General features: G+C 40.4%; 4 protein-coding genes across 10 annotated transcripts in view; 1 reads left to right on the top strand and 3 right to left on the bottom strand.

Annotated features, from left to right (window-relative positions):
- ACBD7 (acyl-CoA binding domain containing 7) overlaps positions 1-3,764 on the bottom strand; it is a 7,248-nt gene extending 3,484 nt beyond the window's left edge. Inside the window, exon 1 of the mRNA XM_027720620.2 lies at positions 3,394-3,764. Within this exon, the coding sequence (XP_027576421.1) occupies positions 3,394-3,405 (12 nt within the window). The 5' untranslated portion in view covers positions 3,406-3,764. The remainder of the gene's footprint in view (positions 1-3,393) is intronic.
- Positions 3,408-8,031, top strand: RPP38 (ribonuclease P/MRP subunit p38). Of its 6 annotated transcripts, none has more exons than XM_027720617.2 (2): positions 3,408-3,929; positions 6,615-8,031. In XM_027720617.2, the coding sequence occupies exon 2, from the start codon at positions 6,642-6,644 to the stop codon at positions 7,491-7,493; it is 852 nt and encodes a 283-aa protein (XP_027576418.1). In that variant the 5' UTR covers positions 3,408-3,929; positions 6,615-6,641; the 3' UTR covers positions 7,494-8,031. The 6 variants fall into 6 exon arrangements, with proteins under 6 accessions (XP_027576418.1, XP_027576415.1, XP_039244450.1 ...); XM_027720614.2 differs by lacking the exon at positions 3,408-3,929 and adding an exon at positions 4,562-4,654; XM_039388516.1 differs by lacking the exon at positions 3,408-3,929 and adding an exon at positions 4,817-5,068.
- On the bottom strand, positions 7,870-43,955 carry NMT2 (N-myristoyltransferase 2). Its single transcript, XM_027720598.2, has 12 exons — positions 43,508-43,955; positions 35,133-35,268; positions 30,200-30,344; positions 25,245-25,363; positions 25,057-25,148; positions 24,834-24,950; positions 23,971-24,141; positions 22,740-22,848; positions 19,092-19,262; positions 16,556-16,723; positions 12,343-12,480; positions 7,870-12,141 (listed from the first exon to the last, which is right to left on the bottom strand). The coding sequence occupies exons 1-12, from the start codon at positions 43,615-43,617 to the stop codon at positions 12,121-12,123; spliced, it is 1,497 nt and encodes a 498-aa protein (XP_027576399.1). The 5' UTR covers positions 43,618-43,955; the 3' UTR covers positions 7,870-12,120.
- A 10,023-nt stretch (positions 43,956-53,978) lies between these two features.
- On the bottom strand, positions 53,979-142,725 carry FAM171A1 (family with sequence similarity 171 member A1). Of its 2 annotated transcripts, XM_027720591.2 has the most exons (8): positions 142,360-142,725; positions 91,190-91,417; positions 85,288-85,380; positions 80,125-80,283; positions 74,964-75,140; positions 61,328-61,444; positions 58,721-58,835; positions 53,979-58,084 (listed from the first exon to the last, which is right to left on the bottom strand). In XM_027720591.2, exons 1-8 carry the CDS (start codon positions 142,451-142,453, stop codon positions 56,383-56,385), a joined length of 2,685 nt encoding a protein of 894 aa, XP_027576392.1. In that variant the 5' UTR covers positions 142,454-142,725; the 3' UTR covers positions 53,979-56,382. The 2 variants fall into 2 exon arrangements, with proteins under 2 accessions (XP_027576392.1, XP_027576393.1); XM_027720592.2 differs by lacking the exon at positions 91,190-91,417.
- Positions 142,726-144,179: the final 1,454 nt, after the last annotated feature.

The following is a 144,179-nucleotide window of genomic DNA, read 5'->3' as shown; positions in this document are numbered from 1 at the left end:
GATCATTTTTAATTTTCCACCAAAAATTGACAAGGGCCATAGAAAGTAAGTAAGTTACACTTTCCTTCCTTTCAAAAGCAAAATCAGAAATGTGAACCCACATGTTTGAGGCCAGCAAGTCACAACAACACAGGGAGAGAATCTGGGGTTTGGGGCAAAAGTGCCCTGCCCTGTGCCTTAGGCACAGTGTGAGTGCCTTCAGCCTGGGAGCAGGGATGGGACATCTCTATAAGCAGAATAGGAGTCTGAACTCCATACCTGTGAGATTGCTCGTATGACTCTTTATTTCACTATGTTCCGTGACAAACAGGTGGCTTATCCCTCCATGGAAATAAGCCTGTTCCACTTTGTGTTTATCTCAGGGCAGAAGCAAGGACATAGGCACATACTGCAGAGGAACTCACATGCTCTGGATTTACATCCCAGCCTACCCCTGAGTCACTCCAGTCATGCCACGCTGCTGCACAGTGTTTCAGACATTCAGCGTTAGGATATGAAGGAGTTCTGTACTCAGGTAGCAAGACTGTAGTCTAATTACAGAAAAATATGTCCTTCTGTGCACTAACAACAGTATGACAATAAATGTGATGACTCACCACACTTCAGATTTTTTTAATTGGTAAAATTTTATTAAAATGAATATTTCATCTTAAGCCAAATACCAGTAATGTGACATTCTTGACTGTACCTATCACTGACTCCTCATCGCAGACATCTCTTAATATTATCCATACACATGCAAACAAAAGCAGCATTCATGGTCTTTAACTGTAAGATTAAGAAGTGGTATCAGTAATAAAACATAACTGGGTTGCCACAAGTTATTCAAAGTTTAAATAAGTTACTACTGCATGGGAGCCTCTGGCAGCATTGACATACAAGGACCATTCAAGTCAGTGGAAATCTTCCACATGTCTTGAATGGTTTTCTGATCCAAACTTCCATCCTGGCTTTGGCTGGGATAGAGTTCATTTTTCTTCCTAGTAGCTGGTACAGTGCTGTGTTTTGGATTTGGTACGAGAATAGTGCTGATAACACACTGATGTTTCGGGTGTTGCTGGGCACTGCTTACACTGAGCCAAGGACTTTCAGTGTCTCATGCTCTGACAGTGAGGAGGGGCACAAGAAGCTGGGGAGGAGCAGAGTCAGGACAGCTGACCCAAAGTGGCCAAAGGGATATTCCACACCACAGAACATCATGGCCAGTAAATAAACTGGGGGGATTGGCCAGGAGGGGCTGACTGCAGCTCAGAGATGGGCTTGGCACTGATCAGCGGGTGGTGAGCAATTGTGTTGTGCATCCCTTGTTTCTCTTGGGTTTTATTGTGCATGCTCTCTCTCTTATTACTATTAACAAATTTTATATATTATATATAAATTAGCTTTAATTACTAAACTAGTCTTATCTCAACCCACGAGTTCCTACTTTTTTTTTCCCCCTGATTCTCCTCCCCATCCCATGGTGGGGGAAAGGGTAGCAAGTGGTTGCATGGTCCTTATTTACTAGCTGGAGTTAAACCACAACTTCAGAGTAAGAATGAACCAGAAGCACTGTTAGATTATACAAGACAAAAGATAAAAAAAATAAATTAAGGAACCCATCAAGTTAATAACCTTATCATCACATAGTTTTATTCTATATGCATCAATAGGCAAGTATCACAAGATACTGTTTAAAAATATGCAAACGCATATCTTGCAGAGCAAGAAACATGCAGAAATGAAATATAAATACTAAACATTTCTTTTTTCATCCCCCTCTAACCAATCGTTGTGCACAGACTGTTGCTTAGAATTTGCCTGCTTACACAACATGCTTAGGAGCAGCCTATAAAAATATAATTTCCTTTTAATCATGTGCCAATGAAATTCCCTTTCACTCCTCAAATTAAAAGTGTAAAAATATCTACAGAAAAACATACACATATGTACTAGGGATAAATGCACAAATTATCAGACTATTATCACATACTCCCTTTTTGCAAAGGAAAAAACATTCTTCGTTCTTCATGCAGAATATTTTAACAGTCTGCAAAACTTATAAATATTTTAAGCCTCCCTAATGAAAACATTATTAAGTTGTCCTCATTCCCATATAGCTTGATTCAATAAATTTTTATCAATATGGATGCTGGCTGTCAACCAAACCAATGTGGATAGAAAACCTCTATGTCTAATACAGAATACGTAAAGACATTGCAGTATTTCAACCACTGATTTTTATGTGAAAGTGTAACTGCATACCACAATGGAACAGCATATCATACTGCACTCAGCTCTTTCTAACTGTGATTTATGGCTCATTGCTTAATCGTAAGGATAATAAATTCATTTTGTAGAGTAAACTCAAGGCAGAATAAAACAAATATAATTTTGGTGATCGTTAATTAAACAAAGGTGATGTTATGTTTGGGATTTGGCAGTTCTGACCCACTGAAGAAATAGTTTTCTTCTTCTTAGCTGTAACACACCACAATGAAACCTCTGTTCTATTCAACATAATTGCAGCTCAGAAGAAAATTGCTGAGCTACTGGCAATGCACTCCCTGCATCTAGGTCAGAGCATTGTGTTGTCCACTCTTTGCAAACTAACCAATCTGAGAGAGACATTATTATGAGACCGGGATAAAAGGGCTTGCAAATCTTAAAGTGAAAGGGATAATAGGAAAGCCTAACAAAGAAAAACAGCCTAATCCATCACGGCATGGGTAAGACAAGGGAAGTATTCATAGTTTCTCGAAAATGTAGGAGGCTAAACGCCAGCAATGAAGATAATTTCCCCAAGAACTATTTAAAGCCCTACTCAGAGAGAAGGAAGAAGGAAGCTCTCTCTAGCCAGAAGGTAGGAAGTAGAAGCTTTCCTACAACAACACAAGCCCATCAAAATGTAACAAAGATGCACACAATCTAAAAAAATACACATAACTCACTTAAAAATTATTCATGCTTCCCAAATGCACATATACCACTCCCTCAGTGTTATAAGTTTCCCTCCTCATTTTAGAGCTCTAAGTAACTAGCTAGATCCTAAAAACATAAGTATTTACCTGCCTTTCAATGCCTAACTCAGTCCTGGCAAACTCAAATGCAGACGCCAAGAAAAATAATTCACGCATGCTCTAAACAGGTAAGGCTCCTAAAAATTATATGACCTATGAATTGTACAAAATACCAGCATGTTTCTCACCCTCCACTTGTAGGAAAGTAATGCATTATTTAACCTCCAAGGGTTTAGGCAAATTTCCCTCGCTGCAAGGTAACCTCGATTTTGCAGTACTAATCCTTATGCTGCAGAAATACCGCAGTCTCCAACACGGCATTGCACAGATAGACAGTGCATCCTTGCCTCTCCTCTCCTGGCGTCTCTGTGTCACCAGATGCAGAACTGCTTACCTGGAGAGTCATGATGCTGCGAGGATGGATGCCCAGGGAGCGGCCTCGTTCCTTCCGCGGCGGGGACGCGGCGCCTCTGCCTGAGGGCTCCCGCGGCGCGGGCGCGGTGGCGCTGGGATGGTCCCAGTGACCTCAGCTCCCGGCTGAGGCACGACACGGGCTCGCTCCCAATGCGCCTGCCGGCCCTGCCGGCACAGCTGAGCGGCTGCGAACCCCAGGGAAGGGGCGGTGGGGGCAGTGAGCATTAAGCCCACAGTCGTTTCCTCAGAAAGCCTGAGCTCGTTTCCATACCACTAAGGATTAGGTCACCAGGCTTGGAGAGCAGCGATACAGCAGGATTCTCAAGCCATCTGTTTGAAAAAGAAATTTCTTGGGTGACTTGAACGGCAGCCAGCCCGGTTATTGCTGCTCGACTCCTCTGGTGCAGCCCCTGCCCGTGCCCACGCCCAGCCCGGCCTGGAACCTCGCATTGTCCAGCTGCAACTCTGGAAAACCTGCAGGTCATCCCGGGGATAGATACCTCACACACACAGAAGGTACCTTGTGAACGCTGGGTTTTAATTTGTTCTACTAAATACAGAATAAAAAGAATATTAATTGATAAATTGAAGGAAAAAAAATTCCATCCCTGCTTATCCTATCCATTAATAAATTATTTATATTCACACCTCTTTACATTTATGTTCATCATTCCCTGAGCATAGTTTGATCACAATACTGTGTGTTTCTGCATGTTTTTAACCAACTAACTTCCATAAAACCGTGAAAAAGAGTGTTTTCTCTCAGAGCAAGTCCACGTTAAATTAAGACAGGATTTAACAAGAAAAAAAAACCACGTAAGTTTCAGTAAATACAAGATTTTAAATAAATTTGAAAACAACTCTGAAGCGCCGAAGCCCTTATTCCTGCTGGGGAAGCTCTGCTCTTTCAGGCCCAGAGGCTGCGTGTAACCACACCGTGCAGTAAGGTGAATGTAGAAACTGAATGTGTGTGTCAAGATTTGTTAATGGCTGGGGGCACACTCTGAGAAACATTGAACGTAACCAGTCCTTACCTGTCATCTTAGTTACAGAATGTAACCTACGTGCGCAGTATGTTGCATTATTGCACTGCAGCGAGGTTGCTGTGAAGTCCCTATTGAAGTACCCGGTGACTTGGCCATGATGCCGCCAGCTCACACATGACAAAGCAAATCTGCTATCGCCTATGCGCCCATTATCGGGAGCGTTCAAAACGCGGGAGCACCAGTGCTAAACCTGGGGTGAGACCCGCCAGGCGCAGGTTCCCGGCACCAGCGCTTCAGTGCTGCCTTCCACCAACGCAAGGCGCTGTTTCTCCATGTGGCACCGACCGCAGCCCGGGCACCGGCACCGTTAGATGCGGTTCTATCTTGCGGTCTCCGCTGCCCGCCCACGGCGCCTGCCCGCTCAGCCGCCCCAGCCGGGACCGGGACCCGGCGCCTCCGCGCTGCCCCCGCCTCCCGCGGGGCACTTTTCGGCCGCCCGAGCGCCCCCCCATCTCTGCGGCTGCCGCGCTGCTCCTCCTCAGCTCGCTCCGGCTGAGGCCCCGGGGCGGGAGGAGGCGGCGCGGGGGCGGGGACACGGGCGGAGCGGGGCCGAGCTGCGGCGGTGGCGGCGTGTGCGCGGAGCGGGCCCGGGCGGAGCGGCCGAGCGAGGTAGGGCGGGCTCCGCGCGGGCGGGCGCGGGGCACTGCGGGCCGGGCCCCGCGGGCGGGCAGCGGACACACCTTCCCGCGGCCGCAGCGTTTGCGCGGGGCCCGGCCCGGCCCGCAGGCGCTCGGCGGGCGGGCGGGCGGCGGCCCGGGGAGCGGGTGCTCGGTCCCGGCGGCGGGGCCGAGGGAGCGGCGGGAGCCCCCGCCCCAGGGACTCGCCGCCGCCTGCAGCGCGTCCTACCGGGCCGTGCTCTGACCCGCGCTTCTGTGTAGGGAGCAGGCGGCGCCCGCGGAGCGGAGCGGAAGGGGCTGGAGGGGGTTCCTGGCGGGGGTTCCTGGCGGAGGTGAACGTGGGCGGCGCTTCTCCTGTTCTCCCTTCCGCTGGAAGCGAGGAGGTCGTGACAGCGGCGCGAGGAGGAGGAGCCCGGTGTTTGTAGTTTTTATCTTATCCCTGCACGCTTGTTTTCCTCAGCAGTACCCATTTTGGAAAGAAAACTGTAATCTTTCAGCTGGGAAATCCCTCATGTTTTGCTTTGTTTACACGAGTCTGTTGCTAACTTTGCTTGATATCCTCTGTAAAAAGTCATCAGAGCATCCCCAATTAAAAGCTTTTAGAAGATATAACCTAGAGCTAATTTTTTTAAGTTGTCATAAGCTTCCATTTCTAACTCGGTCGCATTTTAGGTTTCTAGTGGTCGTTTCCATTCTTTAGTTGTTTCCACTTTTTGGTTGTTGCCAGTATGATGATTAGCAAAAGGGATTAGATAACTGCATGAATGATGGCTCCATAAAGGACTAATAGGGTAAGCTGTCAGATCTTCTTACATCCCAGATGCAACCATTCTGTGTGTTTGGGAGCTGAGGAGAATGGCAGCCTATCCTTCCCTAACAGTTTCTCTAGTTCCTGCTGCTGGAGACACAGCAGGGCTGGATGGGCCTTTGCTGGGGTGGCCCAGGGCATTTCATAGGGTTCACAGCATAAATTAATAAGACCCTGAGGCAGATCTCTATCATGCCTTCCAAATGCAGAAAAAACACAAAGGCATGGAGTAAAGACTGAAAAGACAAATTTCTAAAAATCTTAAATAAATTTAGGGATTTGGAGCTTGTGTCATGTTGTGATTCAGCTTTTTTTTTTTTTTTCCTCACATGCATGGGGGACAATGCACCTGTGCAACAGCAAAAATGTCGTGGTCTTTCAACCCATGACTCTGGGGGTGGGGTTGTTTGATTGTGGTTTTTTGTTTGTTTTTTACATCTGTAATACCTCCAGCTGCTTTTGTTCAGCTTCTGAAGGGTTTCATCACTGCTGTTGCCTTGCTGTCCAGTCTAGTTTATTATTTGTAAACAAAAAAAAGCAACACAGCATCTGCCTTCCGGAAGTTTTGTGAAGGATTAGCACTGAGCACTGTGAAGAAGGTGATAGTTGCCAATATCACTTTGACATAAGATATTTGACATTTCTTTTCTGCATTCCCAAAAGAGGCTTGTGGTAGTGATGTTCCCAGCAAACAGTACAGTACTTCGACTAATGTTTCTTTCTTCCCTAGGGTGACAAAACACAGAAGAACCTCAGGATGTCTGTAATTCAGCAAGGGACGGCAACACTTCGTAAAGCAAAGAAAATCACTGTAAAAACATGTCTAGATAACCCCTTTGTTTTTCAGTGGAAAACCATAGATGGAAAAGATATGCATTTTATACTACAGACCTTAGAAGAAAGGATTAAACGTGTTGGACTTAAAAAGATTGAGAGTCCAAGAAAGAAAAAACGTTCCCTTACAAAAAAACAAATGGAAAGAAAGTGCGATGCTAGCACCAACGAACTCCCTAAAGAGGAGGAAACAGAAAGCCATCAACAAAAACCAGGGTGGACTGACATAAGTATCAGAAGACAGCTTGCTATTGGAGTTAATGAAGTTACAAAAGCATTGGAAAGAAATGAACTGCTTCTCTTGCTGGTGTGCAAGTCTGCAAAGCCTGCCATGATCACATCACATCTCATTGAGCTGAGCGCAAGTCGAGCCACACCCGCAGGCCAAGTGCCCCGGCTCAGTGAAACAGTCGCGCCACTTCTTGGCTTAACATCCATTTTAGCACTAGGCTTCAAAAAGCAGTCTGATAAATTTACTGAAACAATAGAAGCAATAATTCCAAAGATACCAGCACTGGAAGTGCCGTGGTTTCAGTACAGAACTGAAGAATCTGTGGCTTATGCAGATACAGATTCTTCAGAAAACGAGGAACCTGACGAGCTTGCAGAGGCACTGGGGGATGAGCTCACAAGCCAGAAGCGGAAGCGTACAGAAAGCAATCAGCCTGATCTTTCAAATGTAATTTTGCAGCCTTTGAAAATCAAGAAACTTGTCCCAAACCCCAATAAGATAAAGAAACCACCTCGCAAAAAGAAAAAAGCTTTTTCAGCATAACTGATTATAGTTTGGTTCTATTAAACTGATTTTTTACATGCAGAATGGAGCACAGTCCTAACTGAACAATCTTTTTAGGCTTTACAGTGTAAAGCTTTTGAATACAAGGTGAATTTTATGTTGCATTCGGTTGAGGTACTTTCTGCTTTAATAAAGAATATTGCTCAGACTTAAGTGTCAGTCTGTACCTGGGGGTAACTATTTCATTTGTAGCTGGAGATCAGATATTAAAGTTGGCAATGAACATAGCTAAGTAATTTTAAGAGATAATTAATACATCTCTGGAATTAATGCAAAGCATTAAATGAACTTTGTATCTTTACACAGATGAGCATGCTTTAAGCAAAACAGATTTAAGTATAATTACTCAAACAAATCAATACCAAAAGTGAAAGTTTATTTAAACAAAGGTCCATGCCAGTATAAGTCTTTTAAAGCTGGTTTCAAGTAAACAGCTGTAACAGCACAGGCAGACTTCCCTTTTGAACTCTATTATAGTTTTTTCTGCTGAACAATAAACTTGTTTTGGTCACAAATGTATGCAGACTTGGGTTTCACCTGATACCTGGTGTAGGGTATGCTGGAGGAAAAGCTTTATTTTCAAATACAAAACACAACCAAATTACTACTGCTGCAGTATGAAAAAAAATACTTCCATTATTAACACAATTCCTGTAAGAAAATGTAAATCTAAACTCAATTAGATTTCTAAAGGAAGTCTAAAATTATTTCCCAGGAAATTGAGATAAGCCATATACTGTTGTATATAAAGTAGATGAGAGCTATAAGTCCTACAAGACTGAAAACATACCACGTAACTTTTGATTTTCCTTTAGTTTTACTGGGGACTATGAACAGTTTCCTAATGAGACAGTTGTATTATAGTAAGGAAGGGGAATATTGCTGCAATTCAGACAATCAACAGCCTAGGAATTTACTTGTAAAAGAAAGCTTAAAATAACTGAGTTACTTTGTAGTTCCTTAAAGGTGGAATTTACACATAGTTTTCAGAGATTTGTTGATCCAAACTTCCAGTGCCATCCGATAGCTCATCTGTCTCTTGGATTTATTTAGAAATTGCTTAAGTCCATGATACCAACTACAAAGGCAGACAATAGCAATGATTCTGTAGTCATGATGCTCCTTGAAGTTTAAACAAAACATTCAATGCTAAAATTTTTGTCCTTGTCTGAGGGTGGCAAGAAGAGGCAAGGGTTTTTTTCCCTTGCTTTGTAGTCCTTCATACATGTCCTTCGTTCTGGCTTTCTGGATGAATAAAACTTGGAAGGCATGCTAGCACTAGTGTATTTCATTCCCAGGCTGGCTAACCGTAACACAGAAGTCTTAGCATTTACACAGAGCACAAGGATTAGCTTTGGTAAAGAACATAAGCACAGCAATCATCTTTCAAGCACTTTGCTGCCTGCCTGCAGGGATCTGTCTTCAGGGATTTGTGTCCCCTCTGAAGATAGGAAGTTACTTTGGGAAAGAAATGATGTTCTTTCTTCAACATCAAAAGATATTTAAAAAGGCGGGTGGGAAAGGTGGTGGAGCAAGCCTTACACTTGCCAATTTTTGTACAAACACCTATTGGGTTTTGAGGAGTCTTATCTTTATAGCAAGCCTAATGCACAGGTTCAAGTTTGGAAACAACAGAACAGCCTCTCTTATTGAGCTGCTGACAGTGACACTCACACAGATATTCATCTATTGTTAAATACCTGCTTAGAAAGCGAAAGTGAGTTGCCACAATTTTCACCTCCCGAGTAACTGTCTTACTGTGTGCGTGTAGGCTGGGACACCTTCAAGATTCATGTCCTCTTGATGCTGTGATACTTCAGCAAAGCAGTACTTCTTCGAGGTGAAGAGCACTCAACAGGGACAGAAGAGACCATGCTGGATTGCATAGCTGTTAGGTAACACACAGGTTCATGAACAGAACTCTCCAGGAACTGCCCCAGCACTCAGGCTCAGCTGCCCACTTCCCTCATGCTCTGACCGATAAATTTGCTCCCAGTTAGAGTGCTGCACAGCTTCTACAGGAGCATACCTCTGCCCTCCCTACCCTCAGTTAACATGGAAAGTGAGCTGGAAAATGAGATAGAAGTTTACCCCTTGCATTCAGAAGCAAATGGCACTGTTTTACCAGAACAGAGCAAAAGAGTGGCCACACTCCTTTCTTCATGTGCCCTAACCTGTAGATTTGGGCAGAAAGCCAGGCTGCAGGAAACCCAGGTTCAAGTCTGTCTTCTACCAGGGCAGAATTGGTCACATCATGGCCTCAATTTTACAAACAACAGTACTTGGGAGGATTTGCCTTCCGATTTCAGAGAAGAGATGAGAAAAGAAAACACCAGCCTTACATTTCTTCCACGTGCATTTTTTTGAGGGGAAGGAAGGCAGAGAACATGAGTGTATCTTCCACCTGGCATTCAACACCACCCATCCAGATTAGGAAGAGCTGGGTTGTGACTGTTTCTTAGCAAGGAAGTACCTTATACATGAGGACAGAGCTGTGCTCTGCTGTCCCACCTCACATTAGGCAGCCCTGAGCAAGGATTGACAAGGCTCTGCCCTTAGAACCTAAGCAGCCCACACTGAGCCCCTTGGTGAACTTCCTCCTCATCCCAGAGGGCTCCAGTGAGAATGCCCTGCCAGGGGGGCACCTTCATGCCTTTTGGGAGTTAAAAACTTAAGTCTTTTAACGGAGTTGAGATTAAATCCTTCTTGTTATCTCAGATACCACTACCATCAATGATATTTTCAGGCACTTAATTCTCCTCAGGCCTCACATATAGAGTCCAAACTTCCTCTGCACCATCTGTTGTAACTGCTACTAGCAGACAGGTATCAGAGTGGCCAGAGACATAAAGCCCAACTGCACCATTAGATCTCCTTTGAAGTCCTTTTAAATTCATGAGGTCCCAAGCTGGTGCACACCCAGGAGTCAGACAAACCACATTCAGTCCCTTCCTTTGTTTGAAGGAGGTCGGATGCTTTAATCACAGAGCTATAATGCAGTAAGGGAAAGTATCACTGTTTCTAGGGCAGAATCCTCTCACCACAATTCAACAAGAAAAATAAACCAAAACACAAACCATTCACACATTGGAAAAGGAGCAGGAAGAAAGAAAAACCCCACTGCTACAAGGAGGTGGGTAGGGCTATCAGTTATGAAGAACAGACAAATTTATCTTCATGTACAGAATTAAACTTTCAGCAAAATCTGCTGTCAGAATTACAGGCATGTTTAAAAGGAAAGTTAGACATTTGCATTTCATGAGATATTCAAGTCACATTCAAAAGATGCTCACAGCACAGAGGCTTCACTACCACAATTTGGCACTTTCAGCTAGAACAGTTTCTTAATGCAGATTTTCTCAGTGCTCCCATTACTGCAGCATCCATGAGCTGAAAGAACTGCTATCATATCTAGCTATGACACTACGCTGGAATGCATATAAAGTGCTTCAGAAGCCACTCCCGTTGCTGAGCATTCATGAGGGAATTAAAACAGCTCCACCCAACAATAAAGATCAGCCCTCCTACATTTCAGGAAGTGCAGTTACAGAGACTTCCAAGGACTGAGGGCAGAGCATTTCTCTTCTGCTTACCAGCCACATATATATAGCAAAACTTCTTGTTCCAAATTCAGGATAAAAACACTACCAGGAACAATTTATGAATACATATTTACACAAGATACTTTTCATTAGAATTACAGACTTCATAGGAAATCAAAGTAGACAAAGGAATATGTGCAATTTCGCAGAAGCGTTGAAAACATTCAAACTATAAACATCCTGATAGCACTACTAAAATTCTTAGTTTTACACACAGGCTGATGTTATTCTACTGAGGAAAAACTAAGGTTTTGTGCCACAACTGTAAATTAAGTACAGTAATGTATTATCATTCCGGCAACATAGATAACACCTGCACTGAACAGTGCGATACTGTTAAATCAATCCACTGATCTATTGAAGATCAAAGTACAAATCTGTATTTTTTATTGATTTGGCAGCGTTGCTTATGGAGAAACAAATGCACTAGTTAAACCAGTACATTGTCATACTGCTCCAGTTACAAAAGCATCCAGGACTTTCACAGAGCTACAAACGTATCGTACTTCTTGATTTTCCCCCAAATGATGACATCCACGTGAAGTAAATAAGCAAAGATACTCAAATTGGTATCCTTCATTCGGTTACACTGACAAACATACACCACCACTTAATAAATAGAAATGCAGCAGTTCATCCACATAATAGCAAATATTTTTGTACCCTAATCCACCACTGAAGTTCAGTTTGTACAAAACAGTCTTTTCTACAGAGTGGAAAAAAATACCTTCTTCTCATCAAGGTGCAAGCTAAGCTTTGAAACTTAAATGAATGTGCTTTTTATTCTTTTCATGGACAATAGAAGAGTTTCATGGGCCTTCTGATCTATCTGAAAATGCATAAATTTGGTCACATGTGGATGTTTTCATTGTTCAGATTTAATGGACTATTTCAGTATCACCGACGTTGTGCTTTTACTCCTCTTGAACAATACCATTCCAAGAGTTATGGAGATCAAATTAACTCAAAACGATGACCTCAGAGTTCTAGAAATGTGAGTGTCCTCATTGTAATACAAGACCAACCTAAAGAAAGAAGAAAAAAATAGTATTTTAGTTCAAGTATAGCAATAAATCTTAAAATCAGTAGTTTCCTGCACCTCAATTATGGATCATAAAAAGGGCCAATTAAAAAAGTTATTTTAAAACTTCTGCCCATTTTTGGCCAGTGTAGATTAATGTACAATTACATCTAATAGAATTCAGAAACTCTTTTTTCTCCTTTACCTTTTCAGATTCCATGCCCGGACACCTCCAGTTGTACAAATAATACTGCAAATTTCCATCTCCAATCCCGAACTTGAGTTTTTCCAGGAATGTTTTGTTTTCCATTAAGTCTAGTGCATTGAATACATCAAATCCTTTCTGGCAACAGCAAAACATTTTTAAAAAAAAATTTACTTTTTAAAGTTTCAAATGACACTTTACACAGTGGCATACAGTATCCAAGAGACTAGGCTAATTAAAAGGAAAAGAAGACAATGAAATAAATCTTGTCTTTTAATTAGGTACACACACAAGTCTATTCCCAATAAAAACTGAAGTATAAAGCACAGCTTTTCTTGAAGGTTATCTCCAAGAGGGTACAAATTTTATAGCCACTTTCAGGGTCTAAGGTCTGAAGAGTCCCTAAAGCATTTCCTGTAATTTTATCCTTACAGATACAGATTTTTTAAAATCACATACAGTGTTTTGACACACATGGCCTATTCCAGCTGAAGCTGCATAATACAGCCTATGGTGTTTTTCAATTTATCATTCTGTTAACAATAAAAATATTTCTGTGATTCAGTCCTTTTCTGAAATGCCATTGTCTTCAGAACTCAAATCTTTCAGGTGATAATCCCTCCCCTACTCATGCACCCTCTACCAACTCCTCTTTTCATAAATCTCCCAAATCACCACTCAGAGAGTAATTTTTTCTCTCAGAAGAATCACATGGCCAATCAGTCTCAAGAGTTTTGTGCAGCAATACAAACACACCCAAATCCTAACTTACTGTGAACTCTTAACAAGCAGCATAAACCCAAGGTCAGTTAAGCCATCAAAGTGACAACCAGCATGTATGGAGAGCTGAATTTGCTTGGGGTGTGGATGCAGAAGTCCATTTAAGTGCAACTAACTGCAAGGGATTCTGAACTAAGATCTTGCAGTCTTAACAGCACCAAGGTAGTGCACCAGCAGGACATGATGTACTCTTAAGACAAAAGTAAGTTACAAAACAATACTGCTCAATTACTTAAGTACAAGAAGATGGGGTAAGGAACATTCTTTACTCAGTATAAAAATCAGGTTTTTTTTTTCTTTTAAATGAGCATCCCATATTAGGAAAAAAGGGGGTTGAGGAAAATGAGCATTTTAAGCTCCACATCAGGACTATTCAAAATAAAGTCACAAGCACAGACAGTGAGTTTAGTAAGGTTTCCCACTACCTTGCAAAAAGATCACTCTGTGTGCAGATGAAGCTTTGCTAAGTTAAATGTGCTGTGAAAAACCACATAGAAACAAGACAAATAAGGTGGTGAGGATTTGACACTTAGCACTGAAAGCAGATTTTGGAATATTCCAAGTTAGTAATAGATAGTAACAGAAATCTCAGAAGGTAGGAAGGGAAGCAGGGGAGAATAGAGAAGCACTCTAGGTACAGACACATTAAGCTCTGCAATTAAGCACTCAAAATTCAAATAAATTATGAACTCTACGGATGTAGTTTTAGTCCAGTATCTAAACATTAGCAGATTAGACTGAGGTTAGTATCTTATGAGAGGTATAAAAAGGTTCCTGTTCAAAGGTAGTTTCTTCACAGCTCTTCACAGACTATTGAAGCAGACTCAGAAGTGAATTTCTTCCTTGTTTCTAGGCTCTCTCCTGTTCTAGATCTAGAAACTGAGTATCATCTTCCACAATAAAATACATAGGGTTTTGGAGGGATTATCCTGATGCAAAATCCCACTTTCTGCACGCAGAATGCATGGAACCTAAGCGAATAACTCTAAATTCTGGGTTTTACTTTGAGGGTCATGTGTTTTATCCTGTAACTGCCAAGATTTTACTAGACTTAGTTCTAAGCTAATTTTATATAGTATGTTATGAAGATAAAAATAAACATTAAGTGGGCACGCAAACCCTGAAAGCAATTTGCTGAGTTAAATTTGTACCTCCAAACCCTATTATCTGGAGTGAAAGTGCAGAAGGGACCATGGTGTGTTGTCCCCAGCCAAGAGCCAAACTCCCTCACAGCCTGTGGCTTGCTTCTCTCCCATAGGATGGGGAGAAAATAGAAGGAAGGCAAGATGTCCTGTGAATCGAAATAATGACAGTTTGATAGAGAAAGCAAAAGTGCAGGCACAAGCAAAGCAAAAAGAAAAATTCATTCACTACTTCCCATCAGCAGGCAGATGTCAAGCTCCTTCCTGGAAAGCAAGATCTCAGCATGCATGATTGTTAGGGAAGATAAATGCTATCCCTGGGAGTATCCCCCCTTCCTCCTCCCTTGCTTCAGCCTTTATTATGGAGCAGAACATCATACGGTATGCAATAATATCCCTTTGGTCAGTTGGCATCAGCTCTCCTGGCTGTGTCCCAGCTTCTTGCCCACCCTCAGCCTACTCGTGCTGGGGGAAAGAGAGAAAGCCTTGAGGCTGAGCAAGACCGTTCAGTAACAGCCAAAACACTGGTGTTATCAGCCCTGCTTTAGTCACAAAGAACAGCACCATATGGGCTGCTAGGAAGAAAGTTAACTCCATCCCAGCCAGACTCAGTATGTTTGTAAACAGAAAGCTGTGAATAGGACTGCATTTATCAGTTCTCTTTCCTTGCCTCAGCTCTCACCATGTAAAACTCAAGTGCCAGATCTACAAATGTAATTAGGCATCTAATGATGCAGACAGGCCCAGTAGGTACTTCTGAAATCCACAGGTGTGTAAATCCCATTATTTAATGGGATTTATATATATTGTAGCTATATTATGATCCACTCAAAAGAAAAGAATCACGTCACATTCAGAGAGAAATGTACACAGGGGAAGGTATACATCCTTGCAGTTACACCTCGTAACTGCCTCCAAACCTGTTCCATCTATGGCCTTTAAATGGCCAGACACTTGGCTCTCTGTGTCACACTTCAAATGGAGACCAACCATTATCCGTTTTTCCACCTTGATTTTTAAGAATCGGTACCAATATTTTTAGCCACTTCTGAAAATTACACTTGCCTTTTAAAGTCTGTTTCTGAACTTCCCTTTGTATCATTCTGGAGTCTGAGCAACAGGGTTCTGTATTCCCCATGACTATTCAGGAGTTTTCCCTGACAAAAAATTACTGAACTACTTATAGGTCAACAGCCTCAGCAAGCAGTTCCTGTCATAGATGGCAGCTCAGCTGCAGGGCTGAACGATCATGGCTGAGACAGACAAGTTGAAGACCATGGCTGCTATCATGCAGCCTGAAGTTTGAACAGATGCAGCCTTTGCAGACCATCACTGGCTTCCTATAGGACCAACAAAAAAATCCCTGTGCCACATGCTGTGGCTCTGAGCGTGGTCATTCTGAGCACTCACCTGGCAGGTGCGACACCACAAGCAGTGTGGTGGCAACACTTCAGTTGGAGAGGCAAGTGTCAAGCATGAAAAGCAGAAAACATGCCTGTGCTCTGCAGCATGTTGGGAATGGTTGCTAGAACAGATGCCATGGACTGGATGGAGCCTGTGCAGTGCTGTGAATTGCCCAGGCTAAACAGGTCTGGGCCACAGAATACGTGACCATTGGTATTGGCACTGCACTCCCATGAAACCCTGATGACTAAGAGCTGAGCATTAGTTTGTCATCAGACAGTACTAAACTCTTAAAATTCTTCTGCTTAAGAACTTCATTTATAGTCTTTTCCCCTCCATTCAATCAAACCATCTGTCAGTGTAATTCCATGCATGAAGGTATGCGTAAAAGCTACAACATGACACCACCTACAAAGCTGTAGAGGTAGCAATTAGTAACACAATAAAATGATAAAGCTTACATAAATAAACTTTTATATTTTTTAGGAATAAAAAATAATTTAAAAACTAAAAATGTATTTGATAGAAGTTATTAATTAATCTCCAAGGGAAATTATTTTAGTGATACTTTCCATTCTTCTGATACTTAGTGACTATGGTCATCGATGTACTCCTGGGTGTTTATACAGTTCAAGCTACTGCAAGTGCTTGATCTTTATGCACTTGTCACTCCCTAGCATCACTCAAAATAAAAAGGAAAAACAAGCACTGTGCTTTGTACTTTGATATACATATTGTATATGTCTCATCAACTGCACTCTGTGCTGTGGACAGTAAAACTGAATGCAATGGCATGGATAAATTGCTGCCAGTTCTTACCTTGCCACCACTCCTAAGAATACTTTTGTGAATGAAGCATAAAAAAACCCAAACAACCCATAACTTACCAATTTGGCTATAATGAGTGCATCATTCATTAAGTCCAACAGGGGAGTCTCTGTATGAATATTGTAAAAGGAATAGGCAGCTTTGAGGCTTTTATGAACAGGATGATGCATCACTGTTGAAGGTAATGTGTAGAAGCTCAGGAAATCTGTTAAAATACCATTTGAGCCCTACAAGAAAAACCCAAACCCAAACAAGTTAATTAATAAGAAGTAACAGCTCAGTTATTGGTTAGGCTAACATGGCAGTTCTACACAAGGTAAGTAATAAATCCAGCAAGGTTTGTGCACTGTAAGTATTATGGTATAACAACTAATCTTGGCTAAGATTTGAGGAAACAAACATTTAGATTTTTCTAGTCTATTATACCACTAACACTTTGACAAGCAGTTGTCAAAGCAGTTCAGTTTGTTTCTCAAGCTTAGTCTGCTATAGAGAGAGCTAACAAAGCACACTTCCAAAAAAAGTATGTAGGTGTTTTTCCAACTGATATTTAACAAAATATTAAGGATATTTTTAAAAATCTGATGATGTTAATGTTAATGTTAATTTTCTCATCTTTCTAAAAACAGAGAAAAAATATACTGTGCTGGTGTACAAAGCATATTTAAATCAGCTTATGATTATTAATCACCAAGCACAAGCAACTATCTGGATAACAGTGCTAAATCACATTGAAATTTTAATAAAACCAACAGTCATCAAAAAAGGTGCTTGTACAGAAATTTAAAATATACTACATAAAACTTCTTAATATTTCACGCACCTAAGGAAATTTAACCATCTCCAAGAGCGTAGATTAGCAGGAAATGGGAAATAATTATAACATGGGTAAAAAAACTACCCAGATTTTCTCTCCTGGTATTTCCAAGAAGATAAGGCAAAGGAGACACGCAAATGCTCGTTATTGCTTGTTTCCTTTATTTTTGAATGACTAGTGCTCACTATTTAGTGCTCAATGAAGGACATCACATGGATCCTTAAATTAACTGTACTGCTACAGTAAAAAGTAAAACAGTTGAACCTATCACATGCAGAAAAGCTATTTGTCTTAGAGCAGGTACAGATCCTGTAGTAGAGAGTAACAGAAAAGTTATTAAGTCACTCACTGAATTCAGTAAGGATGATGAAAATGTTAACTCAGAAATTATACAGAGTATTTTAAGGTTTTAGCTCTGCACATTACAAAGATGATTTAAAAGTCTGACACTAACATCTCCAGGTTACAATCTCCAGCATTAACAAACTTCCATTTTCTATAGTGAAAAACTAGTTCAAGAGATAGTGTAAAACAAGCAATTAAAGACTCTGCTGTTCAGTTAGAATGGCACTGCCAGTGTGACATTCATGCTGATCCTGGTGCTTCTGGGCTCTCCTGCAGGTTTCAAGTCACAAACAAAGCCAAAAGCCAACCCAGGGAGCAAAGCGGAGGGCAGGGAGAAGGTGTGGAAAAAGAAGGAGGGACTATAAATGAGAAAATGGAAAAACCCAATGAGCACTGGACCCACTAAAAAGTAAGTAGAAAGCTAAGCTTGGACAATGACAACTGATGAGCAGGACCACTCATCTCCAGCAGCACTAAGTTTCTTAACTCAGCTGAGGCTCCTGCACAAATTCAGGCTGCAGTGTGGGAACACTGAGCTTCACAACCCGCAGCTTCTATGAGGAGCTGGTAGGTTTAAGGATGTTACTGCTGATCATTTTTAAATAACATTATTACTTTAAACAAAGTAATACACTATCTAAATATGATGTCTATAACTGATTTTGTATGGACTCAAAGGGAAGAGCATATCTTTCTCCACTAGCTTTATTGCACCCATTCCAAATGCTCATCTTTTCCTGCATTTGCTTATTTTGAGAGGAGCATTAGCACCAACCGTTTGGAAGGTGGAGGTGGTAGGTGTATATATATATTATATGTAGATATATACTCTATATATATATACAGAAATTCAAACATATATATACATACATTTATTGAAAAAAACCCATATTTTACTGAAGTAGATCATCAAAACCCATAATTTTCCCAGCAGGTGCATCTAAAATTTGGTTTAAAAATAAAGAATTTTTTACTGGTGTATGGCAGAAACATTTACACCTGAGAGAATGACAGTCAATTCAAACCAAATCCTTATCTCAGTCACTGCATCATTCTTCCTTTTTTTTCTAGAAAAGGAGGTTTGAAAATCACTGCTTATTATCATGTCATATCTCCGCGAAAAAAGAATCAAGAAATGCAGGTGGAAGAGTTGACCTTAAAGTATGTAAAGTTCTTTGCTGTAATCTTGCCAAGATAGTGATATTTCAGAATTCTTTAAGATATCCTATTATAAGAGCACTGCAGTGTATCACAACCAAACTTTTTTTTGTTAACAGAATGCAATAAAAAGAACAAAACCTGTAATCATGATATCAAATTCTACCTATAACACACATTTTTCATACTGCCCACATTTCAAAAACTTGATGCTGATATGAACTATTGTAAGTGGCATTCCCATATACATTCATATCCGTTAGGGCGCATTTTACCTCCACCACGTAAGTGTCAATAATATGATCCCGAGGCAGGAACCAGTGGGCTACTTCTTCTTCATCCATCACAGGAGCAAGATTAAACTGTTTCAAGTAAGTGTTGATTAATTCTTGTACTGCTTTAGTATCTTTTTGTTCCATTGGTCTCAAACCTGAAGTCTTTGTGGCCTTATTGTAACAAAAGAAAAATACACGTTAAGATGTTGAAAGGAAAACTTGCAAACACAGCAAAGGCTGAAAGTAGGTTGCAGAGTCACTACACTTGCTATAATGCATTCATTATTAGTCTACTTCATTCCAGCCACCTAATTCATTATGCTATTCTACAAATGGCTTTCAATCAGAATTCCCTCTCTTCTAATTATTGAAACAGTCTGGGGCACTTCAATCTTTATATTTCATTATTGAAAGAGCTTCATTTCTCCAGAGAAAGACATACCATTGCCAACAGCTTAGACTTTGTGCAGTTTGTGTTTGTTTTTTTTTTAGGTCAGTTTATTTCTTACTTTCTTCTAAACTACGTAGGGCCCAGACACAGAAACAAAACAATGCAACTTGTGTATCAGAAGTTAATCTGAAGACAAGAACACAAGCAATTCAAACTTACAGTCAAACTATACATCAAAATCAGCTGATAAAGTTTAATTAGATATTATTTAACAAAAAAGATTCCAAGGACTGCTTAGTGTACTACTACCTATTCTTAGCATTTGCAAACTCCCTTGCTAACTCAAGGTTCTATACAGGCACAACTGCTATTCTGTTAACAAGAAAGCTTCTCATAACTTACAGCTGCCTGAAATTAAAAACCTACAGTACTTAAACAGGTTTTTTTTTTTTTACTTTAAACATCAGAAGAGAAAAAAATTGCCTTCTAGTACTATATAATTAATTTAAACAAGCGAAGGTGATTAAAAATTTCTTGCAAGCTTTTGTTAGCTTTCCTGACTATTTCCTTTTGGGGAGGCTAACACTTGTTCTCTTCAGAGCTCATTTATCCTGCTTCGTCTGCCTGAGCTACATACTTGGGCACGTATCACATTAATCATAGCAAAGTCAATTGCAAGAGCAGCCAGGTAGAGACTTGATTACTGGAAGCCTGAAATTAGTGTAGCTGATTAGGCTTTGGCCAAAAGGCATTATTCTGGGGGAGGTATTATCGATGCACTCCGGGAGTCAGCAGCCAGATGAGAAATCAAGGCACATTTTGCTGCAGCTCTGGACTGTGTTTAGTCTTCCTGCTTTTCTGAGCAGCCTGGGACTATGGTTTGACTCCACAACAGCACATCACCTATATTTTAAAATGCCTTTATTCCATAAGGGTGTACACCTGACTAACAGAAAGGATGGAGGAAAAAGAGCTGGGCTGGAACATCTTTTTCTCCCAGCAATGCTCAGAATGTCCACCAGTAAATGATCATTTGCAACCCCAGAAATGAGGGAAAGTGTACAGAACTGGGCTAAAATTTTTTTCTCTGCTTCACATATCAAGCTGCACTGGCCACACATTCATGCGACTATCCAGTGTCAGGATCTCAGTCAGTCAGGAAAAGACATACAAACATGCTCCTCTCCTTACTCTAAATACAGACAAAATCTACCTTTCAGAAAACTCCTTTCTCAAGAGATTAAACACTTAGAAAAAAAAAAATTTTACTTTTCATATCTAAAGGTATGTGCACAGCCTTTAGTGAGGGTAGTATTTATTAATTACAGTACTTATTATATCTGAAAACCTTTTTAATTCAGGCTGTTCAAGTGATTAGGAATGATTAATTCTCTTAAAGGGAGATGAGCTCCCAGTGGCAATGATATTCCAAGGACGCTAAGAAAAGAGGTTAAAATGCAAGAAACAGTTTGGTGCTAAGGGACAGGATAGCATGGCCTGAATTGTCAAATTTGTGTGACAGTCCTGTTTATGATAACAGCCTGAGACTCAGAAAAAAGATTCTCAACAGCACTTAAACCCTTTCTCGGGGAAAAAAACAACATCCAAATAAACCCAAAGCACAAGACTTAGAGAGAAAATATTAGCACAACGATTAAATCTTCATTTTCTATGGGAGAAGTTCCCAAATCCAGTCTAAAAATAAATAACTGAGGTATATGGATTCCTACATCATTTAGTTTTAAAAGCTGATTTTGAAAGCACCCATTTTCTATTTGCACTTCTGTGTACAGTATATGTTTGCCTTACCTATAGTAATGAGATACGATGTATTATTGGTTTTCCATAATTCACTTTTCTGTTGAAACTGGGTTTTATGCTAAAGGAAGATGATCAGGGTATAAATGCTGTTTCTAATGACTCTCTGTAGTTTTGGTACTGTAAGTAAGATCCTTATTCTTTAAACTATTCGCTTCCTGAATTGTTTCCATGAGAAATGTTACTAGAGTTGCCACCAAAACCTGTATTTGAAATTGTATACTGCACTTTTTCAGACTTTTAAAAATGTCTTCAAGATTTGATGGAAGCTATATTTAGCTTTCCAAGATTAAAACCTAATTAATTTGGTTATTAATTCTTAAGCTCTGAAAACTGCTGCCCTGCACGCAAGGGAGAAGCTGCGTGTGCAGCACAGTTGGCACGCAGGCAGTGCAGGAAACGAGCCTCTCCGACAGCAGCAGGAGCACAGATCAAGCCATGGCACGTGCTTTATTCCAAGGAGTGCTCAGTGTACCACTCAAATATTTCAGCAGTAGGAGAATCTGCAGCATCAAGCTAACAAGACACAATTCTCCAAAATCAGATAAATTATTACAAAGTACTATGAGTGAGGAGAAACGCGTATTTTTAACCAAAAGAATAGGTTTGTTTTAATAAAAAAAGGTCTACTGATAAGGTACGGGTAAAGTATACTCTGCAATCCCTTTGAATTGAAAGGTGGCTTTTACAAGCAAAGAAATTATCTTCACCATAAAGCTCAGACTGACTTCTGTAGGCTATTAATGACAGCAATGAGATTTTTTAATAGTACATAGTACTTATACTGACTTGCCCTGTCATGGAAATTGCACCCTAAGGCTTTTTGCAAGCTTAACTATTAGCTGCAAACATGAGAAAAAATATTTTTAACTAACCTAGCTATGCTAGAACACTTGTTTTTTACTAGACCGTGCAAACAAACAGTACACAACATACTGAGGTGGCTTTTGCTGAGCCTGCTCATTGCAAAGAACAACATTCTCTGACTGAACAGAAAAGGATGTGAATTAGAGTGGAATCAAAAATATGACTGTACTCAGCCAAGTTGCTGATGGACTTCTCTGAGAATTTTAAGACATGAACTGTTGATTTTCTGTACCAGTAATCTCTTAACAGATTAAACATACTGAGAATAGTCTTATGCATCTTCAACTCAATCCCACATGTTTATGAAGTCAAGATTTCTGGGGTTTTTTCCTTTGTTTAAGGATTTTAGGTCAAAATTTATGTTTTCTCCATATAGAGATCAAGATTTCCGGCAATAGCCTCCTCTGTTTAGTATAGCCCTTAATGTCTTTTTCATCAACCAGAGATTATTTTTTTTAATGTCCTGTACACACTGCCTTTACACAGAAAAGCCTGTGCTGTCAGAGACAGATGGAAGGTTATTTTAGGCTTCACAATAACTGTGGGGATTCTCTAGAAGTCATACTGCTTACATCAGGAAGTCTGTAGAGCTTCATTGTTCTTTGTAGAGTCATGTTTCTACTCAAATGTGAAAATTTCACCTCCACCAATTTTCTGGGATTTAGTGATCGATGCCAATACCTGGAAATAAAATTAATAATGAGTTTAAATACTATTTTAAGTGTCAGCTTTACTTGCATCCATTTCCCTGCTTTACTGCATTGCTCCTTTCCTCTCCAAATTTGTTTCTAAGCAAGCCTGTACTATGTCTGTAAGAAGCTTAAGCAACAAAAAAATTAAGGAAAAGTTATATCCAAGCAATAGCTTTTAAACAGGCCTGCTATCACAGTATTTTGAGTTTAAGCAAATGCTTTTTGATACAGAATGAGTGAGCACAGAGGTAAACATTTTAGTACTTATCATAGCTCTGAAAAACTCACCATACTTACATGGATAACATTTATTTTCTTGTGCAGACAGGACGCTCTGCTCATGTCTAAGCCTTTTGTTGAAGATCTCCCCTTCCTGGGAGATCATTGAGCAACAGATCACTGTTACTCTGTTACTAACACAGCACGGCTTTTTCTCCCCCCATCCTTCCTTACAGAAACTTACAGGATCTTTGCTGTTGGTAGGTACAAAACAATTTCAAATCAAAAACTACTCTGTCCTCCAGAATGCTAGACAGCTGGACTAAAACTGCAGGAACTGAACCTTTCCTAGTAGAAATATAATCCACTCCAAGCAAATGAAATTATACTTGGTTGTAACTCTTCCCACATGGCAGTTGTCCCATCTTTATCAAATGCCGATCAAGACCTCCTTTCTCCAGGAAAGATGGAAGTATCTCAAAAAAGCAAATCATACAATTCCCAGAAATGCTCTGCCATCTCTGGCAAGCAACCAGGTCAACAGGGAAGTGTCCCAGCAGGGAAACAGGCCACTTGAAAAAACACAGGTATACAACGTTGTCAATGCTAGCATGGCTTTCACCACAAGGTCAATAGAAATATTGATTAGCCTATTTAAGGTATGCTAACAAACCCAAAATTAAATTTTAGTCTGAGAAGCTGTTTTATCCAAGGCAAGGGGGGGGTTGGAAATCAAAAAACCCAACCCTGACAAACATTCAGGCCTTCAGGTTAGTCAAGGCCACAACATTTAACAACTTTGAATTTTATGCTTTTATAGGCAATTACATTAAATTTTCTTTAAAATAACTGCTGTAGGAACCAATGTTATTATGAGCATCACCTAGGTTACCTGCAAGTGGCCACAGGTTTGGGAAGTACCACTCCAGCAGTGTAAACAGCTTGAAAAATTCCTTCCAGGTTCACTCTTCTGGTTATTTCCCGAATTAGCACAGGTGCTACCCGTTTAGATCTCAGTTTCTTATGGACACACAGAAAATTGATTTCTACCATTTTCTTCACACTAAAAGGACAATAAATAGAGGAAAAATTAAAGAAAGTTACACAGTGCATGTTTTCATTTGCATAATTACAGTTTCCCACATTTTGACAGAAGAATTTGAAGTAAGAATAAATTGGCCTGTGACAAAGTAGATCTGCAACAAATACTACTCTATGATACTGTGACTGTAATGGCAAATTGTGCAATATGCAAGCTATGTCTAATGTGTTTGCTATAGTCCCTTTTCAAAGCTCTATTCTATCAAGACTCAACCAATTGCCTTACTTTAGGATGCAGAAGGGCATCCAAGCACATGTTATGTGGTACCATTATGCTTTATGTTTGTCAGCGTACAAACACCTGTCCAAGAAGACTAGCTGATTGACTATCCTTTAAATACTTTCCAGTGTGGTCAGAAAATTGTATGCCATTATCTGTATCATTCATCAGTAAGAAAATTCCTTATATATTTATTAATAGTCTTCATGCAATGAGCTCACAAGTTTGTTTTTTTTTCTTAAGGGAGGAAGAAGGGGAAGTGGTGAGAAGAGTAAAAAAAAAAAAGTCTGCTACATACACAGGATTCTTCTGACTCTTTATGATCAGTGAGCCTCCTTCTCTCTATTTAAGTTTTCTATAGCAATGGACACCAGTTGAAGATTTGTTTTGTGGCATTATTCCTTTACAAACACAAAACTAATGGTGCATTTTACCTGTCATATATACGAATACTTGCAGGGATGGCACTTATGAATCCTACCAGTTTTTTGTTTGAAGACACTCTAACCCCACAGTGCCACTGGGGTAACCAGCCTGGAGGACGTAACGCCCTAGAATTGATGACAGAAATAATTACAAATTACTGCCTAAGAAGATGTAATAAAAACACCTTTCTTTGCACTTCATGCAGAACAGAATGTGGAACTTGCTACTCACCACAGAAGAAATTCAGGCGAATAATCAAACCTAAACATATTATCATCATCTTCTACGTAATTCTCATTTAACAGTGTGTATAACTCCTTCAGCTGAAAACACACAAAAAAAAATACAAAGATTTATCCATGCATCAATGAGAATAAACTTGAATTATTTTAGATACATATAAAAATTGTTTTACTTACAACTTCGGCATTGCTAAGATCCAATGTGTCCCACATAAAACCTTGTGGCAAAGAATATGGCTCTAGGCGGACATTGTCCTTATCTGGTTCAATTGCACCATGTGAAGTTATAACTTCATCTTTTGATGGAGGAGGGGGGAAAAAAAACCCAAAAAACTGTTATATTGCTAGCTTTCCTGATAGTTCTCTAAATTGCATTTAATTCACATCATGTATTTTCTCATAATTATGTGATAGGAACATGAAGCTTTTAAAAAATGGTGAAAAAATTAGTATTATTAGCTTACACTACTTTTCATTCTCACAGATCACATTCAGACCAATGACTGTCTTGTCAGAATATTTATAGATATGCACAGAACCACTCTACCTCAACTGATACCCACTATTTCATAACACAGGACAACTTATCAGCACATGCACAGCATTTAGCAAGCCACGAGATCCACAGTCTCATTATGAGAGACATGTTGTACTCACATCTAACAAGCTCAGATCTTGTTTACCACCGACTTGAACAGACCTGATCTCAACAGGATTACTCAGGAGCAGTGGCACAGCAAAGCCAGGGCATTTAAAAGATACTGCTGATACGTGAGAAGTGTTCCTAAAATCCTACATGAAGGCATGCTTTCTTCTCCTCCCTTGCTTTACAACTCCGGTCCCTCAGTGTACAGCTATTGACAGCTGCTGTTCCTCTTCTATGGAGCAGCACATGCTAAACCATAGAATCATTTAGGCTGGAAAAGACTTTTAAGATCATAATCTAACCACTAACCTTACACTACCAAGCCTGCCACTAAACCATCATATCTACATATCTTTTCAAAACCTCCAGGCTGGTGACTCTACCACTTCCCTGGGGAGCATTTTCCAATGCTCTGCAACCCCTTCAGTAAAGACATTTTTCCTAACATCCAATCTAAATCTCCCCTGGCACAACCCACGGCCGTTTCCTGTTGTTCTATCGCTTGTTATCTGGGAGAAGAGGCTGACTCCCACCTTGCTACAATCTCTTTCAGGTACTTGTAGAGAGCAACAAGGTCCCCCCAGGCCTCTTTTTCTCCAGGCTAAACAACCTCAATTGCTCCTCATAAGACTTGTGCTCCAGACCCTTCAAAAGCTTCGTTGCCTTTCTCTGGCCACACTCCAGCAACTCAATATCTTGTAGCACTGTCTTTTATGGCAGTAGCCAGATTATGTTCTAAGGGCTTTGGACCTTCTGATTTTCTCCCTGCATTACCTCACAGCATCCCTACAGGCCTCCTGAGTTGTCAGCCCCTCCTCCAAAGGCCATAAACCATCATTCTCTTTCCTGAATTCCTCTGGTGGTGCGTGCGCCCCATCCCTCCTTGGGCCTGCTCTACAATCTCAGGAGTTCCTGATAAGCCTTGACCAAACTACCAAAGTTGGGCCGTGAAACATCCCTTGACCATAACAGAAGCTCCGGCATAGTAAAGGTGGGAGCGACACTGACTGTATCAGGATCATCCACTGCCTGAACAAGGTGGGGAACAAAGGATAATCATTTATCCCCAGATAATCAGTTACCCCCTGACAGCCTTGGAACACTACTTACCTGAACTGTAGCCAAAGTGAAATGGTACCACTGCTACTGGACATTTTTTTTTTCCCCCAAAAAGCAGTTACCAATGTGGGTTATGGCCAGGATGGAAACTTACTGATGACTAAAGCCAGTCACCTTGCAACCCCATGAAGAGGGGCCCTAAGTGAGGCCCTTTAAGCTGTCCTGGACCACAGTGGGCTGCACCAGCACCTCCCTCTGAGTGGGAAGCCTCTCAGAGCTTGTAAACCCCAAGTCTGCGATATTCCAAAGACTGCTGCTGAGGTCAAGGCCTCAACACCACCTCAAGCTGACACCCCCGCTCCTCGAGGCTCAACCCTTCCTGCTGAGAAATGGAAACAGACTTGATGTGAGTATGTCACTGAACTGCAGGGGAATTTTTAACAGATACCTTTGCATACCTAAACACGTCTACATCTCTGTGCCTGCATGCAATGTGCGTGAATTGAGTATAGCATCAATGTTGTTATGTAGAATCTATAATTAAGTCACTGTTATAATAGTAGTATCCCACTGAATCACTTCATAAATGTTAAATTAGTCAATGATTAGAGTACTGCTAAACTCCTTTGCACCCTTATCTTTTTGCACCCATATCCTTGGCACCCTGACCCTTCTGCATCCCCAGTCTCCACGTAAATCATTCTAAATTGTTTCTAATTCCATTTTCCTATGTATGCTTCATCTATGTAGTAAGTAATAGAGTGAATGTTGCCATCGAACTTTCTGTTAAATTGCACTTCCACAAATTTATATTAAAACCTGCTTTTTGCTGACATCTTTGACGGTGATTCTTTAAGTGACCCAAATTACCGATTCGCAACTTCAGTTCCAGCTAAAGTTCTCTATTCAGCCAGGCCCGTCTTCCTCCCCTTCAGCTCATCTTTTGACACATGGGGACAGCCTATTCCTGCATCTTTAAGTTTTCTTTCTAAAGCACATCCAGCTTTCGTGGACATCTTCACCCTTCAGGACTGCCTACCAAGGGATTCCGCCAACCAGGCTCCTAAACAGGACAAAGTCTGCCCTCCAGAAGTCCAAGGTGGCAGTTCTCCTGACCCCCTCCTTACTTCTGCAAGAATTGGAAACTCTCTGATTTCACAGTCACTGTGCCCAAGACAGTCTCCAACCATCACATCACCCAAAAGTCCTGTCTTTTCATGAACAACACGTCCAGCAGAGCACCTTCCCTAGTTGGCTCACTCACCAACTGTGTCAAAAGTTATCTTCCACACACTCCAGGAACCTCATAGACTGTCTCCTCTCCACTGTATTGTATTTCTAGAAGACACCTGGTAAGTTGAAGTCACCCATGAGAACAAGGGCCAGCAATTGTGAGACTTCTCCCAGCTGCTTACAGAATATTTCATCTGCCTCTTCATCCTGGTTAGGAGCTCTATAACAGACTCCCATCACGGTATCTGCCCTGTTGGCCTTCCCCCTGATTCTCACCCATAAACACTCAATCCTGTCATAACAATTATCAGGCTCTTGAGAGTCAAATATTCCTTAGTAGTACAAATTTTTCCCAAATGATGCACATTCCTGACAAATAGTTATGGCTTGCCATCCAGCTCGGAAGGTCACCATTATTAGCACCTTTAAGCAAACTCTGAAAAGTACCAACAGCCCCAATGTTACTGCTGCTACATGGCAGGCTTGGCCTAACTAAAGGACCCATTGCTAACAATCTCAGCTTGAAAACAGAAGGATTCCGAAGTCAATTTAATGCAAAGATCCCTACAACTATTTTTTGAATTGACAGATTATTTTTTCCACCTAAACACACAGAGCACATCAAATAGCGATGAATTCCCCATCTGTTCATTCAGCAGATAAAGCTTAAAAAAAAAATCTATGGGATTAAGAAGAAATTCATAGGCACTGTTGGACAAAACCTTGCTAACCAAATTTTACAAAGCATATTTCTCCTGAACAACACTAACAAATCATTTTCTAAGCCAATGTATTGACATTTTTAGGCTGGCAATTGGCAGACTCTCATCTCTATGTAAGTGCTGTAAGATATATTGATTAACCTGAACTGAACTCTTGGAAGTACTGTGCAGACACCTGAACTAGCCTGAAAAAGCTTCATTATGGCTAGAGTACTTTTTGATTTACACATCAACTTATTTCAGCTAAGGTCTTCTCTACTTTGGCAGGATTGCTGGTGACAATTACTACCATCAGTTTACAAAGGTATCTGGATAGTTTGTACGGAAAAAAGCCATGGCAGGTCAGTTCAATCCAGGGGAAAATACAGTATGCAGGGACTCTGCTCTGGACTTCTCTACACATCAAAGTTGTGAAGAAATGAGATCACTGTGGATTAAGCTGTAGACATGGATTAATGTGAAATTCTGTCCTGTGGAGAGAGAGAGCAGCATGCTACCATGCTTTACATTCTACCTTACTTCTGCTTATTCTATACCAGTCTCCATTGCGATGGAGAGAAACCTGAAGGACAAACAATGACAGCTACTGTGCTGAGAATGTTTTACTTCTGAGGCCCCCACGTTTTGTGGGCACTGAAAAGCTACAACTGCTTAACTTGAAGATAACAAAAGCAGAAAAAGAAGAGTCAGAAAGCAATGCAGAAAAACAAGACAGTCAGCAACTAGAGCAACTATCTTTTTTCAACAAAGACTAAGATATACCAACTGTGTTATCAGGGATCAGATCAGTATAAAAAGTAACTTTCCAAATTCATTAGAAATGTAAAGGCAAGGAGAGGTCACCTCACCATTTCACCTGGTATCAAGAACAGAGAACAGACTGTGAGAAAGCACGTCCTTGAGGCAGTGTACATTGTGGAGAACATGAACACACAGCAGTGAAAGAGTTTGCACACGAGAAAAGTGTCATTATCCACTTAAAGCTGTATGAAAACAGTGTAACCTACAGCAGGAGAGTCATTATTTCTCTGACAGCAAATCTATCTGTTGAAAAGAATTTAAGGGAATATAAACAAACAAACAAATTTAAAAAAAATCTAAATTTACACTTAGTCACCACTTAAAGAGTTCTTACTTCCCTTTAAGTGGAAAAGACCTCTACATTCTATTGTTCAAGAGTTCAGACCTAAAATACACAAAGAAATGCTATATCAATAGCATTTCCCATTTTTATAGAGAACATCAGAATGAGATTTATTAACACTGTATCTTGTTGTAAATTATCTGGAGGGGAGGCAAGCACTTTCCTAGAAAACATCAAGAATTCCACATAAACTATACAAAAGATCAAGGATCTCTACCACACACAGTCCAACTTAATACCCATTTTAGAGAACATGCCACAGAGCTGGCACACACATTCCCTCAGTGGTCATAAGACAGACCTTTTGCCCAGATCCCGTTAAACTTACTAAGTTTAGGTACAGGTTGTGTATCCCAAAACTGGTATTTACGTTTGGTAGCCTCATCAATATTCTTTGCTGGGCCTTGGCATGCAGAGAGCAGCTCCATTGCCCTCTGGATGTCTTGAAGCTTCTGCATTGGAATGGCTGGATTCTGCACACGTAGACAAACAGAAGAGGAAGATTACTGAGTATGTTTACTTTGAATAACTGTAAAAACTTGTTCATTTTTTTTACTTTTATGTATTCTTTCATGTATTCTCATCATGCTTAGTTTGGGTATAACCTTTGGAGACAGGAGGGTGGAAAAAAGGTGGGCAATAGCAAGCAACTTCACAAAATTGGTAACAGTCTTGAGTAGCACTTGCATTTAACCATGAAACTTCAACATTTTTAACACAAATACTGCAGCATCAAGACAGGATACAGTATCACAATAGTAAGAGCTTCTTATAGTCCCTGTTCCCTCTAGTAAAATACAATAAAACAAAAAAAAGCAGGTCAGCTTAGATACATAAAAATCTAAAGATAGCATTGGAACACATGGAGTTGTTTGAAGTTGTAGCTTACACATACAATATAAAATAATATTTAAATTCACTATGGCTCAGTAGTACCCGAGTACACTGGAGTGCCACGTTTTAACCTTAGTTATATTGCATCTGCCTTTATTACCTTGCAATTATTAGATACCTTTCCGCATCATATGTGTAGGAGTTAACCACCTTGCCACTAATGTCAAGTGTGCCAACACTCCCAATCACTCCCATTTTAACTGACAAACATAAAATAAACCAACTTTCCACTTAGAAGTTGAAAAATCTTTATAGAAAAGTTATCTGAAAAGCATAAACCTAAGACTAAGTGTTTGTAAACTAAGCTGTTAAACCCTCACTTTTGATCACTCTGACTAACTGCAACTGGAATGAGAATTTTACCTGCATAAGAAAGTGCAGAAGAATAATGGTAACAGACATTTAAATCTACAGGGATTTTCTCCCCTCTTTTAAAAGCTATTTACTTGTTTTTTTTTTTATCTGCCAAGTGGTAAGTCCTATTCTGAGGTATACTAACAGAATGCTTGTGCTCAGTTTCCCAACACTGCAGTGCAATAATGCATTTGAAGGAACAGTCTCAAGTCCATTGGGAAATTCTAAGCAATTCTGCATAGAGATTTCAAGCCAGATTTTTTTTTACTGAATAGCAATGGATCGCTATTTCCATATTTCTTTCTAGTATTCATGTGTTGAAAAACCACCATAAATTAAATGTAAAGCTTCGTTTGGGTGGACATCTGCCTCTAGTATCCTTTGTCACAAAAGCAGTCTGTGCCTGGAGCTCAAGCAGTCCATCATTTACTATTTATAATAAAATCTTAATTTACTTAAAGTAATGAAAGAAAATGCATAATGTTTAAGTATTGCAAAATTTTACCTGTAAGCATGTTTTAAACACCTGTCACCTGAGTATTTGTGAATTAACATACTAACATAGTTTAGAGCAACACTGCTGCAGCATGAAAAGCCTACTGTATTTCTATATCCAGACTACAGAGACATAAGTTACTTTTCCCAGTTAAAAATCAATTTGTCTGTTATACACTGACCTGACACAAATACTTCTAATGCCACTAGATAAATTCTGAAATCTTATTAATACCTTATGAAATCACACATAAATGTTGACACACTGTAATTGATTTGTTTTTTCTACATTAAGAAAACAGGAAATCTAAAAAAAAATTAAAATATTAGGTTCTAAGAAAGATTGCACTAGCATAATAGTAAAGTAAGAAGTTCATGTTCTGGTACTAAATACAACACTGTTAGGGACATCAGGAGGAATCCCCTTTTTGTTTAAAACGTTCAGGGATCAGCCTGGCTAGGAAGTTTACTTTCAACCCTTTTTGTTTTCCTTTAATGGAAAGCAAGAAAAACCTACACAGAACTTGACATGAATTAGCAAAAAAAAGAGCTATTTTGTGTAATTTCAGTTTAGGACAAATATCTCCTCATAGCATAAAACGGCACTGTTGTGCAACATGGCTGAGGTATACAATGACGTTTTTGCCTCAGTTTTGGTGGCAAGATGTGACCTCAGGCCTTTGATGTCCCCCAGCCCTGTAGCACAGTCTGTGAGACTTCCATTAACCACAGCAGGAGAGAAAGTTAGGGACCATTTAGCAAACAAATCACGCGCAGGTCCCCCAAAACAGGCCAGATGCACGTGAGGGTGCTGAGGGAGCTGTCTGATGTTAGTGCAGCTAACATGTGTCAAGAGTTAAAGGTTATAGCAAGTGGTGGAGGTTTCCTACAAATGGAAAAAAGGAAACACCCGTTTTCAAGAAGGCAAGGGGAAGGATTTTGAGGATGTAGAGGTCAATACTATTTAATGACATGACAAAGAGTGCTTTCTCTGCAAATACATAGATGATACCTGCTTGGCAAGAATGTTGATACGCTGGACCACAGAGCTGCTATTCAAAGTTACTCTGACAGGCTGGAAACAGAAACTTAATTAATTCTGATGAAGGCAAATGCAAAGTCCTCCATCTGGGATAGAAAAAGCTCATGCAATGGCAGAGGATTGGCTAGGTAGCAGCTTTGCAGAAAAGAACCTGGAGGTCCTGGTGGGCAAAGGGCTGAACATGAGCCAGCAATCTGCTGGCCAGGAAAGGACAGCTGAATAGTGAGTCGTACCTGTAAGACTGGGCAGCAAGTTTTCCCCTTTATTGGCACCCCTTAGGTCTCATCTTACAGTTTCCATTAAAAGGAAATGTTCTCCATTACAAGGAAAACATTGACAGAGTGTAGTGTTCATTTGAGGGCCACCAAGATTAATGGGGGGCTGAAGCACATGACACACAAGAAGACAAGAGACCTTGGTTTGTTTAACCTTAAGAAGAGAAGATTGAGGAAGTAAGAGAAATCTTATTACTGCCTAATGGAAGGATATAAAGAAAGCTGAGCCAAATCTTTTCAGAGGAGCATAATGATAGGACAAGAAACAATGGAGACAAGTTGCAAAAATGCAAAATCCATTTAGATACAAGGAATTACTAGTTTCTTCAACCAAAAGTGTAGTCAAACACTGGAACAGGTTTCCAAAAAAGGTTGTTGAGTCTCCTTGGAGACTAAACTGACTGATCTAGGCCTGAACAACCTCATCTAGTTGGATCTGCTCTAAGCAGGAGGTCAGTTGAAAGACCTCCATATGTCCCTTCCAACCTGTTATTTCAGGACTATGTTGTTTAGGCCACTGGTGACTAAAAGAATGACTGATAATACTGCAGATATGGCAAGCTTCCTTCGTGTCAGTGTGGAGAATCCACATCACTGGCACTTGTAATAAATAGAGAGTGATCAAAATCTTTTGAGATGGGCAGTGAAGTGTCCTCAAAGTCACTGTAAACATACAGTGCTAACAACAAGCATTTATTGCTGTGGTTACACTCACATCAGTGCTCAAAATGTCTAATATCACACATAAGAAAGGGAGAAGCCAAGGAGACTCACTGTTCTGTTTTCCTAATATCCAAACTGATACACCCGTTTACAAACTCACATGACCTCAAAATCTTTTTTCAAAATCATTTTCAATGAGTTCAGGAGCCCCACTGAGTATTACATGATGATCCTGTATATATTCTCTTAGAGGTAGGTGTACAATGTCACTTTTCTCTGAAATATTTTCTAAAGCTCTTTTCAACCAAGAGCAAGCAAATGCTACAAGCCTTTTTTCCCTATATTTCACATAGCAGAAGGAATACAAAATCTAAATAATACTTGAGTAGCAGAGAAAAAAAATATACTTTTCCACACTGAGCCAGATCAGCAGTCTACGATTCTTTCAAAAAAATCTAAAGCAGGATAGTTGTCCAAAACATGCAGCGAAATCAGAAAGTACTTAAGATCTATACATATTTAAAGTGTCCCCTGTGCCAAATGTGTCTATTCAAAGTAATCAGGGGGACACAGAGAAGATCTAGAGACAACACAAGAATCTCCCAGTATGTTAATGAGCCACACAACTTTTTCCCCCTAAAATTAGCTGGTAGCCCCAATGTAACCGACAAATCTTACAGGATGAAGATTGCTACTGGTACGATGGTGTAACGCTCTACACATTAACTTGATAAAGCAAATAGAACTATTTCAACATGCTCAGTGGTCCATAAACTTTTTTAGTCTTACAAACTTCAGTTCTCAAACTCAGATTTCTCTTGAGATAAAAGCTGTATGCTAAAAAGACACCAAATCATGTCATTCAGAACACGGTAGACAAAAGCACATAGACAATGCTATTTTACCACAAAGTCCACAAGGACTGTGCATCCTCTCAGATAATTTTGCATTCTTATTTATAGCAGAGGCCTTTCAGATGGCAAAACGTTTCTTCAGCCTGTATCTGCATGTTTGAGATTACCACATTTTATATATACTGACATGCTGCTTACTTGCCCAAATAAGACTCTGGCTGGCACAGCAGGTCCACCTTCCTCCTGCTGCTGCTGAGACAGCACTGTGCCGTACAAGTTACCAAAATTTCACTAAGCCAGGTCTAAAATATAGCCATGGTGGCTAAAGTAAAGGCTGTTCATCAAACACGAAATTTAAAAGCACTACTACTGCAGATTAAGACTGCGTGCAACGAGGCTGTCACTAGCCTGAGTTCTAACTGCTGGAAAAGAAAGGCAAAACATCTCCTCCTCTGCCTTTCTCACAGCTCACCACCATGGTGGTGACGACAGCTCTCCAGCTCACTTCATACAGTCTGCAAACACCAGGTCTTGTCCAGCTTCTGTTTCTGCTCAGGACAGGAACCACTTGCTCAATTCTGACGTGTTAAGGCAGAACTATCACCTTGCTTTTAGAACAAGCAATGCGCGAATTAAAATTAAATTAGGAAGCAAGCACAAATTAAAACAGAACCAGGCTCTCACTTTTGAAGGCTGTTGAATTTTAATCTCCTGGGAGTCAGATGCAGAATCTGATTTGGTGCCTCCAGAATTTGGCTTCTCCTTTTTTCTCTTCTGCTTCTTTTTCTTCTTCTTCGCTCCCAAATCCCCTCCAGGACTTCTGCCAGAGATTCAGAGAATGCACAGTGAGAAAAATCAGTACCACTGAGCCTAAATTTTAAAATAGCTAAATATGGAAAACCCAGCATTTTAATATGAAAAATCTAACAGCAGTTCCAATGTGAAGAAAAGGCAGGAGAAAGGAAGGAAGGGGGGAACTGAAAGCAGTGATGAAAAACTTCCTGCAAGTGCTGTCTAGTTTGTTTTATACTCAGACACCAGCACAACCAGGCATTTTGACATACTAATGTCAAACTGTGACACTATATGTCTGCCGGTGCTCTTCTCCAGGCTATTACCCAACACAAACATGAAATGACTGAAGTCAACAGAGTTTGGAGGAACACAGGAAAGTGTGGGAACTGAGGAAAGTAACTTCCTTGGAAATTCAGTAACTATTAGTGGCCCAAAACTTTTCCCCTTTCATACTCAACCATCAGGTACATTAGTGGCCCAATAATACTTATCCCCTTTCATACTCAACCATCAGGCACACCTAAATTTGACATGAATCCGGATGAGATGAAAACATTCTGTTTTCAGGAAATTTTGTTCCTAACATAAGTAGCGATGAAAGTCTTGCTAAAATCTCAGTAAGAAACAACACAAAACTAACCAAACATTTGTGATTTCAAACAATAAACACAGTGCAGTAAACTTTAATTAAAAAAACCCAACAACAAAGTAAACATTGCACTTGTAGATTCTGACATACTTTGCCTATTAATAATACAAGTGCTTTTTTCTTTAAGATTCTAATTTGACAAATAATCAAGATATAGAATCAAGATTAGATTTGCAAAGTGTGGGATGTGTTGGCAACTATCAGACAGAACAAAAATAAGGAGGCAATGAGTCAGTTAACACCAAATCCCCTTCAAGAGGTTAATCTCTCAGCAAAACCACATGTACATAATGGAACTCAAGAGAGATATTGGAGTTTGAGGGGGTTGGGTGTTTTTCATTGAAAAAGAAAAAAATAACTGTTCATTTTAATCCTGGAGAAGGAAACCCCCCAGACATCATGCTGACAAACAAACAGAAATAAAAGAATAACTAAAGACATTAAGATCCATATATTTGCAAGGGCCATGGAACACGCTCACTTTCAAGATTATGATGCCCAGTTGTAGCATCTCTACTTTGTCAGAGCTGAAACTGGAAAGAAAACAACCTCCCTCCAGTAGAGAGGCCAAAAGCCTACAATTAATCAAACAATACAACTACACAAAGACTCGTTTTTGCATGATCATTACTGTACTTTAGAACAGACTGTAGCTAAAGATCAATCCCAAGAAGTCCTTAACATTCAAAGTTACACTGGGTTAAGTTATGCTCCTGGAAAGAGAGAGTTGTAAATACAGCAGCCTCTGGGACAGGACCAAGGAGTTACTCAATGGAAAACAGTACAGCAGACCAAACACATAGGATAAAAGAGTTTGTAGTATTTACTGGAAGGCTTCAGAAAAAAAAAAAAAGATGGACTTGCATAAGTGACACAGGGAGAAAATCTTTTGTTGCAGAATGAAGATACTGCCGTATCACCTACATGATTTGTTAACAATTTCAGAGGAACACAGAATTGCTTAGGTTGGAAAAGTCCTTTAAGATCATTAAGTCCAACATTAACCCACCATTACCCACCGCTAAACCATGTTCCTCAGTGCCACATCTACGTATCTTTTAAATACTCCCAGGGATGGTGACTCCCTGACGAGCCTGTTCCAGTGCTCAACAATCGCTTCAGTGAAAAAGTTTTTCCTACTATCCAATCTAAACCCCCCCCCGGTGCAACTTTGGCCATCTTCTCTTGTCATTTGTTACCTGAGAGAAGAGACTGACCCCCACCTGTCTACAACTTCCTTTCAGGTAGCTGTAGGGAGTGATAAGATGCCCCAAACCTCCTCTTCTCCAGGTTGAACTCCTGCTCCCTCGGCTGATCCTCACAGGACTTGTGCTCCAGACCCTTCACCAGCTTCACTGTCCTTCTCTACACATGTTCCAGAACCAGTTTTGAGCCCAGTGAAGGGCTCAAAACTGAACCCAGTACAGAGGGACGACCACTGTCCTAGTCCTACTGGCCACACTATGTCTGATACAAGCCAGGATGCCACTGATTTTCTTGGCCACCTGGGCACGCTGTTGGCTTTGGGTTTAAAACAATAAAATTTAAATCTATCTAAATGCCTGTATACCAAGCTGACATTTTCTTCAGAATTTAAACAAGAACAGACCCAGAAGCCTAGCAAGAGCTTATAAATACAAAACAGTTAAAAACCCACACAGGTATAAGACCTAGGACTTCACCACCTCTATGTGGTAAAACTGAGATAAAAATATGAGGGAAAGTGATTTTACCCTCGCTAAGATTCATTTAATGATGTTTTTCTACTTTCTGGAACTATCCACAAACTTTCATCCTTCCCTCTAAAATCTCACATATAGGAAACAAATGATGGTAGTGTCCTTGAGCTGACTCCCGAGGGCTTTTGTGTTGAACACCAGGAGTTTCAGCAAACACTGTTGAACCGACGCTCTCAGCAGGCACTGCTCCCTGAGTTGCACCAGTGCAACTCACTTCTCTTGTCTTTCAGAAGGAGCTGGGCCACTTGCATCACAGGGGAATTTTGCTCACTAGGATTACCTGAGGGTCAATGTTTTATTTAGTTTGGTGAAATAATGAACAATTGTACTAGAAAAAAAAGGTTGGCAGCTATGAAGAAAAATCAGTTTTGCCAAGCTTTACTAATATTTTCCCCAGTCAAACTGTACTTTTACCAGGATAATTTTAGTTTGTTCTTTGACCAATTCAAGGTCTTTTTCATATAGAAATGCACATTCTTTAGCTGGGGAAAAGGGAAGACAGTACTAAATTGATGTAAAATATATATGGCATTCAAAACTACTCTTTTTTTTTGTTTCTTCAAATCTTTTAAAATCCCAGTCTTTGGTTTATGACCTTCAGGTTTCATGCTTTCACACTGTTTCTTGCAAAATAAATACTGGTATCTTTGTCTGACAGGTTATCCAGGGACCCTTCAGAGCAGTTACTTATGCAGTCTCTTGCTTGGGTCAGTCCTGTTTTACTGTTACAGTATACAAAATGTAAAAAGAGGACTTAGAGTTCTACTCATCCTACTACTTAGGCACACCTGCAACCCAGAGATTTGGTGGCAGGCAGCATGCAGAAACTTCTAAGCAGTAAAGAGGTTTGTCCAGCACAAGTTGCATAGATACCAAGCAAACTAGGGCAGAAGCAAAACAAAACACCTCAGAATTTTTTGTCCTTCTCATGATCTGCTTTGAATAGATCTGAGAGGCTCTAAAACTGGGAGTGAGAATGACTGGGAAGGAAGGAACTTACATTGCTCAGCCTGTACGAATTACGCTGGACACGACAGCACAAAGGATATGCAAAGGTAACAAGATTCAAATCAAAACTTCCTACTAAAAGCTCTTCTCTGACTTAAACATTCTTGTGTGCTAAGATCTGAGTTCTCCTTTGTCTGGTCAGATAAACCTGTATGATGACACTATGAAGTGTATCTCACTCTTAGAAGTTTGGGGAGAAAAAAGTTTCCCATCTCTAGAAAACTGACTTTTAAGCATGAAATCTCTTTTTCCAAACTAACCTGCAACTGTTAAAGTGACACAACTTGGAGCTCAGGACCAGCCCATCACATACACCACAGGTTGTTATACAGAGAAAATCAATCAACATTAGAGTTGGGGAAGATTTTTGACTGTGTCAGAGACAAGCAAATACCAGGAAAACTTTACTGACAGGAGGGTGAGGCTACACACTGAGGTCCTGGTGTACCTAAGCACAAAGATGATCTGAGATATTTTTAACTGCACCCACAATGACAATTTTGTCAGTCTGATGGATAAGAAAAAAGTGACGCCAGCACAAAAGTGATATGCAAATCAAAACTGAGCTGAGGCAAAAGAAGGGTCAGAAGACCTCATTCTGCACCCAAAAGACTTTAACTTGCTCCAGAAACAGGCTGTGGATAAGACTCTGAGACCGTCACTGAGGCCTACAGTTTTATGATTTTGTCTGCAAGTTACAAATGCAAACCCATGATCACACCCACACACCTTTCCACTTATGTACACACATCTGGTGTTTTGCATAGACGTGAAAAAGAAAAGACTTTTGCTTCTCCCTGCATGCGGTGGTGTTTCGGTTTTGGTTTTTTAAAACAGAAAAATGGGGATACTTGCTGCATTTGAGGAGAAGTGTGGCAAAGGCAGAGATACTCCATGAAGCTCAGAGCAAACCAATGAAAAGGTGAGATGGAAGAATCAGGAGGGGTGTGACAATTACTCTGCTTAGGCAGTAAGGCTTATTTGGCTCCCTTGGTTTTGATTTGAGATTATCTATTCCACTGAATAACTGTCAATGTTATTTTAATTGCCTTTTTGAACACTAAATTTTGCTTTAGCAGAAACAGCTTTTTGTAATATCAACATCTGTTTTAAGTTACTTGGAATGGTAATTTTAAGTTAGCAATTTCTCAGATTTAAAACCAAACATGTACTTCGATGTTTATTTTTAAACTGCAAAGGTTCTTGCCTTCACAGTACTTCTCTGTGAGTAAGTGAGGTTGCAAAGTTACATTTCTGAAGATGTTACATAGATCTTTTTGATCATAAAAATCAGATCTCATGTATACGGGCAAGACTCCAAAAAATTTCAAAGCAGTATTATTTATACTAGAGCTGTCCTTGGTTCATAAAGAAAATGGAGGTTTAGGTGCAAAGGACTTTCCCCTTGCTATGTAAGACTACTACCACTTCAAGAGAATAGAAAGGTCCTGACCAGAAGGGCTTATGTCCTTCAAATTCCACTTACTAACAAACTGCTATTACTACTAATCTCTGTGGATGAAGATTTCATTTGCATATATTTCAATACTTAAAAAGGCAAGGGTTTTGAGCATAAGAATCCAGTACCAATACCTTAAAACCTAACCCAAGAGATATTCCTTAAAGATCTGCATGTTTCCTCTGCCTCCCGCTCCAAGTCTGTAAGGCTCTACTCCAAGAGGTAAATCTTGCCTGCTAAAACTAAGCATTGCTTCCAGTACCTTAAAAATATTTGTTCCTTTTTTAAATCTAAAAGTAACACTGGTTATAAAGTTGGCATCTTTTTAACAATAATCATAGGGGTATACTGCTAAAACATTCAAACTAAATAATTTGTGAGGGTTGGGGGAGTTTTTTAAAGGTCATACCTTTTCCTCATCTGTTTACTAAATGTTCTGTGCCCAAGGCCTTTCTGGCATTGAGCATAAGGAGCTATTTAGAATGAACTGAAAGACCTTACAAGACTGAGCTCAGCAGGGTGGATTCAGGTGCAACAAATACATTTTTTCTACATACACACTAACAAAGATATTTTGTAAACAACACTTTATTATAAAACAGAACAAATACAGCATAATGCATCTAGCAGGAGCAAGCTGCAGACACAGAATAGGAAAACAGCAATGAGTCACTCAACATACATAATCCTGCATCTAAAAAACAGGAGCAGAATCAGAGGACAAAGACATTTGCACAGTTGAGAGCTATAAAGTGGTATTTTCTGCTGCACTCATTCAGTGTTCAAGCACATAAGAAACCTGCAAATTTTTTTAAAAAAGTCATATATATATATATACACAAACTATGTTTTCCTGTGGTGAGTATCCTAAGGATCCACTTTCAGATGTCAAGAAACATCCTGAAAGTGACTTAATTTATAATGCAATCCTACTAGAGACTGACACACAACACATATTCTACCTTTTTCTAAAAAATGAGGGTTAAAATAGCATGAGATTAAATACTGATCAGCAGCAATGGAGACCACTCAGAATTTAGCAAGTCAGTTGACACAGTCATAGGTAGTCTCAAGTAGTAGGACTGCTCATAAAATGCTGAGGTATAGAAAACTTAATCTGAAAGCTCAAAGCAAACTTTAAAGTGACCTCAAAAATTACCATATGATAATAGGGAGAAAACAGGGAATAATTAGGCTCCTATTACCATTGGTTATTCTCCCATATCAAGAGGAGATCTTTGGGTTTGCTGTACTGTAAGATTTTTACTTTCATTTGCTGAAATTTGTTTGAATATTTCAGCCTCTAGACAAAGAGTAGCAAACAAGGTTTTCAGTGATTACAGGAAAATAAAGTAATTCAAAAGTCGATATTAACTTCATGCAGCAGATACTAATACTTAAGAGGCTTTTCCTACTGGAATGATCAACCATTAATTTAACTAAACTTCATATTACTTGTAAGTATTCACCTTCTTATATAAAGATGAATAACACAGTTTTTCTGAAATATTCACTAAAATACATTTAGGATATACAACACAAACAAGTTTCAGGGAGAAGGGCACACAGCCCACAGCTGCCGTCCCTCAGAGCTCAGGGAAACCCAAGTTGGAGTAGAGCATAAGCTGCAATCGGGAACACACTGAAGTGCAATTCTTTGTTCCCTGGCTGCTTCTCACACACTGCGCTCACTGTCACAGCAGCCCGAGCACACAGTAGCACTGCAGAGGGCAGCTACAGCCCGGGCATGCACACAAACAAACAGGACAAGAAACTGAAGTAGGAATATGGTCTGAATGAATTCCAGACAGGCATCATCTGGCTATCAAACAATATCACCAAGGACATCAGGTTGGCTCCTATGAAGAGCAATAAATAATAACTCTCTGCTCTTAACTTCTACATATTCATGAATCATCGATGGTGATATATTTACTCAAAAAAGTGTAACAAAAGCTCTAACATAATTAAATACTATTTTTTCCCTTTTTAATATCCCAGATTCATACCACTGTAATTATTTCTGACACAACTATTTCAGTGTGCATGCCATTAATTCAGTGACAGAACTGCAAGGATCAAAGTTTTCCACTTTTCTGCCTTTTTGACAAGTCCGTTCCCCTAAGCCTCTTAGGCAAGGGTGCCACATTTAAGATGCAGTGCTGCATGTTTGCCAAGCAAATCCTAGGGACAGAAGACAACAGAGTACCTCCTCAAACATCAAGCACCTACAGGAAGGCTCTCAACCAGATCAATCAGAAATTCACGAGGAAGATATTTGTGTAGCAGTGTATAGATTAACCTAGTTCTATTTTGGGTTACTCCAGCCACTCCTAGTTGCGACAACAAAGCACTTTCTCTGCAATCACGTTTTCTTAACCTCTCAAAAAAGCAAAAGAAGTAAATTTAAATGAAGTCGACTCTTAAAACACGTTCCTTCCACTTCCCAGCCCCGAAAGCCCGCAAAGCAAGCCAGACCTTTGGCACCTTGCGCCCGGACAGACTATACTGCGGGCAGCCCAACAGCTGTCGGGTGCCAGGGGCCGCATCTATGCCCAATGCCTCTCCTGTCAGCTCCCCAGGCAACTGGAGACACCGCCTGATCCACAGCGTGGGAAGATTTAAGACGCAAGATTAGCGGAGATGGAACTACAACCAGACAACAGCGTTTGCCCCGGCTAATGCCGCGGTAAAACACGCACTCTGCTCTCCACAGCGTGGGGATCTGAAGGTACCGTCTCCTTGTGGACAATGGGTGACGGCGAGGAGGAGTGTCTGCAGGGCGGGCTGACACAGGCGATGCCCGGACAGGTCTCCGGCCGGGAGGGGAGCGGGGGGTGGATGTGACTGTGGATGTGCGCGGAGCCGCTCGGCTGGAACCACCCGGAACGAGCGAGGGGCACGGGGGCATCTCCCCCGCTACGGGGAGGCGGGGGAGGGGGGTTTCCTTGACGGCCAAAAATACCCAGAAACGCCCCCAAGCCCTGAAGCGCCGACAACGAGGCAGGATTCACCCTCCCTTTCACGACACAATTTCAAGGCCGGGTCCGGCGGGAAAGCGCCAGTCCCGCCGCCCCCTCACCACGGGCCGGGGCTCGGCCCCCCGCCTCTCCCCTCACCCCCAGAGGGGCGCGAGGCCGTCCCACACCCGCTCGCTGCGGCGGGAGGCGGCCCGGGCAGGGGCCGCTCGGCCGCAGTTGGCCCAGCGCAGGCGCCGCGGAGCAGCCGGGCCGGGCCGGGCCGCGCAGGCCGCCCCAGGCGGGCAGGACCGCCCGGCCCCCGCCCCGCCGAGGGGCCGCTCCGGGCACCGGGGGAGCCCGGCCCGGCCACCGCCAGCCCGGCCGCTGCCGCGGCGGCGGACACGGCGCTGTCTCCCCGAGCCGTGCCCGCCCGCCCAGCGCGCCCCTACCCCTTGGCGTGCTCGGTCTCCTCCTCATTGTCGCCGTCTATGCCGCAGGTGTCTTGGTCATCCAGCTCCAGGCTCTGCTGGCTGGCCGCGGACTCGCTGTCCTCCGCCATCACGGGGGAAGGAGGGAGGGGAGGGGCGGGGGAGCCTGTGAAAGAACCGGGGCGCACGGGCAGACGCGGTCCGGAGCAGCTCCCTCTAGCTGCGGTCCTTCCCCGCGCTGCCGCTGCCAGAGGAGGAGGCGGCCGCCGGGGCTGCCCGGCCGCTCTCACCGCCCCGCGGGGGCCGGGGCGGGGCCGTGCAGGGGGAGCTCCGCGCCCTGCCCGCACACCCGGGTGGTGCTGTCCATCGCTTCGGTCCCGCTCTGGCCTTCTCGTGTCGACATCCAGCCCGCCTCCCCGGCCTTCCACGGGCCCCGGCTCCCCGTCCCGTGGGCGCTGCCCCCGCAGCGCGGGAGCCTCGAGGAGCGGCCCCGGCGTGTCCGCCCCGCGGGCCCCCTGGGCCGGGCCTGCAGCCGCCGGGCCTCGGCAGCATCGGCGCGAGTTCTGCCGGTCCCCGTGTTTCCTTCCCACATCATAAACACTCGGACAGCCAAGTTATTTTCATACGTCTCCTTAGAGCCTTCCCAGTGACTCTACTCTTGCTGCTAGATGTAGACAAAATATCCAGTTGCTTATGGCAACAAACTGGAAGAAAGGAAGAGAAAAAGGCACATAAATTACTTCAGATGTAGCTCTGCCTACCTGCTCCCACTACTGTCAGCCACCAAGGAACAGACCAGTGTCTACACCATAAATCCCAGCTTTCTGGATCTTTCCCCATTCTACTTCTCCTTCCAAGTTCTGTCTCTCCTCTGCTTTCCATAACAGAATGCGATTGTGGGTCAGTCATGGCTAAACAAAATTAACCTATGCCTGTAATTCTGAGAGGCTTTGAGCCACCTCAAATGCATGAGGTGACTGTAAGTATATGAGTATAGGCCCAGATCCACAAATGGACTTTGCTGGTGCTATGTTTCACTTTTCCTAGTTGACTCCCAGAGCAAACTCCAGGACTCAAAACAAAGCCCTACAAACACAAGTTGCTGCTGGTGGAGGCTGCTGAGACTGTCAGGGTGATCCCAGCACGGTGGCCACTGGCCACCAGCTCTCACAGCACTTGCTGTTTTCCATAAGCCTTTTGTATTTCTACAAGCTCCATGCTAGAAAAACTGGAGTTGAATGGTAATGATTTGAACCCAGGAAAAGAAATAAAGAGCCACTTGTGTTAATTATTTGAACTATCCTGATTTTCAGGGTCATATCAAACTTTCTGGATGAGATTCAGAATTTCTGAATGCTTGCTTTGGCAGTGCTGCCGAACATCACATTAAAACATAAAAATAGTGTGCATCAGTTGTGATTTCTCCTAATCTCCACTGCCCCCTGGAAAGTAATTTAATGTGAGGAGGCTATTGCTTCCTCCCATTTTTATTTAAGGTGGTGTTATATTTTGCTCTATCATGTATTGCAGGTGACATGTCAAGTAAGAGATCTTACTGGCCAAGCAGAAGACAGCTAGATGTCCCTCCTACTGTCAAACTCTGAGCCTCTGTGTACTGTGCACCAGACTGGGGCTGCTCTGTGTCCCACTGCACTTGGTCCTTTACAACTTGTGAGTTGCCACAGGAACTTGTAATTCAAATGCATAAGGTGGAGCCTGTAATTTACACTCGGCCAAGTATGACCTCCCAGTGTCAAGCTGTCACTGTAGTTCAGGGGGGAAATGTGCCTACCATGTTATTACAGTTTGAAATGATCTTTAGGAGTAAACCTTCATTCAGTTGTAATGCATAGGAGAGGAAGGAAATCTCAAAACAAAGGCACAATACCCAATAGTTTTCAGTAACAAAAAGCAATTGTCCCTTGGCCCAGAGAGAAGTTAATCCAGTGATTACTAATGACTTTTTTCCCTCATAATAATGTGTAGGAGAAAGCGAAGAACAGTATGTCAATGACTAAACAGCTATATTGAATCACTGTGTTGGAGAAGCTGTAGGTTTAACCATCTTCTGTTCTTTACCACATTTTTCTTCACTTCATTGAGACAAATAGAGTATAGGAAGCCTGAATCCTGACTCTCATTGCAGTTCATAGTGACAATAAAAGAGGCAATGTGAATCTCTCCCAGCAAGCTACCTGTTGCTGTCTCCTGCTAAGGGGTCTGCCTGGAAGGGGGAGTATAGCTGCAGAATGGCTGCTATTCTATACTTCACAGCATGCATGAAGAATATCCTTATGGATAGTAGCTTATATCCTGAGAGGCACAACCGAGATTACTATCCAGATTTGACTGTTACAAGGTCAAATGACAACACTGAATTGTGCTTTGTGTTTCATGAATATGCGACTTTTGCTTATACCACAAGTAGAAAGGTTGACTAGAAGCGAGAGTTATGCATCTGTCCTGCATTAAGGATTTCTAATGTAGCTTTGCATTTCTGAAATTACCAGACAGATCCACAGAGCATTTAAATTCACTTTACAGAAGCTGCTCAGAAGTTACACTACTTGATAGATGTTGGCTATCACATTAATGATGTCTTCCAAAAATTGAGCAGCAAGATAAGAAAATGTACCTCTGAATTTCAGGACCCCACATGCTCAACCACAGAGAGTTAAAGGAGTATGTACCATTAGGACGGTGAGCAGCAAGAATGGCTTCTGCTGTGCCCAAACAGTCTCTCTGTGGGCATCTGTACTTCCAAGATCTCTGTTGCTGCATGTGGATATGTCCAGGAACTCCCCAAAATGCTGCATATGAATACTACAGACACAGCCCACAGACTCACACCAGTCTAAGCACACCATCAAAAGTGATCAGAAATGCTTCATTTTAAATTTACCAGGTAAAGAGCCAGCGTTTGTGAAGGTGTGAACTTACTGTTCTTAACTGATTAAAAGACCTCTTCCTAGATGTACAGGGAAGATAAAAGCCTTTTTTTATTATTTTATAAAGATTGAAAAGAGGAAAGCACAGTCATTTTACACAAAAGCTAAAAAATTAATAACAAAGGAAAACAGACTTCCTTTGGAGGAGATACGCTTCACTTAATACTAAACAGCATATCATAAAATCAATTAAAATAATTCCAGCATGTCATGAATTATTCATTGCTTGGTTATTTTCATAGGTCTCCTTAGAGCTTTCCCAGTGACTCTGCTCTTGCTGCTAGATGTAGACAAAATATCCAGTTGCTTATGGCAACAAACTGGAAGAAAGGAAGAGAAAAAGGCACATAAATTACTTCAGATGTAGCTCTGCCTACCTGCTCCCACTACTGTCAGCCACCATGGAACAGACCAGTGTCTTGCAGACCCATCACACTACCATAAATCCCAGCTTTCTGGATCTTTCCCCATTCTACTTCTCCTTCCAAGTTCTGTCTCTCCTCTGCTTTCCATAACAGAATGCGATTGTGGGTCAGTCATGGCTAAACAAAATTAACCTGTGCCTGTAATTCTGAGAGGCTTTGAGCCACCTCAAATGCATGAGGTGACTGTAAGTATATGAGTATAGGCCCAGATCCACAAATGGACTTTGCTGGTGCTATGTTTCACTTTTCCTAGTTGACTCCCAGAGCAAACTCCGGGACTCAAAACAAAGCCCTACAAACACTCAAATACTTTGGGCATCTCAGTGACGTGAGCTCAAAAGAACCCTGAGCTACTGAGGGAGGAGCCATCTACGCTTGGCAGTAAGAAATTCTGGGGATTGGGAATCCTAAACTCCTAGGGCTGAACATATTTTTCAGATCTCACCTGCTGTATGAACCATCAAGTGAGATTGTGCAGCATATGGTCAGGGTTGTACCTTCCTTCCCTCTGCTCTTCTGCGACTGAATGAAGCCAGCCAGGCACAGACACTGTTTCTCTCAAGCAGCCAGGCATAATCCAGACTTGTTTACCTGCCTAGTGACAAGTATTAATTACATCCCTGTGAGCTAGTGATATATAATCCAGCATTCAGCCTATTGGCATCGTCTGATTTGTCTATGTGTTTTGTGTATTAAACACTGCAGAAAAAAAGTACCTGAAATTTTCATGCAGTCTTAGGATTGCTCCTACCTTTGCACATCACTTTGAAATATTCGTGACATTTATAAATTAAAATGGATTTTGATTGCAAGTAATAATAATAAACAACTTGGTGTGACCATTTTTTAATCTTGGAAAAATTGGAAACAAAGTTGGAAACAAAATTGGAAACAAAACCGATCTCATTTGAAAATTAGCTAATAGTGTAGTGTTTTCCCTATTTTCTAATTCACATGAAAAAAAAGTTATGGAGCAAACAAATATATTTAGACTTTGTTTCATACAAGTGCCTACTAGTACTACCTCACAATGTTTTTTTTAATTGGCTGCTCTTTATGGTGAAAGCTTAAATAGTGTGTTCATCAATTCTAAATGAGGCAAGGGAAAGAAAATACAGATTGAAAATAAACAGAACAAATGCACCAAAACAATTCTCTGTTGTTAACTGTTACAGTTAACAACAGGATAGGTAGAAATGGTTAGGGAATGAAATGAGCTTGTGATCCCCCATATGTTGCACACTTGTATTCATGTGAGATGACATCTCTGATCTTTATGGTTTCTCTCACCCACTTTACCTCTTTTTAGCCTCCTGCTGCATACCACGCTTGGCGAGCTGCAGCCTCGCCCGTCTCCCACAGCCCACTTGCTGATGGCCTGTACTGGCTGCAGCATTCAAACTGGGGGACAAGCACTCTCAAAACATCCCACTCTTTCTGCTACACTCTCATTCAACTTTTTTTTGTGTGTAATTCCATTTTAAAATGCAGCTCATACCACAGCTCTTCTATTTTACATCTTACCGTTGCACAGAATCATTCACTTCTCCATGCTGGTGCTTGCATTGGCAAGGGCTGTGGGTTATACAGCATTGAAAAGGGTTAGACATTGACACGCACAGAGAAAACATATCGTAGCATTAAAAAATATGTATGATAAATACAAACCCTCATGCTTAAGGGTATAAGTGATAAGGATAGAAAGACTTCCATCCTGTTATTATTGCTAGTGGAGATTTCTTCCCCAGTTTTCTGAAGCATCTGTTTTTGATAACTGTTAGAAGCAGGATACAAGTCTTAGATAACACACAGGTCCAATGTGGCTCCAGCGCTGCAATTCCTCAGTTCCTAGGGTCTCCAGCCCCAAAAGGTAAAAAAAAAAAAATAAAATAAATCATGCTTTACCTTAAAAGATATTTAATAATCAGAACTGACGCAAGTAATTACAACTATATACATCTTTTGCATTTTTAATGTCTATTTTTATTCTAACTAAGACCTTTTTCAAACTATATATGTGAGTGAGAATTAGTGGTGAGAGATTCTTTGACGAAGATGGTGTTGACACTGGTGCTGCGAAAACTCAGACCAACACTCAGCAATTACTTCTGCCCATCCAATCTCCAAATCAATCCAATTTACTCCTGTCAGTTCTGCAATCAGTTTTCTCACCAGCCTTTTACAGTTCCCCCTATCAATGTACCTGCTGTTTCCTTCTCTTTGCAGGGAAGCTGCAGATACAGCAAAGATGCTTTCTTTCCCTCACTCTGGATGGAGTGATAGATACACAAATTACTCTTCATCTCTTGACCATTTCAGTATTTTTCCACAATCAAAGTTTTTTGAGTTTTTTTTGTCTGTTTCACATAGTTCTTTACCTCCAAACAAAAAGGAACTCTTTCCTGTGACAGATATAATTTTTTTCCTGCTGGAGTGAAGAGGCTACAGCCTGACTACCACTCTGAATTGTAACAGACTACACCTATTAGGGTGCTCCTACATGCCCAGTTTGCCATAGGGTATTTAACACTGTTAGACATCCTGGAATGGAGATGAGAGTCTGGAAACCTTCAACCTTCTTAATATTGAGTAGGATAGTTCTCAAACTTCGGGTCCAGAGAAGGAAACCAAAAGGTCTGGCTATCCCCAAAGAAATAGTATGTCCATCAAATCCTGTAGTATTCATTACGTATTTTCATTAGCATAAACAACAAGCAGACCTTGGATGAGAATAGTATTTTTTGACAATCAGAATGCTCCCTGTGGTGACAACCTGCTCAGTCACAGTATGTTGTTACTTCTGGGTAGATGCTGTATTTCTCACATTTCCATGATAGCCAACAGAAAATAATTTCCAATGTTCTATAGGTTGCTCCAACTAGAAATATTCATTAACTTACGAATCAGATAAAGGGGTAATGCTAATAAAGGTTCTGCATGCCTTCTGGGTGGTTAAAAACAGACTAACAGGATGGCTCAGTCAGAATGCACACCTACTGCATGGAGAATTACACTGAATTAAGAAGTGTCTCATAGACACAGTGTCTTCCCTATGATGACAGTGGAAAGTCAGACTCTATTATAACTCTTCCATTTCCATGCAATTTTTTTTTAGATTTAACAGTACGATTTTACCCTTCAGAATTTTATAACTTTGTGCAAAAGAAAAGCCTTTCTCAAGTGTGCAACAATTCCAGAGTAATTTACTTAAAATACAGATATTAGACAACCTTTAATCACAAAACTTAGACATCAGGTCTAGGCTAGAAGGCAAGTGTGAATATATCTTGTGGAAGCAGAAGGCACAGGCATGGCAGAAACTCAGCATCAAGCATGGTTTTGACCCTGCAATGTCAGACCACAAGGACAATTAAGTTAATTAATACAAGCCTTTATGGCCTCTTATGCCGGTTCTTCCAGTCAGTCCAGGTGAGCAACCTTTATTTTGGCACTGTTTGATGCTGAAATGCTGAAACTAGTATTTAATTTTATAAGCTTTATAAACCTTTCTATTAAATGCATTTATATACATACTTGTGAATGTGTATGCATGTACATGTATGCACGCACGCACACATTTATGTAGGTATACTTTCAAGGATTTCAAAGAATAAAAGACCAATCCACCTGTCAAGACAAAAACATTCCTCATATGGGGGAACTTGGCTATCACGTTCTGCTTCTCTCATTTTTATTGTGTTATTTAATGCAGAACTATGAGGTATTAAATACAAGTTAGAGCAAATAGCATAGTTATAAAGATGCAGATACCTTGAGAAAGCTCACCCTCGCCAAGGCCTAAAAGTAGCTTTACTGAAAAGTCTAATATTGCAGTGTCACATTGTATGTCCCATTGATATTGGCCTCACAGCATAGCACAAAACTGAAGGCGGGATCAGGGAGTTGCGCTTATAGAAGGAGCATTTCCTGAAGATAGGGGAGAGGGAAGCCAAGGTCCATAGCCTCTCTCATCTCCAGGGACAGGGAACACTGGGAGAAATGCCCAGCTCTAAGCATGTAAGTAAGGGAAGGGTGGGCACGTCTCCTGCTGTGTTACTTTCTTTTTTATGCAGATTTTCCTGAGTTTGCCATGTGGTTCTGGCCTCTTCCTTTATTGATGGAAAACTCCCAGAAAAGATGTGTAGGGAACAGAACCTACCTGGAGCAGCTTGTGGTGCATATGCTACAGCCAGAGCTGTCCCGCTGCAGTGTAAGAGCAGGACAGTGGTGTGTTTCTGCTTAGGGAGAGAAGCTAAGGAGCCAACATTACTGGGAGTGGGCTTGTGAAAACATGGCAAGAGTTGGGGAGAAGACAGTCCTGAGGCTTTTTAATCTCCCTACAACCATTAAAACCCTTTAAAAAACAATGTTTGTAATCCCTTGAGCCCCTTGAAATAATTTCTTCCAGCTCTGATTCCCAACATCTCTTGCAGCAGGATCAGCTGTTTCTTTGGAAGTGGGATTTCTCATCTCACAGCAGTATTTCAAGTACCATTTCCTACCTTTATAAAACTGGGAGGAGCATTCCTCCATTTGTTTTACTGAGGAGTCTGTATTTCCAGTCATGTGAACACAAAGTCCTTCTCTACAGAATTACAAAAATAACCTGTAAACAAGTATTTAATTTGTACCTCCCTGTTGCCATTGCATTTTCCTTCCCTGTGTGCTATAAGTTTTCAAGGCAGAATAGCTATTTAATGATAAAACACACTAACTGGCACTGTTAATTCCTAGAAGAAAAGCACGTCAATAAAACAAGAAGTACTTCAGTTGTGATAATAGACCAGGCACCCCATTTTGCAAAGTAATAACCTGTAGAAATCAGATTACAGCAATAAAAAACTAGATACCCTTTCTGTTATTACTGACAAATAGAAAACGGTACCTGGTCTCAATTTACCAGTTGGAATTACATGAGTAATATAAAAAAGTGCTCCTCTGTTCTGAAAATGATACTTGACTTGTCTACCTGAAGCTCCAATTCCAACTGAGCTGAAATTGGAATAGAAATGAAAATATCAGATATGATGAAAATATAGTGTGTATATAGATATATATGTATCACAGTATATGATACATCATAATATTATGTATTACAGTTCATAGGTATCTATATATGTGTGTAAGGTTAGCACTGAACCTGACAGCTTACATCTGTCCGTAAGCAGAGGAACAGGAAAAGAATAATTGAGTTGCTCTTATTTTTCTCAGCTTTGGAAACAATTAGTAGTTTAAACTGTTTTTACTTTATTTTAACCTAAAACCAAGGTGCTATTCAGGAGACAGAAGTGATACACAGCCATCAGTGATCAGTGATGATGCATTTTGATTTGAATGGAGATGTCATAAGCTGAATCCTGCCCCAGCTAGAAGGCTGGGCAAGGTCTCGCAGCTGAGAAGGATCTCTGCACTTGGACTGACAGCAGGCCCGGGAAACAACTGATGATCTTGTTCCAGCTGCCTTGTGGTGTTATTGATGTTTTAAACTGGGCTTATATTGAAATTGTAAACTGTGTTTTACACACAGTACATATGGAGAAGCAGTTCACCACCAGGTGGCAGATACAACATCTCGAATTTCAAATGCTGAAGACCCAAATGGCAGCACTGGTTCAGAAAAACCTTACCCATCACCCATATATTTTAAAAGAGCAAATGGACACTTTTCTCATTTGACCAAGTCCAAGGATGTACTGGATGGATGCTGCTATGCCCCACGTTACAGACTATTGATAGTTTAAGAGGTACCATGTTTAATAAATTTTAATTCCCAGATGAATTGTTGCTGGTTAAGAAAAAAATGCCTTTTTGGTTCACTAGGGACCTTTCTAGAGAAAGAGTAAATATCTAACCCAACACTTGCTCATTTATACTTGTACTGTTCTATAGGCTAAACCTTACATGGGACATTTAATTACCAATTTCAACCACGTTGGTTTGGGACAGTGAAATAAAATTAGTTCTCTAGAGCATTCATGAATAGAATGAAAGGTAGAAAATGAAAACATTGCCAAGGTATTTCAATGTACTTGCTTAAATCACTCTGCTAAAGCTACTCAGTCCTTCCTGTAACAGAGAAAAGCATCATGAGCAATTTCCAAATGCTGGGCTTCTGTTGTAATCTGTTTATCTCAGATTAGTACCACAATTTTGTATAATTTGTGTAACATTTTAGATTACAAATGGGGCAAATTAGATCCTGCTCTGGGGAAAGATCCATTTTTTGTCCCTGTATTTGCAGAGGGTTTAGTATGCTGGTACCCTGACAAAGCACTTAATCAAGTAATAAAAGGTCATTACTGTGATAAGTCAAGGTGCTTTACAGACAGTTTAATAAGCTTTGAGAATCAAGTATTTGAGCAGGAACAAAGTGGGAACTGGGGGACAACCACCAAGTAAATGGACACTTAATGAGTGCACTGACTCCCAACAGTCCTAACATTTCACAGACCGTGATACAAATGGACTTTGAAGACCTGTTCCTAGTGTTTTTTTTAAGACCAACAGATTTTCATTATTTTTGTAAGCTTTGTCATTACAAACTCTTGCATTTTTTACCCACTAACACTTGCCATCATAAAATAAGAAAACAGTTGCTTTTCTAGATGATCTTCTACATGGACTAAGATCACTTGGAGCTGCTGATGCCAAGACCTAGTCAAGTTATGCTTTGTTCTCTCTGTTTTATAAGCTTTATTGTTACTTGCTTCACTGTGCAATTGCAAAATACAAGCAATGAAACCCATTTGTATTTTACCAAGGTATCTTTCAAGGTAAGTTTTTGAAAATTAAAGCGTGGAACTTATCACTGGACTTTAAGATTAAGCAAAGCATACAGTGAACACACTCTAATCTCAGCCTGTTATCTGATCTGTGTTACTTTGTTCCAATTACTATGGCTCAGGTGTGTTGGATATATTGAGAAATAAATTTCATAAACTATATATTCTGCAAAATCAAACTATGAGGTGGCTGGTGATATTACAACAATTAAAAAGTGCTATTTTAAAGAAAATCTGCAACATACCCACATTGTGTTTGTTCAAATATATGTGCTGTATTAGGACCACAAATCATCAAACCATCAAACTATGTGTTTTGAACATAAACCCAACACAATTAAAGAAACAAATCACTGCAATTTAATAGCAACAATCTCACTTTACAAGATAGTAACGATGGAAACTTTGCAAAGGAATGTGAAAAAAGTATGTAATTAAAAATGACAGATTTAAGACAACAGAAAGTTGAAAATTAAATAGCACAATAGTTCTAGTATGCAGAAATTTTAACCAGAATGTTTACGCAGCATTCTGATTAATAAGTGACACTGTATTACCAGCACTTACTGACACCTGATATATACTATTCCTTTAAAGTAGTATTTTTCTGTTCAGTGACCTGGTACAGACTGACAGTAAGTAACCCAGAGCCCAAAACCAGTTCACAGCTGGTCAGTAGCAAAAAAACAGAGCAGAAAAGGACCTGGAACACACATGATAAGTAAAACATAACTTACTGCTAATATGGTGATGTCAATATTCAATGCACTCCACAAATATTCTAGATTTCTTTTACAATACATACCACTTCCCATCATGAATGAAAGCAAAACAGAGGTGATAGGGCTATGTGGATGGAGAGGAGCACTGGCCTGGGAACTGGGAATTGTGGTTCAGTTCCTGGCTTGAGATCAGACTCCCGGGTAAGACATACAGTAAGATGAAAATTACAACACACGCCTCTAAGAAAACCTTGGAATCCACTGAAAATAAAGCAATGAATCTGAGTTGGGGCTTATTATTAAAAATTAAATAGGAACTATATAGCACTTTCTCTAGTCACTTTAGAGATTACTTAATAATTAACTTTATTAAGCATGACTGCTGCTAATGCTGCATAAAAAGAATTGAATGAAACATGACAAACTGAATGTACATGAAGGATTCCACAAAAGTGGAAGTCACATTCTTTTCCTTCTTTGAACCCAATTCATGACAAAGTCAGAAGAGTGCAATAAACGTGAGTACCTACGGGAATCACAGAAAAAAAACTGGTCCCATGGAAAGTGCGACTCCACAGGGAATTTTGGTGATAGCAAGATTTCATTTCCAAAGTCTTCAGTGATACTTAAGCAAATCATTAGTATTTATCAAGATATGGAGGATGCTTTTCTGAAAAGGGGTCTAAATTTCAGTATGGACTGAAGTTCATGAGAGCTGCAAAAGAAAGTGTGTAAGTCACACAAGCATAAATATGCACGTGAAAAGTAAAATCAAAGTATTTTTCTTATTAAATAACATAAAATAATGTGATAACCACCAACAGAGGAAAAAATCCACAAAGATATTTTTTGCAGTTTATTTTCAATTATAATTTTTGGATAACCAAGCAGCTCTGTATGAAGAAAGCACAGAAGAGTAATTCTGGCACTTTTGGATAGTACATTTTTTTTTCCCAAAATTTTTCTAGACACATTCAGTCCACTTGCTCGGTCTATAGTCCATTTTATATGAGCATGATTAGCTCATATGATTCCAGAGGAAACTAACAATATATACAGTCAATGAAACTATCTTCTTGGCTACTCTGGGCCCTTTAAAATGTCTTCTAAGTCTATCCTGGCTAAACAGAATCCACAATATACATGATAACTACAGAATACACTGTTTTGAAATGAGAAATGCTCAGCACAAAATGGGGCTCTTGGCATGCAGCTTAAAATAAAAGGTAGAAGTTCAGAAGTTTATAAAATCTCAAATGGGGTCAATTAAAAGGACTTAGCAAAAGAAGGGACTGTTCATTGTTACTGTAAAAAAGGCACTTTGAGAAAATGGGACCAGAATTGGAGGAATCTTAGTCGACACAAAGTTCAGTTTGGTTTCATAAAAAGGCTTCAATGCTAAGGGATGCTACTCAAGTTTCCTGCAGTTGTACATTAAAATAAGTTGCTGAGTAGTTTATAATAAAGGACATAAAATGTTTACAACCAACTTGTAAAATTAAGAAAAGCATAGTATAAGCAAAATATTACTAAAAGCAGCAATGCATAGCCTTTCATTGAGATAATGCACAATTTTGGACACCATGTGTCAAACTCCTGTTTTTAAGATACTTTCAGTAGCATTATCAACATAAAATTGGCCTACAAAAAAAAAAGCTTTACCAGCTCCCATTCACAAGGAGATTGAGGTCATAAACCAACCAAAACAATTTGTCAGTATTTTCGACATCCTGGATGACCAATATCAAGTATATGGAATAACAATCACACTCTTTGTTCAGCTATCTCACCGGAGACAGCCGTTAAATCAGAGGAATGATTTTAATTCTTTTCTAACATTTACACAGTAATGCATTGAAGTTCTTTCAAATGTTGCTCACCACAGTTTGTTTTTATCTTTTCTCTCCACAACAAAAAAAATAAAAAGGAAAAACAAAAGAAAAAAAAAAATCAAGCACTTCCACAGAAAGGATATTTGGCAATTTTATACTCCACTGAAGGGTGGATTTTCACAATATCTCACTTTAGATTGAAAGTCATTAGTGGTCTTTCCTCTCGTTTCTGCCAAGGACTCTTCTTATCTTCACCTTGGTCATCTTCCTCATCCTCCTCGTCCTCATCATCATCTTGAACGGATGTTCTGTGTTCAGGACTAGTTAATGGCTCTGGTTTGGTATCCACAGTTCTTGTTTCCTCCTGCAGGCTGGGCAGCTGCACACCACTTCTCTTACTGGTGCCTTCCAGGAGGCATCGGAGAGCATTGTCCTCAGGGCTACAAACTGCTGTTCCACACTCGCTGCCACTTTGGTCCATATCATCCAAGTACACAAGTTGTGTGTAAGCTGTGCTATCTGAAGCCTTCCGCTCTCTCTGCTGGTGCTCCTGCACTGGTGGGTGACTCTGTGGTGCAGACAGATGATCTCCTCTTCCCTTTCGGACAGATTTTGGTTCATTCATGTCAACACCAGAGTCCAAACTGGCATCATTACTCCCATTTCTACCAGCTCTTTGGAGATCGATGTATGAATGTCTAACATGAGCATTTGAACGTCCATCTAGAGAAACAAACCATGCTCGAGGATGAGGCAGTGGCTTTCCACCTCCTAATTCCATCAGAGCCTTTTCTGTAAGAAGCTGCACTTCGCTATTCATTTGAGCCAGGGATGCATCATTAAGTGAGGCGGGAATGGAAATAGATTCAGACATGGAAGCATTTTGCTGACTCCACTCAGCTGCACCTGCATCTTGCAAATGTTGCTGAGATATTGCTTGGGATGCCAACTGCTGGGGTTGCAGCTGTTGGGGGGGATGTGGGAAAAGCCTTGCATGAGGGTTAGGAAGCTCAGCCTGAAGTCTTTCTATATCAATCTGCTGGTCAGCTGGGACAACCAGAGGCTGGCTAACAAAAGGGTGTTCTCCAGGCAATTTCATGTAATGACCTGGGATGACCAGTGCAGGCAAAACCTTTCTGTAAACACTGTCATTGACTTGGTCAACAGAATTGCAGCAGATTAACTGACCTGGTCGAGGGAAGGATGTGGGTCTTTCAAGGTGATCAACTGAACGAGACATCATACAATCAGTAGGTCTGCAGTCCAGCAGCTCTTTTTCAGGGGCTGAAGGTGTGGGGTATATTTGTTCCTGAATATTGTATTTACTTCCAGTAGCAATATGGTTCATAGATACTTGAATTTCTCTCTCCTGCTTTTCAAACAAAGGCTGAGACAGCATAGCATTGTAACTTCTCCTATACTCATCTTTAATAGGGGACTCATAGCCTTCAGCTGTTTCTGTAGATTTTCTTGTTTTTAAAGGAAAACTATCTGCTGATTTGTGGTAGTCTTTTCTTAGAGACCCACTGGGAGTCAGGTCATCCAAGGAAATTCTGCTCTTGTCTTTCTCCTTGTCAGAGAGCAGTTCCTCTCGGGAGCTAAACTCCTGGGAAGTACTGAAGGAGTGTTTGAGCATAGGTGTATGCATATCTGCTTCTCCACTAGGTGACACCATCTCCATGTGGACAGCACTGATTAATTCCTTTGCCCCTGAGTTTTCCGTGTGTCCATTGCTAGCAACAGACAACCCACCAGGAAATTCTGACTCACGACGTGAAAATATTAAATTTATATGGGACATTGAGGTTGCTTGATCCTTCTTAGAAGTATCCAGTGCTGTTGAAAGTTGCAGTTTCTTATGATGTTGACGTGGTCTTAAACATTTTCTTCTATAAAAGTCAGTAACAGAAGAAGTTACACATTTATGACTGTTGTACACAGAAACAAAAGCACTAAGAGTGTCTTAACAGAAGATTTTTAAGCAGTGATTAGTATTAGGGGAATTGAACTTTTATTACATAACCTAACAATTAAAAGCTTATCTCAGCAGCAAAGACAAAATTAAAGAATAACTAATGTCAATTGGGAAATATCTCAAGTACCAATTACAAATTAGAGCAAATGTCTGGAGAAGGCAAATATAAAATCACTCATTAATAGACACTTGCTAATAAAAGTTTAATGTTCATTTTAATATAAGGCTAATATAAAGATCATTTGCAAATGCATAACAGGTACAATGACAGAGATCTTGAACCTATGCCCATGTTTGATAGGAAGTTACACAGACAGCACAGGTACAGATGTGTGTGATTCATTCAACTACCATCCTACCAAAGGCAGGAATTGTATGTAACCAGGAACACAGGAAATTTGATCTCACTATTTCTTTCTTTTCCAAGTTTTGCTTGCTTCCCTCCCTGCCAAAAGTAAAAATGTTTCAATACAGAAGCTTTTTAATTTCATAAGCACAAAAAAGATTGTATTTCTAACATGAACTAAGTAATCAAGATGGTGAATCTTACCTGCAATAATACAAAAGAAGACACAGCAAGACTAGAAGTATGAGAGCCATCCCTCCTAAAATTGCCAAAAGAAACATTGTGTGATAGCTGGTAATGTCGTGTGTTACAACGGGACCTGGAAGGCCAGAAAAAAGAATTTAGAACTGTAACAACCTGCAAACATGAAAAGGAAAAACATTTAAACAAGGAGAGGGACATCTTCCCTTGTTATCAGGGTGCTAAGCAACACTGCCACTCATAGCTCTGGTGCCTACTGAGCAGACCATCTCTGGAGGAGGGAGCAGGTTGTGGAGAAAGCATGTGCTGGTTTTCATGACTGCAACTTCAACTAGATCATTCTGTGGAAAAGCAGTTAGTTTCAATGGGAGCATGCATCAGTGAATGCTGCCTTCCAGGTCCTAATGCTGACACAGTGTGCCAAAGCTCTCACCGCTGGACAAAAGTCATCACAGCATCTTCCATCACCATAATGCAAGCAGCAGCACTGCGGGCAACAATTCTATGTAACATCTGTGGTGCTTCACACTGAACAGTACATACAGTGCAGTATGGGATTTGTTGGAAGATGTATTGGTGCTCTAAAATCTAGATCAAGCCAAGCCAAGCAGATCTTCAGTAGCTTTAAAACAGGCCACTAGTGAAACAGCATTGTAATTCCAGTTTTAAATAATGCTTCGTAAATGTTCTAACATACAAAGGGATGCACGCATGTGGGCAACATCTGTTCGTAATTATGCGTGTGTTACCCTGTTGGTTTGTAAAATCCTTATGATGATTTTGAAATAAAGACCCAAATTTTCATCTGCAGGCAAGGACGTAGGGCATCAGGTGGCAGACTAATGTGCACGTACTGTGAAGGACAGAAAACTTGGCCAACTTGAAGGTTCTAGGTCATGAGGTTTGCAAAACCTCATCTGTGGATCTTGAGTGGTCTGTAGAGCCACTGCTAGGAATACAAAGCTCATTTTTGCCCATTTTTTGAGATATGAAATCAAATAGACTCAATTAGAAGACAGAATATGCAAAAATACATCAACTCATTAAAAATATTATAAATTATATTGCATTTGGGAAATCGAAATATTTATGCACTCTGTCCCACTACTACCTTTACATAATTGATTGTTACTGTTGCTTCAGGACATTAAGCAAAATGTCCTGAAGATGAGATAAATCACTTGAATTTTTCATGAAAATGTTGTTTCCATTGCAAAAAAGTTTTAGGAACCCAGATCTAGCCCTCAGAAAGAAGGAAAAGTAAAATAAAAACAGAAATTCTTCCAAACAAGTTAAACTGCAAGGACAAATAAGCCTTCTCCTGTTAAGAGTTACAGGCCTTGTAACCTTAGAGTTACAAGCACAATTTCATGACTAGTGTAACTTCCTTGCAATCTGGGACAGAGCTATACTGGGAAATGTTTGGCTCAGAGCAGTTCCTTTTTCTTAAAGTATGATTATTTCATAAAATTCCATTAAATGCAATATGATAGCTTATTCAGATCTGCACCTGTCTCTAAACTCTTTTCAGCAATGAATCAGATGAATATTCCAGCAGCTTCATTTAATAGAACCTCAAATAAAACGCTTGCATATTATGAAACAACTTCATGCCCTATATGAGTAGACTTTAAAACCTGTCCTCATGTAAGAGTTTGTTTTGTTGGTTAGATATAGTTTACTTTGCTTGCGTAGCCAGGGCAAGAATGTTTTCATTTCTACTGGATTAGGTTTTCAGCCAGAAAACCTAAAAAAGAAAATCTGTAAGAGGAGGAGTTTTGTTTTGTTTTGTTTTTTTTTTTTTAATTGATTGGCTCTTTTATACACAGAGGTATCTCAGATTATTGGTGGCTGAAGAACTACTACCAAGAAATCTGAGGCCACAGAGAGAAAAAAAGAAAGAGCAAGCTGCAACATTAATAATCTCCACAGGCACAGAAGCACATATAATTAATGCCTAGTTCAAAGCCATTTTCTACAGTTATGACAAGAGGCTTGCAGATGGCAACCGGTCAGCTCATCTACTAATGCCACTCCAATACACTTCCTAGAACTTCTACACTAAGTTATTCATGGTGTAAACTTATCAGTCACTGAGATGACACAAAGCATACGTCAGGGCAAAATGGGCATCTTCAGTGCAAAAGGAAAAAAGTGATAATCAATCAATCAATCAATCAAACCATTAGCAAACGTCTAACCCAGGATGATGTTGGTTTTAGGTGAATCCGTATCTCTGTGAGCTTCTGTGCAGAAACTTCACAGCACCTGTTTTTCTAGATGCTGCTGTAACACCAATACATTGATGCTGTAACTCCCCTCATTTTCTAGCAATGGCTCTACCAGGCAATGGTGACATAAATGCATCAAAGAAGGAACACTTTCAAAAGTTCCCCATTGAAATGACTCAGATATTTTGACCACGAGGGTTGCCCCCCACAATCCCATAAAGATTTTAGCCCGTTACTTTCGGATTTCTGTTTTCTAATAATCCATTATTGATCAAGCTGTGGCATCTCAGATGAGGTCATTCTGAAAAATATAAATATTATATGTGAATAAATAATTACTCAGTGCTGCAAGTATCAATAAAATTCAATTCCATCTTACCTGGGATAGTAGGTGACATAGCTGCAACCCAATAGCCCAGCTGAGGTGCAATGTAAGTCCAAGTCAACTGATTTCCTTCTTGTTGTACAATGCCCAAACTACTCTTCAGCCATGTCCCTGTAAATGTAAAGGTTGTAGGAAGATGTTACAGGTATACTTACACATTCCTCTGTTAAAAAGTGGAAAAGCAAGAGGTAACAAAAGCTATCAATAAGCTGTAGGGATTATGTGTGTTGCTGTGAAGTGCAATTGTGCCTTCTGGTCACTGGCATTTGAGAGCTCCCACAAGTAAGTCATCCTCCAGGCCTTCACAGTAGCAAAAAAAACCCAAACAAAACCATTTAAGATTAAATAAAACTAATAAATTTTCAAAAACTGTTAAAAGAAAATATTTATTGTCACATTAGATTCCTCTATTTTTGAAGAAGCATATTCCTGAAGCTGATTATATATAGACAACCCACTTAACACCGTATTTCAAAAGACATCGCATCTCCCAGACCGCACGTGAGTTCTGCATACCACCTTTCTACCAGCTCTGGCTGCAAACTTCTAGAAGACAGAAGAAAACATTTCCTAAAAATGTTAGTTTTCATATACAGAAAACAAGCTTATGACTGTTACTGCTAATGACTGTAGAATTACATTGCACCATCACTTTGATTCAACTCCATTAGCCATTCAGAATGCGTGTAGTACCCCCAGGAACACTGATTGGTAACAGACGATGAGGTTTTTAAAATATGTTTCTTAAAGGAAATGAAATATATCTTTTTAGAATTATCAAATGATAATTTCAAGATAAATAAGACTAAAAATTTTAAAGCAATGTGTTTAAATTCATGTAGTACTCCTAAGTAGTCCAGATTGACAATCTGCACTAGTTGAGAGCTGCTCTACTTCCTGAAGATTAATTTTATTGCAAGAATTGGGGTATGAAAAAAACTTTACAACTGAATCAGCTGAATACCTTTTTGTAATTCATTAAGACCCCTGATTCCGGGCCTGTAGGAGAAAAAAATCACCTTAGTTTCTGATGTATTAAATGTCCAGAATAGCTTGTAGACTGCTCCCATATTTGTTCTCTTTGAAAGAAACACAGAATTGCTGGCTGGGACACTGAGAGCAATCACTGAGAAGCCACCCCTGGTGCCAGGCAGTGCTTCCCAAAGCTGCAGTCCTGACTTGGCACCTCCAGTGGGTACCGTAACAGAGGGCATGACCTCCTTAAGGAGGTTCTTCACACACTTTGGTGGCCACTACCAGTATGCTGACCTGTGCAGCACAGCTCTCTATTTCTGTGCGGGGGGGGGGGCAGAATGCTGTATTTCCCTTACTCACTTCAAATGCTCACTTGAAAGGTAAGCTGCATCATGTACTTGTGACTCTCCTTCCTTTAAATAAGTCTCCTGCATGTAAGTCCCGAAATGGTGCTTTTCATCAGACAACACTCAGGACTAAGCAGCAGAATTTGTGGATTACAGTCATCTGAACACTTAGCAGTGAGTATGGAACACAGTACAGTGAGTGCAGAAGAGATGCTGTAGTTGTGTTTGTTTTTCTTAATACCGCCAAGACCCTGATAATTTCTTCTGTGTTCCTTAGATTATCCATCTATGCCAACCCTGAACATAAGAGAATGGCTTTTCTGAGTATTTATTTCTTCCCTGTTACTGATTTTTCCTATGTAAGACCAGCATCTTAGGCTAATAATAAACCCACCTTAATATAGTGAAAGGTTTAGAAAAATACATGGTTGAGAGGATTTCTAGTTCTAGGTGGCTACTATTGCCAGACAGTGAAGGTATTTGCAACCAAACTGAATTTGTTGTGTGCAACAGGGGAAAGGAATTTTCAGTTTTCCAAGTATCATTTCTAGTTTGTATAGGGTAGCAATAATCTGTTATTTCATAAAGAAATTCACACAGGACAAGTAATTTTAATTCACAGTACCAAAAGTACAGAAATCTGCATACATAGATTTGCACATGTGGCATCTGAAACTGTTGTAGCAGAACACCTTGATGTAGCCATGAGTTTACCTCTTTTAGGGAAACATTTTCAGGAAGAATAGAATGGAATTGTCCACAGTTATGTGTGAAGTTTCTGGAAAAACTAGGAAATGTAGACTTCTTTTTCTTCACTAATGTGGCTGCTAACCCATCAGATTTTCTATCCATGCAGTTTTGGGGAAGATGTCATTCTAATAGCCCTGAACCACAAGGTGAAAAGTAGCCCTTAGGGTTAAAAGTTGCATATATCTTGTATCTAAAATGCCATTTGGTAAAAATTCTGTAACCTTGAACCTTGTAATTATTTTTTTCTGCAAGATTCAGACCATGAGAATATGCACCAGCTATTCAAATACACAACGATGTGCAACAAAACTTCAACAGAGATATAAAGTGCTGATTAAAAAAAAAAAGAATGGAAGGACCTGGGTGATGAATTCATCATGTTTCCTATACTTTTCTTACCATCTCTAAGCCCTTTAAATTCACACACACGCAGAACACAGACGTATGTAATTTAGCAAAGTTCGTTATCTTGCCTATTTTTACAGCTACCTCCTTGAACAGAAGCTATTACTGATTCCCTCACTAGGGGGAACTTGTGTCCAGCATGCCTTATCCACATTATACTGCATTCCAAAGAACACAGTCCTCCTGATGCCTCCTTAAAAGCCTTTTGCTCAGTAATACTCTGCTTGTGTAATGCAGTGATCAAGAAGCTAACAGAGGCTGCACTCATCGCTTCGAGCAGAGTTCTGCTGCCATCCTGCCAAACAAGCAGCAGCTGAGATTGCTCATATTTTAGCAACGGCAGGAATCCCTGTATTTGCAATGGAAGTAAACAATAGTCCACTGCACAAGGTCAGTCAGGTTTCATGCTTGTCTTCTGCTCACTTGGGTCACCCGTTTCTGCTAACCACTGAACACACTCAAGGCAAGTACTGGTCTGTATAAACTAGGGAAAAATGTAAATTCCCTCCCTCTGTTTTGAATCTCTCAGTGAAGAATTTAAAAAGCATAGCACATATAGCTAATATTGGTCATCTTTAAACAAAAGTGATGAAGTTTTTGTTGACCATACCCTATAAATTAGTATATGATGACAGAAAATAATTACTTTTCAACTGGCACTGTCCCACATTCCTTCCTCAGGACAACACCAAGTGTGGCTTCCTGGGAACGACGAGTTCTCATCATCTCCCTTTTTTAATACTTTCCTGGTCCAATACTTCAGTGCTAAATTCTCCTCTTAAACTTTCACCATCTCCTACCAATAGTCCACTAATAAAACAGAGCATCCTCCCTGATGCTCTGAATGAGAGCATCATTCAGATGAAGAGAATAAAGAACTTCATCCTTCACAACAGCAGTGACAAAACATACTTGAGTGGAAACAGTTGAAGCACAAAGTCCTGTATTGTTTCTCTTGTGATCAAATAGCTGAAAGCCAACCTAGTATTACTGGACAGAACTGACATGCTTCCAGTACCCTGCAAATCCATCAGAGCATTTCCAGGTCTCTCTCATATTTCATCCTTTATAGGTTCTAATATCCCGGTTGCTTTTCAAGTATCATTAAACAAGGAGTGCTCTTGTAGCTCCCTACATGCAATGCCTTGCTGTAATGACTAATGTTGGATCTTCTACCAAGCAAAACCCTATTGCATGGTACTGACCGTGCTCCCAGCATTTCAAGTTGCCTTAAGTGACCAAGAGTGCATTGCTGTGCAGCCTTGAGAAGGAGTTCCCTATCCTATTCCAGATTCTTCCTTGGAGTGGGAAACAAGATGTTTTCCTGTTCTAAAAATGAAGCTAATTATCCTGTGTCCTCACATACTTGCTGCTGTAAGCAAGGGAGGAGACTGAGGGGCAGCAAGTAAGAACTTTGTCTGTATTTCTGTCCTTTCCTATGCAGTAGCCTGCAAACGGAGGAAGGGCAAGCAGCATTCATTGTTTTCTGTGTGGTCAGGATTACAACTGCAGGAGAACTAACCAAGAGGATTTAGGAGGGAAGAGAGGTCTTACCATCCTGCATGGCTATGTTATAATAATTTAATTTGTTATTCTCCAAATATCCTATCACATCTACTTTATCCCCCAACCAAGTCAGCACAACCAACAAGTTTCACTGCTTATTAAATTTTACACTTGATGTGCAATAACTGTTAAGTTACAAACAGTACAGGATTATATAAAAAAAAACAACCCACTGGTAAAAATAGCTGAATGTAATGGAACTGATAATTTTTGTTTAAGACTGTGTAGTTCCAAAGAAAACTTGTCAATGCATCTTTGGAGCAGAAACAGCAAGCCCAGTATAGTTTGTAAGCACTGCATGATTTGGTCCAATTCATCATTAATTCTTAAAGACTGTCTGGTGCTTCATGGAAAACTTCTATATATAGAGACATTTTTGCTTATAGATCATTTTTACATTTCTCTTCCTCTTTTTCCTCTATTACTGCTGAGTTTAGCCAACATGCTGATCCAAGATTCAAGTCAGAGGAGCTGTCTCCTGGCTCACACTAATGGCAGGGGGAGAACCTAGAAGTTTAACACTTTCCTCACCAAAATGATATTGCCTGTTACTAGCTTTTTGGAATAAATGGTGTAATTTAACAAATTTATTCTTCATTTCTTCTTAAAAGTTTATAAAACATCTACCCATCACTCCTTTGCATATAGAACTTAAAGCAAGGTAAGAGAACACTGCAAAGAATATAAAAATCAGAGTACTTTAAAGATACACAAATCAAAAAACAATCAGATAAAGAAAGCTGAGCTCCCTCTGGCTGCAAAAATATCAGAAACAAGTCCAAGATTTCAGCAGAGCAGGAGAAATAAATTCTGCTAGAGAGAAGCATCTTAATACTTTGCAGTAACTTTGATACTGATGAACACATTTATTTATCTCTGGCAGCTTTTAGGATTTGCCAGTGGGGACAAGGAGGGGTTATCATGAGTAAATTTAACAGTAAAAAGTTTGCACATTAAATCTCCATTTCAACACACCTTCTGCATTAAAAATGCCTTTTTGTAATTTAATTTAATTTACTTCTGAATCAGACTGAAAAATGGCACTTTCAGCAAGAAGAGTGCCCAGATGGGCAGCTATTGCAGAGAAGCCATTACAGAACAGCTATTCTAGACTATTTCCCTGCACAATCAGGTCACTGCACGTACGGCTGCTCTGCCCAGAAAATAGACGTCCTGTTGTCTTCAAAGACACCAACTATTCAATGTGACAGCTTGCTGGAACCAGGCAGCATGAATGGATCTGTTTGTGTGTTCTAGATACAGGATGCCTCTGAGTAAGACATTGCTTCTGTATTTTAGAGGTAGACCTTATGATTTTAAATTAATCTGTAGTGAAATCCAGGGAATTGTACGTCTCTGTGGCTTCCATGTGTGTGACTGTGCATGCTGACAATCCCACGCTGCTCCAGCTCAAGCAAATGGCAAAATTCCTACTGGCCTACGTGAGGCAGGATCACACTTTGTCCAGGCAGGGCTGCCACACCAGGCCATCTCCTCTAGAGAGAGATGCCTATGACTCTTGTTACAGTCAAGAAGAAAGGAGATAAACTCCTCTCTTCTTGTCTTCTGGTTGTGAGGGGAGTTTGCTCGCTGGCATCTCAGCACAGAGCTTGGGTCTCTGGGAAGATATAAAATGATGATTACTTCAGGTGTAACTTCCCAAGCTGACCATTCCAGAGCCTCCTAGATCTGCAGGGACTTCTGCTGATTTTGACTGTGTATTCTTTCTATCACTGATCAAAACAGTTCTGGTAAATGACTTTCAGAGGAGTGTGTTGTAGCCAGCAGCTTCCCCTAAGGAGAGCCATAAAGCCTAAATATTGCTAGTGTTTAAATATATGGTAGCTATGGTGGTTTATTTCCATAAATTACTTATAGATGTGAATTTTTGGTAGAAAACTCTCCCACTGATCAAATACTGTTTGCTTTTTATGTTGTTTCTTTAAACTAGCAGTAGGATCATCCAATCCCACTGAAGCAGGGAACCAAAACTGTGCTATTTACAACATGAATTATTTTCATCCAATATGTTTGACAAATAAGAGGATTTAATTAGTCAGAGAGCAAATTAAACATAATCCCATTATATGAATTTATTTTTATTCACAGGATTATGTTCCCTGGACAAAAGAGCTTTGGAAAGAAAGATACTTTTAAGTGTACTACTAAATAGCATAGATGTTTTAAATAAATATTCCTTAATGAGAAGTGCTTTTCCTTCAGCATTGATCTCTTCTGTGATGTCTATGATGTCTTGTAAGACTGCTCTGATTAGGCAGATTCACAGTTAAATGGAGCTATAGGTGTCAAAAGGAATGAAGCAGGTTGTTATCAGACAGTGTGGGACAGCAAAGGAGATTCAAAACATACTAACAGTGCTTCTAGAAGTAATTGATTTAGACACTTCAAATGGCAGTGTTATTATGAAGAGTTAATCAAGGGCAAGTTTGTGAAAATAACTTCCTAAAGCATGTTCTGACATACATAAATTGTAGCTTTTCATTCCACCAGTTGAAAGCTGCTTATCAGATTTCTTCTTCCAACCAAAAATCACCTCTAATCTGCATCAGCAGGGGAAGTTTTACTACAGAAGGATGAGATTTTTGGTTTTATTTCTATTCATTTTCTAAAAAGCTAAAAGCTACTGAAATTGAAGTTGAAAAATTCCTTCTTGAATATTGGTAGAGCTTATTGTCCTCCTCGCCTTCCCCTCTATACACACGGGTTTAAAAATTCATAGTATTTAAGTCAATATTACAATCTTGGTTTTGCGGTTGCTAGGCGATATCAAAAAATAAACATCCCTGCTCTGAGCCCATACTTTCATTATTATTCTACTCTTACCTTTCAGGGCTAAATTCTGCTCCTGTTCTAGTAGCACCATTATTATTTGGTGTACTATAAGGTAAATGCTTTTACCATCATACCTTGAAGATTTTGGCAAGGAAATCTGATGGTTTGATTTACTGCTCATGTCTGAGAAGCTCTGTGGGTTTTGCCATCTTTTCTCATTTTTCCCCTTAAAATCACCTGTCAAGTGTTTAACAAAAGAACACAATAGTTTTCAATATTTAATAATCTGAATTACATTTGGGCAGAAGGCAGGGCATGTTGTCCACAGAACTGTTTGCATTGCTTTGCTCCTCTCAGTATTTCCTTCCAGCACGCTAGAACAGAAGAGACTTATTAAAGAAAATTAATTCCATACGTAATTACTGGTTAACAATTGTATCTCAAAAGGAAAAGCTTAGTTATGCTTGCTGCACCACCATCCTTCATTACTGGTATACGTGAAAGACACCGCCTTCAAAATTTGCTTTATCACATTATTAATCACATTCAGTCAGTTACTGACAAGATTATTAGAACAAGTATTAAATAGAAGCACAAAGCAATTCAAAACACTTCATGCCTTTTCCTTCCTTCAGCCTCACATCACAATCACATTCAGCTTCTATTTTTCAAACTGGAAGTGGAAGCAGACGCATAATGGGATTTGATCTATCACAAGGCTGCAGAGGAAGGTTGTCCCAGGTCCTCCTCAGCCTCTTCCAGCCCCTCCCAGACACTTCCCACTCCTGCTCTATGCACTCCTGCTTGGATTTCCACCAATGTCTAGGTCCTCTTCAAACTCTGTAACTGCGCAACCACAAACGTCTTTTCTCCACTTTGGAAGTTTTGTTGTCCACCTCTTCCCATCTTCTGCTCCATGGCTTCTGTAGGTGGAGTTACAGGGTCATGTACATGATACAACACATAGCATGAAAACCTGCTCCCAGAAGCCATGGGATTTCTTTCCAGTTTTATTTCCTTGACTACATATTAGTAGATTATTTGCACATATCACTACACTTTGGCACCAACCCGATTCCTTCAATGTCCCCTTAAGCTCCACCATCATGCCATACCACGTCTGCTTTGCCATAAATGCAACTCAGATGGTGTATGGGGTGGGGAGAGGATTAAACAACTCATTCACATCACTTTCACATGTGTAAGCCACAACATCCATTTTAAAAACACACATATTAATAAATAAACACAACTGTCTCCTATGATCCTCTCCAGAGCAATCATGATAGTGAAAACATACCTCAGGGAGCTACACTGTGAAGGACTGGAGGAAGAGCTTCTTTTCCTTTCAATGATGAGGTCTGTCTAATACTGTGCAATTATATCTGCACCTATTATGTAGACATGGTACATGGTAAAAAGCTGGATTTGGTAGCTGCAATTTCTATGGCAACACACAAAATATGAAATTCTTTGAGAGCAGTTAGTTATGAATTTGTATTCCTTAGTGTATTTAGTCTTAAAGAATAATTTAACCTTCACAGCTGAGATAAAAAAGGAAGTCAAAATCAAATTGTCAAGGAATTTGTAAACTACAGAAATAGTGGAACTATGAGCTTTTGTCGTTTTCTCTGTGCAATTTGCAAACAAATCTCCATATTACCAGTGAATCTGGTCTAGACCATGTGTTCTGGAGCTGATTATACGAAAATCAAGCTTTTGGGGGTGAGGAATATGATTTCCTAAGCACGTCCATTTCTTACACGTAGAAAACCCAATGAAACCCATGGAGAAGCACATGGAGTCCCAGGCCGTGTGTGCAGCTGCCTGCAATCCAAATTCAGGCCATCTATCCAAGTTCAGAGGCTCACACTCAGTGTCAGATCACGAGATGGACTGAGAATGTTTCTGTTAAATGATTATTTTCTGTCTCATGCAGGGTATGAATGTGGTGGCAATTAGAAGTTAATTACATTCACAACAAAAGGAAACACATTTTATTTTTAAACTGTAAGTCAATCTTTAAGTGGGTGGATTATTGTTGCTACCACATGGGAAGCTTAAATCAGAGAATTTTACAAATAAACTTATTTGCAAGCAATGTGCAGTGAACTAGACAGGTAGAGGTACAGTAATACTCTTACATTCTCTGCCTGACAGTAGCTGTCGCTCTCTCCCTATAAACACTATGAACAAAAAACAAGCATCTTGTCACCTCCATGAAATACAGGAAAACCATATTGCAGTCAAGTTTAAGTAGGTACCGATCCTGTTTATACATAAGTATATCCCCATGACTTCTTTTGAGCACAGAAAACATTATCTTCACTTTGCTGAGGAAGGAACATCAGGAAATTCTGACTACAAAAATCAATGGAAATTTTACCAGTGAAGGCAGAACGTCAACTAGAAAAAGCAAGTACCAGGCTTTTAAATGTATTTAGAACTCTATTATGGCATTAAATGCAGTCAGAAAGCACTGACCAAGAACAGCAGAGTACATAAAGTATTGTGTTTCATAAAGCTATAAAGAGTTTCCCAAGATACTCATCTCCATATTCTGCCACCACTTTACAATAACACATGGTTGAAATTTCAGGCACTGGGGAAACATCCTTTTCAAGAAAGCTAGTCATTTAAAGATAACAAGGTCACATCAAAGATGTACACCAAGTGCTTGGGGAGAATAACAGAAGAATAGTATTCTGAACTTCATTTACATGTAGTGTGCAAGAAATAACACATTTTAGGGAAGATGAACAAAAAAGTGGAGGTTTGACCCCTTCCCTACAGAGTCCTTTGGCACACAAAGTTGAAAACAGTGTTCAGAATATTTTCCTTCAGAATATTTGGTGGAATTAATAAACTAGCAGCTGCATCATATTAATAAATCACATTTCTGTAGTATGCACTTTGGAATATTTGGTAATATTTTGAAGTCCTACATACAGCTCCAATTGTGGAGCTAGAGGTCTAGGTGCCTCCATACCACACACAGGATGAAACTGAGGACTTAAAATGGAGAATAGAGTTTTGCTCACTGAATCCAATGAAAACCAGACACCTTAACATCAAAAAGACCCAAAAATCATTTAAATGGGGACTGAGGAGAATACAGCTGAGCAAATGCTATGTTATTCAGTCCAGCTGGTGGGAGCTGGAGATGACACATGAGGTACAAAGTTTCATTTCTACTGGGATCTGTGGTATTTATTTCTGACTGAAGAGGACAAGGCTAGAAAGAAGTCTTGAACATAAATTTGATGTCCAAGAACAGAGAGATTAATTATATTGCTGTAAATCCTACTGACATCAAGGCAAATATACAAGGAAGAAGTAATGATCCCAACCATCTGTTTATGGATAAAGGGAAGAAAGTTTTTCAGCCCTCTTTAGATTTTGAGAAAAACAAGACAGCACTTGGCAGGGAAAAAACCCCAAAACCCTAGAAAACCTCACAAAGCAATCCTGATTATAGAAATGAAAATCCATTTCTCTAAGATCAAACCTTTAAGTGTGTACTATGAAATAAAACCACTCTCCCACAGTAGTGTGAAACACAAGAGACATGGTACGTCAACAGCATGGAATGATTAAATTGCATTTTAGCATATATGTCTCTATAACATCAATGTGTCTGTGTTTACTATTACCATCACTAAGAAATGCTGCAGAAAACTGTGGCGCACCAACACAAGAACGAGGTTAGATTTACCCTTAACAAGGTTCATTTACCCTTAAAACATCTCCTGGGCATCGACAGCTGATCTTCATTTTATTAACTATTCCAAAAGGTATTACTGCTTTAATTTAATTTGCTTGCTGTGCACATAAGGCAGTAAGTTTGTTTCGTAACGAAAAATCTCATTTGGAACATTATAAAATAGACGCACAGATTGTCTTATTTTGATGTCAGGCTATATTTTCTGTCTGCGTGTTTCATCAGTGTGAGTGGAGCCACTCTCAGACTACGCTGCTTCTCCCCCTTCTCTCCCAAGGACAGAAACCATGGTCATGAAAATACAGATTGTTTATGGTAAACATCCCAAAAAGCCATTAGTTATTTTTGGCAGCCATCATATGCCTCACTTTTGTAGAAACTATAAAAATCTCTGCACTTCCAATCAGATGCCTCTGGGTTCATATCAGTACATCATGAGGTCAGCAAAACATATGAGATTTTAAGGACTAAAATATATTTGCAGCATTTCTGTCCCTTCTCCACTCCCTCTAAAGTGAAAAATATTTCTGCTTTTTAGAGCAGAAATTGTTCTTCATGCAGTAATGATGACAACCACATGGTTTCTAAACAAAAACAATGGCTTGCACGAACAAGCCACCCACTGTACTGCTAATACACGAGAGAGAAGCACTGTGTTAGTGCCTGGTAATACAGTCATAGTTTTCCATCTCTGGCATTTATTCAATGTTCAGATACAAGTGTGAAAATTTAAGCCACTGAAAATCTATTAAGGAGAGACCTCAATATAACTAGCACGGAAAAAAGCAGCCCTGAAATGAAAGACAAAATCAGAATAATAAGGTTAGAGGTCCTAGCCTGACAAGGCACAGATCTGATGATGCAAATGGGTTACAACAACTTACTTGCCAGTTAAGGATTTCTCCAGCACGGAGCCATCCCAGTCATTATCCATCCTCCTCCTTTCACATCCAAGCACATCAGGGTGGGGAATGACAGGACACCACCATGTTCATGCTACACATGGCTACTTTGACAGCCCTTAGGGTGCTAATGTAGCCCGCACAAGACAGTGTGGCTGGTATATTTATTAAATTAGGCTACTCTAATTTAAATTGGTTGGGATGTGGTCAAAATTCTACTAGAATTGGCATGCTGCAGGCAGGGCTTAAAATGCATCTTTGTTCAAGAATTCTGGTTGCACGGAAAGATGCTTACTTCAGCTGAAGTGTGAGCTGGAGTCGAAGCATAAGGCCTTCAATATCTTCCTCTCCACAGCTTTGTGAAGCTAAGTGTCCCAACAAAGATTTTGTTTAGCAGTCCTCATGCCTTCTCCTTCCAAAAACACAAGTAGTCTAGTAGTTCGTCATGAATCAAATAAGGCTGGACTTGTCTTAAGATTGAGAGCCTCAGCCTGCAACATTAACTAAGCTGTATTGATCTATACTAATATATACTGCACACAATAGGATAACTAGCTCTTTATAGACAAAAGTAAAAATCATATTCCATACTAAAAAAGAGCTTTTGTGGCCTCACTGCAGGGGCATGGAAATTTGGCCATAAATGAGAAAGCTCCATAATCAAAATCAGAACCATTTTACTAGCAATAAATAAGTAGCAATAAGGCAGACTGAACCTCTAGAGCTGACAGGAAGGATTGGGGAAGGACTGCTTCTTCTGGGGAAAGTAAGTGTGAGTCAGTCTTCCTTGTCTTTTTTTAAACAAGGGAAAACAAAATGGTTTCTAGAATCACAAATCAAAATCAGTTTCGGGAAGAATGTAGCAAAACTTGCTGCCAGGACAGAAGAGTATAATTTCCACAGTTAAGGGAACCTCAAATCCATTCACTGCACTCTTTTTCTACTATTCCATTTTATATAATATTCAAATTTACTTTTCATTAAATCCTGCTGCTTTACTCTCTAATACAGCCAGCTCCTGACAAAAGATTCATAGGCATACATCACCTTTTTCAGCAAAAGAGGGAGGAAGGAAGCAAAAACACTATTTTCCCCTTCACCTCTCTCTTCCTCCCTTCCTCCAACATGCTGCTTTTGTGCTCATTGCTCTGCTTCTGGATGTGATCATCAACTGGCTCAAAACACTTGCCTTACAGGGACAAAGCCCAGCAATTGTCTCTACAGATCCATATTTCTGGCTCCTTTTTTTTCCTATCTTCCTGACTCACAGCATTTACCTTTCTCACCTTCCACTCTTCTGTTTCTTAACAATCCTCTGGTATATATTTCAGAAAACATAGTGCAACAACTGAAGGTGGATCACCAGGACAAACTTACGCACTCCTTAATCCTTCAAACGTTAAAGCTGTAAAGAAGGCCAGTACAGTATACCAGCAAGCAACAAAATAAAGAAAATAAATTAAAAAAAGATAGCTTAACTACAAATTTCTGGGAAAACTCCTGTTCACAATGGCAAACAATATTCTGCAATATAAAGAACAGTGCATTTTACAGATTTTATTGATTAGTCATCTGTCCTTTCAAAATATTTAATGATTTTTCCTTCCTACTTTTTTTCTTTTTAAAAATTCTTTTATTTACATTTAAATATTTTTTAAAATTTATTTACATGTACTTTCCTTGATAGTATTAGTCAATCTCAAAGTGATTTACAAAAGAAGTCAGTACTATGTTTCCTATCTGACAGGCAGGAAACGGAACGCGAGACAAGAGAGGGACCCAAGGTCAGATAGCTGGCTGCTGACAAAGATAAGGCAAGTTTCCATTTCTCCAGACTTCCAATTCAATGCCATAGTGAATACATCTCTCTGCTTCTCAGTCTGTGGGTGAAATCCAGTTCTCGCAAGATAGTTTTTAAATAAAATATTTAATAATTGCAAAATGGTGGATTTACAAAAAAAATTTGTCTAAAAGTGGCACACAATGCTAGTCAAGTATATTTGTATATATATTACTTGATAAGTAAAACTCAATCTTCGCTTCGTTTAGACAGAAAACAGGTTTCTGTACACTCCAGTGAAGACCTTATTATATTAACATAATAAATGCAGTGAGACACCAGATTCAGAGAAGTGAAGCCATCTAGGGAACCACAATGAGATGTTACCTACCAAATTTTTGGTCAAACCTCCATGCTGGGACGTGTGCATTGTGTTTCAAGTTGCTGTTTGCTGGCAGAGGCACTGTCACATAGATGGGGCCATTCACAGGGATGGGGGTCCCATCGCTGCTGAGGAGATGAACGCTGACGGCAGTGACAGGGGTGAGGTCATACCTAGTGCTGTTTCCTACCAAGAGAGGGAATGAACACTGTGACTACAGAAGGTACCAGAATTTAAGATACACCCATGTGGTTCAACACCGCAGTAGTGCCTCAACACAATTCTCAAGGGATGGTAGCAGCAATCCTCCCTGCCTTACAGAAAAAAAAAACCCAACCGACCAAGCAAGCAACAAACAACCCTCCCCCTGCCAAAAAAAACCCCAAACCACAAACTCCAAGAAAGATGTATATGGGTCTGTTTTTCACTTAATTTTGGAAAAAATCTAAAGACAAGAAAACTACAACGTAAAAATCTCCTGCATATATTTTCTCCTCTTAATTAATCCTAAATAAATCTGTATGAGTATCACAGCCGTAATCACAACAAAACCAAATTATCTTACAAGTCTTTATTATAGCCTTACACGCATATATCATAACTAACAAACACCTCAATAAACAGCGGCACTGGAAGGAAAATCGGTCACGTGTTTAAGAATGACAGGCTGTGTTTCTTTTGGCCTTTCACTGCAAAGAACCTAAATGGATTATGAGGATATACAGTGTTATCTATGTAAGACTATAATTATTCTTCATGTTTAAACTGCATGCCAATGAATGTTACTTCATAACAACATGATTTAAAAATGCATTATAACCCTTCAATCATTTAACCAAATGAACCAATGACAGGGATAAATACCCCAGATGTATCTATGTACTCGGGTGACAAAAACCCAAACTTGAGGTTTAAAACGAAAGAGATCTGGAGCTCAAAGCAATAGTGGGAGTAGTTTTAACTGGAAGATTTGGAGCTTCCAGTTTTTCAAGGGGCTTGAGCCCCACAGGCCCACATGCCTGCTAAGAGCACCATCCCTGCTGCCTCGGTTGTGCTGGCTCCAGGGGCTCTGCAGCTGCTTGTCCTGCTGAGGGGCTCATCAGAAAGGAGGAAGAGGGGTGCCTGGCTGGCAGAGAGGGGGTACTGCCCCTGCTGTAACCCTGGTGCCTTACATTGCATAAACTGCCTGTGGGAGCACATTCACACCCAGCAGTGGTGGCACAACAAGGGGTTCTCAGGAACACGCTGCATCTCAGTGACAGTATTCATTAGGATAAGTACACCTGAGGGAATGGTGGGAAAGCAGTGAGACCGTTATGATTTCTCATAACAGCGAGTAAGTCTCAAGGCATGGCCTTTACTAAATTTGATATCTCTGAATAACAGCTCACCAAAGTTAAGATATCACCAGGAAAGGAAGGGGTGGGAAGTGGTAAAGGGAAGGGAAAAAAAGGTGACAAAACTCCTCCGAACTTTAAATTCCTTGGATTTTGCAAGAGGTGCCAAACTGAAGAAATGGAAAATAACCACAAGGAACCTTGTATGTGGCTTATTTACTAAAGCATCTACTCTGACACACACTTTCCCCAGGTTTTCAGGTGAGTGTCAGTGTTGCATAGCTGACATGCAAGGGACACACACGCTGCCTTCACCAACTGTGAATGGAGGTGCAGATGCTTTTCTTACAGAGGGATTGAAGAGTTGAGAAAACAGGCTCTGTGAAGAGGGCCATATAAGAGAGCCACAGAGCTAAAAGACTGAAAACAGAATATGAGGTTTGAAAATTCAGCTAGGGCATAAGAGAAAGTTGCCAGCCTGCCCATGCATCTGTATATTACAGGCTTCAATGGTTCACAGTATCATCCCCTAAACACCTTAGAATATGAAACAGTAAGACAGAGGAACGAAATGGTGAGGGAAAAGTTGTTCCTTTATTCTTGATTGTTCGATACACTGCCTCTGCCATGCACCTTTAGCTTCTGTCAAATTGATGCTTGTTCCCAAGACTTGGGCCAGTAAGGTCCTCAGGCTGGTATCAGAGAAATTAATTCCTTTGGCTGAGCACTGTAACCTGACCATGTTCTGGCTTATGCAAATCCCAACTGCAAAAAGGTAAAACTTCGGAGTTTAGATTAATATAAAATATTAAATCATGCTTTATACTTTTCATATTTTTAGGTATTAAAAGTTTTGAATTTTTCTCTTATTACTGTCTTGATAAAGCATGTATCTGTAAAAATGACTTTTCAGTCCCAGAAAAAGCATTCTGATGGTGAAACACTGCTTGCATCTTTTTTACTTGAGATGCACTGACACTTTGCTCAGTACTGGGCTGAACAAGTTATAGTACAAAATGGAGAAATTTCTGAAATCCACTGATCTCTAGCAAGAAGAAATAATTTTTCACTTTGCCACCTTGTACAGTATGTTAATGCTCATTAAAAAGATAAAATGTTTCTCTTTTCTGATGTGAAGGCAAATTGAAATCAATGCTTATGAAACTCTCGCATCCTATAAAACTGATAAGTGCACACACAGATTAAATGGGAATGGAACTTCAATAAATGTCAGCTCTCATTTATTTCTTGTCATTTTTGACATCTGGTGACCTGTAAAGAGCTCTAAAAATAATCAGAGGAGAATCCACTGTCACTTTGGACACGACTCCTTATAAAGAAACAAGCAGCCTACAAGAGCAGGAGGAATAATGGTTATTAGTCAGCTTGGTCCATTGATACAGAAGATAGAAAGTTTTGTTTAGTTGGGTTAAAAAGACAAGATTTTGTGAAATCATCCTACTGCTCTCCAGTTGGTGATTAATATAAACAATAAGCTAACACTACACAGGCTTCTCACTACTTGCAATGAAATTCTTCAAATTTTTATGTTTAGAACATGCTGATTCATGCATTAAATTTTCACTGCTCCATATTACTAATTCAACACCCAGTTGGGATTTTATGATAATTGTTGAAGTCATAGAGAACAGGTTTTAGCTAAAACTACTCTGGACAAATACTAGCCAGAGAACTGATCTGTTTGAAACAAATGAAGGGACCTCTCAAAAACCCTACAGATATGTAAATAAACAGTGAAAGCACAGAGGAGGGGGGGCAAGGAGAGGTGGGAGAGAGGGAAGAGGCAGTGTTCTGCCAAATTCCCAAATTTCCCATGCCAATTAATGCTAAGGTTTTTGGAATTCTAAAATTTGTACTTTTTTTTCTCTTGAGAACAGAAATATTAAAAAATCCTCAGCAGGTATTGACCTAATTTCTTATTCCTTCAGAAGTTTTCCAGGCAAAGTCTTCACTAAGTCACTTGGAGATGCAGACATAGAAAGTCAATCCAACTTTAGGGTTTTAAAGTGTCATGTTTCCACATCAAGAGAAACTTCTACTAAAGATCGAGGACATTTTACCTATATTATAGTATATATTACAATATCTTGTGTTTGTAGTCTGTATTACATTATATGGAATACTACAGTATTCAGAAGACAAGGCACTTCTTGTGTTTAGAACCCCATTAAATGCCATTTCTTTGCCAATCATTTTGGTCTTTTGTGATATACTTCTACTTGAAGGCTAAAAGTCAAATCCAGAATCCCTATGCTCAAGTAAAAAAGTTTCTGTCATGCAAGCATACAGAAGACTAAAAAGCCAAAAGTGCACTCATATATTTTACAGGGGGATGGAAGGTGAAACAGGAGAAGGACAATATCATAGTTGTGCTGTTCCCATGAGATGGAATCACCTGAAGCCTTGGCAAGACCTGTTCTCACTAAATAAATGCAAGAATGGGTTGCAGAGTACTAAGGAAAGATTTGGGGAAGAGAAATACCACACACGTTGTCAACAGTTTCTTCAGTTGGTTTAGAGATAAAAGGAAAGGAGATGAGGAAGTAGACAATTGAATGAGATCAAATGAATTCTTTCATTTTAAAAAGGATAGAGATATTTGATCGTGTCTGAGTATGAAAAGTCAGAGAAAATTGGAGGTTGAAGATGAGAATAGGAAAATGACAGAGAGATAGAATGAGATAGGATAAGATGTACTCACTGGAGCAGACAGAAGGATGGGGGTAAGGTACCAGATACATTTCTCGTTATAATAGAAAAGGAGATATGCAGATTTGTACAAAGGGAAGAAGGGAGAAGCTAGCAAGATACCATTTACACACATGACCTAGTGTTCAAAGTCACTTAGATCAACACATCACAAGTAAATGCATCCTGAGAAACAGCAGGGAGAGACCTCAAGGGAATATTCAGCCTGCTTCAAAGCAGGCTCAGCTCTGCCTATGCCATTCTCACAAGTCACTAACTCTGTCCAACACCCTCAAGCAATTGATTCTACAGCTTAAACTATCCTCACCATAGCAAGGTTTTCCTAATCACTAGCCTGAATCTCTCTTGCTACACTGCATGGCCACTGATATCTTTCTAACCCAATACAGGCACAGAGAAAACATTATTCTCCTTGTCACACCAGCATTTTAAGAATTTGAAGGCTTCTGTGCCTGATTCTGCTATTTTTCTCTTACCTACAAAGCACCAATTATTTCAATCAAGACTGAATGAAAAGTAGAAGAATAACAGGCAGTTGCAGTCATAGAAATGTATCATAACTGTGAATTTAACAGCGTTTGTGTTTCTACTATGAATTTTCATTGTTTTTCCTTTGGTGCTAGACAATTTTGCACATCTGGGCTGGAAGCTAGATTTAAAAGTATCAACGAGGCCATTGAAACAATACAGTATTAAATCCTTGATATATAGGCATTTCATTTATTTTTAGAAAAAAAGATTAACAAGAATTCTATGGCATCCTTGAGTTAAATTCTCTCTTGTTCCTACACATTAATCTTGAATCTTGTATGTGCACATGCAATGCATTTGGAGACTCAGCTCTGAACTATAAGTGTAACCAACTTTCCTGATCTCCCAAGGCCAAGGAGTTTTCATATTTGCTATTCAGTGGCCCCATTTAAGGGATAACCGACCTTGCCCTCTTGCTCATCGGAACAGTATTTTGGTAGGGCATTTGAACTTAACACGTCACCCAAATTCGAAAGAACTCTTGCTGGAATGGGGAATGGAAAAAATTATATGACCAAAAGTCAAGCCCTGGACCAATATGAAATCAGAGCAAAACCAAAGTAGTGGGTTACCTGTTCCATTTCCATCTAATCCCTGCAAATAAGGGAAACTGTCCACTTCCCAGGGTGAACTGGCTGCAGTCAGATATGCTGTCAAGTCACTGTAGCTAGTGTTCTCTGGTAATTTCACAGATCTTCTCTGAAAGTGAACTTGTGGCTGAGTCCGTGCACCTGAAAATATTAAAAGTGACTTTATATCCAAGGTGGGCAGAATATTTAGGTGTTGATGTTTATGGAGGAACTTGTACATTTTTTTTCATTATAAATTGCAGTAGTTTGAGAAGGACAGAGACATTAGAAGGCTATTATGAAAAAGAGGGAAAACCAGTATTTTTACATTTATTTTGAAATTGCCATTATTTCTTCACAAGTATTACAGACCAAAAGTGTGGAAGTAGCTAATGTCAGAAGCTTTTCTGACTATGTTATTTTCCCAGATCACCTCCCACTTCATTACATGCTTCTTTTAATGAGTATAACTGTAACTAAAACTAAGTTTAGAGGTAGGGCACGTGATAGCTTAGAAAGGTATCCAGTTCACCATATTTGTTTAAATTTTGTTTTTCTCTGAAATAGCAAGATAAATGTAGTTTATACTCTTTAAAATTATTTTCTAAGAGACAATTCTACCTGCAGTCTCAATTAACTTGTGTAATTTCTGTATTTAGTTTTCACAAAACTTTGGCCATGACGACTATCTCCAGAACTGAAACCAGTCACTCTATTTAAATCACTGGAAGAAAAGATTCACTTGATAAACCTTGAGTGAAAAGATTTTCCATGTTTACCCACACAAAGAACACAGGTAAACAGAACCAGATTATTTGGCATGTAAGATTTCTCTTTTCCTCTGTCTTGTATACTGTTAGTGTTTCTTTAAAGATCACTAGGTGTTAATTGAAGGGTCTTTGCTGAAATATGATTTAAGACTGTTTCATGCACTACGCCTTTCATGTCTCATTTAAATCCCAGTTTATAAAGTCAATAGTTTTTTTTCAAAGGATACTTACCATTAATACTGTTTAGCAACACACAGCAAGGCTCCATCTGCAAGTTTGTGTGCACAACATGCAAATTAATTTTTAAATCAAAAGCTATTGTATTCTCCAGAGCTCATTTTGCATACTCACAGAACACTTCCCACACAGCACAAAATCAAGAGGCAAGCAGTTTTTTTCTTAATTCACATTTGACTATGCAATTCAAAGATGTCAACTCAATATATTTCTGCATCTTTTACCCTGTTAGTCTCTGGCAGCACTTTTAGGTTACATGTAGCTTCACTGTGAGGAAGAATAGAGCTTGACTCACTCCTAAGCTTTATAACTGCCAGTGTCATTAACCTAGAGACTGAAACATGTTCTTGCATAATTTTCTATCAGGAACTCTAGCTATGAGAAGACATAAAACTCAACAGAAAAAACCTTTGTATAGGCCAAAAAAATTTTTGTGTAAGTACCTCCAAAGAGCTGATCGTTGTTTAGCTGTCATTTCTTTGACAATTCTGCAAGAAAAAGCTATAAAATTACTTTTTTTAAAAATTTCTGAAACATTTAAGTGTTTACAGCAAGCTTTCAAGACTGGTAGCAGCCAAAGTGTTTAAAAGAGTCATTAAACAGCACCCATGTGACATGGGAAGAAATCTCCCTTATCCAATTTCTAGACTTAAATGGAAAACAATATAAAACATTAAATAAATTGGCTGCAACAAAATCAGAAAAGACTCATCTCCTGAGTGCTCTGCAATGCTGTAGCAGTTTGCTGTACCTCAGGGACAGATCTGCTCAGGTACCTAGAAACCTCCGACCGCATTGCTGAGCAGACTCCTAAGGCCCATGGGGATAAACATCTACAGTAACAAAACAGGAAAAAAAACCTCAACAAAGAAACTGGCATTAGGATTATCACTAACAGTTTGATGTAAAATTTTAGGATTTTCTGCCTAAATCTCTGGTTAAGATGCATTATTCAAGTAGTCAGGAAGTGGTATTATATTTCCAAAGATACCAACTAATGAAAAATTAAAAACAAAATAACTGTTGTTGAGTCTGTAATACAGTAGTTTATGGGCTTTCTACTACAAAAATGGTTGGATTTTAGTACTGGGAGAGCCATGAGCTGCCAGACTTTAACTAGGTAAGGAGGATTCAGGAAGCCAACCTCAATGGCCTTGAATTCTACAGTCAGCAAAAAGTGTTCTTACATCTAAGCCCCAAACCTGGCAGGAAACAAGCAGTGCAATCAACTTGGATACAAGCTTTAAGGGTGAAGAAAGAGCTTCCTCTGTAGATAGTGCATACACATACAATAAATGAGTGCAGAGCAGTTAACTCACACCATAGATTAACAAACTCCTTCATACTGATATTCACCCAAAACCTGTCATTCATCCTGACTTTCCCCTCGTCTTCTCAGTTGGGTCTCCCCACACCCAGCAAGAGATCTCAAAGGGGCAGAGGACCAGGAGCCACCAGTGAAAGGCTTGTGAGGGAAGGAGCTACTAAGGCTTTCACCTTCTCTCAACACCTTGCTGGAAGATAATCCAATGTACTCCTTTACCAGAGGTCATAGCAGACTTCGGAGCATATGTTTGGGGATAGACTTATTGAGGGAATTAGAAGTGGTAAACTGGAGAAACTTGTGCTGACCAGACTCTTAGAGTGTTTTTCAACAAGTCATCACTTATCATTGGGAGTGGATTACTAGTATTTCTTCTATTACTGAAGATACCTATTTTTTACTCATAACACCCAAACACATTCAAGTCTAAAATGGGCATGTGAGCTCTTTCCACTTGGTTAGTGCCGTGAGGTAAAGGACTGCTGAGCACTGATCTTCTTTAAACATCCCACTGTCAACATATCAGCCATGATTCAAACGCTGTCAGCTCCAGTTTGCCAGTGCACAGTGAAGATGTTAACCTCAAAGAGTCCCTGTAAGGCACCTCTTGTCATGCTGGATGTGTGACATGTGGCACAACACTAGCATTTGAGCTTTAATCCATGTGAAGTAAAATGTGAAGTCTCACTAATTCATTATGTCTCATGTTTCATAGGTCAGAGGCAGACAGAGGGTCCCCATACAGCTCCCATTCACTGAATGCTGAAGTTCAGCTCATCACTGTGCTGGTATTAAATAACTTAAATGACCCAGTGGCTGGCAAGCTCCATCCCTCACAATTACTGACAGAGCACAGCAGTGGATTGTAATGCCATCATGAAAATGAAGCTGCCTGCATCAATTCAGACAAACTTCTCAATTGCATAATAAGTTGCTTGCTTGATTAATTATTCAAATGCAATTGGTAACTTACTGTACTAAGACAGGCCATTCTTTCCCTTTGACTGGTGCTTCAAACACCAGTGTTGCCAGCCTGTTCCTGGTATAATGAGTTCTGGTTTGCTCTCATTTTTGCATTAAGGTAATTCCTGATCAGCTCTTTTGAAGCAGCACGAGGTTACTGGGAAGCAAATTGGAGAAATAACAGAGAAAAACTAGGTCACAAGGATTTTGGATCAAGACTAGAGAGCCTCCATTCAAATACTGGAACAATGTCTAGGCTGTCTTTCATTTAGGCTTCATTACAAGAGAATTCTCAAGAAAAGAAATGTGGACTGGACCTATAAAATAGATTTTACTGGGCAAGGCTGAGAGTTCAAATTCCAACCCTTAGAATACCCGAGGTACCAACTTCTTCCTCTTTCTCTACTATCCCAGCAAAACCAGTTATATTATTCAAATTTAAATATATTGGGAACACACTGGATCAATTCAATGAAGGGAGAAACATCATGTGGAAAATATTTAGGAGTCTCACTCAGCTGTTAAATGTCCCTCTAGTCCTTTAAAAGTATCACCTATTTTTTGAAGGAAGCTGTAAACATGAAAATACTGTCCTTTTTCAGTTAATTGTATAATATTAGCACATTTGCAAAAGAACACCATGATAGTAGAATGCTGTTGGTAAACAATGGTTCATGTTTTGCCTAATGGAAGCCCTTGTGGTTCAACACAGTTCACCGTCCATCTAATTTACCCCATTAGACAATGTCAGGTCTCCAATTGCAGAATATATGTACAGCAGCTGTGCTGTTCTCCAGCTTCTTCTGAGCATTCCATCAGCTACCTAATTTATTTAATGCTTTTTCAGCTCCAGTCACATCTAGTGCTATCATTAATGAAAAGCCTATTGTGTCTGGATGGTTTCTAACTCTAAAAAAAAAATGTCAGGATGGCATAATTGTATCATATTCCCTCAGATAAAACAAGGTTATCTTGGAATATTATTGAGGGCAGTATTCCCTTGTTTATTAACTATCCAGGAGAGTTTAAAATGATGGTAAGCATAAGACACGTGAATAAGACACCATTTATGCACAATAAGAGTGCTCACAGAAAAGAGGTCCCCTTGTTCTGGTTCATCAAGGTATCTTTTAAAGCTTCTGTTCTTTTGTTAACCTCAGCTATCACATCAATTAGACTATTTTAGGTTGGATCCCTAAGTCAGATGAATATTGTATTGTTTACTGTGCAGTTCAGAAAACATTGTTCATCTGACTGATACTAAAGTTGCTTTAACATCTGAGTTTGGCTTTACAAAGAAGTTTTTCAAACTGTATTTTTCTAAAACAGTAAGTTTCATCCTGTACTATGTGTGTTTGCAGGCAGTCTGACAAAGGGTCCAAGGAAATACTTAAGAAAAATAAGTTTACACAGGGTATACAACAATGCAGATACAATAAATTTTCAGTTTTTCTGTGCCCAAAATTTTAAGTCATTCACACTAGGAAGCAAGAAACAAAATGGAATGAAAGAAAATTCTTAGACAATAAGAACATCACAAAATGTCTACTGCAAGGATGGTTAAATGAGGCTACATGAAAAAACATCCAACAGATAGTGTACGAAATTTAATCTCTACCTCTCAAATAGCACACTGAAGTCCCAACTCCTTTATTACCATGTAACTTGAATTCTCTAGTCACAGCAGCTAGGGATGAATTCAGCTATTAATTTGGTAAAACCATCCCACAGAGAAGCATTCCTCAGGGAACTCAGAACTCCCCACAGAATACCAGTCTCACCCACAGGACAGAGCTCAGAAAGTATCAGGCTGTCAGGCTTTTTGTTTAGTGCCCCTCAGATTTCAATTCCAACTTCCAAAAGCCAGCATACCTTGAAATCCTGAGACTATCTGGACTACATCATCATAGACCATCAGAGTAGCTGAGCGTTCAGGAAGAAGGCCGAGGCTCAGTGAAGAGAACACTGTGGGAGAGAAGGGGTTTAAGTGGGATATATTTAAATTCTTATAAACATAACCCAACAACAGCACTTACTTTCTTCTACATTTTTGCAAAAGCAGGCCACAGAAAATATTAAAATCGTATTGTATACATGACAGAAACCACACACACTTTCTAAACCAGCTACATTGCCAGAGTAATTATTATTGAACTAAACAACATGTTCTACGCTTTGCCTCCTGCACATTCTGCATAGTAGCTCAAAGTACAGAAGTGCACAGTGTAAAGCAGGGTTTCATGGAGCAAATCCCAGCTCCACAGAAAGACATGCCATTACATAAAGAGAAGAGAAACACTAACTCAGTCTGGCTGATTTATTTTTCTGTACAATGGCTATACTTCTTACCTCAGAAAGATTTTAATGAAACCTAACTTTTAAGTACTTTGAGATGCTTACATAAGTCATACAGAAAGGCAAAGCATGATGAATAAGTCAGAATAATTTGCTTTAAAATACAGCATGTCCTTGCTGAGTCACCACCTACACCAGAGAAGTGTTATATATATAGCAGAACTAGTCATCCTACCAGTGGTGCAAAAGGGGACAGATAAATGATATTTGCTGCAAGAAGTCTGCCTGCAAGGACCTCCCTTTGCACTGGGTACTGACATTCCTTACAGGGGGCTGTGTCTATATGCACACACATCTTTGCAGAGTGAAAAACAGGATTTAATTTCATGCTGAGTTCTTCAGACCCAAAAGACCAGAAATGTGGAAGGAGTTAGCCACCGAGCACACCTGACTCCCACATCCATGAAAACAGTAAGGAGAATGACTGCCTATAGTCCACCTGTGGCTTTCAAAGACAGAAGGAGAAGACTGATGCAGACTAGTAATTTTTGTTAACTGGGCAGCATCCTACATTTGCACTTGGAAAGTATTCATCCCAGTCTGAAGTGACCACAAGCTGAGGAAGACATTCCCAGAACCAGTTAGTAGAAGAACAGTGCAAACTCTTCTGATTTTCTGGAACTTCATCAATTTCCCCTAAATTATTACATATTACTTAATCCAAGAACCACTATAAATGTTAGCTACCAATAGGGAGACTACTGTTTTTCTGTTTTAAGAAATATATTCTCTTTTTAGAGATCAGAAATTTTAGTGTTTGGAAGAAGTAAAGGAGAAAGGAGAAGAAACTAGGAGAAACACACTGATAAGAACCACCATCTAAAAGATGGTCTTAACAATACAAATGAACATTAAAATAAATTAAAATAAAATAAGTTATTGCAAGTACAGCTGAGAATTTTCTTTCCAACAACCTACATGTAAACAGATCTACACATCAAGCATCATAAGTAAGAAAGCCTAGCATAAGTAGCACTAAAGCCACACAATTACAAAATTTGTTTGTCTTTACTCCAGTAACTTAATTTGTATGAAGAAAGCTAATATAATTTAGACACCCTGGGGAGCTCAATACAGTAAACTATGCCAACATCTTCTTCCACATACGCCAGACTATAATGAATATATAACTTCTAAACTTCCCTAGGGCTTTTCTGCACAATCATTTCTCAGCATGACAAAGACAGAAAGACATAGTCTTCAAGGCCAGAAGGATGACAGTGATGATCCAGCCTTATTCCTGTATAACTACAGCCTTCCCTGAATTAATTACTGCTTTAGATTCAATAGCTGTACCTAAACTTGAAAACATGTGGTAGAAAAACTATCTAAATTTCTTTTACAGGTGTCCAGCAGTGAAGAACACACCACATCAATGTTCCAGTGAATAATTATGAGGGTGGATAAACTATGTGCCTCTTTACCCATCAGAATTTATTGAGATTAGATTTCCAGCCATTTGATCTTTTTACACAAGCCCTCTAGACAGAAGAATTCTCTCTTACCAGTTTCCTGTTCTCTATGAGGGCATTGATAGACTATGATCAAATTACCCCATGAACTTTCTCTCTAGTGAACAAAATAAATTAAGCACTTTAAAGTCTTTCCCTGTAAGCCATACCTTCCAATCTTTTAATCACTCCTGATAAAACTGCAGTTTTAAACATTCTCCTTGAAGTGTGGATCCAGAAGTGGACACACATTTCCCTGAGTGGCTGCACCAAGGACAAGTCCTGAAATACTACACTCCACCTTCTCAGTTTTTACCTTATTTTTACAGCTGAACTATTCCAGATGAGCTCTCCTCTCCCAAAAATACCACAAGCATCATCCTCTGCCATGCCTTCCCATGACTTTCCTGGGTTAGATGGGTTAGGGTTAGTTTCTTCTCTGCAGCTGGTAGAGTACAGTGCGTTGGATTCAGTATGACAGTAATGTTGATAGCACACTGATGTTTTGGTTGTCGCTGAGTAGTGCTTACTCTAAGTCAAGAACTTTGCAGTTCTCCATGTTTTGTCAATGAGGAGCTGCACAAGAAGCTGGGAGGGAGCACAGCCAGGACAGCTGATCCAAACTGGACAGAGGGATGCTCCACACCACAGAAGGTCCTGGCCAGTATATAAGCTGGGGGGAGTTGTCTGGGAGGGGTCAACTGCTGCTCAGAAATGGGCTGAACAATTGTCTTGTGCATCACTTGTTTTACCTGGGTTTTACTCCTCACTCTTTTTGTTATGTCTCTTATTATTATTATTACAAAATTTTACTTTATTTTAATTATTAAACTGCTCTTATATCAACCCATGTTTTTTACCCTTTTATGATTCTACTCCCCACCCACTGAGGCTGGGTGGGGGCGAGCAGATGCCTGGTACTTAGTTGATTGCTGGATTTAAACCATGACACTGGCCCTACCACCTAGTCTGAATTGTGCTGTCTCAGCAACTGCCCTCTCTTCACTGCATACACTAGTCCAAAAAAGTGTCCTTTTAAATAAGTATTATCCATCATAAATGTATTCTTCCGAATTATTTAACAAAGAAAAATCTATGCATAGTTAAGAACAGACTGATGAAAACAGCTTCCATCACGAACACTTCAACAACTCAAGTGATGTTAAATTAATGAACTGTTAAGAAGTGGAATCATGGCTCTGCTGATAAATATTTTAATGGAAAAAGAGATCTTAATCTTTTCCTCCTACCATTTATCACTATGCAAATAAATAATCCTCCTGCTTAAGTGGCAAAGAGTTAGTAATTATTTTGGTTAATATAAGAATAGTTCATTTTTGTCAAATGAGAACAGAAAACCCTCGATGCTTACTTCTTGAAGCTATCACAATTATATCACAAGTTCAGTGGCTGCACAGCTTTTCAGCATAAGGTTATAACTACTGCATATTGATTGTGATGGGAGAATCCTGATTCTTTGGCAAAGTTCTGCTGCAGTACTTTATACATTACCATCTTATAGCTTTCAAACCTACTCCCTGCTCGTGGTTATCATTTCAACATTTGAAGAAAATATGTCCATAGTTCATTTCCCAGAGCACACAGGATGGCACATCAGCTTAAAACACTGCCATGGGTAGAACACTGCTCCGAGTGGGGCTTCTGCTCTGTGGGTGACAGCTCCTAGAACTGTCAAAAGGCATTTTCAGGAAGTGAGGATCCAGCTGTATGGGTGTGCCCAGACTGCACAATGCAGAATGAAGACTGAGATATGCTGCCTGTTCCCCTTCATTCAAACCAGCTTAAAAAATAACAATAAGACAACTTGCTCATTTTTCAAAACTTCTAACTACTATGCTGATTACAAGCATGATAGGCCTCTAAATACAGGGCATTTAAATACAAACAGTTATTGGAAAGTTTTTTAAAGACTATAGGCATCTTAGTCAATACAAAAAATAATAGCCTAATTATCTTGGGCCTCAACTTTTATGCCACATCCCTTTTCAGGACATTCTAAGAACAACCCTATTAAGTCTACAAGGGGTGTATCAAGTTGTAACTTGTTGTTTCTTTAATCTAAGAAAGGATTAAGTTCAAGGTACAGAAAGCAAATGAAAGGATTCCACTTCTAATTAAATCAATGGCAAAGTACCTACCGGTTTCAATGGGTGAGAATCTGAGGTGAAAGGAATCTATGTTCTGAGTTAAGCTCATGTTTCAGCCATGGAAAGAAAGATTTTGTGGAACCTATACAATTACTGCTCTTTAAACTTCAATGACTTACTAAAACAAAAATGCCCTGTTTCATTCTCTTCCCTCAAAACCAATATTTAAGAAAAAGTAACAAGCAAAAACCTAACCAAACAAACTCCAGGCTGTGGAAGAGTACATTGCATTCAAAAGATCTAGGGTATGAGTAAGAAAGATGAGACACAAGGCAAGAAAAGGTTATTGCATGCTTTAATCATTTAAGATTGTCTTAAAAAAGCACATGAAGTATGCTGAGGAAGATGCACTTCATCTTATTTAGATAGAAAAAAAACCCAAGGAAATTTCTGAACAGTGACAGAACAACTATAGCTGAAAGGGATCTCTGGACGTCACCCGCTTCCACCAAGCAGAGTTTTGAATGTCTTTAAAGATGGAAATTTCACAACCTTTCTGGGTTGTGAAATTCCAATCTTTGACTACTGCTGCTGTAAAGAAATACTGCCTTTTTTTTATTTGAAACTCTCCCAGCTGCAACTCATTTCAGTTACTTCTTATTCTTTCACTACACCCCAAAGAGCCTGGCTTAGTCTTTGCTGCTCCATTAAGTAGCTGAAAAACATGGCAGAATACAGGACAGAAAACGTAGAAGTCAGTCTTATCTTATCTGAAGCAAGTGAATGCAGATAAGTAAACAGCATGTTGAAATGCCTAAAGCATAATTCTGAGTTTGAAGAGATTCACGTTCCTTTCCCCTTCTGAAAATATATTTGCTGCTTGACCTTGCAGCAAGTCACGCAGTCCTTCTGGCTATGGTGATAGTAATAAATAAAATAGAGCCAAGGCATGGAATTCAACTCTGCCCTGGGAACATGTACACTAAATATTAGTGCACTTAAAACCCGTCATGGCTTTGGCCCAGGCTAATTATCAAATCTGAGGTGATATTTAGGTGTGATTTGGGTACAATAAAGCATAGGACCGTTCCCAAATTACTTGGACTCTGATTGTGGCTGGGGATTAGAGGAAAGGCAGATGAAACTAGGGATGTGACCTTCATATAGATGTTACATCTCAAGGATTGAAAGCCACCCTCAATCTCTTCTATTTAGAGGTACAGAAATAAGTTTCATGACTCAGTTTTCCCTCACATACAACTAATGTCAAGTATCTCCCTTTCCATACAATTTTGAGGCATTCTGATAAAAACTGACATGCAAGTATTACTGTTATATTTGTTTGCCTGTGGAAGAAACAAACCATGCTAATTAAGTTAGTAAAAATCCTTACATCTGGATAACATAACTGCAGATTAAAACTGTCCTATGGACATGGCCAAGAACTAAAAGGGCAGGACATTTTTTGTACACCACAGCCTACAGTGCAACAGTTGTTGCTACACCTTGGGGGAGAAACAAATGAATGCCTCGCAGCTGCTGAAACAAAGCTCTTGGAAACAGAGTTCCCATAAAGAAAAAGATCTGGGATGGATTTCCATTTCCTATGGAGCTGTAAGAACACCAACAGTTGTTTGAAAACTGATGTAGCACTGTATTGAGGACAAGCCAGGAGGAGAGTGAATCTCTGCACAGCCCTGATGCTGCAGTTTAACTGAGGAATAAACATTACTATTTTTGAAAGGCGCAGATGTTTCTCCTCCCACCCAGGATCTCAAGCATTGATACACATCATAAAAAACTGCGTAACTTCCTTTAGATGCAAAATCTTACCTCAGAACAAAAATAAAGATCTCTTACCAGGCAATCTTACAGGTTTCCATGGTGCAGAATTTGGCACATATGCATGTTTACTAGCAGTCACTATCAGCTGATTGCCCAACTTATACTGAAACTTGAGGAAGGCAGTGCCATCTGCTCCTGAGGTTCCAGATGCAATGGAGATCTGGTTGGTAAAAATCTCAATGAAGGCTTCAGTTACTGGCTGATGTGTGCTGGCATCGCTTACATGGACCTTCAGCGTTACTTCTGTAATGACAAACAACCACAGCAATTATCATCTGAAAAGCTTCTGCAGGAGGCAGAAGTTAGAACATGCTGACACACCAGTGACTGGAAAGACACTGGGCTCTGACACTTTGGTGCCACACACAACCTCTTGTACTGGCCTGCAGTTCTCCATTTCAAGCAGGCAATCTTTAGAGACACTGCAGATTCTGTCACAGGGAAGACCAGATTCTGAATTATTGCCTGACTGCTAACTTCAACTGTGGAGGCATCTATATTCCACCTGTGACCCACATGTTGTTGGGCAGCACATCACCAGGGGCAGCCAGTATTGCTTTTGATGGGCAACACACCAATCACACAGTACTACTGTAATTCTAAATGTGTGTGCTATCAAACATCATGTATTAGTCACGGATGGCATGTAAGGTCCCTACTTTGCTGGCGCCTCTGCTCCTGCCAGCCTTCTCCAGCACCAGTGGGGAGAGGGAAAGGCTGGAAGTGGGCTGTGCTGCCTCACCCCTTCCCCAAAACAATTCTCTCCCTGTAGCAAACAGAGGAAATCTGCTGTGACAGAAGCCCAAGAAAGTGGGCTTTGAAGCAGGCTGTGCTACAATGGAGAACTCTGGTGGGAGAGATTGCCCCAGCTGGCACAAGACTTCCCTGGTGATGTCTAACTAAGGTGGTGAAATCCCACAAGATCAGGTCTATGTCCTCAAAGCACAGGACAACTAGGTGGGATGCAGAGTGCTAGGAGTGAGGAAGAGAGGAACACTTCCTCCTCCTCTCTGTTCACCAGCCCTTTTTCTGTGACATTTCTGCCCAAATGTCAGAGCCCCTAGAGTGTCAGCCTGTCAGCCCTGACACTACTGTCCCCATATACTACTGGTGAACGTGAGAAGCAAAGAAGTGATGTTTAAGGCAGCCAGGAGAATCATACATCTTGCAGATATGATTCAGAAGCTAACACAATGGACTACATTTTCCTTGAGTAATTTGCCATTTTTTCCAGAAACTAATTACTAGTTTAAACGTTTCCAGATGTACAATACTTGCCCACTCCGGGCACTCCATGCATTGTGTCACCAGGCTTTTGTAACATAACATGGACTGGCTTGTGCAAGACAGTCCCTCTGGAAGGCATTCCTCCATATCTACGATTATTTTCCTGTGCTTGCAATAGTTCCTCTGCCTCATGCTCTAAAGTAGCAGCTGTTGACTTTCTGCAGTAACTATGACTTAAATGCAATGATCCAATGCCTCTACCGAGACACTCCTTGGTTTTTTTTTTCATTTCCAGTTGCCTTGTTTTCCTAAATGAATACCTCCCTCCCTCTTTTCTCTTCTCTCCCATTCTCCCCTTTCTCTCATTCCTACCCTAATTTTTGAAAATTCTGTTGTTCTTGCATGAAGTCCCCTACATCAGCTTACTACATTCCCCAAGGTAGTAGAGGGTATTTGCCAACTCTCTTTTTGTGTCAGGGGACTTAAACCTCTCACAAGCAAGATGCTTACACTCCATGCACAACTCATTTCTGCATGTGATGTCCAGAAAAAGAGAGCGTGATCCCTTTTTCATATATACTTAAAACCAATACACTGATTTCTACAGAACAGTATTGGTGGTACAGTTCTGTTCTATTACTACTGTGCCTTACAATTTTAAGAACTTGCATATGGCAAGACATAACACCAAGAAGAACAACAAGGAACAAAATCTCTGTTTTGAGTTTCAATAGTGAAATGACACAACTGAGTATTCTGAGAAACATAGCGTAACAGCATAAAATTTTAAAAGGATGTCAGAATTTAATACAAAAACATCAGAACATCTGTCCTAAAGGCATTTGAGCCAGAAATATATTGGGTCCTTTTATAAGCTGAGACCCTCTGTCTGAATGCTGCAGTACTGAAAACACAAATATTGGGCAGCCCTGAACAAAAACCCCATTAGAGAAAGTCATCATCATCACAGCCCTCACTTTAGAACTTGGCAATAGAGGATGCCAATTTAGATGGGATCAGCATGAAATACATTCTAGCTATTAAAGATTCTGGACTTCTTCCCAGTTTTGCATATAGTAGTCAAAGCAAACAATGTATATTGAAAACCTGTGTCCATACACTGTGGTGCACACATACAGACTGCCTCCTTAGAAACCTTGCTTTGACCACCAAGAAACTTGTGATGTCTTGTGCATGTGAAAGGCAGCCACATTAATCAAAGGAGGAATGCATATGTATTTATGTATTTACAAACTGTACATGTATTTACAAACATGAGGACAAAAGGCAATATAAATTTTAATTTTCAAAATGTGCAGGAACTATATGCTTAGATCCAAAGTCAGATAGCTGTGCTCTTAGTATTTTCCACTTTGAATTGCCTAGCAAAGAATGCTGAAGAACAGATGAGGTTAAGAATAATGGGTGATGCATTAAAGGGGAAGCAAGAGAACAGGACAAGCTGAACATTGCTGCTAGCAATTTTAGTAACACATTAGTTTTCTAAAACAACCACATATAAGAAGCAACCAAGGAGCTCTGGAATATTAAATATTAATTAAGGAAGAAGGTAAGAAAACAACAGAAGTATCAAATCTATTTAATTCTTTACAGACAACCAAAATTCTAGAATAGAGACTACTACTAGAATTGATTAAGAAACAAAAACTGATAAAATTCTTTTGTATACACAAATCCATGTCTCTCTTCTCAAATCAGAGAGCTAACCATGAGTATCTCCAGTAGGAACTTTCTTTATCCTTCACTTCATAGCTATGTAAAGATTTCTGTCTGCATCCTTCTCTCTGGTAAGGAGGGATTTAAGGGTTTCCAAAATCCTCTTTCCAAACAGAAACGACAAAGGTCATCATCCAAGATGGAAGACTGATGTCCTGAAAGGCAACAGACTGGAACTGCTGTTCCAAACCACAGTTCCTAGATCAGACACTGAGCTTTTTTCTCCTCCTTTTTGATATTTAGACTTTTTTCCTGAGAAGATAAGAGAAAATTCTAGCACCCTGAACAACCCTAATTCCTTTTCATGTGTTATCTTCCCTGACATACGTGTGAAATGTATACAACTTGCTTAATTCAGAGTTTTCTCCCACACAACAGCTCCCTTTTTTTTCTTATCTAATGCAGCAGTAAAGTCATGAACATTAAACCTGCATTATCACTGTAATTTCCACAGCAACGGAATTAAAATCTTAAAACTGGAGGGAAATTGTTGAAGAAAACATCATCTCAAACAGTGATATGATGAGAACAACCTATAAAGAGAGACAGTCAGTTTCATAATTGCATATTCAGACACTTCTTGAAAATCAAGAGGACTGAAGGAGGGAAATAAAAGAGAAGAGTAGGGGCAGCAAGTGACCCAAGATCAGTCTGACCTCAAATTAAGAGGGAGGTCTTAGACTGAAACATTAGGTATAGTACAAGAAATTAATTAGAAAAAGCTGCTTAGAAGACTCATTATTAGCTGAGGAATAGAGTGTTTAAAATATCTGGCAAATTTTTTAGTTGGTACTCTCAGCAAAACAGATATATTATTCTTGAGTTTTACAGCCTACCACAGCAAGGAGGTCACAGAGAATTAAGGACACATGAACTCAGAGAAGGAAGAACATCTGCAGTAAACAGGGAGCACAATGGAGGCAGGGAACTGAGAAGATAAACTCCGAGAACATGAACTGCTAAAGAGAAGCCTCTTTCATTCTCCCACAGATTTGTCATACTGTTGTATGTACAGCAAGAATATTTAATTACTAAGTTGTGAAGGAGCTTTGCTCTGAGCTACTAGTGAGGTCCTGGACATAAAGGGGACATAAAGGTGAAAAGTGCTGAAGTTTTTTCATTCAAGAGCAAAGCAGAGGTGGCTGAGGTGACAGACCCCAGCTGATGAATTTACCCACAGCAGCTGTGGTCTCTCTCACCTCCCCAGACAAGCCAGCCACATTCAGAACAGGCTATGCCTGAGTGATAGCCCTGTCTAATGTACCTGGGTCCTGACCAGTGTGGTGTGAATGTGACTCTTTCAGACCTTGGCTGTCCTAGCACATGCTGCCCCGCTGGCTTGCAGTGCAGCACAGGTGGGCACAGGTAGAGAGGAGAGTCATTTGCCTGCACCACTAGCACATGCCCTGTCATTATATTCTTACAGGAAAGATTCATGTCCAAAGCAAGAGCCACTAAGGATAACCATTCATTTCCAGAAAATAAACCACAGGCAAAGAGATCCTTCCTGGATGGGCAAAAAGCCTACATGTCCCTGTCTAGAAGTGCAGGTAGGAATGGGCCGCTTACAGATGTTAAATAGTGCAACCTGCAATTCTGCTTCAAAAACCCCAAAGCAAAGCAGGAAAAAGAGGCTAGTGGGAAAACAGCAAATAAAACCAGCAAATACAGGGGTAAATTCCACAAAGAGATCAAGGCTGATGTATGTGTATGCTCAAGCAAGTAAGTCTTTTCTCTTACAGTCATGTTCCTTTGTCTTCTTTCAAGCAATAACATCTTGTTTTTCAAATGAGTGCAAACCAAAACTACTAGTTACCATGAAAACAGCTGCTTACTGTGTAACTTCCTCTCAGTCTCCTAGTTCCAAATTTATTGTAAGCTATATAAAAAACTCCAGTATCTTCAAGGTTATAATTTGGGAAAGTGAAAAAAAAAAGACAAAAAAACCCTTAAATGGTAGCATTCCAATCCAGAATCCCATCTGTCTTCTTAATCTGATTTTGAGATTTTACTACGTCTAAACTTTCTCTGAGCAATCCTTCCTGTGCCATCTGCTATATGAACCCTATTGCCTCCCCTGAAATACAATTAACCTTAAGACAACTACTTTTGCAGTTGTAACCCCTTCTTGGACTCACAACTGCTCTTTATATTGCTGTGAACTCTGAGTTTGGGAATAGTTTCCTTCAGAACTGGTATCCTCAGTGCTGTCTTCTATAACCAATCCTTGAATAATGAAAAGCACTGGGTTTTGGTGGTTTTGGGTTTCGGTTGGTTGTTGGTTGGGTTTTTTTTTTAAATCAGTAATGTAACATAGAAAGAAAAATCCTGAGCGATCTGAGCAAAGGCAAACTGTCAGATCTCAAATACTGGAATAAACAGAGAAAAATTATGACACAGATTGGAAGTCAAAGATCACAATCCTATTTAGATCCCAATTCTGCTATTTGGTTTCTGTGCACACACCCCTCTGTCAGGCAGACTCCCACTGACGTCTGCTGGACAGATGATCTCTTTTGGGAATAGGCTGACACAGGCAGCCATTATCACTTAGCTTTTCCTTTGGGGGTCCTTTATCCATGGACAATGTCAGGATATTACCAAAGAAAGAGATATTTAAATTATCTAGGTTTTGATTAGAAAAAGAAAACTTCCTGCTCATTTGAAAAATGCCATTATGAACTTTATTTAAAATTGTATCCTCTGCTCTGACTGAGCTTACTGGCAACATGCCTGGCTTTGCATCCTACATGCCAAATGGATAAGCCTTTCTGCCTCTTAACCTTTTGCCCATGTGTGAGGTCAATCCTCAGCCAAACAATAGGATTTTCATTTATCTAAAGAAAAACATTTTCCTAGAAAAAGGAGTGTTCCCCATCCCCTAGCCACAGATGCCAACTCAAGCATCTACATATCATCATATCTTTCTAATGTGCTGCATCGATAAGGCTCTACTGACAACCACACTTCAAAATAGCAGCAGAGTAAGTTCATATGAAGAAAAGGAAACCTGTATGTAACATCCCTCCAAAAGTACACAGGTGGCAAACTAGGCATGCTTGCAGAAGATTGACAGCAAAGACAATGGTATCCCTTGTTCAGAACCAGCTCTGGTCCTCATTACAGGAAAATCAGTGGTGCTACACAACTTTCCCATCCACCACAGGTGACCAAGATTTCAACTGGAGTGAGTGTCTGCCACTGATTTCCAGGGAATCCAACCATGCAGAGGGCAGGATGCAGGAAGTTCAGTGATTCTCCAAATTATACCAAGGCTGCTGCAGTCCTGGCATCAAGAAGAAAGTTCCTTACTGCACTGGTCAGAACTCTAGTAAGGACCACACAACAGGGCTTGGTTCTCAGATCCAGATTTAGAAAAGATTTAGAAAGCAGAGGTTCAGAGAAGAGCCACAAAAAAATCCAGGGGACTGGGAAGCAGCCCTAGGACTGGCCATCTGAAGAACCTGACCTGTTATTGCAAGAGAAGGTTGGATCACTGTGCATACCAGGGAAACTGTAAAAAACAAGTCAGCTGAAGACCTTCAGTCTTGCTGACAGGGACAGCCAATAGCTGTACACTGAACCTAAGCAAATTCAGGTGCAACAAGAAAACAGGTTACTAGGTGGTGGATTCACTCAGGCTATGGGAAGATTTATTTTCTTAATTTTTTAATAGCTTTAATTTTAGTTCTAGGTGTTTAATTAAGGCTTAAAATTAATGTTAAGGGTTAAGAGAATTAAGGCTTGATTCTAGAACATTTATGAAGCCAGCCCAAATGGTCATCTGTGGTGCTTCTTTTTAGCACAGCAATCAGAATTTGCTAAACACTTTTGTGCTTTACAGGTCATGGGGAAGACTATCAGTATGGTCCTCTGCACACTGAGTACTTGCAGTGTGATGTCTATAATTTTAACTCTCACACCTCAGAGGTCAAGAAGGAACTTTCTTCCCCAAATGCACAATTGACTGATTTCTGGACCCCTCAGTTCAGGAAGGATATTGAGGTGCTGGAGCAGGTCCAGAGAAGAGCAATGAGTTGGGTGAAGGGACTTGAGCACAAGTCCTATGAGGAGAGGCTGGGGGAGCTGGGATTGTTCAGCCTGGAGAAGAGGAGGCTCAGGGGAGACTTCATCACTGTCTACAACTACCTGAAAGGAGGCTGTAGCCAGGTGGGCGTCGGTCTCTTCTCCCAGGCAACCAGCAGCAGGACAAGAGGGCACAGGCTTAAACTGTGCCAGGGGAGGTTTCGGTTGGATATTAGGAAGAAATTTTTTACAGAGAGAGTAATCAGACATTGGAATGGGCTGCCCAGGGAGGTGGTGGATTCACCGTCCCCGGAGGTTTTTAAGATGAGACTGGATGTGGCACTGAGTGCCATGGTCTAGTACATGGTGGTGTTGGATCAAGAGTTGGACTTGATGATCTCGGAGGTCTTTTCCAACTCGGTTGATTCTATGATTCTGAGTTTTCCTTTTATTCCTCCCCCTTGCTCTTCCTCAGAAACAGCAGAGACCTGGTGCAACGAGAGCTGACACAGAGAAGCCCCCATGTGATGCTCCAACTGTTCATCTTGCTCATCTCAGCTCTGTGGACAAGCAGGAGCCCAGGTTGTGAAGGAGGCTGCTCTCAGATGGCACTTGAGGCTTTTTCACCCTTCTCTGCAGCACAGGTTGATTCATCTGCATTTCTCATCTAATATTCCTTGCTGCTGCAAGTGCCTCAGGCATTGTTGGCACTAGTTTCTCTAGTGCACAAGAATTTAATTTCCAGGGGACTGAAATGGTTTATCTTAATTATCCAATAATTAGACTTAATCCTCAGTATTCGAACAAAGCAGTGGTCTATGATGTGAAGGTCAGACAGGTGTCCTCCTTGCCTCTTTGGGTTTAAAATCTATTAAACAAAGTATTTGGAAACTAAAATCATGAATACATCAGTTTATCTCAAAATACATTAATTCCTAGGGATAATGCACACAGATTTTAATAAAATGTCACAAAAAGAACTCTAGTATATGAACTAGAGTAATTTATGCCATGTACAGTGACAACCAGGTTACTACACAACCATGTACTCAAAGAGGAGGGAGGGGCAGTCGTAGGATAATAAAATAAAGACATTCATCATGCAACTGTCCAACATTTAAAAGAAGATTTGCATATTCTGACCTGCTAGAGCCTAGAGCATTACCACCAAAATTAATTTCTTGGGAAAAAAGGTAGGAATTTGCTTTAATTAAAAAAAGTGGGAGCTATATGCATAATGCCCAGATGAGACTCTGATACCCTATTGTTAAGTGATTAAACAAGCATTTATAATTAACTTGAAACTCACATGGCTATGAAACTCATGAATAGCAATAGTTGCATTAACAGGTCTGCCTTTGATCTCTACAGGAACTGTGCATGACACAAACTAATTTCATTTCCAAACCTTGTCTCTTAGACATGGAATTAAATAAAATACTGTCATGGAGCGCAGATGGAAGTTGAGTTTCAAAGCTTTAGCTTGCCTCATGCATAATGTATTCTTTACAAGTCATGAAAAAGTAATCCCCGCTTAAAACCCTCTTTTTTCATAATAGAGTTCTTTGAAACTCTGTTTGGAGATCAATATGGAATGAACAGTTAATGCACTGATATTTTCCAGTTGCTCAGCATTAGAGTTCTCCACTGACTCAAACAAGACCACAGCTGATTTTGCAACATCAGCTCTGAGGATAACGTGACATCAAGCTCAGCCACTGCGCAGCTCCAAGGGATTTTAAACCAACTTTATACCTAGTGCATCATCAGTCCAGTCTGGCGGGGAGCAGAAAGGGAAAGATTGGATTTGCTTAGCCACAAGTGGATGTGTTACATTTTATCAGAACAACTTTATCCTAACTCTATTAATAAAACTATGCATCTGATGAAAGCAATTTAAAGTAGATGTATTCCATGTTTAAGTGATATAATGTGTATGCAATGAGGCAGGGAGGTGACAAGTACTTTTTTTGCTCATTTCCAAGCAGCTTTAATCTTAAATTTAATCTCTACTTATTTCCAAAACCTATTGTGGAAGCAAACCTAGATATAACATTGGAAGAGTGTATTTTTACTGGAGTTGTTTGTTTTTAAACAAACCACTGCAACAATTGAAACAAATCCATCTCAAGTAACCCTCCACATTCCCATTGCAGCCTGCAATGCAAACTTTTCTCAGTACTCCACTGATGTAAACTCATACAGGTACAGAGGCAAACTATTGCGTTAAAATTCTATATAGGCACTTGCGCATTCCCTTTTTTCAAATAAGTCAATAGTCAATTTATAATCACTTGGAGAGGTTATCCCCAGCTGGCAGACAAGAAAATTAAATCATAGGTTAGACTACACATGGTGACAACCTCATTTCTTCAGCCCAGCCAGCCTGAGCAGACAGCTCTGCAGGGTGATGAGGAATGCAGCACTACTATTCAGCTATTCCACAGCAAAACCAGGAGCATCCCTTCCCATCTCTGTGGCCTGGCCGTGGACTCCTGCTCCTTGTCTTGTGGTGTCCTGCTGTTCCCTGGACCTGTCACTGTGCTGGTTCCATTTACTAACCCAGCACAGCACTGGCCTAACATATCAAATGGCTCAATGCCAGGTTATCAGGTTGAACTGCTGAAGCAACACAGCCTCAAGTGCCAAAATCAGCAGAAGAGGCAGGTGTGGGGGTGGAGAGTGGTGGCCAAGTGCAACACTGGCAGAGGGAAAGAAGGGAGTCAGGACCATCCCTGCTGGTTCATGGGCAATAAGGTTAGCTCCACTGTACCCCTACGGTCACTTTGGAAGGGAAGCCTGTCCATCCCCTGATCTAGGCAAGGTTGAGGTCAGTATTTGACAAGAACAGTTGCAGCAGACCTTTATTCTGCATTACTCCCAAATCCCATACTGATTCCCAAATGCTTCCCAACCTCTACTGCTGCATACTGGCACCACAGTAGTTAAACTTCCTGGCTCCATAAGAACAGGATGCTTGTGACAATGCCAGGAAAGGGTTTGATATGGAGCAGTGAGGACTTCTGCACAGGCACTACACAGTGTTTACAACCGCTCTTGAACACTCAAAAACCTCTACAATCCTGTTGGTATTTCTGGCTGGGTGGACGGAGGAGGTTACTGTTGTTTTCTCCTAACCGTAAAAAGATTGCTTTTATCAACATTTCTACATGCCACTTGCTGCAACTTCTATTTTCTTCTCACTACAGCACCTGGATTTAATCACCACCCAACTTATCAACATTTAAACTTTCTTACTCTCCAAAAATATTTACTATATTTCCATGTTTTCGAGGTTTTTCTGTTTCAAACAACATTTAAATTTCCTCATTTGGACTAGCTTAAAAATTTAATTAACCTGTGATCTTGATCTTCTTCTAGATAATGAATAAGAACTTCAAATAAAATAGGACCCACTACAGTTCCCTTCATCCTAACACAGTAAAACATCTGCAGCTTAACACACGGCCATTTATTATTGCCCTTTGTCTACTCTTTCATCCAATCTCAATCACACAGCAGAAACCTTCTCATCCAAGTCAATTAATTTTTCAATTAATATTTTTGAACCAGGCTGCTGTACTGTCTGTATTTCAGCTATGATGACTGCATATATATGCAGAGAATACATAACTGACTCAGCAACCAAAACTTGCATCAGTTTAATTACCATAACAGCCACGGTGATTTTAATTCTTGGCAGGGGATTAATTTTAGGGCTGTTAAGATTTCATGAGAAAAAAATTATAATCAGACTAAAACTGTGAATTTTAAAAAGTTACTTTCTATTCCACTACACTGGAAGTCAATTATGTAAATCAGAAGTTACTGGCTCTTCCACAAATTCACAATCATAATGGGAAGGTACAGTTACACTTGCAATATTCACCTTTCTTACAGACTCATTGTATATAAAAACCAAAAAGTGACACTTAACAGGGGTTTGATAAGCTGCTCATACACCTTATATCGGTCTCCCTGATGGGAAGAGCACTGGAACATACCTTTGTATTTCTTGGTCACCTCGCAGCTCTGATTCCCAGTGGTGCTTATCACATTCCTATGACTACCTCTGTAGCTAGAAACAAAGGTTTGGAGGCCCATGAACCAAGTTTTGGGAATGTGTGAAAGTAACTTGGAGAAGTGTATTTGTTTGATGCCTTCCTAAAGTGGGGTCTGAAGGGGATGGCACTCTGCTGAAGGACTCTTGGGGTTCACAAATCAAAATGCTGAAGATCAATGGATCACAGCTGATCAAACAGATCGGTGAATTATCTGTTCTCTTTAGAGATCAATCTCAGTGTGAAGTGCTGTGACTGGCCAATAAATGACAGAAGAAGGCTGAAAGCAGATGAGCAAGGGCCAGGTGCACTGAAGCTCAGGGAATAATACAGGGTGTGACTGTGCACAGCTGCTGAAAACAGAGCTGACTGTATCTCAACACAAATGGGACCCGAGGGTGGCCTTTGTCTTAGATGAACAGCTATGTCATTTGAGTGAATCAATGGACTACACCACAGTTGAGTGGATCAAATCTTTCTCCAAGTTCATTAAAAGAGTGGGAATGTCTCCCAGACCAGCATGGGGAAGGCGTGTATACATGACTCCGACCAGCAGAGAGTATAAAAACTGGACAACTAGCAACACAAATAAATTCAAAGGCAGCTATGGGCTGGTTTCAACCCACATATTCCTTCTTGGTAGCTGGTGAAGCCCAGCACTGTGATGGTGAGCATATTACAGAGACCAGCAATATGTACCACACAACTTGCTGTTACTGTATTTCCTATTAACATTGGTATTGTTATTTCAGTATATTTTGTATCGTTGTGCTAAATCAAAAATCCCACGTAATGTTAAATATCTCCAAATAAATACATTTGATATTACACGTTCTACCCTCCACACACAGCCAACCTAAGAGTCTGGTCAGAGCATGCAGGACTTTGGCAAACATTTCCATTATTTACTAATTTGTCCATTTGGCAACATAAAGGAGTTAGTGCTTACACTCTGGCATAAACCCATCTTAGGGATTTATAGCTGTAAACAGCACCCTGCTCAAGGTCTCTCCCTCAGCACAGAATCTCCCAAATTCTTTCATTTTACCTTGTCTGTTTCTTATGCTTGTGCTGCAAAACACACATCTGCTTGTAAGTAACATTATCACACAGGGCTGCTGGCGTTTCCAGTCTGACAAATACGGCCACTTTCCCATTAACAAGCAGACATGTAGAACTGAAAACATTCCAGCGGTGTGCTCTGCTTCCTTGGCACAGGCAGCAACATGAATATTCTGTACGCCACTTAGTCTACACATTAAGCAAGCATTTGTATTAAAGTATTATACTGGTTTAAACAAACAGTTGTATGTTTGGAAAGTGATCTACTGCATGCAAGTAACACTTAAAGAGGAAGCAGGAAGAGAGCCTTTCTAAATACCCAACTCATACAGAGGCTAAACTTATACACAGAAGCTGCATAAAAAGGATGTTAATGTTGGTGGAATTTGCTGGGAAGCAAATGAAAAAGCAGATATAAAAAGACCAACAATCAACTTCTGAAAGGGCAAAATACGCTTTATGTGCCCAGAATAAATATAATGTTATTAGCACTTGGGGACACAGTTTAGTGGTGAACATGGCAGTGCTGGGTTAACAATTGGACTCAATGATCTTATAGGTCTTTTCCAACCTTAAAATTTCTACGATTAGCAGATGAAAGGTTCACATGTTATGCGTATATACGTACGCTAAGTTAAACTAAAAACACAAGGTACAGCTAATCACACTAAAAATGACAGCATTTACTTAAAGTTTCCTTGACACTATCAGTCCATACCACTTCCTCGAAACCCATTCAAAAAACAAGTTTACAGATACTTTCTTGAAGTTAAGAAAATATATATTTCACGCAGATATATCATCTCTTTGTTTGCAATTAATTATCTTCTCACATTTACAAAGGAACTGCTAAGAAAAATTATATTCAACAGTTAGCCAAAAATTTAAAGAAACCAGCCCAATAAATTTAAAACCTATTCTACCATGTTTAGTCATAAATACAATTCCAGTGAGTATTACATGAGTGTTACAGGTGTATTTATTTCAACACTGGTTTAATAACCCAAGTGGCCAGTTGTTCTCACGAGGCTGCAAAATTATTTAAGGGAAGCATAAAATGACAGCAGATTGCTATTACTGCTCAAAGTCGGCCTGAATTCCCAGGTAGCCTTGTGCTACCATAACAGCATGACTGAGACTTTCAGCCAGTAGCTGGACAAGCACAATATGCATAATTCTAAAGATCACAGAAAGTGGAGAGGTTAGGAAGTCCAGCAGCCTGTTGGAACTAGAGGTCTACTTTGAGGATGCTGACAATCACTTGAGTTGCCTTAGATGTTTACAAAGAGAAAAGAATTTGGGTCCACTACCCCAGTACAGGATCAGCCAACACACCACAGCAAAATAGCAATAGTTCTGATTCTACATAGTTACAACAAAATTATACAGGCACATTAACGTCTTCTACCTACAAACAAAACAATTAAAAATCCAATTGCCTTAAATGGCAACGTAAAGCAGTTTATCTGCAGACTCAAGTTTCTCCCAGAAATGACAGAGTTACGCTAATGCCAAGATGCTCAACATGAGTAAGAAGGATTTCAACTTCAGTTTTGGACCACTCAATCAGATATTCCCTTCCGAGCTGGTAGTTAAATAAAGAAAAGTCAAGGCAAGTAAAAATCATTACTAGCTAATGCAAATGAGACAATCTTTAATATTTGAACTTTAAGTTCATCTTTCCAGCCATTACATGAATATTAAAATTATGCTGAAATTATTTTGTGGTTATATTCACACACAGCCCAAAACGCTTGGGGTCACAAACAGCACATAACAGAAAGACAATCACTCGGCTAAGATACTCATAGTGTATAGATACTCATTTAAAACATGGTAATTCTTATGTTATCTGCAGTACCAAAGCCAAGCAAAACACAGTTCATGTTCTTTTCATTGGTATGCTTACATATAAAACACTGCTGCCTACTTTGGAAGCTCGTTTTTGGAATTCATTCTTGTTACTGCCATGTTAAAACTGTGGTGAAGTGGGTGGAATTACTTAAAATCTCTTTTCAACTAGGAACCTCAGCCAAAGTGTTTTCAAGAGCCACTGCTCCAATTCCCTTGGTAGAAAGGACTTTTAAAAAATGAAATAGGTAACTGTGAAGCATAATGGGTGAGATTTCATGATCCACTTAGGGATGCAGTGCTAAACTTACTGTCAACACAAACAGTGGTAGAAGCAGATGGCTTTGCAGGCCATAAGCTACTTTTGAACCATGCCTATCCTCTTCTGCAAATTAGAGGGGTTTCCTGGAAAAATGCCCTGGGGACTGCCTGTTACATCAGCTGTAACAAAGCCTGGACTCCAAAGATGCTGCCTTCATGTTGATAGTTCTCTGATTTCTGCTGCCCAGGCTACATCATGTGCAGAAAGGGTGTGTGAAAGGCAGCTGCACTACAAGCCCTGAAGCCTCTCTGGCAGGCAGAGCCATTGCAGAGCATCTTCCCAAGCCTAGGTCCCTGGAGCAGCGTAAGAAGGTGCTCAAGGCTGATGGTCTCTCACCCAGGAATCCTGGTCTGAAGACTCATTTGGCTTAAAACCACCACCTCTTTGGCATAATGAGCTGCTGTTGAAATAACTTGGATAAGATGACAAGACGTGTTCAGTACCTCAGCTATGAATTTTCAGAGCTGTTTGTGAAACACCTTGCTTCATATTTAGGTACCTTTGCCTTGCTGTTCTCCTGCTCCAAGGCTCCCTTACTTACTAATACACTTTTTTTTTTTTAAGGAGAAGGAGAAAGGTCTGCTGAATTCAATCAAGTGATTAATTTTAATAACCTCAAATAAATGCATTTACACTAGAGCAATATGTCTTGTTTAAACTTCATTTTATTTAAGTAGCAGTGACAGCAAATATGTTTAAATAGCAGACCTGCCACATTTTAAAACCAAAACAACAAAACACATGTACTTTACTTTGTCTCTCTCTGCAAGAGTTTGGGACAAACCACCCCAATTTTCACATAAGACTGTATCAACCTGCAGAGAAAAACAGGCTCCAGAAGTTCATTCTACAAAACATATAAAAATTTGAAATTGCTTTTTAAATTAAGATTGTTCATTTTTCAACAGCTTCATTGCAATCCTTGCTACTTTGCTCCCAAAAAGAGTCCTCCTGAAACATGCATCCTGTTTACACTACTTACTGCAGCAACAGCGGGCAGGCTGACTCCAGTAACTGTAGCAGCTCAGTTGCAAAGGTACCAAACCTTTTTCCCAAATCCATTAAATCCAGAGATAAAAGAAGCCCATAAATCATGTAGCGCAATATGTTGAATATCTGGAACACAGTATGATCATGAAGTTCAGAGCAGCAGGATGGCCCTTTGGTACACCAGAGCTCTGGAACTCCTACATCCAGGGTGTAGAAACACAGGTTCCAGCAGACTCACACAAAAGCAGCATCTTCCTCTCATTTTGTGTGGGCAGCCCTAATTGCTCTTGCCTATCACTCAGTTGCAACAGTTAAAGATGTTAGTTGACCTACTCACTTTTGAGGAAAGCAATCACCTGCCAGTCTTTTTGGTTTTTTTCCCCCCGTGGTAGCTTTTTTCAGGCTCTGTACAATGCCCTTAAACCCACAGATTACATCAAGAGAGTCACAAATGACACCTGAAAAAGAGCAAGTCATGAGGTTTACCAGTGTTATACTGCCATTTTTACTGTTACTGGATTTTTTAATATATTTTTAATAGGATCCATAAAAGCAAAAAGGCTAAAAACTACTGCCGAATGATGGAGTTTATTAAGATGGCAGTGGGGTTGCTTCTTGGTTTAGGGTTCTTAAGAAACAGTCACAGACTCTATTTAGGAAAAGGAGCTCTGAACTCAGAGAAAAAAATAGTAAAACAGGGGGTGAAAATGTTACAAAGATAGAGCAGCATCTAGCTTTTGCATGAGTTTAATTAAAGCCCATGAATAAATTTATTCTGACAGTTTGTTAGCTAGCAGAGGATCTACAAAATGTTTCATGTTCAGCAGGACTTTAACCTCCTGTTCCATAAAAAAAAGATGAGTGAATGTATCCTTGTGAAGGGAGGGCCTTTGGTCTGATCTGGGATGAACAGTAACTGGACTCTAACACCATAGGCACTCAGCTAACAGCTGAAAGCCTGCCTGGTTACCTGCTGTACCTGTCACTTGGGTAAAATGGGAGGGGACAGGAAGACATGGGAAGAGGTGGACAATCTCCATCCACTGCAACAGGGAAACGAGAATGAGGAGAGATGCTTACAGGACAGGTAAAGGTCCAAGATAAGGGCTTTTCTTCCCAAATACTGACTCTCCTTCCTTTAGAAGTCTTTATCACATTCCAGTAATTCCAATCAGCTCTGGACTGACTGCTGCAATTTGCTCTTACTTAGGCTGGCTTTGCAAATGATCCAAAAGTATTAAGAAAAGCAAGATGCAGAGAAAATTTTTCCTTGTTGCAGTAGTGAAAGATTAACACCTACGTGGTGCCACAGGCCCTGCTCGCTAATACAGCCATCACTGCACTTTCCTTACCTGCCAAGTTCTCTAGACAGAGGTGTAAGGCAGCAGAGGCAGCACAGAGCTCTGTTCCCCACCCACAGCCAAGAGCAGCTGGGCTCCCTTCACTCTGCTGGGGGGGCTGCCCCATCCTCCATTGTTGGGCCTACACACTTCCTTGACATCATCCAAGATTCACTCCTCTTCCAGCTCTTCCAACAGATACAACCCCAGACACTGCCAACATCTGTTTTGGGCCAGAACACCTTGGCCTTTTGACTCCCATTTCCCCTTTCTCTTTGACATCATTTGCTGTTTTATTTATTACAGCAGCTGGCTGTTCAAGTTTAAGATCCTCCTATACATGTGGGTTTTGTACATGTAAAGTATCTCCCCCTGCGTGTGGGAGTGTTGGGGGAGGGAAAAAAAAACCCAAAGAAAAGAAAGACAGAAGTTGAGTATTTCAAGCCGCTCCCTTTGATTTGCAGAGAAGTACATCACTGCTGTCCTGAGACACTGCAGTCCAAGGGCTGTAGGCTGCTATCATGGAGCCAGGTCACAGAACCAGGGAGCTCCACAGCCAGCACACTCTCCTGCCTGCTGGGTCACACTGGTCTCTTATCTCCCGCAGACACCACTCTCACCCTGCCATCCTCAGGGCTGTCAGCTACCTGCTAAAGAACTGAGGTGGGCAGGGGAGACCAAATAATCCCAGGCTCTGTTGAAGAGAAGGCTCAGGGGAGACCTCATCACTCTCTACAACTCCCTGAAAGGAGGTTGTAGCCAGGTGGGCGTCGGTCTCTTCTCCCAGGCAACCAGCAGCAGGACAAGAGGGCACAGGCTTAAACTGTGTCAGGGGAGGTTTAGGTTGGATATTAGGAAGAAATTTTTTACAGAGAGAGTAATCAGACATTGGAATGAGCTGCCCAGAGAGGTGGTGGATTCACCGTCCCTGGAGATTTTTAAGATGAGACTGGATGTGGCACTTAGTGCCATGGTCTAGTAACCACGGTGGTGTTGGATCAAGGGTTGGACTTGATGATCTCGGAGGTCTTTTCCAACCCGGTTGATTTTATGATTCTCCCATTGCAGCAGGATAGGCTAAGAGATACAAACACTTGTTTACGCACACATTGTGCTCTGATGCTGCTTAGGGATTGCAGAAGTATTACACCCCTCAGAGGCACAGAGTGACTCACATCAGCACTGACTCCACATCATGCAAGCATCAAAACCAGCAGCAGGATATTTAGAGAGGGGAAGGTATATCAAACAGTGTGCCCAGAAACCACCAGAGTTGTGCACAAACACCAACTCCAATCTTCTGTCATGGGACCTTAGGACATGCCTTGGTTCCCAGATCTGTATGCACTGCTTCGACAGATCCCAATCCCATGTTGGAAGGAGACCCAGGAGTATGCCATCCCTCTGACTTCTGCAGCTTGCTTTCCACAAGATGAAATTTTGAAATAGCTATAACCCAAGAGCTATAACCTGGGTCCCACCCCAGCCAGAAAAAGCACATGGTGGACTCTTCTCCCCCTGAAGCTTTGGCATAGTTTGTGTGACAGCACTCAGCAGCTGGGACACTTGCAGTTTGCAAGATAGAACCAGAGCAAGTTGCAATGAGAAAGGCATCTAACAGTAGCACAGTTCTTGCAAACACTTCAGCAAACCATAGGTTAAGTAGCGACATAAGTGCTAGAAGATGATCTACACATCACACTTTGTGGGGAAAAAATAATAATAATAAAAAAAAAAGAGTCAAATGGAAAAGATTTGTCACTTGGAGAGATGAATGGTGGTGGAGGACATCTTTACACATCAGCAATCAGATATGAAGCAAAACCCCAAAATAGCCAAAGTGAAAATGAGTAAAACAGTATGCAAAATGTGTGTCATAGCTGCTTTTTATATCCTGCCTTGACTCTAAAAATCTTTGCAGGTTCCTTTGAAGGTAAAAGACTACAGATTTTTTTTTAATTAGTTTAATTATGTTCCTCATGGACAGTGAAATATTTTCTAGCTTTTACACAGGAATTTTCCAGCAGAGTTTTATCTGGAGCGTTCACTAGTGTCGCAAAGGACAACTGTAGGACTCTCACTTGCATGTTCAGCTACTTCAGAAACCACAAGCTCTACCAAGTCCAGAAAATTAAGATGTCTGAGTACTCTGTGCATGTACACCTCCATGATTCCAAAGGCTGTAGGGATTCACGCTCCTATGACATCAGCATACCTTTGGGAAGAAGTCACACAACATTTGGAGTGTAAGTTTAGGCTCATATTTTTGAATGCTCTGCCTTTATACATCTAACAAATTAGTTCTAAATTGTTCAGAGGTTAGTACAAGAAAAAAATAGTTAGTTCTTAACACTACTATAATTTTACTTCGAAGTGCCAGGTGCCATATAGAAAATGAAAAGAGTTTACCAGGCAGCTGTTTGCCTCCCCACCCTACTCATGACCAGCTGACAGACCACCATAAATGAGCACCCAGAAAAGCAAGCTTTTAAGATGCAAGCACATGGACAACACCTCCAAGGCCAACAATGCCAGAAGTGTGAGTAGCATTGCCTATCATATCTACCTTCTACAGACTCAAAAGCTTCCTTTGCAGTATTTTGGCTTTTGCTATACTGGGATTTTTGAGAGATTCAAAAGTGCCATCAGTGAGGACAGCTTATTAATAAACAGAGATTAATCCAAGCTTTATACCACAATCTGAAGATTTAATCAACCTGTGTTTTTAAATAGAACACACTTAATAAATTCATACCAAAGAGCTTCAAAAACCACATAAAAAAGAATATTTATGATTATTTTTATTTATATCTGATCTGAAAAATCCTACATTAATTTCTTCACTGGACATTATCTTTAAAAAATAATAATAAAAAACCCTAAATCATCTGACGTGTATGAAAATTACTTCCTAGAATACCACTTTAATAGTAATTTTAATGTAGTAAAACCAGCTGTGAAGTTGTGACCAGTTTTCAGCCTGTGTTCTGCCTATACTTCGATACAGAGACAGGCAGAAAGGTGACTGGCTAAAGTTTTACAAGGAAGAAAGGATGACAAGCACTCCTGGGGTTTGAGGGAATGGGCAGACATGAGAGAAGTTTCTCAGTTCTCAACACTCCTCATGTCAAGGAATGCGGCATGTCTAGTCAAAGTGCTCTTTCCCACATTGCTCCTCCAGATAAGTATGACAGAGATGCAACAGTATGACACATGGGACCAACAGGTGACTGCAGGCAAATGGACATTTCTATTAACTGCCTTTTTTTTTCAATTTTTTTTTTTAAGAGATTGATAAGAGCTTGATATTTAGTGAACTGCGTGGTGACCACATAGAAGTATTTCTTCATTGTGTTGAAGGGAAGACTGACTCCCTGGCAACTATGTTCACAATGCCTCTATTATCCAAAGCTAGCTCAAGAGGGCTCAAAGGGGTGAGTGGGCTGATGATGACAATCTCTTTGCGAGAACAAGCAGGAATCTGGTGACGCACTAATCACTGCCTTAATTTTTTACTGCTGAACCCCTCGTGTGCCTGTTTCAGAAGCTAACTCTCACCCTGCTTTGCTGTCACAGCAACACAGAAATCATCATGTGGGAGTGCTGAAAACAGATTTCCTTTTATTGCTGAAACCAAGAGAGCCAGCAGCAGATGGGGAACCAGGAACCACTCTTCTACCATCTCGTGGACTCCCCACACCCAAGTCACAGAGATAAGACACAATCGGAAGCTTGCCTTTATTCACCCCTAAAACAACACATGCACACACACTCCTGACCCCATAGATAATGCTAGACAAGAAAAATACTCCTGGACTTTTCTTGTGCTTTGAGGAGATGGCTGACTTTTTGAGCAGAGCCTTAGGCTCACTCAAAGACCTATAAACTTGCACAGCACCTCAGTGAAAAACAAAGACTGTTACTGGGGTTTGGACTTGCTTTGCACAGAGATGCTGCTGCCTCTTTTCACTTCACAGAAGAAAACACAATGAAGGAGAAAGAAAGGCTGTGTAGATCACTGAGACATCTAATTACACTTTGCTTTTTTAACTTGTAATAGATTTGCAACTTTTTGACTTTTTGACAAGTCTACAATGACAGAGTTTTTCATTTTGCATTATAAACGTTCACAGTCAATACTCTGACAGCTACTGAAACAGATAATAGGTTTCTGAGATTGTGGTAATGTAGAAAATTCAATCTGTGGGTGGTGTTTTAAAAGTAGCAGTTTCCCTCCTGTGCTCATAGGGAGGGGAAGGTAACAGCAGGACATGCACTAAAAGCCCACTGCTACACACCAAGTGCTTTTGTCATGCTTTATGCCAGAGGCAGAGTAAAATGTGGCCACCATGGGAATTCAACCTATTCTATTAGCATACACCCTCATACATTTTACAGCTACTAGTGACACTATCACACTGCTTATCCTGAAGTTCTATTTTCATGCAGGAGAAAGAAACAATGTTTAAGATAAGTCACTTAGTAAAAAAGGAAACAATTAACTGGGAAGTTTCTAATTTCCTTCAGCCAAGTCAGAATTGAAACATCTGAAAATCAGAGTATCCCTTAATTTGACTGCTGCAGTGTATTCTCCTAATTAGGAGACTATTTTCCTACAAAACTCTGTGGAGTTCATTACACTCCTTATGCATTCCATCTTTAATACAAGCACTGGTTTAGAAGCATAAAGGAGACTGAGGACTAACTTCCTTGCAGTTAAATCAAGAAACCACAGTTTCCACTTCACATGGGCTTTCTTCAGGGCTGGAATACTCCACCATATGGTATCAATAATAAGCTAAGAAACCCAACCAGAAAGGCCTTAATCAGACTACAATTTTAGACAAACTTTAGTTCAGCACTATTCAATTTGGTGGTTGTTTAATTGTAAGTGACAAGTAAAAACTTATTGTATCTGACATTTTGAGGACCAGAAGATTCCAGATGTAGCTCAAAACCAGGAATATTTATTTATCACCATATGAATACAATGTATTGAAGAATTAAAATATGTCACATCTCAGGATGTATCCAGCAATGTGGCGTGGCTGCTGGAATCACACCATCCATGCACAGCATGCCCACTAATAAAAAATGACCTTGACGTAAAATCTTACAGCGACAGAGCCAGAAGCAGAACTCCGTGAGGATCCACCTTTCCCCCTTACCGACATCGGGGGTTGTCAGACAGTGCTGTGAGCAGGACAGTTGCACCACAATGGTCTTTGGTGACTCTCCAGGTCTCCTGAGGTAGTTCCCCATGACTACAGCTCCTCAGCGGCTCATCACCACAAGAAAGCAATAGGACTGTTCCATGCAGGACTGGTGCTCCCTGACATTGGACTTGCTTTTCAGATATTTTATCTTATTCCGACTTCTTTTCTTCACAGATCAAAAATGCTGCAATTATCAGACTAAGCTCCAAGAGCATAAAAATTCTGCACTGGAGACATAATGAGGGGGTTTTATATCATCTGGTTTTTATTGCCAGAAGCATTCAAATCCAACATCTTCAGAGAAGTTCAGTATTTCTCCAGTGAGAATGCAAAGAGTATAGGATCCTTATTGTGGTATTTCTATTTGCAAGTAAGTTAAACGCCCATACTAGCTTAAAACTGAGATTGAAAAACACTACACATACCTAACTTGAAGATATATGCAGAAAAATCACAAGGCAATTGGAAAAAAGGTTTGTAGTCAAACTGTCTCTCCAAGAAAAACTTGGTAAGCGAAGGGAAAAGGAGACTGATTGAGCAGCATTGCCTTTATTTAATTAAGTTCAGCTGTATTAATTTAACAGATGTCAAAGACAGCAAATCACTATTTGTCAGTTTAGAGCAATTTCCCAAAGCAATCTTTAACCCTCAGTGGTATTATCCCCTTTTGCTTTCTGACCACTACAAAGTTGCTAAAAATGTACTTTAATTAGCCTGTTATCAATATTGATAGCATTATGAAGGTGAAAACAATGCATAAAACCCACACAGTTTACTAGGAAAATTATCCACAGCAATGAAATGAGGCACTTTTCTAGTGTTCAAATGTTTCAACTCCAGCTTTCCTAGAAGCTTCATGAAGTCAATCCACAAACATGCTGGTAACAAACAAGCCTGCCTACTAAATTAAGACTCCTGCACTTGATTTGCTCCCCTCTCCTTTTAATTACACCCAGAAAAGAAGGTTGAGATTTTAGTTGCAAACATATTTTTTTTGCCTGCAGTCCACTATGTTTAAAAGAGAAAGCAGAGTGGATGCTGTATACCTTTACATAGCAAGAAACATGCCTCATTCAAATTTTGCTGCAGTACGTTATCTTATTCTAAACCATGGTGAAAGAGAGATCTTGCTGAAAGATGTCCTCTGAGAAAACACAGTGAAAGAGTAGTATGGAAAAGACAGAACACTGAAGCAGCCTGGAAACTGGTTTAAAAAGCAATTTGTTTTTCCTCCATACTTAACAGAGAACATTATCTTCATCAAGTCACTTTTTAAAATCAATTGGATTCCATTTCTCCTTAGTGCTTTCATTCCTGATGCCTCCTAATGACTGTATTTGCACCTCAATTTCCTTTGACATTTGATTTGATATACACATTAAATGTTAGCTGAAGGCGAAGGTATCTTACTTAACAGTTCCTGTATATGAATATAATGGATATATCATCTTAATTACAGCCAATCCTCCCTCCTAAACAGCAACAATCAAAAGAGCCTGACCACAAGCAGAAGCAAGAGCTGTAACACTGCATTAGTTTACTACAGTGTCATAAACAAAGGATAGTAGTGGGCAAGCTTTCAAAATACAGTTTTTTCTACTGTGAGAGTCCTCCTGTCTTCAATCTGTTACAGTTAAATGTGCGTGCTCATTAAAAGCTTGCTTTGCACAAAGAGGGCTTAAAGAGCAATGAAATGTTCACTTTTAAGTAAAAATGCGATTGCTCACAAGTCAACATATTACAAGCAAGCAAAAGGCAATGTGATAACACAAAAGCAGCACCACTTACCTGCCAAGAACAATATAAATCAAATCCACACTGCTTAATTCCATTTTTTCCAAATACTACATATAATCTTTCACATTAAGCCAATTTAAATTGGCTTAGATGACCACCTTGGTTTTTGTGGCCTTTTAAAAAAGTTTCTTTTTTAAGGCTGTTAGCTGATTTAATCATTACAGTAAATGACAAAAATTTTGGTAAATTTCCATAATTTTGGTAAATATTTTGGAAAGTTATTCAATGAATGCCTTCAATTAGACTTTTTTCCTGAAGGTAGAAAAGGCTCACTAACTACATTAGCCTGCATTTATAAACTACACAGTACACATGATTTCAGACAACCTACTCACGGAAGAGGGGGCAAAAAAACTACATAAGGGAAGACAGCAAATTTAAATCTTCAGAAAATGTCTTCAATTAACTGCATGAACATTTGACTGCAGGGATGTTTTTATCCTGGGTATACAACATACAAGAATACTGCAGCTCTCAACCCCTTATCCCTCATCTGCTTTCATGTGTTGGGCTGGGGAAGAAGACAAAAGGAACAAATGTACAGTTTCCTTCTCTTGAGGACAGAAAGCTCCTCTTGGCACACACCACTGGAAAACAGCATCGATGCAATTATCACATGGAAGCAAAGTATACAGAATTTCAAGGTGCAATTTGATTAATTTCCGAGGTTTTTAAATGGTCGCATTTTTTCTCCAAGATACTAAATTCATGTAAGTACTAACAAAATTGGCATTTCAAGCATGTTAACTTCTAATGGACAGAACTCCATATTCAGCTGTATCAGAACTGTTCTGAGCTCCTTCAGCAATAGCACACATCCATTTTAGGACTCGGGATTAGGCAACACACATCACAGAAAGGATGAATATCAAGGAAAGATTGGACTCAATGATCTAAGAGGTCTTTTCCAACCTAGTTGATTCTATGATTTTGTGAAATGAACCATTAAGTCAGTCCTTTTCCCCAGAGGAAGCTTGGCAAGAAAGATCTGGAGGGTCTGCAGATCTGTCCATTTAGTACCTCTCTTGCTCTGTAACTGTATCAGTGCTATCAGAATATGACCATACTGCCTGGATAGGAGGAGAAGAACTCCATTAAGAATGTTAATATTCATAGCTACTTTGAATAAAGACATTTATTCTTTTAGTAGCCTCGTGATCACGTGGAGTGATTCTTCAACTTTACAGGAAGTAATGCTAAAAGGAGAGGTCTACTTGAATTAAGGAATACTGGTTATCACTTTTTCCAAGCCCTGGCTTGCTATGAAAAAGAGTGAGTGTGAGCATGTGTGTGGGGAAGCAGGGAAACCAGCTATAAATACTGATGCATCATGACCTTCATGAGGTTCCTGATGAGATTCTAACTTGGTCTAAAGCTACTTCATTTTTTTCCAGAGAGAAAGATCTATTTCCTCTCTCTTCTTATGCCAACTATAAGCTTTTTGCTTCCCTACCTCTTAGCAGTATCATTTACATAAAAAAGCAGCAAAGAGTCAAGCTCTTCCTTGGTTTAAATTGCTGCTTCTCTGGTGCCAATTCTACAAAGACAGTCCAAATTCTGTATACACATTATAAAGAGGCAAGATGGGGGTCAGTACCACTGCAATATCTACAGTGTATTCACCAGAGCTACAGAAGAGCCGAACACTTGCAAGGATGGGCAGATTAAAAATGTACCAGTAGTCCCCAATGTACCAGTAGTCCCCATGTGTCTACTCAGTAGATTCACATTCCTATTATAAGTCATGATAGTTGTTTTAATGACTTTAAATATCAACTTTTCCATATTCCACACATCTTGATTATTTTGCCAGTGAACGTATCTGCAGCAGATTAGAAAGAGCACAAAACGAACACTTTTGCTGGTGTAAGGAGACAACTAGACATCCCAGTTCCAGCCACTTTTCAGCCATAAGATTTTTGAAAAGAGCTTTTTCTCAAGATAAGAAAACTATCTAATCAGAAAACTCTTCTCCAGGCAGTTCTGGGAGCATATGAACTCAAGTTCAATGTAAGCCACTGTCAAGTGTGGTAAATTGTATCTAGACAGCAAAAGGAATATCTACAACAGAGTATGAATTACCACCAACCTCCTCAACTAACCACTTAAAACTAGATATCCTCTTAACTGGCCAGTCATTTTATACTTGTTGAGATATCAATAAAAATGAAGCAAAATATTAAAATGAACCAACTCCACTATTGAATGATCTCTTTAAAAAACTCTATTGTCCTCAAAAAACCAAACATTTTGCAATTATTCCCCTACTACAATGCAGGTTACAGTGTCCTTTAACTGACAACAAGCGAGGCAGAGAATTGACTAACCCATTGATTTCTGTTTGTGTGTTTGAGATGGGTTTTAGCCACATAAATTTAGGGTTATCCAGAGCCAGAGGGTAGGTACACTGCACCTGATAGATCCTCTGTGACAGAACTCAGTCACTGCTTTGACTAAAACCAAGTATCAACACTGGGAAATGAGGCTGAACCACTAAAATGTGTCCTCAGGCAGTTTGGGTGGGTTTTTAATGGCAGCTGCAAATATTAGTTTACAGATCAAAGACTCCTGAATGATGTATATGGTCTGAACTCAAACCAGTAATCCTATAAACTGCATTATCTTTTGTTGGGTCCTGCAATTTACTAGTGTGACTACTGAAATAATTAAACCTATTCACCTGATTAAACCATTATATTGACACACTAAAAGGCCATACACTCCTTTATACTTTTAGATACAGCTTAATCTACACTCAGTCTCAAAATACACAATTATTACAAGGCAATTAGAAATATTTCACTGTGGCTTGGATTTAAGTAAATCAGACTTTAAACTAACAGATATATTTTTAAAAAAATTCATTAAGGAATGGAAATAGGATTTGCCACACCAGATCAGGCCGCTACTGTATCTAACGTGGTATTTGCCTTTGGCATTGGCTCAACACTGTAGACTGGCAAGAAAGTTACTAAGTCAGCCTAATTAAAAAAAAAAGTTGCATAACACAGACATATGAAATTAAAAGAACAAAGGATAGGGCCAAGTGTATTGTCTTACATAAAATCACGTAATGAATTATGCATTTGTCCAAGAGCTAATTCACTGTTCAAGGTTATATCTCTGCAAGCAGTCCAAAGAACAATTAAGAACAGTGCCAAAGTATTCTCACAAGCACTACGAGTGGGAGCAAATTTAGAAATACAACAGATAATGGTATAATGACAGATGGGGCTTCGTCTGTCAAGCACTTTTAAAAGAATTAATGGAGAAAGAAAATTTCCAGTGGGTGCAAGAAGAGACATTCTTCAGATGGTTCCAGAAGGGACATACCCATGGTACAGTTGCATTTAGTAGGGAAAAACCTCTGCAGACCTTTGATCCACTCCACTTCCCCATATATATATGGGCTGATTAACAGACTCTAGTTAAAAAACTTAATTAAGAAGGGAAGGATATTTTTTAAAAAAAAAATCAAGTCACTGACACGGTGTAGTGAGTGGTGATGGTGCTAGTACAGCTGAAAGGTGGTGCAGAAGAGAGATGAGCGGTTGGGGTCAGGAACAGTGGAGTTGTATCCCAATTTTCATGTATGCAGAAATAGCATATTCATTCTTCTTACACAGTCTTGCATTTTGGCAGATGAGAATAGTTACAATATATAACCTTTAAGATGTTTCATGGTTATCAAGAAACTTCCCATGATGGAGTTATTTGGATAACCAGGAAATAAATCCCACATCCATTTTACCGCAGGAGGAAATAAAAAATTTCCAGGCAAAAAGTTGCTCAGGTCAGACTGATTTAGGTGACAAATCTGCATTTCTCATAGATAGACACAGCAGCAAGCAAGGCACAAGACAAGGCCACACAGCAGAAGAACAACTTGTTCTTAGTATCTATTTTTACTGCAATTTCGCTTGGGTTTGGTTTTCAACTAACAACCAATTTTGTCAAGCCAAATGTAAAAACAGAACATTCTTTGGCTGAAAAAGTGTTAAAACATTAAATACTTTTGAAAATAGCTAAATAGTTATTTGCAGTAACTTGGACAGACTTAGCTGTGTGTGAGACTTCATGAAGAAGGGTATTCCATAACCCAAAGCATTCTTGCAAAATACCTGAAGGAAAATTCCCACTAAGAACCATGCAGAAAAACTGAGCTAAAATAAAATATTACATTTTAAATGTGGATGTGAAATAAAGGCAAAGGAGCATGCAAAGGAGATTGAATTTCCCAGGATGAAGTACAGCATTCCAGAGAGAAAGACTGCTATTAGCTGTTCTCCACAGCCAAAATCTAGAGGTTTCTGCTGCTCTCCTGTGAAACTCAGCAACATAATGTTCCCAACTTAATACCTGTTCCAGGGTCCCATCCTAAACACTACGAATGGCAAAGAAAAAATTACCATTTCTGGAAGCATTACAAGCTTCTTGAAACAAATCTGATCACCTCCTCTCAAAAGCAATCCAATTTGTATAATAAACGAGTTGAGCTTCATTAAAACTTTATACATTTGCACAAAAAAAAAAATCTAATGTTTCTACAATTCTGAATCTTCTCGGTTGCTGGTCAAAACATCAAACTATAGCTAAATATGATGTTAATTAGCTCTCCAAACATGGACTGTATCTCTGTTCTTGTCCGAGTGTTCAGAATATTTGGATAGTCTTTTCAAAGCTTCAAATTATGCCACTTTATCACTCAAATGTTTTACACAACAAATGAGTACACAAAGAAACCCACAGACTCATGTTCTTCAAACAGATCTGCTGAAGAACACAGGCGTTACATACATTTCATTCCATCAACTCAAAAGGCAGCATGTGCAGCAGTCACACCTTTGTGTGATCATATAATATGCATTTAACAGACATTTAGCTTTTCCAAAAATTAGGAGCTGCATTTACAATTCTGCTTTGCTCTTCACATTCCTCTTGCTATCCAGTGGTGGTTTGGTATAAATGTTTTAACAACAACCAAATCCACCACAAACAAGGCAGCAAATTCTTCCATATTCAACTGTTGTTTACATCAGCCCTGAAATGCAGTTACGGTGTTTTGCTTTTCAGTTCCTTTTCCAACACATTAATGACTTTCCATATGCACCGAGAATAAAACTGTAACTATTTTCAACAGAGTACAAGTTTGTTTGCAGCAAGAATGGACAAAAATTACTTTGAAAAAAGTAATCTCTATATAGAAATTTCATAGAATACTAACATACAATCCCTAATTAGCTGCAATACAAGTACAAAAGTAAATCTCAAGAAATAAGAGAGTCACTTTTTAAACATCCTGTGTTGGTTTTAGTTTTTTATTTAAATACTGAGTCACCTCAGGCCATTTTTAGGAAAGGGTTTTTTTGGTATTCCACCGAAAAGCAAAAATTAAAAACAAAGGAAAAATAATTTAGCTGGATCTTCATTGTGCTATTACTTTTTTTTGCGCTTCTATTCTTTTCAAACTTGTTCTTAGTAAGAATGTTTTAAATTAGAATAAAGGACATAAAGGAGTCTTGTGGGTAGTCAAATCCAGGCCTCTGTCACCAGAAGAAACATACATTACAAAAAAAGCTCAAGCTTTTCAAGTTCCATCTTAAAAAAGTAATTACTCATCTTCCACACCTACACAGTTGGCTGCTGTATCCAACCCCATTCCTCAACGGCTATTTCTTTTACCTGCATATTTCTCTCAAGGCCAAACTGTCAACTGTTATTCTTTCCTTAAACAGGTCCTTTCTATACCTGCAGAGAGAATCACCATTCACTTGTCTTTGATGACTCATAAAATGCTCTGTGATTGACCAAAACTCTTGTTTCTTCCCCTATAACTAACAGCTGATAAGCCTCCAACTTACAAATTAATGTTATTGGTCCCAAAAGACACGAATTCGTACTGTAATATAGTTGCTTTGTGTTGTAAAGAATTTTTCAAAAACCAAAGCTTTACAAATGTCCTTATTAGAAATGTGAATGAAAAAACACTAACACTAGCACAAATACTCAGCAACCATTCACAGGATAGTGTGTTTGGTCACACAGTAATACTTTTGCAATGCCAAATGGAAAGTGAGATCCTTATGAAACGTTACTAACAGCTTTGTTACTGTATGCACAGAAAGGTTTGGGCTCCATAATCTTAAGAGGAACAAAACTATTATCCCATTCAGTATTAACAGAAACTTATGTGCAATGTTAACATGTTAAAGAAGAAAGATCCAAAATAGCTTTTACAGGAGTCTATCTATCCAAATTTCAGCTTTGCAGAAAACAACTAAAACAGTCACGAAAATTCTTTGTCACAACCATTTTGCAAGTCTTACAAATAAAGAGCAAAAGTAGTATAAAATGACAGACAATTTCCCTAACAAAATAAAGCAACAAGAAACACAAACAAACAACAATAAAAAAGCCCAACACCAAACACAACTCAAGGAATCTATTCTTGAAGCAAGGCAGCAGGTCATAGGGATTAACCCGGGGATGGCAGAGTCTGGCCTTCAGACAACCAGCTCGAGTAAAAAATATCAAGAAATCTTCCCCAACCCCTGACCCTCTTTTTTTTTTTTTTGAGGTATAGACAGCTGACAGTACAGGAATGCAGTATTAGGTCATTCAAAGGAATTCAGAATTTTTTTTAATTCAAAGGCAATCAAAAAAGAACACAGTAATCTGTACTAGAGGAAAACTAAGTTAATTATGCCATGAGAAAAAAAGTATGACTGAGCAAGCTCATGTGTAGTTCAAAAGCCAGGCAGGAATGAACATTATAAGAACAAAAAATAAAGTTTAATAATTCATTTATTATCTCCAATCATCACACACTGATATTTCAATGATTATTCAGAACCTCAAGCGCCTGTTTCCTCCTTTCTGTGCAAAGAGAAAATACTGAATATGATGGAGCTGTGCCAGGTGGCACAAACTGATAACAAGAGAATAAAAACAGTCCCACATGGCTTCACCAAGCTGTGAGCTCAGGCTAGCAATGGCAACCTTTTCTGTATAGGTAAATAACATTCCCTTATGATCAGCCAAAAGAATAAGACAGCTTCTTGAACAGGGTCAAATACTGCTGTAACAGCTGCTCACCGCACATACCAAAGGTGTACGAAACAGTGTAATCACAAACATCAGTAGGAGATGAAGATGCTTATGCCCAGCCTGCATAGCACCATCCCTCATCTGAATATTATTACTCCTACAGCTGAAGGATTGCAGAGCATTACTTGAGCACCTCATCTCTATCTGTGCAAAAGCAGCCAAGGAGTGACTTCAGGCAACAATACTGATGACAGGTTTTAGGTGAAAACCAACTGAAGTTATCCAAACTGTGGAACAGCAATCTCACAATAACTGCTGACTCTGCCAGACCTGAAAGAATAATATGATCATATTTTAAACTGTAAGGAGGAAACAGTATAAGGAATATGTTATAAAATTGCTTATCAAATAAGACATAGATGCCAACACATATGGCACTAAAAGCATACAATCAGGGCACCACCACAGCTCAGTGTATATTAAATTCTACACAGCCAGAGCACTGGATAGACAGATGCAGTGTGAAAACATTGTTCTTGAGACCAAAGGCAACTATTAAACATCCAGAATTTCTGGCAGTTCACCTTGTATCTTTGCCGTTCATGTTTTAACAACAACGCTATGAAAGCAATACAAGTCTACTCAAAATAACCTGGTATACTGTAAACTTCTTGGCTTTGGCATGGAATTAACAATTTTGAGGAAACATGCAAGGCTTGATTTCCAAGACAGATATCTTCTACTCAATAAATTATCAGTAAAAGTTTGATAATTTTTCAAACACAGAACTTTCCACTCTGGTCTTAAGAGTAGCAGCACCTTCCAGCCAAGTTCAACTTGGAAAAACTAGCTTTGAATGCGGCATAATCGTGTTCACAGAATTACAGAATATGCTGAGTTGGAAGGGACTCACAAGGATCATCGAGTCCAACCCTTAGCCCTGCACAGGACCATGCTCAAGAGTCACACCAGGTGCCCGAGAGTATTGTCCAAATGCTTCTTGAACTCTGTCAGGCTTGGTGCTGTGACCACTTCCCTGGGGAACCTGTTCCAGTGCCCAAACACCCTCTGGGTGAAGAACCTCTTTCTAAGATTCAACCTAAACCTCCCCTGACACAACTTCAGGCCATTCCCTCAGGTCCTGTGACTGGTCACCACACAGAAGAGATCAGTGCCTGCTCCTCCTCTTCCTCTCACAAGCAAGTTGTAACTGCAATGAGGTTTCCCCTCAGTCTCCTCTTCTCCAGGCTGAACAGACCAAGTGATGTCAGCCCTCCTCATACGGCTTCTCCTCAAGGTCCTTCACCATCTTCATTGCCCTCCTTTGGACACTCTGTAAAGCTTAACATCTTTCTTATATTGTAGGGACCAAAACTGCCACAATATTCAAGGTGAGGTTGCACCAGTGCAGAGCAGAGTGGGACAATCCCCTCCCTCAACCAGCTGGCTTTGCTTGATGGCCCCCAGGACATGGTTGGCCTTCCTGGCTGCCAGGGCACTGCTGACTCATGTTCAGCTTGCCATCGACCAGGACCCCCAGGTCTCTTTCCATGGCACTGCTTTCCAGCATCTCATTCCCCAGTCTGGAAGTACACCTGGGGTTGTCCCATCCCACGTGCAGAATCCAGCACTTTCCCTTGTTGAACTTCCCATGGTTGGTGATTGCCCAGTCCTCTAATTTGTTGAGGTCTCTCTGCAGGACCTCCCTGCTTTCAAGGGAGTCAACAGGTCCTCCCAGTTTTGTGTTGCCTGCAAACTTGCTTAGTATCCCTTCCAGTCCATACATCACAGTTTTTCCTCACTTCCTACTTTATTGGAAAGATGATGGAGGCAGGATCTTCTCAATGGTGCCCAGTGACAAGACTGGAGGCAATGGGAACACACTGAAACACAGGAAATTACCTTAGAACATCAGGAAACACTTTTTCACTGTGAGGATGACTGAGCACTGGCACAGGCTGCTCAGGGAGGTTTTGGAGTCTCCATCTATTGAGATACTGAAAAGATGTGAGGAAATAGTCCCAGGCCACTGGCTCTAATTGGCCCTACCTAAGCAGGGCCCAGAAGTGCCTTCCAACCTCAATCATTCTGTGATTCTGTAATCGTAGCTCCACAGTGTTTCAGCGCCTTCCTTTCCCCAATGTAATGGATTAATCATCCTTATTTCCCTCTTCAGCTTGTCTCAGCATTAACTTAACCAAATTCAAGTCAGAGCAATTGTACTGAGGTATGTGCAAGTTGGAAAACCAACTTTGTCAGAGACATGGATAAAATCTTTATAAAAGCCTCTCTGCTGTTTTTCAATTTTACGGGACCATGTGCAAGCTACATTCATTTGGATAACACCATAGAAGGAAAATATGAGGGATTATCCGGCTCTCACTAGTTTATCACCAACTGGATAGGAATTAATTGCTTTCTTTTTTGAACACCTGTGGCTCTGTATTGCTAAGGGTTTTCAGTATCTCTGTTGGTAGTGACCCCATGTGCCCAATCTTTAATCTGTGGAAATTTTAATTTTTTTTACCTTGTTTTTCTTTTTTTTTTCTAACATGAGGGTATTTGTACAACTGCAACTTTCACTGAACTCAACTAGATGGATCAAGCTGTTGGGTTACACCCCCATCTATCCACATCCCTGCATGGCAGTGAAGGCCAGCAAAATGCCTTATTCCATGAACTATGACTTCACTATTTCAGTCACTCTCGCAGATAAAAAGTATTGAAAATTTTGCACTGGATAGTACAATATTACTAATAACAGTGAAATGCTTGGAAATATCCTCCGATTCACAATGGTGAAGGGAGCAGAACTCTGTTTTAAGACGAGGTCAATCAGATTCAAGAAATGTTCACAAGGCACTCGCTATGGAGATGAAAATCCAGTCTGTTCCAGTACCATACTCCCACACTTTCATAGGGCTCATGATTCATATTCAAAACTGTGTTCCAAGCATATTTAGGTCAAACACAGAAGTTAACATATTGCTGCACTTCATTACCTTTCAGTGTCTACAGAAGGAGATGTGGTCACTCTTGCATACCACCTGTAATTTCTGCAGCACTGTGTTCACAGACAGGATGGTAGAGGGGCCATTTGGTGTGATCCACAATATAATACTGTGGCATTTCACCCAGTCCCCACTTCTGTTCTGCATACAAGCACCAACTGCAACCATGCATACAATCTACTCACTCTGAAAACAACATGAAATGAGACAGACTCCCTTTACTTCCAGCTAGGAATGATTTGCTTTTCATGTTCTGCAGGTAACAATCATCCTGCTCCAGACTGAAAGCAAAGGAGACAAGGTAGACCTATGAGACCAAAGAAGTGGGGGAAAAAAGTTTAAAAAATAAAAAAATCAGCAACCCAAAAAATCAAGTACAGGCTATTGCTGGTGCCTATAATAGCTTTCAGAAAGTCAAATAAACACAGATTACTAGCAAGGAAATCTGAAGTTTATGTAATACACAAAGTCTTGAGACTATTAGCAAAAATTATGAAGTGCTCCAAAGTCTACAAATGGCCCCCAAGGAAATAATTCTAAAATAATAATAATAAAAAATTAACCAGAAATCACAAATTGCATTTTTTCTGGCATAAGACCTGTATATTTCTTGGAATTAAATATCTGTCTTTTTATTAAAAACATCCATGTCTGTTCATGCTGGGTTTAAAACATGACCGGAAGACATTTGCTAGATTAACACCCTTGCTATCATGTTTTAACTCTTTAAAGAATCACACAATAAAAAATCAGCATCTGATTCTCATCAGTTCACAATGCAGTCCATTTTTTTTATTAAAAAAATATTAACTTTATTCTTCATTCGTAATATAAACCAAGAGAGAAAGTAAAGAGTTAAAGCTGTTTGGCAGCTGTTACTTTAAACTCCTTTGGGTTTTACAAATTGCAGAGCATGTCAGTTCCTCCACCCTGGAACTTTTTTAAAACACCCAAGCAGGGGAATGTCATAGCACAATCATCTGCCATCAGTACAACAATCAGAGATATGATATAGCAGAGGACCTCCTCCTCCAAATATGTCACTTGTAATAAATTATGGTGTAGCCAGGAGCTGACTGAGACCAGACAGACAGAGAAATAAAAATTAAGAGAGTATGTAGAATCAGACATGACCTATATAGAAGTGACGGGTAAGGCTGAAGAGAGCAGTATGATTTCTTAGAGGGAAAAGATATGTGGAGAGGAGGGACAATGACAGAGCCAATGACACTCCTCACTGAAGGGGACAAGCAAAAGCATAAAACCTTGAGCACTGTTATTAAAAAGGAGCGGTCTGAAGCAGTATTCAAGCACACAACACACCAGTTTCATGTTAAAGGTGCTCAGAAAATAAAGATTAACATATGGCATTAAAACACAGCCACAGCAAATTTGGATCAGAGACCAGGTCAGCATTGCAAGACCTGCCAGGCAAGCACCACATAATCAGAGACTGTCTTTGAACAGAATGCCTGGGACAGAATGTTTTACACAAGTAAGAAATGCTTATGTTTAGAATTCTTCAAAGAAATGCCCTTTTTCCCATAAGCTCATCTTTTCTGCACATATGGAGAAAGGCTATTCCATCATACAAACATCACATCACTACATTAAGCCCCAATGTCTGGGCAATACAAACACCCTCTCAAAGCAGAAAAACCACACGAATAAAGTAGCTAATATTTAAAGATAGATAAAATGCTACCCCATCATTTAATAACCTTGCACTAAATTTACCTCCTCTATAAGAACCCACTTCCATCAAGTCCAAGCTGCCAACAATAACTAAAGAACAGTAAACTACCCTCCAATCTTGTACTCAGTATTGCAGGATAGTAGTTCTAAACCAATGCTGAGCATGTCAGCCTTTGGCAAATTAGGGTGGACACATTCCTCCCTTACCAGTTTAGAACAAGCAGCCAAAGCCAGTAAGACACAGATAAGTACCTTTCATGTATTCTCTTCTCTTTTGTTTACCTCCTTCAATCACTTGCATTTTCATGTGAACTTTTTCCCTCTGTTTCTACCTTACTTGCTTTTCTCTGTTGCACAGCTGACAGCATTAGAAGTGCTCACAAAGCAGAACTTCTGCTATTTAGCTCCCTTCCTTTTAGCAATGGAGAACACTAAAAAACGCAAAAACTTGACAGATTACAGCCCAGCAGAACCTCAGTCACAGGCTGGGGCCCTCATGCACTACTGCTGTTTACAGATATCTAACAGCCAAGCAAGAAGTTACGGCAGTGGTAGGCAGTGCAAGCCCAGCATCTGCAAGAACTGAGAGCAAAACAATGAGACATTTGTTACAAGCTCACGCAGCAAGGCAAAAACAACTGCACAGCAGCCACCATTCTTCTGAATGGAAGCCAACAAGATGATTGTCTTTTCATTTCCCCCAATGAGTTCACAAAATGTTCATAAGAATCATCCTTTTATTTTAACTATTGCACAGATTCATGCAATCTGGATGCAGAGTTACTCAAAAGGCAGCAGCAGCAGGGCTGGGGTGAGCGTGAAGAGCAGGAGCACAGCCTGCTCATTGCTGTACGTTCTGCCATACCAGCCCACAATGAAGAAGTTGCAGTTTAGGATCCTCAGTTGACAGAAAGCCAACACAACAGACCTTCTAAGTCTGGATGCAACACGCCAAAAAGAAGACAAAGGACTGGTCAATACCACAAAGATAAGAAGCCACAGGATATCACCACGGCTGTCAAGCCAACTAATCTTCCCTCAAGTATGAACAACACAGAGAAACACAGTGCTTGCTACAGCCCCATCTATGCACATCCCTCTGCGGTAGTAAAAGCCAGAGGAATGCCTTATTCCACCTACACAACAAGCATCTCTCTCCAGGAACTCCTGAGCAACCAAATCCTTCTCAATCACTTCTGATTGGGACTAAGAATCTGGGAGAAGAAAAGACACATGGATGAGAACATTTCAGAAGCCGAAATACAGATGTATTTCAAACAACCGGAAGGACAGGTTGAAACACTATCAAGTTTTCAGGGACAACTAGCTGCTTTAAGACATGTAGATGTGGCACTCAGGGACATGGTTTAATGATGGACTGGGCAGTGTTGGGTTAACTGTTGCACTCAATGATCTTAAACGTCTTTTCACATCTAAGCGATTCTATGATTCTTCGAATGAACACCCAGGTAATATAACTTCTGCAATGAACAGTTGGAAACATGAATCAGAAGCAAGTTCAAGTGAATCTGACAAACCATAAAGTATCTCCAGGGTTGACACAAGGACGGACAGTCTCCAGAAACAAGAATCAGGAAATAACTAAGCAACTCTCAGCAAAACTCCCCGATGAACTATTCATCTCCTTCATACTTCGGCCTGAGCGTGCCCCTTGCTCTAAGAGAGCCAGAGAAGCATACTGAGGAGGACACACATTCATCTCCTCTGAAAGTCAAGGTCATCATCACTATGTGAAGAAATTATTGGTCACTTCACCGAGGCCATTATCTACACCAAAGCACCAAAGCTGCTGGCAACAGAAGTCCTGTCGTCAAAAATGACAAGTGTGGCAGAAGATTCAGCTACCAGATATATTCTGAAAGGATGGCTTGGAGTGTTTACAAACTATAAAAAAGATCAATATACAAGACACATAATTTACACATTTATCTAAGTAGGCATAATTTTATTTTATATTTTATATTTCTGATAAAGAAAAATGACAGCCTATCAGTTCCAAACAAGTATACAGAGTGTACAGGAGCAGTTAGAAGTCAAGGACCTACTATCACTACCAAAGAGAAGAATCTACCAGCACTGATTTTCAGTAATGTAACTTGCAGAATAAGACATTATTCTGTCACTTTTACCTGTATTAAGAATATCTATGAAATTCCCATTCTCTCATTACGAGGTATTGTGGCTTTAGTCGAATGTCTTGCCTTACTTCGAGGTAATACTACCTTGGAAGTATGCTTTTTATTTTTCCTTTGGTCACAAAACCATCACTACAGAATCACAAGGCTCTAGCACAAAGCACCACTGCTTTGGGAAAAGAAATGGAAATACATGGAATTCACACATCTGATTCATCACCTGGTCAATTTTAGGGTGTTTTAACTACCTCTGGAACTATACTTATCTTGAAACACATAAAGAGGTAGAGTAGGTCCGATCTCTATTTTAATGCTAAGCATACTTGTGTTTCTAGAAAGGATAATTTTGAATAGTATCAAAGGCACTATCACAGCCTAAAAGATGAATTGTCTTGAACTATTGGGATGAGAGAAAAAATTCTAAATTATACAGTTTTACGTGAAAGATCTAAAAGTCTATCCGAAAAAAAGTGGATTTTAATAATAAAGTTGCTAATTTGTAAGAACTCCTGATAATAGTATGCAAATACCATGAAAACTGCAGGAAAAAAAGCCAACCAGAAGCCAGTGATGTGTAATTAGAGGTCTCTATCTGCTAGCAAGGGTTTACTGCAAATCTATTGCCACAAACAGGAAAGAACAAAACACATCTGTATGCATTTGCAAGCCAAAGCTGCTTTGAACGAAGCCAGGGAGCAGAAAAGATGACACAACTTCTGGTGTTATTGAAATAGCCACAGCAATCCAAGGACAAAATTGAAGCCAAGTGTCCTGGAGAACACATTAATTTCATAGAATAATGACCATTTACAAAGGACCATCACTGTAAATTGTTCAAAGTACAGAATATCATGCCATGAACAAATAACTGAAAATGGTGGGAAATGCATTGCAGTTTTACTACTGTGAAGTAAGCTTTGATTCATACCATATGGGCTTACAGGACAAACATGTGTGCATGTCTGCACATGTGTGCATGAATGCTGAGGTCTCCAACGTGCAATTGTAGCCATCCCAGTTTCTTAGCAGAAGTAAGAAGAAAAGAGGATTCCAACAAACAATAAATTCATAGTTTTTACAAAATCGTTCAGGACAACTAATCATACTGACTCGCTATTTTGGTCTCAGAAAGCTGGTAATTAACTAAGACAAACTAAGGTGTGAAGATAGCTAGGTATTATACTGATACTAGGTATTATGTTCATATTTGTTCTTCTCTTTACAAGGTTTTTACAAACCCCCTAAAACCTAACAAAACCAATCACACCAGTATGTGAATAATTCATGACAAGGAAAGGGATCGATGGACTTATTATTAAGTTCTTTTCTTTTTCCCTATTTTCTTTAATGTGGTATAAAACATACAGTCTTTTTATTTTGCCCTCTGGCTAAGAGGTCCAGTACATAGCTACCTCATAATGCAGTACATAGCTACCTCATAAAAATCATAGATCATCAGTCTAGGTTTAAAGCACAAAAAAGTGAAACCAAATACTATACTGGAAGCAAAGGGAACATTCTTTACGAATGCAATTAGTTATCAGCAAACTTCCTGAAATCAACATTTATCAGTGTTGCCTCATTCTTTGAATTAAAATAATTGCTTCCTATGGTATTTTCTTGTAACTACAGACAAGTACTAACTTTTTAAAAACACCTTGAATTTGAAGGGTTTTATCCTCCAGCTGCTTCAGAGCACGAAATGAGATTCTGATGTTACCTGTAACATCAAGTTTGCAAGTACGTTTGAAATACAATTTTAAAGCAGTCTTGTAAACTAATCTGTAGGTTGTCTTTCATCAGACTGAAATAAAGCTAAAAATTAAGCTCACCTCCATAGAGAAGGGAAGGTGAGGAAAAAAGCAAGGAGAAAAGGAAGATGTATCTTAGTACTTGTAGCTGGAATCCATTCAAATTTCATTTCCTACACAGGAACTTTAACATGCCTTCCTATCATCTTTATGCTTTCTCTTTTTGCCTCCTTTTTTTATCTTCTTACTTTCTTAACATATATATATGTTCAGAAACCAAGCTTGCCATTCATTCTGAGGGCAAGTGGGTGTGTATGTACTTACACAAAAAAAAAACCCTCAAATTTGAACATCAGTGCAGCAGGTGGGAGCTGCCTGCTGAAAGCAAGCCCAGAGAGATGACACACTACTGTGCTGCCCACTGCCAGGCACCTATATGGCTTTACCCTTTACACTCATGCAAGTGCAATGAAGAAACGAATGGAACTGCAAGAAGAAGGTGAATAAATCTGAAAAGTATTTCACAAGGGTCCAAGTAGAAACTCCATTACTGAGTATCGGTAAATTCACTAAAAGTTCCCTAATTGTTAAAGTAAAAATGGCATGAATTAAGACCCAACTGTTGTGTGGCCTTGATTTACTTCCCAGCCCTGACCTAGACAATAGATCATCATGGTCACTGCACTTTCTCTTTACTCCTGACTTTATTTTCTGCACAAGACATATCTTCCTCATCCTGTGACTAGAGAGCAAGCAATGAGTGTTTCTTCTCCAAGGAAGATACACTCTTTTATTAATTCTAGTTTTTATTATACACTCAAGAGGCTATAAGAATAACTTAAAGATGCAACTTAGCAAGAGAAAGTGCTATTCCTGTTGGCAAACATACCCACCTCCTTCAAAGCCTTTGGGTTGTTAAAAGCTGTTTGGAATTTTAACAACATTTGGAGTAACTAAGGCTGCACTTCACTGTCTCCACAAAGACACACCAGAAAGTAAGCAATGATCTGCAACCTGACACTGTCAGATACCATTTGTTTATAGCCAGCTCCAGATGTAGCAAAGCTCTTTCAGGACAGAGTATTTAGAGTATATCCTTACTATCTGTTAACCTTATAGCAGTAGACAGAACTGCATGAAGTAACAGTGAAGCAATGAGATTTTCTACCCCATGTCAGCATCATGGTCAGGGAACACCGCTGAGCATTTGCTTTTCCTCCCACTCAATATATTCCTCCTTGGAAACGCTAACATACCACAGGCACACAGAGCACTTGGACTGAAGAAACATCTGAGGGAGTTTGGCCATAAGAATTTTAGCTTTAATATTTTCCCCCATGCAGTTAGGCTAGGGGTAAGGGAAGATGACTCTTGATCATTCTGAGCAGCTAACTGATGCAAGACTTGATACCTGAATGAATTAGATATTAAAATGCATCTTTGTTTATGTGCAATCATCCATGGTAAGCAAAGATTCTCTATTGCTCTGAAGGAACCTACAGGGCTATCACTTATTTATCAGTTTGATCTTGAGAGCTTATATATACTCTTTTTGGATTTTTCTTCACCACAAAAGAATTTATTAAAGTACAGCGTATTCTTAAAAGCATGCGTTATCTTGCACATGGGAATAAACATTACCCCTCTAGGACACCACCACAAAAACTCAGTTACCTAGACTCTCACCCCTCAAAATCCAGGGATATTTTTCTGTGCATAGAAAGTCAGTTTGTGACATGACACTACTTGGATCCCTTTTCAAATGACAACATCTGCAGAGAGGGCTCACTCAGCTCTTTCAACAGCAATAGTAAACCACACCTTAAAAAAAAAACAACAAAAGAACCAAACGAAAGAAAAACCCCCAAGAATCACTGAAAGATTAATTACATACTCATAGGTAAAATTACTAATTAAAACAACATCTCCATCAAGATTCTGAACATAGCTAAAGAATGTCAAGTAGTTTTTGCTGATGTAAAGCTTCACAGAGTAGATATTCAAAGCTGAACTAAAGATGGAAGCCTTATCAAATGTCTAGAAAAACTAATAGTTTTCAACAAGAATTTTAGTACATCAGGTTCTTTCCCTTCAACAACTGATTCTTAAAGTATTTTTACGAGTTTAATATTCCAAAGCCTGCTGCAGCTATAACTCAACAGCTTACAGCAATAAGTAAACTGGAAATTCATCCCATTAGAAGTTCTTACTCCTACTGCTTCAGGCTGCTTGAAGAAAGTGTATCTTTAATTTTCATGTAACCTGCTAATGTCAATACCTACATTAAGTAAGCCTAATGCCATAGTTCCCTCTAAAAAGTTTTAACTAGTAGTATACTAAATAATGAAATAACTATCTTATAAGACCAAAGGAAATTTTAACCTTTGAAGAAAATGAGTGTCTTCAAATTAAAGTTTTTACAGTAGGGAAAAAGTTACAGTCCCCCACACAGGTACACCACAGAACAAAAAAACTACAGCTCTCCTTTCAAACATCTGTGCTCATGAGTCCTGTAAATCATACATCATGAACCTAGAGACTGACTCTAACTTATTTGCCAGGACCTCAAATGCAACACCACATGCTGAAATAAGCTGAGTTGCAAGAATATTCTGGGTACTAGCAGTAAAGCTAAAAGAGCAAGTATATTGCTGTTTTTCACTGTCTGTCAATGTTGTTAGCACAAGTAGCTTTTTTAACTACTGCAATATTTGCCCAGGTCAGCATGCTACTCAGCAGGTTCCAGAAGTTGCCAGGAGCACGACTCAGAGGGAAGTAAAGCAAGCAACTGTTGCTCCCATCTTGAGCTGATGTCTCCCATCCTGCAAACACAACGCAATGCCTGGACAAGTTTATCCCCTCCCGTCCTTGTCTGCCTCAACCCCTGCAGACCATCAGTCCTGTCTCCAGAGCTCCTGGATCCATTTATTTCCCTAGCAATGCTTGCCCAACTCAAACACAAACAAGGAAAGGCCATGAGCAGTCCCTAGCAGGCTCTCCTGCCTGTCATCAGCAAAAGCAGTCCAAGTCTTTCAGGACAGGAGAGGGCCAACACAAGGACAGAAGAAGGAAGGGTAGGATTAGGAATGAAAAGTTCTTATCTCTCAGCAGACACTCCAATCTAAGAGACATCACTGCAGAAGTGCAGTGACTAAGGAAAGCAAGGCAATTATCTGCAGGAAGGAGGGAATCTCTCCAGCTGACAGACAGATCAGAGGAGTGACTAGACACTACGAGGCCTCATGTGCTAATTACACCAAATCATATGTTGATGGCTAGCTGGCAAAAGTTACTTTACCAGAAGGCTATTCTAAGTGCCTCTACTGCTCCACCACATTTCTTTGGCATTCAAATGGGCCAAAATACATCATTTTCTCTCAAGCCATTCAGAACATCCAGGTACTAAACCATCTGTTACCCTACAAATGGGAGAAACACTCATGAGCACTACATCTCACAGTTCACTTGAGTTGAAACTGTGGATGAAACTCTGTTTAAACTTCCATGAAAGGTACAAAGTGGAATATCCCAGGCAGGGACAAAAACCTATTCTGACAGAGACATAGACAGTTGCAACTGAAAGTGTCCTAAATCATCTGGCAGGACTCAGATCCAGGTCTGCCAGCATTAACTGCTACAGCGTAGTTTTTTGTCTACTGTAGGCAAATTAGTTTTTAAGACATTCTTTTGCTTTTACTTCGAGCAATGAGGTGCTATCTTGTTTTTGGACAATAGTAATTTCCTTTAAGCAGTAACTTTTAAAACAGTGAACTTGCTAAATATTGTACCTTACATATTATGTTCTAGTTCTACAAAAAAATTTAATTATGCATTCACGGGCATGAAGTCCCTATTTTCCTTTACCACCTCCTCTCAGCCCTTTCCTCCGCACCAGCAATAGCATTTGTATAATTCTGATTAATCCAACCAGGGAAATGATCCAGGTGAAGAGAGAACTGGTACATACAGGAGTTTTCAGTTGGATAACTTCCTTGATCTGGTTTACTACATTGATGCCAGTAAGAGAAAAGAGATAAAGGTGAGAGTAACAATGCAGTTTAATCCAAAATAAATCAACCCTTGGGAATACAAAACTAATTAAAAGCACAGCAAAAACACGTAGACAAGTCCAAACAACTCTGCAAGCCTCCATATTTGTTTCTAAAGATTTCTTTTTGTTTATTTACTCCTGGGAGTGAAACACCCAGGCATAATAATAAGCATAACAAACATAATGCTACAAAGACAAATGGTTTAGAAATGTAAATAGACAATAACTCTTGTTTGAACCTTGAGAAACACAAGATAACCCAGCCAGGGAATCCAAGAGTGTGTTCCTTTACACAGTTTATTACATTGTATATATTCCGTAGCTCAAGGCCAAGCCAGAGGGCAACACCGACCTCATGAAACTTTCAGTTACAGTATCTGAGGGAGGATTCATCTGACTAAATGAGGGCACAAACAGTGTTGTATAGGCTGCCATGCTCGTCAGTAGGGATTCACACAGCAGGATTCCTCTGACCAAACGTACTTACTCCAGGTTACAGGAATGATACTCAGTTCCATTAGCTGAGAAGATTAGATATTCACGTCTGTAAAAGGACCGCGGGTGACTTGCCAAGATGCAGACGCTGCAGACACCCTCCTACCCCGGACGACAATCACGTATCCCCGTGTGAGGAATCTTACATCCACATAGCAAGTACACACAGAGATGACATGTTTGGATCTTAACCTTTCACTTTGCACAACTGTCCAAGAGGGCTGGATAGAACTGCTGATACATTAATTTCCTCCCAGCAGCAGTACGAACGCAGCATTTACCTTAATATGGTGCTGTTTTCTTACCAAGTCTCACTAAATCACTTGAGAAATACTTGTTGCAGTATTAATATGTGCCCTTGCTTATAAAGGATGAAAGACACTGTGTTTTCAGTCATGACAATCACAAAGGTGGGATGAAATAAGAGGGAGCACCAAACACCACTATCACCTCTGTTAATTACTGCAGGAAGAAGAAAGGGCACTGTTTCCTTTCACAAAACGGGAGTACTTTCTGCCTCTACCTCTTATTTATCTCAGCATTCACTGACTGTCAAGGCAAGCTCCCCTTTACTGTTAAAAATTGCTATTGTATTACTTACACCTACCACACAGTACAGCACCTCTCAGCACTCCTGCAACTAGAACTAAACTTGAAGCATTTTGCACCTTATTGGATTGAGCTCCTTTGTTGTCCCCAAGTCAAAAGGATGCTGCTACTTCCTTCCCCTTGGCTTCCCCCCATGCTCCATTTCCTCTCTGCTGACTGCAGTTGCCACTGTGTCTCCTCAAAGTCAGGTTCCTACAGGGCAGAGAGGCTGAGGGTGGCCCCTACAAGTCACCCCAGTTCCACCCACAATGTGGTGTCCATTCTACTGTTATGTGCTCTTGCCTCCCCATCTGAAGAGCAACTACAGCAGAAGAGAGAGTTTTCCATGGTGCAGATTTCTACTCACAGTGACAGGGAGGCTTCACCTCCCCGTGCACGAGGTGTACAAATAATGAATAAAGACAGGATTTCGCTCCCTAGTATGCCTCCACAGTATGGCACAGGCAGTGACAGCTCACAGAACTGCAATAACTAAGAGTAGGAACAAGTAAAAGACAGTTTCGGTGTTGGATTTCCAGGGACTTTTGTGTGCTGCCTGTAGAAACTGCTTCTATTCAAAACATACTTTATATCTACAGCAGTTCTGTTTAAATACACCCAATCCCTCAAGTAGCAGGGAGCCAAATTTAGAGACTATACTGTATATAAATTAAATTTTCCCTTCAGTTCATCTCAAGATCTCTTGCTCTCCAAGCTAGCAAGAGTGGAATGGATATATCTGAGTCAGAACATCAGCATTTTACATTAAACGAAACGTTGCTCTATGTTGAAATATACTGAAATACTCCTTTCAAGGGCTCAGATTTGCCATTATGTCAGCTGTGACTGTCTTACTATTTTAAAGTGAAAGATTCAATGCACTTAGTAAAAGCAACAAGAAATTACAGTATGCTCACATTCTTACGGCTCTATAATTAACAAATACATACATATTTTCCAGTTTCTAATAAAACTAAAATATTTTTACAGTATTTGTAAAAAGCATGTGTATAATGCTTATTACCCATGCACAGCAAGCCAGACATTGCATTAACTGAAAGCTTAATGTAAACCAGCTTTCAGGAAAATGTTTCTGGAATTTCTGAAGTAAAAAAAAAAGCACTCTGTTCTCTTTGTCATTTCCTAAAACAAAATGTTTTAGTGTTTATTATTAGTGTGTATTATACTTAGTGTTATTAAACCGATATGTTCTAGTAAAATACAACAAATTTACGCAGGCTTCTTGCCCCCCTTATTTGTGCTCCCTGGCAGGTAAATGGTAAAACCACTGAGACCTGTGGGAGAAGCAGAATACCAAAGCAACAGCTCTCTCAGAAGTTGCCTTTTTTCATATCCGAAGGCAGAACAGATATATACTGGAGCAAAGGAAAATTAATCTTACAAAAATGTAGCTTGCATAAGGTAATGAGTGTATACACCAATAGAAATACTGAAAGTGCACACGTTGATTTCAAGTTGCAGGTATTTTTTAGAGATTACTTTGTTTGCCTTTGGCTGACTGGAAAAATAACTCTCCCTAAATTATACGCTTGAGATATGCAACAATGTATTGATCAAATGTACTAGAGCGATTTGAAATGTGGAAGAGAAACAACCACACTGCTATGCAATGGCCAGACTTCAAGCAGGGTTGTTGAGAAATGCCATTAAAGCTGAACCACCAAGCTACCAGGTACTGCACAAACCTATTGTGACAAAACCTATGCATTGAGTTTCCTTGCCATGCATTTTCCTCTTGGTTTTCTTCATGCACCATGACTGGCTAGTCATTGCCAATAGAAGACAAGAGTAAAAAACTACTCTGAAGTTTGTACTAACAGGAAGCAGATTGACATTTCTGTTCCTCCACGCACCAAAACCATAAGAGATTTCCAAAGTTTTCCAACAAATCTAAATGCACAATCCTTCTTTCTCCCCAGCACACAAATACATATAGCCAGGCTTCTGTTAAACTAACAATTACAATTAACAATGATAAAATTGCATTTTATTGCTACCAGAAACCTCTCCTGCAGAAACACGAGTGCTATTTGAAACCATTCACCTGGCCAAAAGTTGGCACAGAAAGCAGCCGTTACTAAAATTTCATGAACCAGGTTCTGGTCTCAAGCAGGAAGAGGCATCAGTGTGGGGTTTACAAAAAAAAAAAAAAAAAAAAGACAAGTGAGGAGGAAGGAAAAAGGTTAGTTTAACCTTTGTGTTAGGTAACAGATGGCAGTTTACACCATCTCAAGATGCAGGTGGACAAATGACCACAGGGAAAGCCAGCCTGTGAATTTGCCATCACTTGACACGTGCATACACGCGTTATTTAAGGTAAGCTGAATCACTTACTGCAAGGTACCACAAGCCGAAAGGGTAAACACAAATGTTTAGGAGAAAAAGACTGCAGTTTTAAACCCTCAGATCACCTAGGTAACTTGTTCATCTGACTGAGAGAAATCAGTTACTAGGCATTCGCAGGCATTAGCAGTTCAAGGGAAACAAGAAAAAAAACCCCAACAAACCAACCAATGAAAACCTAGTGCTTACCTGGATCTGACAACTGATAAAACCAAAAAATACCTCATTCTCATTAAGACTTTACAATACTATCTAGTACTAAGTAAACAATTTGCTCCTCCACTAAAATAAAGCAATGTCTTTTGCGCTGCTTTAGAGCAATTTAGCTTCTACTCTGATGAGTCCATTTGTGGTCTCAATGAAATAAATGTTTGCATTTGAAGGTCGTCAGTAATTTGCAGAGACAATACAGCAGTGCAAGAGGAAAGAGAAAGACTTCATTTCTGCATCATTTAAACTCTATCATCATGGCTAAAACTGCAAGGTTGGGATAACTGGCTTTAAAAAACAAAAAAGCCAAGAACTTGAGGGCCTCCTCACAGCTGTTACTGTGCTGCCCAGAAAAGAAGCCTTGCAGAATGTCCAGCTGAAATGGTTGTGAAGTTAGCTTCCACAATGTCAAGTACTGTAATGGCTGCTTGCAAGCAGGCAATTCCAAACAGCAGCACTCAAGCATCAACACTCCTGTCCTCTGTGCACACAGAGGGAGGAGATACTATGAATTCTGACTAAGCAGCAACAGCTGAACTTTTATTCACCACCATAACTGGGGAAAAAAGTATCTGCCTTATCTCATTCTGGCAGTGTGACGGTGGGACATCCTGAGCATATTCATCTACTGGGTGCTATTTATTACTCAAATGTTATTTTATTATTCATAACTTCTTCTAACTAATAAAATAGGAAGATCAATTAAGATAAGAGTTAAAACCAATACCCACCACAGCAGACAAAAGTAATACCAGATTTCTGCACTATGACACAATATTCTAGGATTTCTCTTAAAAGAGCCTCCCCAGTATCTACGAATGAATGATCCTCATCTTTACTGAGAAGCAAAGTTTGTAGGCAGTGAAGAAATTTAATCCCTTCTCAAATTACACTGATTTTGCTTACATTATCCCTGGGTTAGTGCTACCTCTTCATAGAACTGTTAAATTCCTATTTGCCAAGGTTCCCTAAGTTTAAAAGCGAACTGTTCATGTGAAGAACACGCACTGTGTATTTTGTGTACTCATCAGAAAAATCACCAATGTCAACAGCAATGCAGTTTAAGGGTTGGCTTGGAGTTTCTTAATTAAAATTGCTACACATTCATTTCAGCATTCAAACAAGTTTAAGCTCTGGTATACCTGATAAAACAATTAAAAACCAACTAAAAAAACCAACCAACCAAAACCTCAAAACCATCATTTATTCCTAATCTGAAATACTTGTCAAGTTTTATGTATTTGAGAGAAGTTACAGAGGTAAAGCCTTACCAGTCCTAAAGTGTGCCTTCATGGATGTCTAAAGACCTCTGTGCTGGAGCTCTAAGCACCAACATCAACAAAAATTAACAACTCAGCTGTGAGGATTTTACCATATGAAAGAAAACAAGGTACTGAAAGTTAGAGGGTACCTTTGTGACCTTCAGAGGCCACAACAGAGCTGCATAATGAATCAAATAAGGTAAGAGTTGTGCCAAAGTCATTCAATTTTCTAAATAGTGTGCTAAGTGCAGAGCTTAATTACCAGTACTTTCCATATTCACAAATTACATAATCAGTCTGGCTGAGGAGAATTTGAAGCTGGGACTGTCTGAGAGCAATGAAGGAAAGAAATGCTTGATGCAAAGCATCCCTCCTCATCCCTTCCTTAATCAGAACACTGACTACAAATCCTACCCTTCAAATAGCTCCAAATCCGAGACTTATTTATTTGGTCTGTTAACATAGACATCGAACATCTTAACTGCGTCTCATCTAATCTGTTCCACCACAAGGAGGGTTCTCCACCCTAGTCTTATATAAACTGTCCAACAATAAATACTGCAGCTGAAGCAATTATTCCCTAATGGCATCCTCTGGCTTTCTCACATCCACCTTTATTCCAATCCCTTGGTCTTTAACTAGTATATTCCCAGTCACAAAGGGAAAGCCAGTCACCTGCAACCATCCCTGAACTTTCACAACAGCCCTTCACCTGTACCTACAGCTATCACCAGGGTGCTAAAAGGGCAAGAGGGAAAAACAGTTGTTTTAGGTTTTACAACCATTTAGCACTTCCCTTCTGTGCTGTGTGTATAGTATTGGGAATGTACCTGGTGCTAAAACTGTTTTCCCCAGAAAGTGTTCACACCTGATATTCAGAAACTTACTCAAGGCTACAAGCTGGTATGACATAAACTTTCAAAAAGAGATTCACAGTAAGTAGCTGGTAACTAGAGAGCAGAATAGACTTTGATATGAGATCAGTTATACATATCCTCTTTTACCAATGTACATGTCCAAAGACTAAAGATTAGGCTTGTAATTGGGCTTTGGAAAATGAAAATATCTCTGAAAACTCACATGTTCTTACATGGAAGATAAAATTAGACCATTCTATTTAGATAAGAATGTTCTCTACTCACTGACATAGCTGCTATTACTTAAATAATCAGTCATCAGTCTTGATGTAGATGTAGCAGCTACAGAGACAAGCCTTTCCACACCATCTGAATTGAGTTTGACAACAGAAGATGAAATCGACAGGGCAGTTGAAAGGCACTAATTTTGCCAATACCTCACCACTTCGGTGGCATACATGAAGGAGATCTTCCATATTATACAGAAATTACAATAGATTTTTATATTATCTTAGTATCTGAAGTGATAGCCTCATGGGAAAAACACAGCTCTGGTTTTCTGGTATGCTTATCAATACACTCAGTGTATCCTGAGTTTAGTGGCCTTTGAGTTATAGTTTAGTACTTCTTATCCAGAACTCCTATTGCTTTGTCCTTTAAAAAAACAGGCAGAGTCTGACATTACATTTAATGTTAGACTGCTTAGCATGGTAGGTTTTTCCACAAGACACCTTTACCTTTTGACTACTCTGTATGAGAGCACAGGCCCACTTAGATTTTACTCAGTGTACCATAAACAAAACCACCAAGAGTCCAAAAAAGATTACCTCTAATGTCCTCCTTCTTGCAGCAAGGAATCGCTTACTGATTCGTACCGACATGCGAGGCAGGAAAGCTTTGAGGAAGCAGGACATCACCCTTCGCATGGTGCACTCCCACCCCAGCACAGCGGGAAGGGTGCTGCCAGCCCGCTGCCACGAAGGCTGAGCCGGCGTACGATCGGTCATCCCAGATGACACGTTTAGACACCTGACAACACCTGCCACAAGGCCAACACTGACCACCGGGTAAGGATGCACTAGCACGTCTCGTACACAAGTTTTCTGCTTCCTAACATACCCACGGTCCCGGCAGGCACGATGCTGCCGCAAGATCCCTGTCGGAGTCCGTCGGGAGGAGCCCGACAGAGGGGGTACGCTCCTGCCACCAAACGCAAGGCGGAGGATGAGCGGGGTAAGAGGGTGTCTCCCCCCTCGCCAAATTTCCACAGGACCGAGGGCTGGAGGGCAGGTGCACCTCGCCGGCCGAGGGGCTGCCGCCCCACGGCACAGGTGAGGGTCGGGGCAGCGCAGCCCAGGGCAGGACCCGCAGCCCAGCACAGGAGCACCAGGAGCAGCCCCAGGTGGAGGGGGAGCCCCCGCGGCCCCTCGGGCACGGACTCGCTGTGGCTTCTGCTCCACGCTCGGCCGAGGGCAGAGGACGACCCTGCCCGGCCGGGGAGCGTCTCTGCCCGGCTGCCCAGGGGCGGCCGTGACAGACCCCGCCCGGCCGGCGGGAGCCACCGCGCCGAACAAAAGGCCCGGCCGAGGCCCGGAAACGTCCCGGGGCCGCGGGCCGAGCCGCGCCGCCAGCGCGGGGGGCGAACCCCAGCGCGGGGGGCGAACCCCAGCCCGGCGGCCCCGCACGGCCTGCGGCCGCCGCTGCCCCTCGCCCGCCTCTCACCGCCGCGTCGGGCCCTGCAGCGGGCACGGCGGGGAGGGGGAAACCAAGGGAGAAGGACGCAATGCAACAGCTCCGGCGGCGCCGAGGGACGGAGGGTGGGAGGGGGCAGCACAATAAGGCCAGTGCAGCCTCTGCCCCTGCCGGTAACAAAAGCTCCCCAGCCGCAGGGCTACCTTCGCCTCCCCGGGCTGCGGGTCTGCGGCTGGCGGTGAGAGCCGGGAGAGGTCTTGCACCGCCGCCCACCCTCCCCACCGTACCCCCGGTCCGGCCCCCGCACAATGCAGCCCCCGCCGCCCCAGGGGCCGCCGCACAAAGCGGACCAGTCCCGCCGCCCATCCCGCACCGACCTTGAGCCGCCTCGGGCGCCCCTAAGGTTTTGGTCACCGCCTTCCACACGTTGCAGCCCAGCAGGCAGAGGAGAAGCGCCGCCGACCTGCTCATTTCCACCCGCCGCCGCCAGCCGCCGCCAGGGAGGGAATCGCCGCCGGAGCCGCTGCCCGGAGGAGGAGGAGAAAGAGCCGCATCAGGGGCTGGCCCGCTCCGCGCCTCCCTCCATGTTGCCGTGCGCTGCCCCTCCTGCTTTCTCCGCCTGCTGCATTGTCGTCCCGCCGCTGCGCCCCGGCTCCGCGTCCCGCGCTGTCCCCGCGGGCGGCGGAGGCGGGGGGAAGGAGGGGGAGGCGAGAGCACTCCGCGGCTCCGCTGCCTGTCCGCCTGGGTTTATTCTTCAATTCCCCGCCGTCTATCCCCCCGCTCTCCCGGCGGGAGCAGCCCGGGCTCCCCGCCCGCCCCTTACCCCTTCGCGGCACCCCCTGCCCTGCCCCGCTTCGCGCCGGCGGCGCAGCGCCCCCTGCCGCCCGCGCCCCGCCCCGCCCTACCCCGCCGCGGGGTCGCGGCTGCCCGGCGGCAGCGGCTCGAGCCCCGGCCCCGCCGCCCCGGCCTGGCCCCGCCGCCCTGGCCGCTGCCCGGGGCAGCCGCACGGCTCGACGGCCCTTCGCCAGGTGCTGCCGCGCTTACCTGCCGCGGGGGGCCGGGTCCTGCCCGGCCGCGCCCGCCGCCCGCTCTCCCTCCCCGAACGGCTGCAAAATGGCCTCCCCGGCGATGCCGGCCCCGCTCGCCGCAGCCAGCGGGAGGGACAGGCGGGAAGGCGGGCGCGGTGCCCCGCTCCCCCGCACGGCTCGGACGCCTGGGGTCGCAGGGTCCCCCACGGCCACGCGTGACCCCCGGCCGGGGCCCCCGCTACTGCTACTGCTGTGGTATTTAAAGCGGGTTTTAAAAACGCAACGACACAACCAGCCACAAAGCAACAGCAAATGCACCCATCTAATGTTTTTAACGCAAAATTGTTTAAAAAATGCTATTGCAAACGGCACGGGAACGGCGAACTCTGGGTTGGAAACGGTGGCATTGAGGGCTGAGATCGGGCACGGCGGCTCCCGCCTCGCACCGTGCGGGGCACGGCCGGGGCAGCGCTGCGGACACTGCCCAGGGCAGGACAGGCTCCCTGGGGCTTCCTCGCTGCCGTGTTGCACCTTCCACAAAAGCATCTCTCGGAGTGCTTTTCTCCAGGCCAGCGGGGGCTGAACACAAGAGCACAGCCGTCACTCCTCCCTTCCCGGGCTCTGCTGAGCATTATGTGTCCTAAGGGAGGGAGAACAGGCGCTCCTCATGTTTCCTCCAGCACAGAGATTGGTGCTACAGACAGCTATTATGGCAAGTCTTTACACAGCTGTGCAAAGCAAAGCCTCTGCCTCCCTGGCTCACGAATTTCCCACGATCTGTTCCCAAATACTGACAATGCTTCAGTTTGCCTGTAAGACTGAAGTTCGTATACCTACAAGTTTAATCTCCCCAAGGTGTCTCGAAGCTTCAGGATTTATTTGTAATATCTATTTTTAAATAAAATCTGTCAATAAAAATGCAATGCGTTATACGTTGATTTTTAGAAAGCAGTACACTTTTTTATTTTGTCACTTCAATATTTGACCAGAGTAGCTATACCATAACCTACCACAAGGTTGTTCCTTTTATGAATTTTATGAAATTCTAGTGCCCCAGAAGTATTAAAACTGATTTTCCGGATTTTTTTAGAGGCACTACAATTGATTGCAATATATTTCACTTTGGTTTTACCGTTTAGTTTTTCAAATACATTTTCTGAGTGTTGATA

The sequence above is a fragment of the Pipra filicauda genome, unplaced genomic scaffold, assembly GCF_003945595.2.
Source record: "Pipra filicauda isolate LSUMZ 115617 unplaced genomic scaffold, ASM394559v2 scaffold65_size3143899_pilon, whole genome shotgun sequence".
Taxonomy (NCBI): Eukaryota; Metazoa; Chordata; class Aves; order Passeriformes; family Pipridae; genus Pipra; species Pipra filicauda.
The sequence above is the reverse complement of the archived record's forward strand: the minus strand, read 5'-3'. Positions and strand labels throughout refer to the sequence as shown.

Bases quoted from the DNA above. Each gene is read 5' to 3' on its own strand.
- RPP38 (XM_027720614.2), top strand. From the start codon at position 4,574: ATGACAAAGCAAATCTGCTATCGCCTATGCGCCCATTATCGGGAGCGT. The intron at 4,655-6,614 runs GTGAGACCCGCC...TTTCTTCCCTAG, and splicing joins GCACCAGTGCTAAACCTGGG to GGTGACAAAACACAGAAGAA.
- NMT2 (XM_027720598.2), bottom strand. From the start codon at position 43,617: ATGGCGGAGGACAGCGAGTCCGCGGCCAGCCAGCAGAGCCTGGAGCTG. The intron at 30,345-35,132 runs GTGAGAGCCTGG...CTACGTGTGCAG, and splicing joins AAATTCAACAGCCTTCAAAA to AATCCAGCCATTCCAATGCA. The intron at 22,849-23,970 runs GTAACCTAGGTG...TTTTATTTCCAG, and splicing joins AAACCTGTGGCCACTTGCAG to GTATTGGCATCGATCACTAA.
- FAM171A1 (XM_027720591.2), bottom strand. From the start codon at position 142,453: ATGAGCAGGTCGGCGGCGCTTCTCCTCTGCCTGCTGGGCTGCAACGTG. The intron at 80,284-85,287 runs GTATGCTGGCTT...TAATATTTTCAG, and splicing joins GATAGTCTCAGGATTTCAAG to GTGCACGGACTCAGCCACAA. The intron at 58,085-58,720 runs GTAAGATTCACC...TGACTTTTATAG, and splicing joins CTTCTTTTGTATTATTGCAG to AAGAAAATGTTTAAGACCAC.